This window comes from Bos grunniens, chromosome 18 (genome assembly GCF_055505025.1).
Source record: "Bos grunniens cultivar Pamir isolate PY7600 chromosome 18, Bosgru_T2T1.0, whole genome shotgun sequence".
In the NCBI taxonomy this organism is placed as follows: domain Eukaryota; kingdom Metazoa; phylum Chordata; class Mammalia; order Artiodactyla; family Bovidae; genus Bos; species Bos grunniens.
In genome coordinates, this window is record NC_141182.1 from 11,232,766 (window position 1) to 11,372,715 (window position 139,950).

The 139,950-nt window shown below is 51.7% G+C and overlaps 3 protein-coding genes and 1 long non-coding RNA gene across 18 annotated transcripts; 2 read left to right on the forward strand and 2 right to left on the reverse strand.

Moving 5' to 3' along the window:
- Nucleotides 1-12,055: 12,055 nt before the first annotated feature.
- Nucleotides 12,056-30,701, reverse strand: ZDHHC7 (zDHHC palmitoyltransferase 7). Of its 4 annotated transcripts, XM_086350214.1 has the most exons (10): nt 30,451-30,701; nt 20,532-20,617; nt 19,720-19,843; nt 18,955-19,114; nt 18,010-18,331; nt 16,107-16,231; nt 15,716-15,812; nt 15,207-15,288; nt 14,507-14,637; nt 12,056-13,897 (listed from the first exon to the last, which is right to left on the reverse strand). In XM_086350214.1, the coding sequence occupies exons 4-10, from the start codon at nt 19,002-19,004 to the stop codon at nt 13,721-13,723; spliced, it is 984 nt and encodes a 327-aa protein (XP_086206340.1). In that variant the 5' UTR covers nt 19,005-19,114; nt 19,720-19,843; nt 20,532-20,617; nt 30,451-30,701; the 3' UTR covers nt 12,056-13,720. The 4 variants fall into 4 exon arrangements, with proteins under 4 accessions (XP_086206340.1, XP_086206341.1, XP_086206342.1 ...); XM_086350215.1 differs by lacking the exons at nt 18,955-19,114; nt 19,720-19,843; XM_086350216.1 differs by lacking the exon at nt 14,507-14,637 and having other exon boundaries at nt 18,955-19,843.
- Nucleotides 30,702-30,727: 26 nt separating this feature from the next.
- Nucleotides 30,728-91,290, forward strand: KIAA0513 (KIAA0513 ortholog). 11 transcript variants are annotated; one of them, XM_086350207.1, is made up of 13 exons: nt 30,728-31,180; nt 31,936-32,015; nt 69,226-69,733; nt 71,657-71,756; nt 72,558-72,631; nt 75,723-75,793; nt 77,071-77,275; nt 77,614-77,654; nt 78,125-78,203; nt 80,772-80,849; nt 84,759-84,839; nt 85,235-85,329; nt 86,281-91,290. In XM_086350207.1, exons 3-13 carry the CDS (start codon nt 69,405-69,407, stop codon nt 86,328-86,330), a joined length of 1,203 nt encoding a protein of 400 aa, XP_086206333.1. In that variant the 5' UTR covers nt 30,728-31,180; nt 31,936-32,015; nt 69,226-69,404; the 3' UTR covers nt 86,331-91,290. The 11 variants fall into 11 exon arrangements, with proteins under 11 accessions (XP_086206333.1, XP_086206329.1, XP_086206334.1 ...); XM_086350203.1 differs by lacking the exon at nt 31,936-32,015 and adding an exon at nt 81,955-81,984 and having other exon boundaries at nt 30,760-31,018; XM_086350211.1 differs by lacking the exons at nt 30,728-31,180; nt 31,936-32,015 and adding exons at nt 39,758-39,914; nt 81,955-81,984 and having other exon boundaries at nt 71,657-71,914.
- Nucleotides 91,291-93,792: 2,502 nt separating this feature from the next.
- Nucleotides 93,793-105,782, reverse strand: CIBAR2 (CBY1 interacting BAR domain containing 2). Of its 2 annotated transcripts, XM_086350220.1 has the most exons (9): nt 105,610-105,782; nt 103,542-103,776; nt 101,124-101,192; nt 100,909-101,010; nt 100,772-100,777; nt 99,583-99,687; nt 96,413-96,526; nt 94,582-94,683; nt 93,793-94,093 (listed from the first exon to the last, which is right to left on the reverse strand). In XM_086350220.1, the coding sequence occupies exons 1-9, from the start codon at nt 105,627-105,629 to the stop codon at nt 93,980-93,982; spliced, it is 867 nt and encodes a 288-aa protein (XP_086206346.1). In that variant the 5' UTR covers nt 105,630-105,782; the 3' UTR covers nt 93,793-93,979. The 2 variants fall into 2 exon arrangements, with proteins under 2 accessions (XP_086206346.1, XP_086206345.1); XM_086350219.1 differs by lacking the exons at nt 93,793-94,093; nt 94,582-94,683; nt 96,413-96,526; nt 99,583-99,687 and having other exon boundaries at nt 99,741-100,777; nt 103,542-103,792; nt 105,610-105,758.
- On the forward strand, nt 97,464-98,397 carry LOC147353040 (uncharacterized). Its single transcript, XR_015145322.1, has 2 exons — nt 97,464-97,960; nt 98,080-98,397. It is a non-coding gene; the product is annotated as an uncharacterized LOC147353040 (long non-coding RNA).
- Nucleotides 105,783-139,950: the final 34,168 nt, after the last annotated feature.

A 139,950-nucleotide genomic window follows, 5' to 3' on the forward strand; every position in this document is an offset into this window, starting at 1 on the left:
ATTTTCCAGGCAATAGTACTAGAGTGGGTTGCCATTGCCTTTTCCGTCAAGAGGGTTACAGCGTGACTATTTTTTGGCCAGTTGCCAAGTCCCTTTAAAACTGGCTCAGCCCTATGCTCGCTCTTCCTGCCTGCCCTCTCTGTATCCCTTGAACTGTCTCAAGTGCTGTCTGGATGCTGCAAAGTCTTTGGTTTTTCAGGGAAGGACACCACTAAATAAATAAATAAAAGCAAAGTTCTTACTTACATTAACCCCTGAGAAACTTAAAGATCCTCTCCGGAAACTTTGCTGCCAAGTGAGCTTTCTTGACTTTCCCCATTGAAAATGAGGACCTCATTTTCTCTGAGAGTAAACAGGTTTTCTCCCAGCAGTGAGAAAGAGGGTGCTGATGTGAACTCAGGCTTAGGTCCTCCAGCTTGATGAAAAAAGAAAAGGGATCGCATCTCTTTTCCTGTTTCAGAATATTGGTAGTCCAGGGAAGAATCTTGATTGGCCGGCCTTAGTCACATGACTAAGGCTTAGTCCTATCCCTGTGGCTGGAGGGCAGGAGTTCTTTGATTGGCCAGGCCTGAATCACATGTATGCCCGGTGGTGGGGCCCTGTGACTGGCAGCTTACCCAGCCGCACATGACTGATAGGAGAAAAGCACAGCTAGAAAGGAAGGTGGTCAGTCAGGTCCTAGCTGACTCTTACAGCAACCCAAAGGGCCCTAGACCGGAATCAGAGCCATGAGATCCCGAACCACTGGCCAGTGGGTTTTGCACATCCTGGTGGGGAGCTTTTACTTGAAAGAGTGACCAGAATTGTTTTGGCTGAGGCAGGAAGGGCTACAGTGGAGGCAGGAGGGCCTCCACCCTCGCCCAGGCTTCTCCACCGAGCCAGGCCTGGAGGACGTGGGGCCATCCCACCCTCGGAACATAAGGGAGCGACATCCCACTTTACAGACGGGAAAACGGAGGCTCCGAGGGCTCTACCCCTTGCCTGAGGAATTTGTCACAGTTCATCGCCACGTCTTCTGCTGCCCAGGCCAGGCGGTTGCCTGGAATTTGGGCCAGCCTCCTTTTTGCCCAGATGTTGGACCAGGTCCTTTGAATTCCCGGCAAAAGGGAGAGGTCCACAGACATTTCAGAGCTCAAATTAGGACAGTGGACTGTGGCTCCCTAACCTGCTTTGTGGCAAACCTGAGAAGTGACTCTGTGGTGCGGCCGGCTGGCGAGTGCCTTCAGCCTGGGCAGCAAGACCCTTTTTCATGAGTGTGAACCACCCTTGGCCCCGATGAAACAGAAGTGGACTCCAGTTCTGAGGTTGTGCCCGCAGGATTCTCCGAGGCCAGCTGGTCAGCCCAGCCTGAGACACACAGTCACCGAAAGCCACAAGAGTCCCCACCTAAGGGACCTCTCCTGCACTGGGCAGCCCCTGTTGTCTGCTGGCAGTGCCCACGGCGGTGCCCCCTCCCGGGAAGGGCCAGCCCACCCCTCCCTAGGACACTCTGGGCGCACCCCAGCTGCTGGGAAGGCCCCTTGGGGCTGGTGGGTGTGGGCAGGGTCCTGCCCCTCCCCCAGAACCACAAGACCACCTGTGAGCCTTGGCAGACACCGAGGCCCCAAGGTCTGCAGCCTCCCGTGTTGACAGGGAGGCGGTGGGTGCACAGAAAGTGGGAGAGGGAGTGGGGCCGGAGCGTCAGGAGGTGGCTCTGGCGGGAGGTGTTGAGGCCAGTGCACACACGGCGGGTGTGGACTTGCTCCTGGAAACACAGAGAGGACTGACGGTCATGGGGCGGGGCAGGGGTGGTTCTGCACCCAGGTCCATGCTCCCCCGGAAGGGCCAGTCCCTCCGTCCTAGTCCACGTCAGTCTGCCCGAGTGTGCGGGAAACCAGTTGGCTCTTTGCTTTGCACTGATGGCAACTCTGCTGTCCTGGTGTCTCCGGCTAAAACCTGGAGCTCCCCCTTGATGCCTCGTTTTCTCCCATTTCACGTCCAAATGCAGAGTTACCTTTTGCTCCACCTTCAAAGGGACGCCCCAGGCCACCCGCTTCACCACCTGCACTGGCTCCGAGCTGCCATCTCCTCTTGTCTGGATGGCATAGTGGTCTCACTGTACTTGCTCTCACCCTGAGCCCACCCTCACCCCCACTCTCCCAGCACAGCAGGTTGAGGGATGCTGGGAGATCTTGACATCAGTCGGCTCCTTGGCACCCCCCTCCCCGAAGCTTCCATCAATGCTTTGGAGAAGAGCACCCCCCCAGATTCATATCCACGTGGACCTGTGAGTGTGACTGTATTAGGGTCTTTGCAGACATGATGAAGTTAGAATGAAGTCAGACTGGAGTCAGGTGGCTGGGGTCCTTCGAAGAAAAGGGGAATTTAGGCCCAGTGAGACACATGGTCTAGTCAGGGTTTTTCCAGTGGTCATGTATAGATGCGAGAGCCGGACTATAAAGAAAGCTGAGCGCCGAAGAATTGATGCTTTTGAACTGTGGTGTTGGAGAAGACTCTTGAGAGTCCCTTGGACTGCAAGGAGATCCAACCAGTCCATCCTAAAGGAAATCAGTCCTGAATATTCATTGGAAGGACTGATGCTGAAGCTGAAGCTGCAATACTTTGGCCACCTGATGCGAAGAGCCGACTCACTGGAAAAGATCCTGATGCTGGGAAAGATTGAGGGCAGGAGGAGAAGGGGATGACAGAGGATGAGATGGTTGGATGGCATCGCTGATTCAATGGACATGAGTTTGAGGAAACTCCGGGAGCTGGTGAAGGAAAGGGAAGTCTGGCGTGCTGCGGTCCCATGGGCTCGCAAAGAGTCGGACACGACTGAGCGACTGAACTGAACTGAAACACGCTGAGTGAAGACACATGTGAAGATGAAGGCAGGGGTGGGAAAGATGCAGCCACAAGCCAAGGACACCTGTGTCCACCCAAAGGCAGAAGAGGCGGGAAGGGCTCCCCCTGAGAGCCTTCAGAGAGAGCCCGGCCCCGCTGACCCCTCGGCTTCAGACCTTTGGCCTCCAGAGGTTCGAGGCAGGGTACCGCTGTCGTTTGCCATCACCCAGGGCGTAGCCGTTTGTTCCAGGAGTCTGCTGCTGCCGCCTCTGTCTCGTGCAAACTGCAGTGCCCACCATCAAGCAAAAGGCTCTGAGAAGCCCGCGAGGAAGCACGTGCCCATCTCCCCGAGCTTATCCAAGCACACAGGCACCCACTCCACCCACCCTTTCACCTCCCACTTTGGGCAATGTTGCACTAGAAGACCCCTGATGTCCCCTCTGGACTGAAAGCTGTGTTGCTTTCAGAATTGAAGCCAAGCCATGAAATACATAGAAATATGTATGCCTGATTAGACGCTCATTTTCAATATAGTCAAAATGCTCTTGCATTTATAGGGGGAGCAGAACAAGCCGGGGAGGAACAACTGCTCTAGTGAACCAGCTCCAGTCAGGCTGTCAGCGTGAGCTCCTGACCCCGTAGGAGCCCAGTCTGAGGTCGGTCCCGGTGGCAGTGAGAACACTGTAGTGTCCAGTAGACTGTTTCCTTGGGCTGTGTTCCTAGAAGTGGACTTGCTGGGTCAAAGGCTTCGAGTTTTTAAGACATGGGATTCATGGTGCCAGACTGCTCGCCCAAAGGTCGTACGGGTTTAAAGCTGACACAGGGCAGCAGTGCCCACTCTCCATCTGTGCCCACACTGGCCGTCGTCCTATTTGACATCTATAAAATTGCCCTGTGTGTTTTGACCACAAAGATAAATAGAGTTTTTGAGTTGTCTGAGTTTCCACTGTGTCGTGCCAAGAGCAGCTTGCCCACCAGCCCACAGCTGCCAACAGGGCACTCCTGCCAGTGTCCGGGCAGTGGTGCCCTGAGGTCAGGCCAAATTTTGGAGGAAACAGCAAACCTCACTCAGATCTGGCCCGAAATATTAAACCCTGAAAAAGAGACGATTCAGTGTCATAGGATCCTTCTCCTGGGGCAGAGCTGGAGAGAGAAAAGAGGTTAAGGATTCGGAGTCAGGAAAACGTTGAGGATTTGTCCTGACTCGGCCCCTTTTTAGTGCTGTGACCTTGGGCAATTCACATGACCTTTTTGTGCCTCAGTTTCCTCATCTTTGATGTGGGGTGACGACAGCCCTTGCCTCTCTCTCTTGATGGGGATTAGATCATTTCCTTGTTGTGAAAAGGGCTTTGCGGATGGAACCCTAATAAGAACCGAGGTTCCAGGTGGCCCAGTCCAGAGAACATCATAGAGGGGTGTGGTCCAGCCATCAAAAAGGATTCGGAAGGAACCCACATCTTCACTTGCATTTCTCTCAAACGTCAGGAGGAATCCACTCCTTAGCCCACAGTTGTGTGGGCTGTGTGTGTGTGTGTGTGTGTGTGTGTTGCTCAGTTGTGTCCGATTCTTTGCGACCCTGTGGACTGTAGCCCACCAGCCTCCTCTGTCATGGGGTTTTCCAGGTAAGGCGTGGATTGCCATTTCCTTTTCCAGGGGATCTTCTGGATCCAGGAATCAAACCCGTGTCTACTGCATTGGCAGGCAGACTCTTTACCACTGAGCCACCAGGGGAGCCCACGATTTCTCAAAATTCTCTCTCCTCCCTGTGTCTTTTGCATCCTGCAGTGACTCCATCCAGAATCCCTCCCCTGCCATCCACCGCAGCCCTGCTGCCAACCTCAGATCTCAGAGTTGCCACTCACTCCCTCTGCTTGGCTTTTGTCATGGAAATGAGCTTCATCTGCAGTTTCGATTGTTTTCTTTTATATATGCACACATTTACTTATTTTTGGCTGCGTCTGGTCTTAGTTGAGGCAGGCAGGAGCTCTTGTTGTGTGCATGGGCTCCTCTGGTTGTGACATGTGGGTTCAGTTGCCCCACGGCCTGTGGGATCTTAGTTCCCTGACCAGGGAACCCTTGTCTCCCTGCATTGAATGGTGGATTCTCAACCACTGGGCCGCCAGGGAAGTGCCCAGTTCTGCTTGTTTTCTCATGGTCTTGTCCAGATCTCAAGTCTCTACAGTAAAGGGGGATCCAGCCTCTGTGGGGCCTGTTTCCTTCTCCCTATTCCCCAACTCTGCTTGCAGCGTGGAACCCACCTGAGAAAGGCACAGCTCTCAGCAGGAAGTAGGGCAGGAGGGAGCTGAATGAGCAAAGACAAAGTGTTGTTTACCTGGTGGGGACCCGGCGGAGATGTGGCCGTGCGTGCACCTCACTGCCGCGAGCTCCCCGACCTCCATCACGTCTCCCTGAGATGAAGCTTCCCAATATCTTCTGTGCTTTCCCCTCAGCGAATGTGTTCTTTTCTCCCTCCTACTCTTCCACAGCAGAGGTGAGAGAGGGCAGAGTCTACTGTGAACTTTGTGGCCCAACCAGCATGGTGGTCCCAGCCACCGGAGGCAGGCCAGCCCTTTGCTCTGGGGTGCGGCGGGGAAGGGGCGCTGATAGGCATCGTCTTCCGTGACTGCCTCTTTCCCAGCGTTGTCAAAGGGCCCTGGGGCTGACACGTGTGCTCACGTGGAACTCCCCCGCGGATCACCTCTTCCTCCCCTGCCGTCCTTACCTCCCTGCTGGGGTCCTGAGAGTACCACGGTGCTGGAGACACTGCCCACCTCCTGCCCCCCCAGACTTCCCCTGAACCTCCTCCTGCTCCCCAAGATCCAGAGCATGCTCTGCTCTGTGGGTCCCCTTCAGCCCTAAGGAGGGTGGGAGCAAAGTTTGGGGTGGGGGAGAGCTGGAGAGGTGGGGTCACCAGCCCCTCCCCCAGTGGGAAACTGGGTGGCCTCAGGTAAGATGCTGAGCCTCTCCAAGCCTCACCTTCCCCATCTGTCAAGTGGGTGTGATTGCACCTGCCTCCCACCTCCCTGGGCCTGGAGGAACCTGAGCCCACTAGGCGTGCTCGAGACCCGACGCTGACAGCACTGGTGTCCGTTCACTGCTCTGTGCTGCGTGCCCGTCCGACTCCTGGCAATACCCAGAGAAATCATAGCTGATGGGGTAGATGTTGACAGTCACAGATGGTAGGCGTAAGTACTGTGATGGGAGTACAGGGCCTGTGGGCTCAGAGAGGGGTGACTAGGGAAGGCTTCCTGGAAGAAGTGGTATCTGAGCCAGACCTTAAACAATGCGTGAAAAGTAGTTTCTTTTTTCATTTGTGTGATTAACAAGCATCTGTGACACGTCTGTGGAGTACAAATGCTACGTCAGGTGTTGGAAAAATAAAGGTACATCAAGTGTTGGCCCAAGGAGATTTGAGACCAAGAAAGCAGAGATGGCATCTCAGACTTCCCTTGCCAGGCTGCAGGGGCCAGACTGGGTGTCTGAGTGTTGGCAGGGCTGTCCCTATGTGGGCTCAGAGGCGTGGGCCCTCGCTCTGTGCGGAACCAGAACCACACAGTGGAGTGGTATGCAGCCGAGAACAAGAGGAGATGGAACAACCTCCAGGATATATTAAGTGAATAGCAGCAAAGTGCCAAGCCGCAGGATGGGCTGTTACGCTGCATATGTGTGTATGTGTCAGTGTGTGAGTACACGTAGGGAACACCCAGGGCAGGGACTGCCAAATCACTCAGCAGCTGCCTACCTGAGACCCTGCTCCTGGGAGCATGCAGCTGCTAATCTGAGTGGCCCATGGGTTGTAGAAGCCAGCAGGGCAGGAGGAAGAGGGGACAGGCCCAGAGCAGACATGCAAGGCAGGAGTGAATGCCCACCCTGCCCCACCTCGGGGCTGCCGTGTGACATGGAAGTGGACGCTTGCAATTTGCATACAAGCGTGTGCTGACCCACGTGTGAACCTCAAAGATGCGCCGAGTGAAAGAAGCCAGGTAGTGTGTGGTTCCATCCGCAGGAAGCATCCAGAATAGGCAAGTCTGTAGACAAAGATGAGTGGTCGCCAGGGGCTGGGGAAGGCGGGTGGGTGATGCTGGGTGTCCTGGGGGATGATGGAAGCGCTTTGGAGCTAGGAAGAGGCAGTGGTCACACAGCAGTGTGAGTGTGCCCAGTGCCACTGAATTGTTCATTTGAACGTGGTCAGCTGTTTTTCTTTTCTTTTACTGAAGTGTTGATTTACAATGTTGTATTAATGTCTGCTGTACGTCAAAGTGATTCAGTTGTACGAGCATACACATTCTTTTTTTATGTTCTTTCCCATGATGGTTTATCACAGGACACTGAATATAGTTCCCTGTGCTATACAATAGGATCTTTTCATCCATCCATTCCGTATATGATAGAGTGTTTCCACTAATCCCAAATTCCCGCTCCACCGCCCCCGGCCCCAACCCCTTGGCAACCACAAGTCTCCTCTATGTTTGCGAGTCCGTTTCTGTTTCATAGGTTCATTTATATCCTGTTTTAGATTCCACATATGTTACATGGCTGTTTGTCTCTGTCTGGCTTTCTTCACTTGTATGATAATCTCTAGTTGCATCCATGTTGCTGCAGATGGCGTTGTTTTGTTCTTTTTCATGACTGTGCAATCTTCCATCGTATTTTCTGTGCGACCTCTTCTTTATCCATTCCTCTGTCAGTGGGCCTTTGGGTTGTTTCCGTGATTTGTCTATTGTGAATACTGCTGCTGTGAACTTTGGGTGCCTGTATCTGTTTGAATTATAGTTTTGTCTGGATATATGCCCAGAATTGGACTGCTGGATCATTTGGTAATCCTGTTTTTAGTTTTTTGAGGAACCTCCATATGTTTTCCATAGTGGCTGCACCAACTCACGTGTCCACGAACAGTGCAGGAGGGTTCCCTCATCTCCACAGCCTCTCTAGCTCTTGTTCTTTGTCATCTTTTGCATCATGGCTGTCCTGACTGGTGTGAAGCGTGGTACTTTAGTGTAGATTTGATTTGCATTTCTCTGATAACTAACAGTGTTGAGCATCTTTTCGTGTGTTTTGTGGCCATTTGTATTTCTTCTTTGCAGAAATATCTATTTAGTCTTCTGCTCATTTTTCAATTGAATTTTTGTTTCTTTGTTATTGAGCTGTGCGAGCTGTTTGTGTGTTCTGGCGATTGCGTCCTTACCAGTCGCGCTGTTGGCGGATACTGTCTCCCTTCTGTAGGTTGTTTATGGTTTCCCCCGCTGTGCCAAAGCTTGTCAGTTTGATCTGGTCCTATTTATTTTTTATTTCTATTGCCTTGGGAGACTGACCTAGTAAAACATTTGTACAGTTTACAGTAGAGCGTGTTCTGCCTGTGTTTTCTCCTAGGAGTTTTGTGTCCCATCTCGTGTTAAGTCTTTAAGCCACTTGGAGTTTATTTTTGTGCGTGGTGAGAGGGTGTGTTCCAGCTTCATTGCTTTATACGCAGCTGTCCAGCCTTCCCAGCACCACCACTTGCTGAAGAGACTGTCGTTCCTATTGTATATTCTTGCCTCCTTTGTCAAAGATTAATTGACCTTAGGTGTGTGGGTTTATTTATGGGTGCTCTGTTGTGCTCCATTGATCCATATGTCTGTTTTTGTGCCAATACCATGCTATTTTGATGACTGTAGCTTTGTAGGATTGTCTGAAGTCTGGGAGGGTTATGCCCTAAAATAGTCAGTATTATGTTATGTGAATTTTGCCCCCATAAATCCTTTGAAAAGAATTCAAATGCTGTCCTGACGATTGTGTTTGTGGGGACAGCTGCCCTGGCACCAGGCACCTGGCCAGGAAGAATGGGGCCCAGGCGGCTGTGACTCTGCATTTCTAGGTGAAATCTCCTGATTTGCAGATGTTAGCAACTGACCGTGGTATCTGAGCCACCCGTGGGGGCTGGATCCAGGTCACGGCCACCAGCCTGCAGCCTCTGCTCCAGAGCATCACTCGGAGTGCAGAGCGCCTTGCTGGCTGCCCACAGGCCTCAGGCTCTGCTGGGAAATGAGGGCAGATGGAAAAGTACCCCGGCGGGGAGAGAGTCCTAGACAAACACGAAGATGCTGGTGGTTTTCAAAGACACGAGCTGCAGCCTCTTAAAATTCCACAGGCCTCCCTGCCATGGATAAAATGCTTTCTGGGGAGACTGCAATTGTTTGCCCTGGTGGGGCTTTGTTATAAATGGACTTGGTTTTGTTTAGTTGGTTATGTTTTTATTTGGTTAAAAAAAAAATCTTGCAGGATCTTAACTGAGGACTCCATGTTAGTCCAAACAAACCAAGAAAGGGCAGACACGATGGACGAAGAACCTGCCTGCCCCCGCACAGGTCTGGCTTGAGGTCCTGCTTGGCTGCAGAGCCCTTCAGTGGATAGGCCGTCACAGTTACCCCCATTTCTGGCGTGCCTACTATGCACCAGCCCTCCTGGTCAGCCCTCTATGGTCCCTCCTTTCTAATCCTCCCAAAGGCTGCATGAGGCAGGAAATGTTGCATCGTTTTAAAGATGAGGAAACTGAGGCCAGAAAGGTGAAGGCACTGGGTGCAGGTCACATAGTTGGGAGGTGGCAGGGATGTCTTTCAACCATGTCTCACAGCCACGCAGGCTGAAGCCAGATCTGCCCACAAAGTATCCCTCACGGAGGCTGCTTGGTCACTGAGCTTTCTGGGACACAGAACCCCGTGTGTGCCAGCCAGCCTGCGAAGCCACCCAGTGAGCGACTCTCCTCTGGTACCAGATAGCAGACTATCACCCAGGCCGAGGCCAGAGAAAGGCCATGTGCAGACCCCTCCCAGCCACTTAAACCCCAGCCCCTGCACCACGCTGGGCCAGCTTCCCACAGCAGAGGCCAACCCTGCTCCCACTGAGGCCCCCTAACAATCCACCCAGGATGGAAATGTCTCTGAAGACCCTGTCTTCAGAGCTTCGCTCCTGGACTTTGGGGAAGGTGGTCGGCCCATGTCTAAGAAATCTGCTTAAGATGAACCTCCGCTCCACCCAGGGGATGACCTCGGCGCCTGCACACGTGTTAACCCCTCAGCCTCTTCCCTGAGCCCAGCAGGCTGACACGCGACTTTCACCGGCTCTTCCACCCCGAGTTCTCTGATTTTAACCAGCTGCAATTCAGAGTTGAGCACCACACCTTTCCCGGCCCCAGCCCTTCCCCGAATGCTCACTCTCCATCACACTGACATTAACGCTCCCTCTCCCTGCTGCTCTGTTTTTTAGCACGAATCACAGGATATAATGACACATTCAGTTTCTTGTGTTTGTGTTTACTGAGGGCAGAGGCCTTGCCGGCACATAGTAGGTACTCAGTAAATACTTGTGGACTGGCTGGCTGGCTGAGACAATGGTGCAGGGATTTTTGTGGCCTCAGCACTGTGCAATGTGGGTGCATTTGCTGTCCAATGGCGCCCTCTGGTGGACGCGATGCCAACGCCACGTTGAGGACTGACCCTTCTTTGCTTTCAGCATTGTCCCCAGCCCTGTGCTACCTCCGATCAGTGAAGGTTTAATTTATTGTTTTCGGTTCCTTCTTATTCAAGAAGTTATTACTATTACTGTTTTTAAACTCAGTGCTTTTTTAAATGTTTAAAATACCTGTATGTACTTGACTGCGCCAGATCTTAGCCGTGGCACATGGAAATCTTTAGTTGTGGATGTGGCATATGGGATCAGTTCCCTGACCAGGGATCGAACCTGAGCCCCTGCATTGGGAGTGGAGTCTTAGCCACTGGAAAGTCCCTGAACTCAGTATTTTAAAAAGTAAAAACAGACGGATCTAGGTTAGAAAAAAGTGCTTTTATTCTGAACGTCCATGTGGACTCGTTCCTTTCTTCCTCCCTGTGAGAACCTTGGAAAGTCTGTTGGTCTATAAAATGGGTGCGCTGTTACCAGCCTAGAAGATCATAGGGAACATGTGATCTGGTCACAGAGGAAGGCACTTTGGAAACTGGAAATGTCAAAATCACATCTTGGCAATCATGACCATTATTTATCTATTTGGGGCTTTTCTTGGAATTCAATTAAGTTCTCCCAGCCTGGGGATGGTGCTGGTTTGTTGGAGGAATGGTTGCTGCCTGAGTCTGAGTTTCCTGGTGGACCTGTGGCTGGACGGTGTGTGGAGCTTGGCCATCCCATGTCGGGCCTGTCAGGGAGAGGCCTTCAGGGCTGCTGCGCCTGTATTGCGAGCAAGTCAGAGCTTCTGCACCCGGAGGGTCACGTCCCCTTCAGAGTGGGCCCAACAGCACCTGGTGATGCGATGATGCCTCCAGGCCTTCAGACAGACCTGCCGCTGGCCTCCGGGCAGGGTGACCCCTCTTTGGGCTGGCCGGGGTGGGGGAAGTAGCAGAGCTGTTCCGAGACGGCAGACCCGCAAGGGCCACCCGCCCTGCGCGGCCTCACCAGAGCCCTCAGCCAGGCGCCGACTCTGAAGGGGACCCCCGTCTCCTTTCCTGACTTGTTCCACACGGCGTTCTCAAGGGTGACAGAACGAGGAGATGCAACCGAAGAAGCAAAATTAAACCCAGATGCTTCATTTGATTTCAACATTGCTTCTTCAGCAATTTGAGGTCTCAAGTTGCCCCCACAAATTCCTCAAAACAAAGTATGTGCCGCTGACACTTGCCTCTGCGTCCCCCAGAGCGGTGATGACCAGAGTGATGACTGGCCACGCTTCCCCAAGCACACCGTGGCGCCCACCTCTGCTGGCGTCTTCCAGTGGCTGCTGTTTCTTCATGCCTGTCTCAGTAGGTTTCTGATCCTGGGAATCGATCCCCCTCTTTTAGTTATCCAGCTTGCTGGCCATAGTTGCTCACAGTGGTCTCTCGTGATCTTCCTCTGGCATCGGTTATAACGTATAGTCTTTCTAGTTTTACCAAATCTGCACAGAGCTATAACTAATGTGGAGATTGGAGTCAGTGATCAAAAGCCTCCCAACAAGTAAAAGTCCAGGAATAGATGGCTTCACTGGTGAATCCCAGCAAGCACTTAAGAGATTTTTAAAACTGTTTTTATTTCCAAGCACACTAAAAAATTAAGGAAGCTTTAGGGCAAAGCTAAGTGAGACGAGGTGCATCGACCGAGAGTAAAATGAAAAATGTGGAAACGGCGACCTGTGTGAGCGTGACCTCGGTGCTGAGTCACGTGTCTCAGGCGCTGAAGCTGAGCACGGAAACATGCCTACAGCCCACCAAGAACCGGCCACTGGACAGACTGCTGGACAACGTCAGTTGGTGACTTTATTTCTTACAAAAGTTACATTGAAAGAAGAGGTTGAAAAGTCAAGTATACTTGATTTGCACATATTTGCCAAGTCTCACAGGATTCAACCACTTCGATAATTTTTATTGATAACCAGGATATACATATTAAAAGCCTCACACTGAAGCTCAGTACACACATCCAACCCCAATGACAGATGTGCAAATGAGTGTGCAGAACAATCTCGGGAACTCCTGTCTCCTGTTTGTCCTCGGCTGTGTCTCAGCCCCCCCGACCCTCCTTTTCTGCAGTGACCAAGCCACCTCGCCTCCACCCTGCAGCCTGTGCCCCTCGGCTCCGTCTGTTGTCAGGGTAGGCCCTCTGTGGTTCTGCGCCAGCCCTGATCAGGATAGAGGATGGGTTAATTCAAACAAAAGCAAAATGGCTCATGGGTGAGCAGAGAGGCGTGGAGACCAGGCGGGAGACGCCCACTCTTCTCAGCGTGGAAGGGGGCTCGGGACCCCAGACTGTGTCAGAGATGGTGGAATCCCATAAAACATGGACAGATCAGGCAAGTTTAAGGCGAATCCCCAGGGTGGGGAGCTGTTTGCTTTCTGGCATAATTTTAAGCTCTGCACCAAGGGTCCTATTTTATCACTTGTGACATGGGTAGAGAAACAAACAAAATGATACCCAAAAAAGGTACAAATTTAAAAAATCAAACCAGTTGTTGCCATCCTGAATACTGTCTGCAGGCCAGGTCCACAGGGCTCCTGCCTCCAGGTCCCCTCCCCTTTTCAGGGCCTCACCCACCTCCCGCAGGGTCAGCTGCGCAAGCCCGGGGCCACAGAGGGGCCAGGACGCGCCGCTGATCCAGCTGGAACCACACAGTGCGGTTCCAAAGCCCTGTCAACACACTCCAGATTGTTAAAATAAACTGAAAACAGGAAGGAGGGCAACAGAGGACCACACAGGAATGACTGTTCTTTGGATCTCGATACTCTCCAGTATGCAATACATTCATGTAAACCCCACGGGAGGGGACCCCGCACAGCTCGCCCCTCTTCCCTGAAACATTGGTTTCTAAAAAATAGCTTGTTTGCAGCACACCCCCATGATACGTCGCCTGAACAACACGGCCCACTTTAAAACACACGTGCACGCACACACACTGACACGCGAGGACTTGCTCACGGGGTCAGGGCCGGGCCCCAGGCCAGGAGCGAGCGCACGGCCCTGCTGCTCCGTAGCCCCCACGGGCTCCTGCGTCCAGACCCCTCCTGGACCGAGGGGGCCTGAAGAGTCCCAGGGCCACCGACCGTGGCGTTCTGTCCACTGGACTGGCTTTTCTTCATGACTGAGGCAAGCAGCTCAGCACGTAGGATTCCAACAACCCGTGTGACGGCCCACACAGCTTCCTAGAAAGCGCTGAGCGTGCTGACAGACTCCTGACTGCAGGGAGGGAACATCTGGCTTCTCCATGCGGCCACATCCCTCCATTACTGGACAGTGACGTCACTCGTGGGGAACCTGCCGTCTGTGACTGTGAACGTGTGAAGCCCCGCTCGCTGCAGGCCGCTGGGCCACTCGCCCTTGGGGTCACAGGGGAGCTGTTGATACCCTTTCCAACCCCAGATAAATTAAGTCCGTGGACAAGTTTTGGAGTGACGAGAGGGCCTCACACTGAGAACTCTGGGGCCCCTTTCCTGGGTCTTGTCTGCAATCGCCTGAACCGGAAGCCGACGAAGGGGTTCATCCAGAGCAGCGAGGGGGGGCCTCCGAAGACGGACTTCATCCCTTCCCACCGCAGCCGCCGCTCCCACGTTGGCTTCTCGCTCTTCAGCCTCTCGATCTCCTGGGAGGAAGAAAAGCAAGTGGGCGGCAGCACTGGGAAAACCCTGGGCAGGTATGAGCAGGAAGGGCAGGTGAGTGGTCGCCACGGGGGAGGCACCACCCGAACCACACGTCCTGGTGCCGGTCCTGCGGGCCCCTGTGCACATGGCCGGGCTGCAGCTGCCGGCCAGACCATGTCAGACACGGCTGGGCAGCGGCCTCCAGGCGGGTGCAAAGCTCAGGCAGCCCCAGGGCCGCGAAGGGGGCCGGTCCTCCAGTCCAGGCACCAATCTTCTTTCCGGGTCTTACAAATACGTGTCAAGTGCCTGCTCGAGGCCTTCAGCTGAAAGGCATGAAGGCGATCCAGTCCCTGCGACTCACTCAGCTGCCGAGGGCAGGGTCTTCGAGAAATGGGGCGTTTGCTGGCTCCACCTGCCTGGCTCTGTTGACTTTTAAATCAAAGGGACCTTTGAGCCCCGAGCTGTGCCCGGAGAGAGGGACACAGGCAGTGATGCTGTCACGGTCCACCAGGGCACCCCGCCCACCCCCTGGGGAACACCGGGCCTTGCGCCCACTGCCCACCCACGCCTGTGCACTGAGGCCAGAAACACCCAGTGGAGGAGGGGCGTACCGTCTCGTCATTGCATATGGAGTGGATCTGGGTGCCGAACATCACCGCGGTGAAAGTGAAAAACAGCAGACCCTCAAGGCACAGGAAGATTAGCAGGATGACAGTGACGGGAGGGGAGAAGTCACTGCACTCTGCGAACGAGAGGGGCGTGTGACGGCACGGCGGAGCACACCCAGCGTCCCAAGCCTCAGGCGCGGGTCCAGCTCGCGGAAGGGCCCCTCTGCGCCACTGTCCACAGAGAAGTGAGCTCGTTTCATTCACAGGCGCACCTGCTGTCCACCCGGGGCAGAGGGCGGCCTACCAGGCCAGCATTCACACCACCACGGCCTGGTCAGCAGATCTGAAATACCCAGTAATTTCCCCAGGTTTCTGTTGAGACTGTATTCGTGTACAGAACTGTGTATTAAAACACAACTAAAGCCAGAAAAGATGGGAGTTGCCTGTGCCTACACTTGTGAGCAGGACGCACACACGAGTCCATGCTGCACGGCTCATCCTGCCTCATCCGATGGCCCTGAATGATGCCTGTCCAGTGGCCAGAGCACACACCAGGCCTGAGGGGACAATACGAATTTTGACCCAGTCCCAAAGGTCTGCAGGATACAAATGGAAACTGAGGATTTCCTCTGAAACCGGAGGCCCCTTCCTCCCTCTCCACCCACCGCGGCACGAGCAAGAGAAGCCACCCCCCCAGGCCTACCTGTCCACTGTCCTCGGACGCAGGCGATGAACTGCAGCCCGCAGAGGACCAGCGCGTGCACGGATGCCAGAGCGATGTACATCTGCAGGGAGACACTGGTCAGCATGGTGCCAGGACCCCTGCGTCCACTGCTGCATCTCAGGCGCAGTGAGGGTGTGCGAGGTGGGCAGTAGCAGTGAGGGGAGCAGGTGACATGCCTCCCTGGGGTCACTCGGGACCAAGGACCGTAATCTCGTAGACTAATAGACCACAGGGAAACACGTTTTAGTGACAACGGTGGGTCAAGGTATCCAGGAGAGAGTTAAGTCACAGCGAACACCTGGAGCAACGGGCAACCCACACTCACTGCTGGGTGCCTCCCCACCAGCAACAACACAGTTGTAATCTGAACCCCAGAGAAGGGACTGCAGGTCTGATGTCAGAATAAACGTACCCTCGCTCCAGGTAAGACAGTATATAAAGAATTAAGACTCGACACAAGTCACTACAGGAGTAGTATCTTTACTCACAGTGAAGAGCACAAAAAATCTCTGATTCTTTTCTCCGACACAGTTGTTCACCCACGGGCAGTGATGGTCCATTTTCCGAATACATCTTTTGCAAATGCTGAAAAGCAGAAGTTAGCTTTTCACTATTCTGTGCTGAGGAAACCCCACCCATTGAAAACAGCTCTGCTAAGAGGTCACCCGGGAGATCCTGCCCCAGGGAAGGTGCGTGCTCAGGATGTCCTTTCAAAGTGGCCCTGGCGGGGGGTTGCTCAGGCTGCCCTAAGGATGGGGGTCCCTCCAGTGGTGGGTATTCAGGCTGCCTGGAAACGGGTTCTCTGCTGTCAGCGGTGGGCGCTCAGGCCCCCCTCCCCCGCCCCGGGGCCCGCGGCCCCCCAGGGCAGAGCCGCCGTGCCTGCAGTGGTGGGCGCGCTCAGGCTTGATGCAGCAGCACTTGGGGCACTTGTAGATCACCTCTCCGGGCTTCAGCTGCAGGCTCTCCATGTACTCTTTAGTAGCGTTTCCTTTGGGTACCGCCCCCTACGGTTTAATGACAATGTATTTTAGCTGGGAGGAAGGAAGTTTTAGAAAGAAAAAAACCCCAGTAAATTTAGGAATTAGACTTAGGTGTTATTTATAATGCTGTCCTTGCCACTTATATCACTGTGAAGAACAGCTATTACTCATAGGACCAGAAGTTTTGTTTTCATGAAAATTAAACAAGCTATAAAATGAACTCAAATAGCACATTATCCTTCATAATTTGGCGAGTCACCTGGATTTTTCCAACTTCATGCAGGACACGCCAGAGGCTGGCTGTGTTTGCTCAGCCACTCCCCCTCCACCCTGGGCAGCCAGCTCTGCCCACACTCCTGGGCAGGGTGTCCCTGATAAGCACCCACAGGTTTCCTATCAGCTGCACAGGGGGTGGCTGAACAAAACAGTCTGAAAAAGGACTTTATCTCGTGTTTTAAAGTTACATAATGAATGCTTCCCTGCAGACCTATCACAGACGAGCCTGGGGAGTGTGGCCCTGGGCCCCTGGCCCCCAGGTGTCCGGCCCCAGGGGTGGGAGTGGCAGCGGGGCTCTCACAGGGCATCCACGCGAGCCCCCAGCACGGGGAGCTGCAGAGGGCCTGTGTGTTGGGTGGCCATGGGCCACAGGCTGCAGGGCGGAGGGTCTGCTCTCTGGGCAGTGGACACAGGCAGTGAAGATCATGTCTGGGAGACCATTCTGGACGCCATGGCTGTGTGGACTGGGAACAAGCCTGGGTCTTGTTTCTGTGCCCCATGGGGCTTGTCCTTCACACAGAAATACGTTTCTGGAGAAGAAGCCCCACTAGGGAGGGGAGAGCAGGCGTGTGGGGACAGGAAGGGTGGGGGAGACGGCAGGGCACCGCCGTCAGCAGGAGTAAAGACAGTCAGAGAAAGCTGCCGGGGACGCAGGGGCCGAGCCCAGCTCTGCGCGGCTGGGCCGACACCACATCTGCAAAGCCCAGCACGCGCATGTGAAGACCGAGGACCACTGGGCTCCAAGGTGCCCAGGAGCCGGGCAGACCGCCCTATCGCCGGAAGGAAGTGATAGGGGGAGGGTCCCAGGTCCCGTAAGAAGAAAGGGACCAGGTTTAGGAGCGCCGCACCGTAGTTCTCACGGACACGCACTCGCTGCCCTACAGTAAGCGCGCGACCCCCACCCCCCACCCACTTAAGAGCACTCCTACGTGCTCAGAGGACAGGTGTGCAACCCGAGGGGGGGACACATCAGGCGACACGTGGTGACCAGACGGCGAGGAAATGAACGCATTTTCTGGTCCTTTTTGCGGCTCAGAGCCCTGGGCAGCTGCCTTGGTCCCCCTTGGGGCTGCCCGATGACTCCCCCAGGTCCCTGCAACTGGTGACCTACGCTCCTCACCCCACCAAAGAAACCTCCTGGATACCTGAGGCACGTTCCTCAAGCTCACGTTCGTATTCCAGCCATTTGCAGGGCATGTTTTTCTGTCGCTATGTCCCCAGAACCATGGCCCCAGCCCTGCGTCCTACCCCAGTGCAGCCTGGGCGCTCCCCGGGGCACAGCCCTCCTGACAGCTTCCCTGCAGCCTCTCCTGGCGCCCGACCTCTAACCTGTGCTCCCTGAATAGACCCCAGTAGCACTTCCATCTGGGTGCTGTGTGTGCTCCAGAGATGCTACAGACCAGGCCGCTAGCCTGTGCCCAAGAACTTGAACCCCAAGGCCACGGAGTGTGAGGCCCTCCAGCCACAGCTGCTGGTGTCTCCCCAGCCCAGACTGGCAGGAAAGCCCTGTGAGGGCGGGCACTCACGGGGTCGGTGAGCATGGTCCGCAGGTGAGACGACAGGGCGAGCACCGCCAGGCAGTTGAAGACCACCCCGTTGACCACGGAGTACCAGAAGTCCTTGGAGGGCAGCAGCATGACGAACGTGACCACGAAGTCTGCGTACACAACCAGTAGCCAGGTCAGCACGGCGCAGATCATGCCACAGCCGTCGCGGATGAACCACACTCTGTCGGCCGCGTCGGCCTCGGCGGGAGAGGAGGCCGCGGAGTCGTAGCTGTCATTCTCGGTCAGCAGAGGGTGGTGTTCGACGTCCCGCAGCCGGTGTCCTGAGGATGGCATGGTTTCCCTGCGGGAAGGGGCGAGGGGACACACGGTCACCGAGGCTGCCCAGCCATGCCTCAGCAGGACGACGCAGGGCGAGGGCCAGGCTCCGAGCCCGAGGGGACGAGGCCTGGGCAGCCCCACTGCCCGTGTGGGTCAGCGGCAGAGAGGCTGGCGAACAGGTGACTCCTGCTGCTGGCGTCCACGCTGGCCCCCGAAGCGGCTCAGGGTTCTCGCCCGATGGTTCTCCTCTCGCTCTGCATGGGCTCTCCCTTTCCCCGCATCCTAACTCTTTGACAGTGGGTGAGCATGCTTCCAAGGCAGGCTCCCATTTAATCTCCATCTTTCCTTTATGCTGTTCCTAGAATGCCCTTCCTCTCTCTTTCTTTCGACAGTTTCCCTCACTCACTGGCCTGTTCTTTTGACAACCCTCCCCCGTTAACTGGGAAATTCCCTGAGAGATGAGAACATGTAGGGTCAGAGACTAAAGACAAACTTGCACTTTTCCTCCTAAGCATTCTGCTGCTGCTTTACCCCATAACCTCCTCTCATCTCACTTAAACCAGATGCAACAGCGTGAAGCTTGTCCCTCTCTCAGATCTGCTGAGTGGCCTGGTGATCTCCACGCAGCTTCCTAGTGGGTCATACCAGTCCACCAAGGCTGAGAAAGCCCTCTGGCCAGACTGCCTCTGCTGCATGGCTGCTCCTCAGGCAGGACGCAGGCTGTGAGAAGTGGCACCTGGGTGCTGGGCAGGGCGCAGGGCCGTGCGTCCGGAGATGGAGGAGCCTTCTGTCAGAGCCCGGTTGTCTGCTCCAGAAACAGGGGCACCGAAGGCAGCTCTGACTTTGAGGAAGCGTGCACACCAACTCAGGGGAGCCGGAGGGGAGCGCGCACGCCAACTCAGGGGAGCCGGAGGGGAGCGTGCGCACCAACTCAGGGGAGCCGGAGGGGAGCGTGCGCACCAACTCAGGGGAGCCGGAGGGGAGCGCGCGCACCAACTCAGGGGAGCCGGAGGGGAGCGCCCGCACACCAACTCAGGGGAGCCGGAGGGGAGCGCGCACACCAACTCAGGGGAGCCGGAGGGGAGCGCGCACACCAACTCAGGGGAGCCGGAGGGGAGCGCGCACACACCAACTCAGGGGAGCCGGAGGGGTGGGCTGGGATCATCACAGAAGCACGTTAGGGTCCTGCTGTGTGCCTCAGAGCCAGGTGTGTAGAACCCACCCATCAGATAGTCTGATAGCCCACAGTTACTTCAAGATTTTCAAGAAAGCAGTCCACGAATGTGGGGGGCTGGGCTGCACACACTGGGCTCTCTGTGACCAAGCGCAGGCGCCTTCTGCTGAGTCACAGCACCTACGCCGCATCAGTGCAGGAAAGGAGGGGAGGAAGTGAAGAAACTGCTCCCTCACGCTCACTCAGCTACAGGCACTGGGAACGTGACAGCAAACGGTGCAGCACTGGCGCCGCGACCCAGGGCGAGGGCGCGGCCTCACTCTACACCGTCTTCCGCGGGATGCTCTGTATTCAGGTTGCCTGAGAGAGACCCGAAAGCAGTGTGCTGACCGATAGTCAAGCAGATGTCACATCGTCGGTTTTCTACTTCCATGGCTAGTTTAATGGGATTTTGTTTACAGCCCTGAACCTGTTTCTCCTCGTGTTAAATCGAGCCTCGCTTCCCAGAACACCAGGAGCAACACTGCAGATCTCCGTTGTTTAAGGGACAGCCATCCAAGCAAAACCTTTCCAGTCATGTAGACAGGAGACCTACCCTCGGCTTGTGCTGCTAAGTCACTTCAGTCGTGTCCGACTCTGTGCGACCCCATAGATGGCAGCCCACCAGGCTCCCCCGTCCCTGGGATTCTCCAGGCAAGAACACTGGAGTGGGCTGCCGTTTCCTTCTCCAATGCATGAAAGTGAAAAGTGAAAGGGAAGTCGCTCAGTCATGTCTGACTCTTCGCGACCCCATGGACTGCAGCCTACCAGGCTCCTCCGTCCATGGGATTTTCCAGGCAAGAGTACTGGAGTGGGATGCCACTGCCTTCTCCCCCTCGTCTTGTAACTCCTGCTAATAATCGGGATCTTGCTCCGGGACACACTCTCCTCTTAAGAGTAGGTGTCAGCAAACCACTGACAGGAGGTGACCATTAACCATCAACAGGGTACAAGTTAGTGTGAGCAATTAGAGAGGAAACAGTGATTATATACCTAAGCAGACACTTACCTCACAAATTATTACTAGACATTACTTGAACATCTTGTGCCTTTTCTTCAGGATCTTAAGGTGCATACTGTCCTATGTGACAGGATCTGAAAGATAAAATCTAATTAGAAAAGTTGCTTGTTCTGGCATTCAGAACTATCTTTAACTATGAAATCATGACTCCTGTAGGTTTTCATTACTAGTAAATTGACAGAATCCTGAAAATTATAAACCTGTCCATTTTATCCCCCTGTTACTTTAGCCCCGGTTTTAAATAAAACCTGTAAGCCAAAATCCCTTGAGAAAGAGCCCTGGGGATAATCCAGACCAAATCTAGTCAACCTGCATTTCAACAGGTCACCGTTTTACCAGGCACAGCCAAGGAACTGCAGCGAAGACCGGAGTGAGAGGTGAGGGGTGCACCAGGGCCCCGGGGGAGGGGGCACAGTGCTCGAGGGGCAGGTGGGGCGCGAGGAGCATCCTGGGGGTGTCTCCCACTGGGCACCGGCAGGTGGGCGAGGAGACACAGCCTTCTGGGAAGCACTCGTCTGGCCCGAGAAGAAAAGCCGGCTGACAGCACGAGGTAGGGGCGTTCCCCCAGAGAGGCCAGACTGCTGCCAGGCTTCCCCAGGAGCAGGGCCGCCAGAGGACGGCTGACCACGGGCACGGCCCCTGCCACGCGGCCTGGCAGGTCTCGGGCTTAAATGTGAGCAAACAGCCGACAGTCAGATACTTTGGAGGAAGCCCCAGCCAGGTCTCATGAGAGACAGAGCCCCAGAAAGAAGCCAGAGGGAAACAGGAGTTGAGAGCAGGTACAATGCACAGGGAGGACAACCAAAGAAATACGAGACTGCGTTTGTGAGACAAAGAGGAGCGTTCTGAGGACCCCTACTTACTGAAAAATAGAAATATGATAGGATTTTAAATTCTTAAAAACAGGATTGGGAGAGAGAGTGGGAAGCCTCCCAGAAAGGAGAACTAAACAGAAAAGAGCCAAGGAAAATAGGAGTTTGAGATTAACAGATACATGCTACCGTATAGAAACTAGACAAGCAACGAGGACCTGCTTTATAGCACAGGGAGCTGCATTTGACACCTCTTAAGAATGATAATGGCAAAGAATCTGGAAAAGAATGCACACATGCGCACGCATACATATACATAGAATAACTGACTCACTTTGCTGTACACCTGCAACTGACACAGAACTGTAGATCAACTAAAAAACAAACTGGAAAAAAAAAAAAGAAAGACCACAGGAGAGAACAGGAATCAGAGGACCAACTTCCAAACAACGGGATGTCTGGCGAACGCAGCCCCCAACCAAGGCGTCCTTCCCTAGCACGGCTCTACCACTGCACCCGCCCCGGTGCCTCAGGGCCGGTCCACTCCGTTTGCATCCAGTGTCCTACCAACGAAACACCGCTCTGCTGGGCAAACCCTCGGCTGGTGTCTGCTGTCTGAAACCAAGACAACAGAGGTGCCAGAGGGCTGGCGTGGAGGGCGGTGAGGCGACGGGGCACTGGTGGGACTGGGGACCAGGCAGGCTAAGCTCCCCTGGTGGTCTCCACGGGACGGGCTCTGAGCCCCCAGGAACCGGGGGCTGCTCGCCGCTTCCTGGCCACACGTGCCCCCTTCTGCTGCGCCGGCTCTGAGGTCAGGCTCCCCTGCTCGCCCTCCACGCTGAGCTGGACAACCTCCTGCCCACGGCCAGCGCTGGCCCGCACACCAAGGTTCTCTGGTGCACCTGTGACCGAGTCCCTTCGGAACTCTTTTAGTAACAAATGCGGCCGTGAACCACAAGCTGCTTAAACTAAAGTAGGTGACTTTCTTTTTGAAAACTGCATTTATGTTATAATTTTAAGTCTTTATTTCTCGCTGGGCTGGGTCTTCATCACTGTGCAGGTTTTCTCTGGTTGCAGAGAGCAGGGCGTACTCTTCAGTTGGGGTGCGTGGGATTGCCGTTGCTGCAGCTTCTCTAGTTGCGGGACAAGGGCTCTATTGCATGTGGGCCTCGGCAGTTGCAGCTCCCCAGCTCCAGAGCACAGGCTCAGGAGTGGTGGTGCTCGGGCTTAGCTGCTGCACGGCATGAGGGATCTTCCCAGATCAGGGATCGAACCCATGTCTCCTGCATTGGCAGGCGGATTCTTTAACCACTGAGTCACCAGGGAAGCCCAGAGGTGACTTTTAAAATATGGCATTTACGTATAGTAACTTTATTCAAATGTCTATGCAATAGCCAGCAACTTTAAATGCTGAATAACATGCTGAACCAGTAATGCCTAATTATGCTTAGTAATATTTTCCACTTTTCATTCACATTCATTCTGAGGATCTTCAAATGAGCTTATGTTAGCACTGTTTTAAAAGAAAACTGACTCTGCAAAACACAGGTCAACGCATCCCAGGCCTCGGGCTTAAGCAGAATCTCTACAATGAGGCCAAATCCCCAGTTACTTTCATAAATTTTAAAAAGTAACCAACACAGCAACCACTTTGGACAGTGGTCTGGCACTTTCTCCGAGTTGAACCAACATCCGCCCTGTGACTCAGAAATTCCACTTCTAGGCATTCACCTCAAGGTGAATGGGACCCGGGCTTCCCAGGTGGCTCAGCGGTAAAGAATCCGCCTGCCAATGCAGGAGATGCCGGTTTGATTCCTGGTTCAGGACAATCCCCTGGAGAAGAAAATGGCAACCCACTCCAGTATTCTTGCCTGGGAAATCCCAGAGAGAGAGGAGCCTGGTGGGCCACAGTCCATGGGTTTGCAGAGTCGGACACAACTGAGTGGCTGAGCATACATGCACGAGTGTGAACACAAAACATGTACAGAACTGTTCACAGCTGCTCCACAGGTGCTCCGTTCATCTTACCCACCAAACCAGAAAACCCAAATCCCTCACCAGGAGATGAACAAACAAACCATGGTTATTCATACAACTCATTCTAGAAAATGGGGGGAGGTTAGATACATGCAACAATGTGGCTAAGTGAGAGAAGCCAGACACAGAAGAATGTATTCAGTAGGAGTCAATCTCCACGGCCCTCTAACCAAGCCAAGCTAATGTACTCTGAAAGAACGCAGAATGGGGAAGGACGGAGACCCCAAGGCAGCTTTCTGATCTGACGCAAAGTCCCCTACGTGGACAGGGCAGCAGGCCACACAGACACCCGCGGTGTCAGGACAAAACTCAACAAACTGTTAAAGGACAGTAAGGGGCTTCCCTGGTGGTCCAGTGGCTAGGATGCCACTCCTAAGATAGGGGGCCCAGGGTCAGTCCCTGGTCAGGGAACTAGATCCTGCATGCCGCATCGAAGACTCAGCACAGCCGAATACATGTTTTAAAATAAAAAAGTATACACTTAAAATTGTCTGTTTCATTTTACATGAATTATTCCTCAACTAAAAAATGAAGAGACAAATGCCCAGCATAGGTGCCTGTGCAGGTGTGAAGGGTGTGGAAACAGCGCGTTCTAGGCGCTCTCCCTGCAGACACCGCCTTCTGAGCCAGGCCCTGTCTCATTTTACCCTTAACAGTATCTGTGGGCAGGTGTCTTATTAATCTCTTCCCCTAATGTTTTCTCATGCCTATAAACGGGAAACGCGTCTCATAAACAAACTGAAAACAAGTAAGCAAAACACATCAGTATTCTTTGGTGATCGGTTGCTACTGTGGGAACAGGAATGTCTACCCTAGAGTCTGGTGTTCATGTTTACATTAACGCGCTGCTTTTACACTCAGCATTGTTCTACTCCTCAGACACCCACTGCTGACCTATAAACAAGAGCAGTAAGCAAATCTCTGCTTTGGGCACAGACGCGGCGCCCGAGATCTGCAGCATTCAGACGTGGGGGCGGGCCCCCAAGATGCGGACTCCACGCAAGGCCTGCAGGATGCTCGACCACAGACAGGTCCCCGGCCCACAAGGGCTCACACACCAGAAATGGGAACCAGCCTGCTAAGTGGTGTCTCGGTGTTTCCCCCCAGTGACAGGCAGAGGGTGATGACGCAAAGAGCTGACAACAGCTCATCCTGTCCAGAGAACAGAAAGATGTCCACTAGGAAGGCAATGGTGCAAGAGGCGGGGAGGCAGGAAAGGGAACTCACGGGCTGCAGCACCACCACCCCCCCCACCCGCAGCGTAAGGGAGGCAGGGAAGGAGGCTGGGGCTGCCCGTGAAGCACCCAAAGGCCAGGCTAGGGCATCTGGAATTCCACACTTTGTTCTGCTGCAAAGGGAAACACTGGGGCTTTGGTAAACAGATGTTTTAGAGCCATCTCTGACAAAGTATGACTGGATGGAAGGAGGAAGGCAAGCAACCAGGAGGGACTGCCAGGACCCAGAGCAGGGCCAGGAGGGAGCAGATGGGGGCAGGCACACGATGACTGGAGCAGTCAGCACACACAGGCCTGGAGGGTGGGCTCGGGAGCCAGGTGGGCCTGAGGCTGGCTCAGCAGGGGCACGTGTGTGTGTGACTTATCCTCTTTAATGATCCGCCCTGGCACATTTTCCATCATTTGGTCTAAAATTCATTCTCTGGATTTCCTGTTATTTTCTCAACTTACTATGATGTAAGAGAAATAATTATGACCAAAAAATAAGCTTCCAGGGAGAATTTTAAGAACTCCAAGGAGGTGCCATCACTGGGGATAACGGGAAGATGTCACACGTGGCCCCGCAAATGGGCTGCTCCGAGGCAGGGGAGGCGTAGGAGAAGGGCAGCACGCCTGCAGCCCGGTGTAAGTGAAGCGGCACAGGCCCGGGTGAGGCGGGGACGCGACAGACACGGCTGCTCGCTGAAGCTGGTGAGGAGGGGAGCGTGCAGATCACCCGGCCCCGTGCATTCACCGCAACTGCCATTATGCTCTTACTGTTCTTCCCACCCATTTGCAATCATGAAAGATTTAGTTCGGGCTTTCAAACCAGACCAATAATATATGCCATATGAACCGCTATTTTCTTCTCAAATTACTGAAGCTGAAGAACGGAATATTAACGTTTGAGGGAAAAAAAACAATGGACCGAAGCCAAGTCTCAGAGGTATGCTGCCACATCAGCCATCCTGTGAACAGTAAACTCACGCAACCTCTCTCGGAAGGCCTCTCATACTAAAACAAAAGAGGACAAACCGAGAAAACAGAGGGAGCCAAGGCTCTCGGTGGACGGGGGGGCGACTCTGGCTCCCTCCCTTCCCTGCCAGCCACTCCCAGACTCCTGGCAGGCCCTTCTCCACAGATGCCTCAGCGTTGGGGTGCTCAGGCGGGGTCTTGGGGTTTCCTCGTTGGGTGTGTGCTCTCCAGATGATCTCCAAGAGCTCAGTTCCGTGAAGTTAGAGAAGACGCATGTGGGAAACCCGCAAACGAAGAATGTGCTGTTGAGTGTCTCTGACTGGTTACTCAACAAGACCACAGTCAGGTCAAAGCAGAAACCCCTCCACCCGCCAGACTGTTGGGATCCCACCTTGTCATCTTGATAAACGGCACCTGCCCCACCATCTAGTTGCCAAAGTCAAAAATCAAGACACACCCTTCACTTCACTTTCCTCCCCCAGCTCCCCACACTTCACCCATGAACAGGTCCTGTGGGCTTGACTTTCAAAACTTGCCTAGATGTGAGCCACCTTCCACCAGCCTGCCTAGCCGGATCAAGGCTCAGGAGCCCTCACTTGGGCTGCATGATCCAGCACTGTTATATACTCGTGGCCTCTGCGCACCCCGCAACCTACTCCCTGGCCCCTAACCCATTCCCCAATCAGCATCTGGAGCCAGTTTTAACAGAGATAAGTCAGACCCTGCCACTCCTGGGTCTATCAAAACCAGCCAGCGGCTGCCTCTGCAGTTAGAACAAAACCCCCAGGCCTCCCGTGTGGCTGCACAGCCTTACCACCTGGGGCCTGCGGACCTCACCTCTCACCTCCCTTCCACCCCGGCTGTCTTGTTCAGCTGTCATCACCTCAATGGAATGTTCTACTCATACCCCCGGCACACCCTGAACTCTGCAAATACCTGTTGAGTGAGATGAGAAAGCAAAAATGAAGCCCACAGAAACATGAAAGGAATAGGGAAAAGGGTCAAAAGTGGGAGCCTGGGGTGGGGTCAGATGGTGGGCGGGGTGCGAGTAATGTGGACAGCTTAGGAAGTGGGGGGGACAGAGGGAGAGACCCCCAGTAGCAGGGTTTATTCTGGGTGTGTCACCAGGAGTGCACAGACTGCATGAAGCAGCCTCGAAGCCACATGGACAAAATACCAAAGCTCCCACCTTTCTCCCCGTACCACAGCCACAGCCTGTCAGTCAAGTGGGGGGTCTGTTTAAGAAAAAAAAAACTTCGGAGTTTTGACTCCAAAGCCCATGTTCTTCCATTAAAACACACAGCCTCCCAGAGCACTTGGTTTTAGAAAATACATTCTGTAACAGAGTGAGTTTTGGAAATACAGAACGCTAAGAATTAAAAGCATTTCAACCAAGATAACGCTGTAAAAGCCTGTCTCAAGAGAAGCTGGAAGCCTCTCTGTCCTGACTGCTCCTGCTAATTACTGGGGCTGCACACGCCCTGTGCCCTCTCCCACAACGACCTAAACCGCCGGCCTAACAGAGTGGGCCTCTCCTCCCATTAAGTGATAATGCTCCCTGCACACCCAGGATTTTACTACGCACCTTCCCCTCGAGACCCAAGTCCTCCTCCCCGTCACTCCTCCTAGGAGCTGCTGACACTTCTGTTACCGCTCGGCCCTTTCCCTGCCCACCTTCCCACAACCCAGGCTTAGGCTCCCTCACCTTTGGCTGTCCCTCTGCAGAATCCTAACCGACACAGGGGCCAAACCTTGGGGCCATGGCATTCAGGGCTCCACTGACTCTGGCTCCCGGGCCTCTCCCGGCTCTTCGCCCAGCCTTCCCGCTGTCTCCCTGCTGTGTCCATGGACCCCCCCACCCCCGGCCCCGAGCTTCTGCTCCTGCTGTCTCCTCCGTGTAGAAGACTCCCACTCTGCCCAGCAAGATCATTCATTCATCAAACATTTACCAAGCACCCAAGACACACAAAACACTGCAGGATAACAAAGTTGTTTTCAAAAGTATGAGGTGCTGTACCAATATACGGCATTATGGCTCCATGAGGAGTCTGGATTTTATCAGACAATTAATAAAATTCTACTGGTGCTTTTTCAAGAATGCAATCAAGCAGTAATCGAGACAAGAACATGTCTATAGACAGAGGCAAAGAAGTGGGTGAAAGAGAAAAAAAATCAGAGGCAAGTGACTGATGAAATGCCATCCCAGAACAGGCAGAGCAAAGTACAGACACATGAAACTGTTCCCTCTCGACTTTGTAGCTGGCCAGCTCTGCAGGTGGCTCTCTTGTTCGGTGCTAAGCTGAAGGGTCACACACAAGTTGTTAACGAGACACTGGCTTTGGGGACAAAAGGGAGCAAGAGTAAGTGTTTGGGAATCTGTATTTCATGCTCTGCTCTAGTGTTTGATTTTTTTTTTTTTAACAAAACAAGTATGTATTAATTTTATAATTAAACCATTACTTTGGGGAATTCACTGGCGGTTCAGTGGTTAGGACTGTGCTTTCACTGCTTAGAGCATGGGTTCAATTCCTGATTCAGGGAACTACGTTCTCACAAGCCTCATGGTGTGGCCAAAAAATTAAATAAAATATTACTTTAAAGAAACATACCCCCCAAAAAGACACTGATGCTGGCAAAGATTGAAGGCGGGAGAAGGGGACGACAGAGGATGAGCTGGTAAGATATCATCACAGACTCAATGGACATGAGTTTGAGTAGGCTCCAGGAGTTGGTGATGGACAGGGAAGCCCGAGTGCTGCAGTCCATGGGGCTGCAAAGAGTCAGACACGACTGAGCGACTGAACTGACTGACCCCCAAAAAGCTGCTTCAAGAAAACTATCCTTAGAGCTGTTCAGCATGGTCTGGAGCAGGGAAGGTCTGGAATCGTCAGGAAAACTACTACTCAATTCATCCCAAGCATTAACTTCATATGTGAACTTACTGTTTGGTCCAGTTCCTCAAATTAACGAAGATGATATTACTATGTCACCAAAGGGTCCAAGCCTGCAGGGAACAGTTTCAGTAAAAGTGGAAAGACACGTCCAGACGTTTGACTGGCTCAAGACAGTTCTTATACAGAGTTCCTTTCAGTACTTTCTCTCTCACTGAGGTCATTCTAGTCATGCCAGTATTTCCCAATTTACTCACTGTAATCAAGGCAGGCTCTGAGTCACTGGTTTAAAAAAAAAAACAAAACTTCTGTATACATGTCTACTCACTTGACTTTGACATGAGATGTGTGCACAGAGTTCCAGCTGTTGTTTTATGAATTCTTTAGCAAATTACCTTCATTTAGTCTCATTCTCCTCCACCTCACAACTCAAAAGTCAACCTACCAGCTTCACTCCGGAAAGTACACAATCCAAAGTGTCCATCACTCCGACCCTTACATTTTTACCAGAATGTTCAAGAGATGTGATTTAACATGTGTGTTCCATCCCATTTTTCAAATACCCCCAGAGACTTTCTCTTTAATCAAGTATCCCAACTTCTGCTAAGTCACTTCAGTTGTGTCCGACTCTGTGCAACCCCACAGACGGGAGCCCACCAGGCTCCCCTGTCCCTGGGATTCTCCAGGCAATAACACTGGAGTGGGTTGCCATTTCCTTCTCTAATGCATGAAAGTGAAAAGTCAAAGTGAAGTCGCTCAATCGTGTCCGACCCTCAGCGACCCCATGGACTGCAGCCTTCCAGGCTCCTCCATCCATGGGATTTTCCAGGCAAGAGTACTGGAGTGGGGTGCCATTGCCTTCTCCGATCCCAACTTACTAACAAGCAAATTTAACAAGGTGACTTTTAAAAGTTGCCTTCAGTTTCGTAAAAGTTGTAAGACAGTATCAAAAAACTAGGTCTGATTTTGAAAAAAATTAAAGTTATAAAAGTATCAGAAGATTCAATTCACCATCTTTGAGGTGAATAGTCTAAGAAGGAATATATGTTGACCAAGATTTCTAGACCCTCGAGCAAGGGGCCCGAGACTGGCGGACCGGGTTATAGCTTTCTAGACCGAGATTTGAGACAGTAGCAGTAAAATAGATAAATCTATGTGCATTAAGTAAAAATGCTAAGCAGACTGCAAATGTTAAACACTGTAGCACTGATTGGACTGCACTTTACAGGACCTGGTCAGCCAAAGAAGCTACAGAGCAGCTATATGGACAGTTTTTACACTCACAAAACCAGTTACCCACAAGCCAATAAAGTGTCTCCATCCAACAGAGAAGAGAGACTTAGTTCCAGCAGCAATGACTCCTCAGGAGAGATGATTCTGGCTGCAGCAAGATTCAACATTGCCCTGAAGGCTGACCTGACTGTCCCAGGTGGCCTGGTAGGTAACCCCCGAAAAGACCCTGGGCAGAGAAAGAGAAGAGGAGGGAGCTGGGCAAAGAACAAGAAAAGCTAAAAACGTATAAAGCAGTGAAGAACCGGCGCATTTGAGAAGCCAGAGGCGATGTTTAAGAAAGCCCATTGTAATGCTTGCTCATAAACTACTCTTAACAGCTTACAAAGGGTTTATAGCTACTGTGTCTTCAGGCCCTAACAACAACCCCCTTATTAGCTATCAAAAGGAGGGAACTGTGCCTGGGAGAGCTGAGTGTCACGCCCAAGGTCAGGCAACAAGCTGGGGCTGCAATTCGGGCCCTACCCCGAGAGGTGCACCAAGGAGTGACAAGGAGACACCTGGCAGAGGAAGGAGTCAAGCGCCGGCACAGAGGTGCCCCCGAGAGGCGCTCGGGAAGGTCGCAGGTGCGGCGCGGCGCGGTGGAGCAGGACGGAGCAAGGGGCCCGAGACTGGCGGACGGGGGGCCCCGGAGCGGCCGGGAGAGCCAGGTGCCAGCAGCCCGCCCGACCCGGCCCGCCGCGCTCACCCGAGGCCCGGGCGGGGTCGCCTGGCGCTGCGGCTCCTCCCGATCGGCGGCGACGGCGGCGGCGGCGGCGACTGCAGCGGCCGAGGCAGGGACGCATCATGCGGCCGCGCTCATGGCCGGGCCACGGCGGGCCCCGCGGCTCGGCCCGGTCCCGCCGGGCCGGTCGGAGGGGGTCGGCCGCCCAGGGGTACACGAGACCCGGAGGCCGGGCCGGGAAGCGCGGAGGCTCGGCTCCCGGAAGTGAACCGCGCGGGGTCGGCGGCGCCGCGCTTGCGCAGATCCGGCCGCGCCGCGGCGGGGGCGGGGGCGGGGTTTCTGTGACTCTGGGACCGCGGGTCCTAAAAACTGGCTGTTCCCAGGGAAAGGTAGCCCTCCTTAGTCTCAAGGTCCGCTTTCTAAAATAAACCGATCCGTGCAAGCTGAAGTCTGGGGAAGAGAAAGGATGGGGGTTACGGGCTGCCACAGGCTTTCGGACCCGCCTGTCCAGGGGCCCGCGGCGGCGCGGGTGAAGCCAGCGAGAGGTGCGAGCTGTGCGTGCGGCGCGCGGGGATGAGAAATCCGATCACGGGTTAGTGGAGAAGCGCCAGGGGGACGCCTGGGCCGGAAAACGCGTTGGGGGAAGGCGAAGCGCCGCTGTATGCGTGATTCCCGATTAACGGCCTCTAGGCGGCGTGGACACTACAGCGTCCCAGCGACCCCTTCCAGACGCTGAGTCCTAAGTTTGTCGAAGGTAGAAACGTGGTTAGCTTTGTTTGTGTGTGTGGTGGTTGGCGGAGGTGGGCGGGGGGCGCGGGGGACGGGTATTTCCCATACTGGGAACAATTTCCTCAGGGCTGGGGAGTAGGCGCTCAGTTAGTGTTTGTTGTTAAATTCTTTATGTACCCACTAACTTGTAAGATTGATAAAAACTCATTGAGGATGAAGGATAGAAATCTCACTGTCTGCAAGCCACCTTCTCACAGTTTACCATTCTTGCTCCCAGATATGCTTATATAGCTAAGCTTTTGGAAGTAAAAGGTGCATTAGTCATTGAATTCCAACTTTTGAAAGTTTAAGATTTTTGTTACTGTGCCTGTGCATTTAATATGGTGCTATACATTCCTTGTGGCTCAGCTGGTAAAGAATCCGCCTGCAATGCAGGAGACCTGGGTTCGATCTCTGGGTTGGGAAGATCCCCTGGAGAAGGGAAAAGCTACCCACTCCAGTATTCCGGCCTGGAGAATTCCATGGACTGTATAGTCCATGGGGTCGCAAAGAGTCGGACACGACTAAGCGACTTTCACTTTCATACATTCAGTCAATCCTCATTGAGTCTCCTGTGCTTATTCACTCAGTTGTATCCGACTCTGTGACCCTTTGGACTGTCAACCCTCTGTCAATGGGGTTTTTCAGGCAAGGATACTGGAGTGGGTTGCCATTTCCTCCTCCAGGGATCTTTCTGACCCAGGGATTGAACCAGAGTCTTTTGTGTCTTTTGTATTGCAGGCAGATTCTTTACCGATGAGATATCAGGGAAGCCCTCCTAATCTCCTGGCTTATTTATTTCCACAAGGAAGAAAAGAGAGGTAGGCTTCCAATCTGTGGGCAATTCCTTTTGTATAGGCTGAAAGAAAGGATGACTGTCTTTGGATAATGTCGAGACTGCAAGTGGCTGCTATGCTTAAGATACACTTGCTATCAACAATGTTAAAAGATATCTTCTTTTATATTAAAGAAATTAAAAGACGCTTACTCCTTGGAAGGAAAGTTATGACCAACCTAGATAGCATGTTCAAAAGCAGAGACATTACTTTGCCAACAAAGGTTCGTCTAGTCAAGGCTATGGTTTTTCCTGTGGTCATGTATGGATGTGAGAGTTGGACTGTGAAGAAGGCTGAGCGCTGAAGAATTGATGCTTTTGAACTGTGGTGTTGGAGAAGACTCTTGAGAGTCCCTTGACTGCAAGGAGATCCAACCAGTCCATTCTGAAGGAGATCAGCCCTGGGATTTCTTTGGAAGGAATGACGCTAAAGCTGAAACTCTAGTACTTTGGCCACCTCATGCGAAGAGTTGACTCATTGGAGAAGACTGATGCTGGGAGGGATTGGGGGCAGGAGGAGAAGGGGACGACAGAGGATGAGATGGCTGGATGGCATCACTGACTTGATGGACGTGAGTCTGAGTGAACTCCGGGAGTTGGTGATGGACAGGGAGGCCTGGCGTGCTGTGATTCATGGGGTCGCAAAGATTCGGACACGACTGAGTGACTGATCTGATCTGATGGTTGATTTACAATATAGTTTCAGGTATACAGCCCAGTGATTGAATTATACATATATGTGTATATGTTCTTTTTCAGACTCTTTCCCCTTATAGGTTATTACAAAATATTGAGTATAGTTCCTTGTCCTATACAGTATGTCCTTGTTGGTTATTTGTTTTATATATAGCAGTGTGTATATGTTAATCCCAACCTAATTTATCCTTCCCCACAGAAGTATCTTTAAAAAAAAATTAATAAACACAACAAAACAGATCTGAGAAATTTTGGAAGTTAAATCATGACTCTCATACAAATATGCCAAAGATTTATGTCTCATACACATGTCAAAGATTTAACTCACTAATTTATGAGGGGAAAAGTAGGTACGATGAATGATAAAAGTGGTTCAAAGATGAATCCAAAAGACAGGTACATGTAGGCAGTCAGGAATGCTGCCAGTGGTTAAGACTCTGCATCCCAATGCAGGGGCCACGAGTTCAGTCCCTGGTTGGGGAACTAAGATCCCACATCCCAGTGTGGCCCAAAAATTAAAATAAAAAAGAATTTGCTTAATTGAACCAAATCAAAACTGGCTTCTATAGTAGGGAAGTCAGTTGATCTTCTGCCAGACAAGGTTCATTTAAATGTCAGATATCAGTGGGCAGGAATTGTTACCAAGCAGGTCAGCTGGACTTGCATGGAGACCTCTTGTCTTTTTCCTGAAACTGGTGCTAAGAGTGGAATCACACAAGCTATATTCAATAGCCAAAGAATGGAAAGGGGGAACCTAGTTTGCAAATCAGCTCTCAACCCAAATCTGGTGGAGCCACCAAATATATTAGAAGGTCAAGGTTAAAAGGAAGGAATTGGCAGGAGGGGAAAGAATATTCATGACTTACTGGAGAACTGGGGTGTGGTTTGGACCCAGAACTGTTGCGCCTCTCCTTTGCAGTGCTTTATGGGCTTTTTCAGTTGCTGTCCTGGCAGTTGTCAGCTGTCCTGGCGCTGATGAGTGTGTCATTTAGCCTGTGCTAATATATTACAGTGAGCTGATAATGAGACTCAAGGTCCACTGGAAGCCACATCTTCCCCACTCTTTGGCCTAGTTTGTTCTCATCAGTTCTTGTTACTTTTTCTCTTTGCATCTTCCTCCTGAAACTTGCATGCTTGTGGGTGCTCATTCGCTCAGTCATGTCCAACTCTTTGCAACCCCATGGACTGTAACCCACCAGACTCCTCTGTCCACGGGATTTCCTTAGATAAGAATAATTGGTTTTGGAGTTCTGTGGTGGTCCCAGTGGTTAGGGCTCTGAGCTTTCACTGTAGGAGGTACAGATTTGATCCCTAGTCGGGGACTAAGATCCTGCATGCTACATGGTACAGCCAAAAATTTAAACTAAGTAAATTAAAGAAAAAAACACACATTTCATTTGAAGGAGGGGCAAGGGTAAGATTCTGGGGCAACAGCCTTGGTAACAGAATCACTGGCCTTGCTGTCTATTCTCCAGAATCTATAGCGTTGGGACACCCCTGTTGGCTCCAGTGGCTGGGAGTGCACACTTCCAGTGCAGGATACCCAGGTTTGATCCCTGGTCAGGGAACTAGATCCCACACACTGCAACTAAAGATCCCAAGTGTTGCCAACTAATACCCAGTACAGCCAAATAAATAAATAAATTTTAAACCTATAGAATGGAACTTCCCTCATGGTCCAGTGGTTAAGAATCCGCCTTCCAGTGCAGGGGACATGGGTTCGATCCTTGGCCTGGGAACTAAGATCCCGTGTGCTGGGAGGCAGTTAAGCCTGCACATGCCACAGCTACTGAGTCCCTTCACCACAAGGAAAGATCCCTAGGGCTGCAGCCAAGACCTGATGCTGCCAAAAAAAAAAAAAAACCTATGGAGTTAGAAATAGCTGCAAAGAAAAAGATCCATAGACCCAGATAATCCAAGGGTGTGCAGGACAACACCTAGTTGCCCGTTGAAGACACACGCTGACTTTGTGACCCATTTCAAAGTCTTTCACAAAAAGACTTGTAATTCTCCTCAGCCCCCACACCTGTACGGGCTTGTTTACTGTAACTTGAAAATTGCCCTGTTGCTAAAGGAAGTAGCATGATGAAATCATTCATTAAAATATCTAACAGGATGACAGCAGTTGACAAAAACAATTCAACTCTTATCAAGGATTTTCATCTTTCTCAACAGACTTGGTATGTGGTCTTCTGCAAGTCATTTCCCTTCTCTAAGCCTCGGCTCTTTTTTTACTCTCTAAAAAAATACAAGATTAGACTTGATTTCCAAGGTTTCTTCCTATTTTGAGACAGTGGTTCAACACACTTTTTTGGGGTCTCTCTTTTATTTCATAAGGCCCACGGAACCAAACACCTACCCTTGGATGTCCTCACAGGAATGAGGACATCTCAGCTCCAGGATCAGTTCTGTGTATCCATCAGGAGCTAGTGTGCAGCTAACCACTCATCCCACGAAATAGTTCTTTTAAAGTGGAGCCTCCGTTCAACCACATGAAAAGATGCTCAGCCTCATTCAAAGTAAAAGGAATGAATCCAGATTTAAGAGTATCAAGAGATCCCATTTTTCACCTAGTCAGTTGATGAACATTAAAGTTTGGCGATTCTGTGTGTTGGCAGGAAGACCAAATTGGTACAGTTGTCACTTTATTCAGCTCTTTGCAGAGCAAGATAGAGGTATGAGTCAAAACAATTTAATTGTATTTACCCTTTGACCCAACTTAGCAATTTATCCTCCAGATAGAGTCCCTCATGCACACAAAGATGTTTGCACTTCAGTATTTATAGTAGAATGTTTGTAGAAGCATAAAAATGCATTGCCCTATATGCTGTCGATATATGAAGTAGAGTGTGTTATACATACGAATGGAATACTGTGCAGTGATATCTGAGGTATATTAACTCTATGGTGTCAGTTCAGTTCAGTTGAGTTGCTCAGTCGTGTCCGACTCTTTGCGATCCCATGGACTGCAGCATGCCAGGCTTCCCTGTCCATCACCAGCTAACTACGGTGTAAAACTGTATTTGAAAAAGAAGATCTGGGGTATATATATGTTTGTATATACAATCCCTGGGAAAATGTACAAGGAATAGGTTTGTAACTTGTTAAGTTTGTAAACCAGGTATCCATTTTTAAATACATAAAAATTTAAAATAAATGAGACAACCCAGTGGAACAATTGGCAAAACACTTGAACAGGTGCTTCACAGAAGAAAATCCAAACATGAAAAAATGCTCATTTTCATTAGTCATCAGGGAAATGCAAACTTCAACCACAATGAAATACTATTTACACACCCAGTAGAATGGCTAACATGAAAAAAACACCAAGTGCTGGTGAGCATGCAGAGAAACTGGGGCCTCCATCCACTTCACTGCCGGGGGCAGGAATGTGATTGTTAAACCACCCCGCAGGACCGTTAGGAGTACCTGCTGAAGACAGATCGGAAGACTTGTGATAGGATGTTCCCACAATACACAGTACAGCATTGTTCATGGATATTCAGGTTGTTTGCAGTGTGGAGCCAGAATGAACAGATAGTAGTCTACCTATACAGTGAAATACAAGACTCTACAGAATGAAAGTGCACACTACACACAAGTAAATCTCACAAATAGGATGTTGAGTAAAAGTTCAAAATCGGGCAAAACTGACCTTTGGTATAGGAAGACAGGGCAGGGCTGTGATTACCATGGTAGTAGGGATGCTGGGGCCTAGTAATATTCTATTTCTTGAGCTGGGTGCTGGTTGTATGGGTGCTCACTTGGTAAAAATTCAGCCTTGTACATTTATGATTTGTATGCTGGTATTTTAACAGTGGGAGAGAAAGAGACTTCCAAGGTCTGTACAGTGGAAAAATCAGAAATTTCTTCAGAAGGGAGTTTGGGTGGTTTCTTACTTTTTCCACTGAGATTGTGATGTTGAATGCATCAGCCAGATCAGGGAAGCCAGAAGGCTGAAGCTCTCCAACCCAAGGTGCTGAACAAGGCCCAGGAAGTCTAAACCCAAAGTGGTGTGACACATTCCTGAATTCCTTTTCACTGGGTCACCTCACCTCCAGCTGCAGGTAGAGCCGTCGAGGGCAGCAGGCCTGTGCCTTGGGCTCTGCGTTCCCTGGAATCCCAAGCTGGCCCTCTCCTGCCCTTCAGCATGTCTTCCTCCCCGGCACATTATCAAAAATTCCTCCTTCTCTCCCATTCCTGCGACAGTGCAATACACAGCAAATGAACGAATGAACATGTCACGGTTGGCCCCTTGTTCAGATGAAGAAACAGGCCCACTGAGTTTAAGGAGTGTGCTGAGGGTCATACAAGTGGGAGAGGAGCTCATAGCCTCCTACTCCTGAAGCACCCTCTACAGGAAGAAAGGTGTATACACATGGCTGATTCATTTTGTTACGCAGCAGAAACTAACACAGCATTGTAAAGCAATGATAAAAAAAAAAAAGATACTAAGGAAAAACACCTGAAAAAAAGCACCTGATCTGAGAATGAAGCCCACCTCAAAGGGAAGCAGTCAAGAAGGCAAGAGAGACGAGACCAAGTTCTGATGACATCACTTGGCCCCTGGATCCTGCTGGGCCAACCCCAGAACTTTTCAGTCATGTAAGCCACTGTATTCCTATGATCACCACTCTTTTTTTTGGTTGTGCCTTGAGGGATGCAGGACCCCAGTTCCCCCACCTGGAGTCAAACCCGCACCCCCTGCAGTGGAAGCTGTCTTAACCACTGGACCACCAGGGAAGTCCCTATATGCCCTCTTTTTTTGAAAACCCAGTTTGCCTGGCCTTTTGTCACTTACACATTTACATTCTGGTAAATACACGTTCCAGGTCCAAATACACTAGTTCTATCGTATTTCCTCGAATTACAAGTATAGATTTCATATCTTGAAATCTCATGGTTAACCCAGCATGACTTGATCTTTGCCACTGGTGCTTCCTCTTCTGCGGGGTCACAGATGTTTTTCATGAGTCATCTGTCCTGAATGTTTCCCAGGCCCAATGTCTAGTTCACTGGTCTGTGGTTTGCAGAATTTACTTTCTTCCCCTTTTTAAGTAAAATGGCCATGTCATGTGCTTCTCTCCAACCTTCTGGCAAGTTCAGAAGATCTTTTATGAAGTTTGGAGAGATAGGTGAATCTTCTTGAAGATAAATGATATTTCCCCCAAATGGAGTCTGACCCTGAATGAACCCTCATTTTCCAATCTTCCTGAATAGTTGGTATCACCACAGTGAGGACAAGGCTGAAAGAGTCTACTCCTGGTGCTGGGTTCACTCACTGAACCAAAGGAGGACTTCCTCCAGCCACAGATACGATCCTCCTCTATTCCATACAGTCTTCGTGATGCTCTTGTAGCCTTCGGGATCCGCCCCCCGCATCTGTAGTGCCCACATAACTTACACTTCTCTGAATTCACATGAAGCTTAAAATACCCAGAGATCTGGTTTCTCACAAATGATGACTACACGGAGCTGGTCATGCAAATCAGAAATGGACCAGAAGCAGCTGCGGTGCTGAAGGCCCCATGCCTCTTGTAGAATCGCAGCTCCCAGCTCTTTCCTTCCCGTTGGTCCCTTCAACTTTCCCAAGCAAGTCTGAACAGTCCACTTTCCCAGGGACCAGCAGCTCCACGTGTGGGGCACAAGAAAGACACTTGATCGTCAATCCACAGGTGTCTTTTCTTCTAAGTGGCAGAACTCCAGTTCCTCCTGCCTAACTCCTAAGACTTCAGAGAACAACCCCTGCCCCAGTTTTCTGAGGTTGACATTCTGCCCTAGTTCAGATGCCAGGGCATTTATTGAAAGGCAGAGCTTTTTAGGGCTTCCCTGGTGGCTCAGTGGTAAAGAATCTGCCTGCCAATGCAGGAGATGCAGGTTCGATCCCTGGGTCAGAAAGATACCCTGGAGAAGGAAATGGTGACCCATTCGAGTATTCTTGCCAGGGAAATCCCATGGACAGAGGAGCCTGGAGGGCTGCAGTCCACGGGGTTGAAAAGAGTTGGACACAGCTTAGTTACCCACCCAAAGGCGCTCTATAGCCCTGCAGTGTAGCTCTGAAACTGTCTTCAGAGAATTTGCAGTGTCAGAATTCAGTCTGTTTCCCTAGGTGTTAGAACCAAGCTTGCCATAACCCCAAGATTTTTGGGAGGGGGGGTGTCCATTTACATTCCTATGCTTGCTCTTGAACTGAAAAATCCCAGATACATGTATATGTATGACTGAGTCGCTTTGCTGTCCACCCAAAACTGTCACAACATTGTTAAACAGCTATATTCCAATATAAAATAAAAAGCTTTTTAAAAAAATAAGTGTCCGAAGCACACATATTTTTTACCTTTTGTGGTTTTGGTTTGTTCTTTTGAAGAGATGTGGAAGAAACCCAAGCCAGACAGCTCGAAAATTGTGTTTATTGTATCTGGTGAAAAGATGCTGATGCGCGTAGGAGTTCAAGAAAGTGGAATCCATCAGCTTTTTAAGATGCCCCCTTTCAAAAAAAATCAATCGGCCTCACAGTGCCCTTCCGTTCCATACATCCTTGCCTGACTGGTTTCACAAGTACGTTCCTTAAAGTCAAGGCTTCAGCCTAACTGAAACAGACGAGCAGGAAATGGCATAAGGGGATCCTTGTCTTAAAGGTGCGGACACCAGGGCGGGGTAGCAACCCGAATCAGGTTATACTCCCTTCCTGGGCTCCCCCACCTCCAGAATCACCAAGTAATTCACTCATCTGTCCACAGAACGGCCTGCATCCACCCCCCACCCCACAGCTCTGCTCGGCCCGGGAGAACACCCTAGTTTTTTGAGCAGATCCAGGAAACGGGGTTGCAGCGACCTTCTGTTAGAAGTCCCCTAGAGTGCTCCCAGGGGCGGGGGACGACGCCTGCATCCGAAAGGCGGCCCCAGCCCGGAGCGAGCCGGGGCCGGAGGGGCCCGAGAGCCTCGGAGCTTCAGGCGCGGGTAGCGGCCCCACCCCAGCACGTGACGCTGCTTCCGGGCCGCACCGCGGCTGCGCGGTCCGGGGCAGGGGGCGGGGGGGGCGGGCCCGGGCTGCTGACTGACAGTTCGCGCGGGCAGGCCTCAGAAGGACACGGCTCCGGGGCCGGTGCAGTGGCCACACCGCCGAGCCCAAAGGCGCCCGCCCGCGCGCTAGCTCCCGGGCCCATCCGGCCGTCCAACCCCCGCCGCGGTGAGAGGGGCGGGGGGCCCTTTGGCGCCCGTGAGGGGAACGGCGTGCCAGGCTCTGTGGGCGGCGCGGGGACTCGCTCTCCGAGGGGCGACAGCCGGAGCGCCCGCGGACCGGCGGGTGAGGGGTGGTCGGGTGGGGACCGGGGCTCTGCGGGGTCGGCCTCGGCTCGCGCTGAGGTGAGGAAACGGGAGGAGGGGGCCAAGAGCCCACCTTATGGGGAGCAGGGCGCTCCCTGGGGGGTGGAGGGGCTGGAAAAGGTGTCCCCATCCCTGGCGGCTGACGGTGTCGCCAGGTGGCTTAGGAATGGAGCCTGCTCCCCAGTTTTGGGGGAGGAACCCCCCCGACTCCTGGACGAGCGTGCTGGGGAGGGGCTTCCTCGAACCGGGATGGGGAAGACTCGGTGAGTTGTGCTGCGTGCTGGGCTTTAAGTTTGCTGCCCCTCTGCTTCTGAGGTGGCAGCGGGGGCGGTGTGGGGGCACAGGAGAAGGGCTCGACCCGCCTCCCCGGGACCCCCTCGTCCCCGCGGTGGTCGGGAGCAAGAGGAGCTTTGCCGTGGGGCCGTGTAGAGCAGCTGGTTCAGGGTGGCCTGGCACAGGGACCAGGGTCTTGGAAAGGACAGGATGGGGGATTTTCTGGAGCTGGGTGGGAGTTTCGCCTTGCTTGGGGTCTGGGCTTCTCTGGGTTGTAGGTTGATTGAGTTTGGGAGGAGGAAGAGGACTTGTCAGTAGGGACTGGGCAGCTCCTGTGACTCTGGTTAAGTGTGAGGCCAGGGTGCCAGCCTGCAGACTGGGCAGGAACTCACCTCTGAGCTGGCACAGGTGAGAAGCTTGACGTGCAGCTTGACTCGCTGGGGTGAGTAAATGATAGAGGCAAGCTGACAGCTGTCAGGGAGCAGGCGACTCTCCAGACCATTGTCACCTAAAGCTGAGGTTTGGAGCTCATTTGATTCAAGGCACCCCCTCCCTCAACCTAAACCAGGGCAACCAAGATGCTTAACACCGAATTAAGCAAAGAAAAAAAATTCAGTTGTATTACGCTTGAGCGCTTTTTTCCATCTTTCCGTGGTTCTGTTTGGAAGTGTGTGTTTTCCCTTGTTCCTTCTCTCCCTTGGGCTGTCACTGGCTTTTATTTCCACTTGGTGCAGAAATAGGACTGCTTACGCATTTGAAGCACAGGGCTATCGGCTGGCTATTGAGATCAGCTCACAATGAGAAAGTTGACTCATGAGGTTCTTTTTCCATTAAAGAGATGAAGATGGCTGAGGAGTCAGGAATATGCACTTTACTGAGCAGATTATCTCTAACTTCTCATTTGGTTCTGGAATACATTCCTGTGATTTTCTTCCGTCTTTGTCTTTTGTATGGCTTGTGTGGGTTAATGTGAAGATAGTTTGTATTATTTGAGAACACAGCAACTAAGGCCAGTGAAAAACTACTCAGCAACCTGAGTAAATCACAAACCTTGAATTATTTGCTACAGATTTCCAGACAGTGCAGAATATCCACAGATATTAGACATGGTCCTTTTTGCATGACAATAGCTTTGGTTCTTTGGAGGTAAATTGCTTTAGGATGGCCCCAAATGGCTCTGAGGGGCTTCTTAGGTGGCTCATTGGTAAGGAATCTGCCTGCCAATGCAGAAGACATAGGTTTGATCCTTGGTCCAGGAAGATCCCCTGGAGAAGGAAATGGCAACCCACTCCAGTATTCTTGCCTGGAGAACCTCATGGACAGAGGAGCCTGGCAGGGTACCCATGGGGTCGCAAAGAGTCAGACACGACTGAGCAGCAACAAAATGGCTCTGAGAGCACATTTTTTAGGACAGTTTTTCGGAAGGGTTTAAGGTGAAATGAGTCATCATGCTACCTGCTTTTGTCTCCCTTCCCTTCTCTCAAAAGGAAATAATCAAGTGAAAAGAAACATCAAAAGCAGCCTAGGAAGAGAGAAAGTCAGGGAAAGTCAACCCATATGACATGCAAAGGGAGGAGTAAAAATCCTTATTGCCAATGATAATCCCTCACTTTTACACCACAGAGTAATTTGCAAAGGGCTCTCACACACAGAATCTTAACTGATCTTCATAAATGTCACAGATGAGGAAACTAAGGCTAAATGGCTTGCCCATGGTCACTTAGCTAGTAGGAGCAAAGCAGTGTTAAGCCTAGCTGTCTGACACCAGATGCAGTGGCCCATCACCGCTCCGCTGAGCAGGATGCAGGATGCGGGCCGGTGACACACACATCTCAGGGCCCGCGGGATTCCCAGCATCCCTGTCCCCCACCGCTTTCCCTGCTTGCTAAGGCAGCGTGGCTCTCGAGCGTAGACGCTCTCCACCACTTCCTTCTACCCCAGGCTTGAGCGTCTGCGTGTACTCAGATTTGTTTATAGGTCCTTGAGAAACCTAGTGGGAAGTATGATTGCAGGGAGTGTGTTTTGCTCAAGCGCTCAGAGTTTCCTAATAGTCTAGGTGTCTTCAGCCACGTGATGCAACAGACCAAGGCAATTCTAGGGACACTTGCCATAATCGTTTTCCTTGTCCTCCACCCAGAAGAAAAATGCAGTGGTTGTGAAACCTGAGGAGTTGACCCAGTACTTTTGTTTGTTTTATCCAGTTTTTTTTATACATGGCATTGTTTGCGTTATGGTGATGTGTTTTTTTTTTTTTTTTTCCCTTTCCTCTTTAAAGAGGGCACAGCTGTTCTCATTAGGGAAGAATAAGCTTGAATCCCATTTTCTAGCTCTGAGCATCTAGATCTGAAAAAGGACACCAGAGGAGGTTATCTGAGTGTGTTTCAGCAGGTCAGTGGTGCAAAACAATTTTTAAAAAGTCAAGGCAGTCTGGGGTGCATCAGTGGCTGTGTAGATCTGGAAGGACAAAGGTGAAAGTTCTCGTGTTGAGGAGCATGGGCTCAGTAGTTGTGGCTTGCAGGCTCCGTTGCTCAGCAACATATGGAATCTTCCTAGACCAAGGATTGAACCTGTGTCCCCTAAATTGGCAGGCAGATTCTTAGCCACTGTACCAAGAGGGAAGTCCCAGAGTGATTTAAAACAAAAACAACTTTGAATCAAATCATGTCTCTCCCCAGTGACATCTCAGTAGTCTTGGGATCAGATGCAAGCTTCTTACCTGGGCCCACTATGCAAGGACTGACTGACCTTCCTTGTTGCTCCAGCTTCATCAGTTGCCACTCCCTCCCTCAACAAAAGTCCCTCCTTCTTTCTGGGCCTTGACTGGGTCTAACTTGCTCTGTCTCAGGGCCTCTGCACTGGCTGTTCCTCCAGCCAGATTCTCCTGTGGCTGACTCCTTGTCATTCAGGTCACTGGTCCAGTGTCACAAGCTTAGTGGAAGCTCCCCTAACAATTTAAATAATTTCATCCTGGTCCCCAACCCACTTTGCTCATGTCGTATTGTTTTACTTTCATCATTGGTATCAGAAATGGCCATATGTGTACGTGCTTTTAGTGTCGGCTCCCCGTTTAACATCGCATCAACAGAGCCCCAAAGAGTGCCTGACACGTAGTAGGTGCTCAGTAAATATTTGCTAAATGAATGATTTTTATAACAGACCTTGTCAAAGATAAGAGGGATTGCTGCATTGGTAGATAATAAGTTAGTCTTCTCTTACTAGAGACAGCCATCCGTAGGCTGGTCAGCTGACTGTCAGGCCAGAGAATTTTAAGCTTTAGACAGACAGTAAAACCAGATCAGTTTATGAGTCTCCTAGGGCTGCTGTACCAAAGTACCACAAACTGGGGGATTTTAGGGAAGAGATAATTATTCTCTTACAGATCAGGAGACAAGACGTGCAAAATCAAGGTGTCAGCAGGGCTGGTTCCTTCTTGGGGTCTGTTCCTGCCCTTCTCTCAGCCTCTGGGGGTTTCCAGCCACCCTTTCTGTTCCTTGTCTTGCAGCTGCATGACCCCCATCCCTGCCTCTGTGGTCACATGACCTTCTTTCTGTGTGTCTGTGTGTATGTATATGTGTTTTCACAGTATCTTCCCTCTGTGTGTGTCTCCCTGTCTCTTCTTATAAGGACACCAGTCAAATTGGATTTGGGGCCCAACCTATTCCATTATGACTTTATGATTTAAAAAAAAAATGTTTATTTAGTTGGCTGCACCAGGTCTTAGTTTCAGCATGCAGGATATTTAGTTGTGGCATGTGGGATCTAGAACCCAGGTCCCCTGCGTTGGGAACACAGAGTCTTAGCCACTGGACCACCAGGGAGGTCCCTCAGCATCTCTTTCCATGGTTCAGTTCATGGGATGCTCAAAGCATAACACCTTCTAACTTCGAGATCCAGTAACATTTTAAGGGGTAAAACTGGTAGGAGGGGGCCGGATTATTTTTCGGGCTAATGACATGGATTTGGATGTTTATGCCTAAAGTATTTGTGATCCTTACAACTTACAGCTTGTGCTCTAGGTGGGTCCCGGGCGAGGAGAGGGAGGGTCTGATTCATAGAGTGACTTGCGCAGGGTCATCCAGGACCGCACGAACCTCCCGACTGACTGCAGAGCCGGTGGCCTCTCCCCATAACCGCTGGTGGCCAGGTCTCCCTGGTGGCTCCAGCCTGGGGCAGGATGCAGAGTTTCCCTGACAGCTCCAGAGGCCCTGGGGGGATGACTGCTCCCTTGGGGACACACTTCTGTCCCCGTCCTTGTGACGAAGGGTTGGCTCCCTGATGGCGAGATAAACGGTGCCACTGGACACGATGTTCCCATGTCAGGCCTCGCATAGCCGGTCGGAGCCGGAGGCCACAACATCAGAGCAGTCACATTTTTCCTTTGTGGGACTTTCCCAGTGATTCTGAGGGGCTTTTAAGTAAGGCTTTTGAGAATTCTGAGTTTCAGTGTCTCAGATTTTGACCCTGAAAAAGGTTCAGAAAAAGGGCCATGCAGGAGTTGCTAGAAAAACTTGTGATTTGGGCCTGGTAGGTGGAGAGTGGGGTTGAGGGTCATGAGAGCAGGGCAGCCTGTGAGCAGAGCAGCCAGTGTAACCTGTCCCTTCGCCTTCAGAGGTCTTTTTATTGCTGGCTTCATCTCAGCCAGATACCCAATACCCACTTCTTCCCTATTTAATTTTTTGTTGGCTGGGTAATTCATGCAGGTGGTACAAAACTCAAATTATATGGGAGGATGTCCAGGGAAAAGTGATTTCTGTCTCTACCTCTCCTCCCCTGGCTTCCCGTCTCCTTCCCAGGGGCACCATCTCTGCCCATTTCTGTGTCTCTTTGCAGAGACTGAAAGTCCTTTAATGTCCCCAAGTGCCACCCCCACCCCACCCCATGTCATCCCACACACTGCACTCCCATCCTGACTTTTCATGCCTCTTGCCTTTTCAGAACCCTTGCTGTGGGGACCTGTTAGGCTGGTCTGTTCCCAGGTGCTAAGAGCTGATGGCAACACCTCTGCCAAGAGTTTTATATTTAGAAGGGAGATGCTTAGAAAAATAGGAATCTGTAATGGTAGAGCATGGGGCCTTCAGGGAGGAGTGTGGGAGCAGAGCTTGTATTTGTGGGTTCGGATCCGGTGCCTTGAACTTCAGGGTTAGCCCTGGTGAGGAGGCCTATGTGCCTCCCGTCACAGCCTGTGAGCAGCGCTGGCTCTCAGGTTCATGCAGGTCTGGTCCAAGTACTAGGCTGTGTTTGCAGCTCATCTCTCCCGTTTCCTGGTCTGGAGTGGGGCCCATCCTCCGTGTTTTACGCACAGTTTGGTGGTACCTTCATAGCTCTCAAAAGGCGGTGTGGTCCCAGCGTGGCACATGGGGTGACACTTCGTGTCCCGTGACAGAGGAGGGATGTCATGGAAGAAAAGCCTCTCATCCTTGGGGCCTTCTGGGCTTATTCTGGAAACTTCCTTCTGACTCTGAAGATGCAAAGTGAATGATCAAGATGCATTGCAGTGTGGGAATCATCTCCACCAAAAGCTGAAAGAAATGGTAAATCTGGAAGGGAAAAAAAGAGAGTCAAGGCAATTGTTTTTTCTCCTCGTTACTGAATCCATGTATGGAAGCTCGTGCTGGGTGTGGGCCGTGTTCCCAAGGGCCAGCCTTGCACAGACAGGTGTGCTCTGAGGCCTTTGCAGCCCAGCCAGGCATGACTCAGAGCCGATGACTCACTGGTGGCAGTGATGACCAACAGGCAGGGGAAAAGGAGAATCTAGAAAGAGCAGCACCAACAGAAAATGCCAGAGTTAGTGAGCTTGGTGGGTTACTGTTCAGCTGACATCCTTGAGTGAGGGGCTTTGAGGGTGAAACAGGGAAGCTAAGATGCAAAAATAGAACCCAGGAAAAGTGTGTCGGGGGGAAACCCTCACAAGAGAAGAAAGCTAAACTGAACTGTATGCTAAGTCACTTCAGTCGTGTCCGACTCTGTGCGACCCCATAGATGGCAGCCCACCAGGCTCCCCCATCCCTGGGATTCTCCAGGCAAGAACACTGGAGTGGGCTGCCATTTCCTTCTCCAATGCATGAAAGTGAAAAGTGAAAGTGAAGTCACTCAGTCGTGTCTGACTCTTAGCCACCCCATGGACTGCAGCCTACCAGGCTCCTCCATCCATGGGATTTTCCAAGCAAGAGTACTGGAGTGGGGTGCCATTGCCTTAGTAAGTGCTAAGAATGAAGTCAAAGAATTCAGTGAGATCGGACAGTGAAAAGCTTAATTCGTGTGGTGATGCACAGGAAATAGGAAACCAGTTCACAGAGGGAAACTGGTCCACTTCCCTCTCTGGAGAGAGGCAGGTTATGCTGGACTTCGAGAAGCAACAGGATCACTCTCAGGAGCCCGAGGCCTGCTCTGGATGATGAAAAAATTTCATTTTCGTGTTGTCGTGGAGTAAAGGTTGTCCACATAATCAAATGTAACGTATAGGGAATTTGGTAAGACCCTTGTGCCCCATGAAGGAAGCAGAATCTCGGACTTCCATTTCTCAGGTCACCCCAAGGGGCCAACACCTGAGGGGTCCCAGGGATTGACCCCTCCCGCCCAGTGGTCCTCCTCTGTCCTCACCTGTCCCATCTCTGCACAGTCACCAGAGCACAGCATCTTGGCACAGTTAAAATCAGATTGTGGCATTCCCCTGAGGCAAACCCTCCAGGCCTCTCCCAGTGCTCCTGGGGTGAAACCCAAACTCCTTAACTTGGCTCCCAAGCCCCTGCCTAGCAGGTGGCAACCCCACCAGCCTCAACCAGGCCAAGTTCATTCCCACCACAGAGCCTGTGAACTTGCCATTTGCTGGGGCTGGGCTGCTGGTGGGCAGTGGGGATTCCTCAGGCTGAAGGAATAGAAGGGCAGGGTGAGCCACACATATGGGCTTCAGTTTCTAGCAGCCGCACAAACAAGTCAATGAAACAGTCCCAGTTAACTTTAATAGTAGATTTTATTTAATCCAGTATGCCCAGGACATGATCATTAACATATCTAATCAATATAAAAATTGTTAGCAAGACAATTACATTCTCGTCCAGCACTTAGTCTGGGGTCTGCGTGGTTGGCACATCTCAGTTTGAGTGAATCGCGTTCCCTGGCTCAGTGACCACGCAGGGACAGTGGCTGCAGCCCTGTCCCACTTGTGCTTTTGTTTCATTTTGTTTCATTCATCACTGCTCTTGCGATGGGGAGCATGCTGCCTCCTGTTTACCTCTGTTCTCTGATTTGAGCACATGCTCCTGGACGCCTGGGCTTGTTTGCCTTGTCCACTTGGCATAGCACCTGGCACCCTGTGATGCTCAAGAATGTTTGCTGAGTGATCAAACATACACATGATCGAACAAACGAACCACTTCTTCCTCTTCACATCCCAGAGGCAACTGAATAGTTGTCACTGCCATTTAGAGCCTCCTTTAATCAGGGGAACTTCATGCACAAGGCTTCCTGTTTGTCGTAAGTCCCTAACTGCCTCATATCAGGACTTGGGTATGTCACAGGCCCATCGCGATAGTTCTTTACTGAGCTTATTTGCAGGGTGACGGTGATACTACCAAGAAAAAGATTTTCAAAAGGAAGCAGTGAACAGGATTGAGGCTCTGTGGTGGTGTTAGTGCTCAGAGTTAATCTAGATCAGGCATTTCAACTGGGGACAACATCTAGGGACCTTCTCATCACAGCTGGATGGTGCTTCAGGCATCCGTGGGTGGAGGCCAGGGATGCTGCCAAGCCCGCAGAACAGCCCCCACTGCCGAGAATTATCCAGCATGCGTGCTGCTGGAGCCCTGCTGTTGATCAGCGTGGCTTCCTGTTGGCTGCGTTTCTGAGTTGCCTCTGGTAACGTCAAGGAGGTTATTAGTCTCTAGAAACTTGACAGGTTCTGTGCCGCCCCGTCTTTTCATTCCCTTGTCTCCCTTTCATGTAAACCCACCCCTACTTAGCATTTCTTTTCCTACGAGGGCAGACCAAACAGGCACTGCCTCCAGCTAAAGCCTTTGAGATGAAAAAAAATGCCGCTCCACGTTTGCAGCACAAATTAGAATTCTGCAGGGCAGACGTCTGGAGAAGACCGTGCTGAGAGCTGTGGATCCGTGTGCTTTACGCCCGTGGAAGCTGTTTGGAAACCTTTGCAGCAAAGCAGAGCGGAAGCCCATTTCTTGCCACCTACCTTGAAGTCAACATCTGCCATCTACATTTTCAAGCAAACAAACAGACATGTACTTACACTCATAAGCAGGACTGCTCTGCAGAGTCACACCTGTTTCAATTCTTGTTAAATATGAACGCCCCCCAAAATCAGAGAGTTCAGCTCCCATACTACTGTGGGTAGAAAAGGGATTGATGATAAGTTTCAGGTTTACACTTTTAGAGAATACTTGCAAACATTAAGTGGTGTTGTGCTACACTTGATGATCTTTCTCATCCTCAGTCCTCTGACTAGGTCTGAGTAAGTCTGAACTTCTGTGTGTGTGTGCACGCATGTACGTGTGCACGTGCGTGTGTGTTGGGGATTATTACTGTCTCTTGCCTGCTGCTTCTTGCTGTTTTCTTTTTTCTTTCTCTTTTCTTTTTGGCCACACCTCACAGTATGCAGGATCTCAGTTCCCTGACCAGGGGTAGAACCACACCCCCTGACCACTAGACTGTCGGAAGTCCCCCGTGCTGTTTTCTCTGCAGTGTCTCCCTTGCCTGGCTGGCAGGCTCCCACCAGATCTCACCTGAACAGTGCAGTCCAGGTCTTGCCCAGGCAGTATCGCCTGCTTCTGCTTCTGGTCTCCCATTCACGCCTGCATCCTGGAATGACAGCGCTGGCCCCCCTTGCTATAATCATTCACTTAGGTCTGTCTCTTCTTAGATGGTGTCTGGGAAAGGAAGGCCCATATACTATTCATCTTTGTGTCTTAATCGCAATTCCCATGACTTGGTAAGGACTTAATAAATGGTCACACACATGACCTGAACTCTACAGGATAACACGTTTCATCTGTCACGCTGGCACTGCCTCCATCTGAGATGAGAGGCAACGGCTGTGTCCTTGGCCTTCGACGATGAAAGTTGCAGGACTCGGCACTGAGCAGAGAGATGTCAAACCAGCCCCGGGGCAGGAGTGCTCCCTCCTCTCCCTAGTTCTCTGTTTCACTCAGTTGGCGCTGTTGTGGGCAGAAGTGTGGGCTCCAGACGCAGCTGCGTGTGCACCGCTGTGTGGCTTTGCTGACACCCTGTCCCTTCCCTATGTCACCATTTCCCATCTTAGAGCTGCTTCCGTGAGTCTGCACCTTTCCCCTGAGCTTTCTGTCAGCCTCCCCATCCCTTTTTTTTTAATTAAAAAAAAAATTTTTTTTAAATCTTTTGCCCGTGCTGAGCGGCATGTGGGATCTTAGTTCACCAACCAGGGATTGAACCCAGGACCCCTGCTTTGGAAGCATGTTGCTTTAACCACTGGAGATGGAGAGAAGCCCCTCCCCATCCCGTCTGTGCCAGCCCCCACTGTCTTCTAGAAATCTAAAGTCTCATCTGACACTAACGCTTTGGGGTTTTATTCGAGTAAAATAAAATCTGGAATCACTTATGCATAATTGTTTTGTTCTTGCTCCTTTGCAAGTGTTAGTTGCTTAATCTTGTCCAACTCTTCGACCCCATGGACTGTTGCCCTCCAGGCTCCTCTGTCCATGGGATTTCCCAGGAAAGAATACTGGAGTGTGTTGCCATGCCCTTCTCCAGGGGATCTTCCTGACCCAGAGATCAAACCAGGGTCTTGTACATTGCAGGCAGATTCTTTACCATCTGAGCCACCAAGGAAGCCCAACATCTCCTTTTGTTCTTTTATTATTATTTTAAAATCGTTCAGTTTTTTTTTTTTTTTTCAATTAAGGCCCCAAGTAACTAATAGGAAAACCTAGCATTTGTGGGTGAAAAGCTCTAAGCCCTGTGTGTTTGCCAGTCTCTACTAAAGTAGGAATTAAACAACTTCTTTAAATGCTTTGTAAAAAATGTCACACTGCTAAATCTGACATTGCCTGCATCACTTCCAAACAGGAAGACCTATAGTTTATCTTCTCCGGGAGGGAACAGTAATCCACTCCGGTCGCTGACAGCTGCCGGGAGCATGCTTAGCTGTCTCTCAGTGAGCAGCTACCTCCTTGCCTCACAGCAAGGTCGTGGACCCAGACTCTGCTGGGCCTTATCTAGACTTTCTTAGCTCTGTGGCCTTAGACAGTTAGTTTAAAATACTTATCTAAAAAGCTCTTTAGGCAGCTTCTCTAAGCCTTGAAGTGTCTTCAGCCATAAAATGGGAATAGTAATAACCTAGCTCCTGTATTACAGGAGAATTAAAGCAGGTTCTCCACATAGAGTGCTAGCCTGGGGCCTGGTGTGTGATGAGCATACACTGAGTGTTGATTGTAATTATCAGTTAATTATTAAAAAGTGCTAAATAATAGTCACAGCATTATGGAAAAGGACAATCCAAACCACCTTGGCTTTTTCGTGCCGTTGTCGCTGGCCAAAGCAATAGTCCTTCTGGAGGGCATGTCACACCAGCAGCCACGGCAGTGCTCAGGTGTGGCCAGAGGTCTCCGGTGCTTACTGAGAGGTGGGAGCAGTATCTGTTTTGTGATGTCTGCAAATGCCATCCTTTTATGCAAATTCAAATTTGCAAGGGGAGAAAATTTTTAGAAAAATGTAATTGTGTGTAGCTTCTATCATGAGTAGTATAAGAATCTTGAAAAGGTTTGATAAAAGACTCTGGTTTCACATCTCAGACTTCTTCATAGAATCGGTGATGCTCTGTCATTAGGTCCCGCAGCGCTGGACCGTTGTCTCACCCCATTTCTCCCTCTCTGTGTCCATCTGTCTGTCTCTATCATTGTTTCTGTCTCTCTGGTCACTGGAACAACCAGCGTAGGTCTGGTCTTCTTGATGGGATGACAGTCTCCTCCATGTCATGTTTTCAGGAATACTCAGTCTAAAGAGCGCAAGGGATCTCTTCTGTTAACACGAGAGTCTGGACTGGAGTTTTAGGAAGACACATTTGCTCAGTAAGGGGGCAGCAGTGGGTGGTGGTTCAGACAGTACAAGGAATCTGCTTGTAATGAAGGAGACCCAGGTTGGATCCCTGGATTGGGAAGGTCCCTTGGAGAAGGGAATGGCTACCTATTCCAGTATTCTTGCTGGGGAGATCCCATAGACAGAGGAGCCTGGTGGACTGACAGTCCATGGCTGGACATGATTGAACGACTACCACCCGCCCCCCCAACACACACACACGGAATAGGGAAACGAGCCAGTCACTCCAGGAAGGAGTGAGCAAAACCAGCTGTGGAGGTGGTGGCCTGGAGGCAGGTCTCCTGTCTCATCTTGGCAGGGGACCCAGAGGCATCGCCCCAGTTCTCTTGAACTCTGGGCCTTGGTTGGAGGGATGGGCTGATGGCTGGCAGAGCTCCAGGCGTGGCCGAGCCTGGAGAGCATGGCCCGCTCCCTGGCGGCCATGTTGCTTCCAGGAGCAGATGCTGCCCTACAGAGCTGGTCTCATCTTTCTTGGGTGGTTCTGCCCTGTGTGACTGACTTCAACTGCCTCAGATGCCTTCTGTGGACCTACATGTTTTTAGAAAGGCATGAGCATTTCCCCATCTCTTGTTTCCTGAAAACCACAGCAGCTCAGAAAGAAGTCGTGTCTTTTCTCCTCATGGACACTTGATTCAGCCTCTGCAGCTCAGCCTTTGTTCAGTCAGTCGTGAGGAAGCTGAGTCCATAGTGTGAACTTGAAGGGAAGAGGTGACCTGGAGCCTGGGGTGCAAGTCAGGAGCCCTGAGTCCCCAGGGAGGGTCTCCTGTGTCACCCAGCCCAGGCTTTCCCTCTGGTCCCAGAGGGGAGCTTTGACTGCATTTTCTGTGTGCAGAAGCATGAGACCCCCAACTCTCCCAGCACCTCCTTCCACTGAGAAGGGGGTCCATCCCTAGCCACGGGCATGATCTCTGACAGACAGATGTGTTCCCCGATGTTTCCTCGGCAGGAAAGGGTGGGTAAAGAGGGGCTGGGGTCCTCCCAGAGCTGCTCGGGCTTTTACAGTAAAATGAGAGTTCTCTCTGCGGAGCGGATCCTTTCATTTGGTTCTTAAGCAGAGGGCCCATGACTATTTTAAGACAGTTGCAGGGGGCTCTTGAAATTGAGTCCCATTTCAAAGATTCAGTGATCCCAAGTCACTGTTACTGCAGAGGAGGGGACTGAACCCTGCCCCATGTGTTGGGGGCACAGGGGGCCTGTTTTCCAGCCTCTGCAGGCTCTGTTGACCTTCTCAGACCAGTGGTCAGCTCACTAGGCTTAATGGAGCTCCTCCAGGTGGCTGACCCTGATCCTTATGTCCAGCTTGGGCTTTTGTACTTGTCTCAGGCCCGTGACTGGACCCGCCTCGGGTGAGGCTTATCCTCCAGTGGCCGGCGGCTGAGGGAGGGGGTCGGAAAGGAGACGCTGCCCTGTGGTGGGGAGCCGTGTGCAGCCCTGGGGAGGCCAGTGGGCAAGGCGCTTGAACTGCCTCCGTGAGTTGCTCTTAACTTGACTGTCATTACTTTGGCCTTTGGCTATCTGCGCTTCCTGTAGAGAACCCAGGGAAGGTCGTCTCTGTGTTTCTCTCACTAACCCTTTCTTCTGTGTGTCTCCTGTGCGTACCCACACCTGTGATGTGCAGCCATTCTACTAGCATTGCCCTACCTGTTTTGTTTTAAAACCAAACGGACTTGATCCGGAGTGCTTTCTTCCTACTTAGCCCCTTCCTCCATGTAGACAAAGGATGAGAAATCACGGAAAAATGAGGGACTGTGGGATCGAGGCCCCGCCCAGTTCTCCACCTCTTGTCTCACGTGTCTGACCCTGTCTGCCTGCAGAGGAAGGGTGGCCCATGTGTAGGCAGGTGGTGTCCCATAAGCTTGGCTGGCACAGGGATGGAAAGGACTGATTTGTTTGACCCTGTTCTCCAAGGATTCAGGTCCAGACCTGTTTTTCAGGAAGGGTGTGTGGTTCCAAATGGACACCTGGGAGAAATGTGGACACAGGTACCGGTCAAACCAAGAAATCTAGGTCATGCACTAGGCTGGATGAACGTCAGCCATGGCGCTGTGGGGTCTGGGGTCTCTAGGGCCCCACTTTTAAAAGAGAAGGGAACTACTATTTACTTATTAGCCCCTGTTCTAGGCACTTGGCTCGCTGCTTCCACCTCTTTTTTTTTAAATTAACATATAGTAAAATTTAGTTTGGGCCGACTCTGGGAGAGAGTGGAAGATAGGGAAGCCTGGCGTGCTGCAGCGCGTGGGTCTGCAAAGAGTTGGACATGACTGACCGACTAAACAACAAATAGTAAAACTGACTTTTTTGGAGTACGGTCCTGTGTATTTTAAAATACGTACAGATTTGTGTAACCACGAATTCAGTTAAGAGACAAAACACTTTCTCCGTCACCCCCACGTTTCCTTTTGTTGTTTGTTGCACCCCATCCCTAACTCCTGGCAGCCCCTGACCCCCATCTTTTGGAGCACGTCTTATAAGTGGAGTCAGGGTGTAGGTGAAATTCCAAGGACAGTGTTTTCCACTCAGCATCACGCAGTTGAGGTTCACCAAGCTGTTACGTGTGGTGGGGTTTTATTGCTGAGAGGTCGACTCATATGTACCCCACAGTTTGTTTAGTCATGCACCCGGAGAAGGACATCTGGGGTATTTTCAGTTTGGGACAGTTATGAATAGAGTTGCTAGAAACATTTGTGTACAGATTTTTGTATGACCCTGAGTTTTCATTTCTCTTAAGTACGTATCTAGGAGTGGGTGTGTGTGACAAGTATATGTTTATAAGAAACTTCCCAAATCTCCCATCCTGAAGAATTCCAAATGATGTCTGTATATCCTCCACCCTGAAGGGCTTGGAGCATAACTCCCTGTTCCTTAAAGGGGGCCTGGCCACAGCAACAGCCTTCCAAAGAGCACAGTTTGGAAAGGGAGATAAACAAAAGAGCACTGTCAGTGGAGAAGCCTGGTAAGTGTGACCTCAGCCTGATGATCAAGGTCACCCAGGAGAAGTCATGTTGATAGTATGTGCCTTTGAAATGATATGATAGAAATGGTGCCTTCTCTCTGGGGTCTTCCTCCCCAACACCCATAACCCCAGTCTAACCACGAGAAAAATACCAGCCAGATCTCCACTAGGCACATTCTACAAAATACACACAAATACACCTCAGAATTGTGGTTTTCAAAAACAAGGAGAATCTGAGAAACTGTTGTAGCCTGAGGAGACAGGATGACAGTGTCATGTGGGATCCTGGAACAGGAAAAGGGCATTAGGAAGAGATGGAGCAAATATGAATAAAGTACATATTTCAGTTAATGAGAATAGATTAATACTGATTCATGAATAATAACATATACCTAACTAATACAAGATGCTAACAATAGGGAAAGCGATGTGGGGTATATGGTAGGTCTACAGTAAAGTGAGAAAAGTGAAAGTGTTAGTTGCTCAGTCATGCCTGTCTCTGTGCGACCCCACGGACTGTAGCCCACCAGGCTCCTCTGTCCGTGGAATTCTCCCGGCAAGAATACCGGAGTAAGTTGCCATTCCCTTCTCCAGGGGATCGTCCCAACCCAGGGGTTGAATCCACATCTCCTGCATTGCAGACTGATTCTTTACATCTGAGCCACTGAGGAAGCTTTTTTGTAAATCTAAAACTACCCTAAAATTTCAAAGTTTACTTAAAAAGCAAAACCAAAACAGCTGGCAAACGTTTTTGCATTCCTACCAACAACGTATATTAGAGTTCCAGTTGCTCAGCATTCTTGTCAACACTTGATATGACTAATATTTTTTATTTTAGCCATTTTAGCAGGTATGTAATTGGTTGCTGTGTGCTAAGTTGCTTCAGTCATGTCTGACTCTTTGCAACCCCATGGACTGTGGCCCTCCAGGCTCCTCTGGGGAGGAGGAATCCCTTATGGGATTCTCCAGGCAAGAATACTGGAGTGGGTAGCCTATCCCTTTTCCAGGGGATCTTCCCTACCCAGGGATTGAACTGGAGTTTCTTGCATTGCAGGTGGATTCTTTACCAGCTGAGCTACCAGGGAAACCCCAATTGGTGGCTCACTATGGTTTTAATCTGCCTTTCCCTCATGACTAATGATGTCACATACCTTTTCATATACTTACTTACCTTCTGTATCCCCTCTGGTGAAATGTCTGTTCTTTTGCTCCTTGTTAGGTTGGCTTGTTTTCTTACTGTTAGGTTTTGAGAGTTCTTTCTGTTTTCTGAATAGAAGTCCCTCATTGGATATGTGTTTTGCAAATATTTTCTCCTAGTCTCTAGCTTGTCTTTTCTTTTAACAGTGTTTTTAACAGAGAAAAATTTTTAATTTTTATGGAGTCTAGTATATAAACTTTTCCTTTTGTGGACTGTGCTTTCAAATGTCATATCTTGGAACTCTTCACATTGTTTTAGTTGAAAACTTTTTAAAGCTTTACATTTGGTTTGTGATCCATTTGAGATAATTTTAATACGGTGTGAAGGTTTCAGGTCAAGGTTTATCTGTTTACTTATTTCTTCGCTCATGGATGTCCAGTTGTTCCAACACCATTTGTTGTTGAAATGGCTGTCCTCGCTCCATGGAGTTGCTTCTGGATCTTTGTCAAAGCTCAGTTGGCTCTCCTTGTGTGGGGCTATTTCTGGACTCTGTCCTGATTCACTGTCTGTGTGTCTATCACCCAGCAACGTCACACTGCGGAGGGAACGGCCAACAGGTATATTTTTTGCACTGTCTTCTTTCTCCTCTTCTTCTGGGACTCTAATGACACAGATGTTAGACCCTTCAGTTTTGCTCCACAAGTCCCCAAGGCTCTACTCACTTTTAAAAAAACCTTTTTTTTCCCTCTCTGTTGTTCAGATTAGATCATTTTTATTGACCTGTCTTCATGGTCACCGTCTCTTTCCTTTATCATATTCAGCCTACTGTTGCGCCTTTCTAGTGGTTTAAGATTCTTCAGTTACAGTGTTTCATACTTCTAAAATTTTCATTTGATTCCACTTCACTTCTTCTCTTTCTTTGCTGAGACTTTTTGTCTTTACCTGTATTTCAAGAACGTTCCTCCTTACTCCTTTGAGTATGCTTTATAATAATGACTTTGAAGTCTTAATTAATTCTAATACTTTGTCATCTTGGCACTGGTATCAACTGATCCTTTCCCATGTGAGCTGAGGATTTTCCTGGTTCTTTGTATACTGAGCAATTCTGGGTTGATCCTGAATATATGAATATTGCGTTATGAGACTCTGGGTCTTATTTAAATCCTGTGGAGAATGCTGCCATCTTTGCTGTAGCAAGCACTAGACCCATTTGAGCTCAGATTCTGGACCCCTGCCAGCCCTCTGCGAGTCTCCGCACCAGTTGTGTTTTCCAAGCCTTCATGATGCTCTTCAGCTCTGCCGTGTGTCCCCAGCGTGGCTCCGCGTTCTCTCCCGAGGCTCGGTGCTCTGAGGCCACAGTGTGCCACTCAGGCCTGTATCTGCCGTTGCTGAGCTCAGGGCTGATCCCGGGAGCGTGCCTACCCCGCTTTATGGGGTTGTTCTCCTGAGCGTCTCCTGCTCCACTGTCTCCCCGGCCCTTTCCAGTTCCAGAGGCCTCTTTCTTTGGCTTTTCATCCTGGAAGGAGGGGCCTTATTTCTCCTGCTCTGCTACGGTCTTCCTGGGACTTAGCTCACATCCATAACTAAGCAAGAGGATGACCAAGAGAGAAAAGTCCAGTGGGGTTTTCACCTCCTTCGACTCCTCTAGTTGGAAAGGAAGCTTCCTGCCTCAAAGCTTTAGGCACCTGTGGACCCCTCTGCAGCTGGGGGGTTGCTGGGGACCGGGACATGAGAACACCAAGAAGACAGAAGCACGGGAGAGGAAAAGCCCTGGGTTTGGGCCCACTGCCTCTGAGAATTAGGCAACCCCCTCCCTGCTCCCCACGCCAGCACGCAGCTTCTGGAGCTCTGCTGAGGCCTCTTTCTGGGTACTGGGTTATATGCAGTCCAGGCTGGGGTCCTGGAGTTGGGAGGAGGCAGGACTCTTTGGCGGGACTTCAAACTCTGGTCATCTTCCCTCCTCAGCCTGCTACTGTTTGCTTTTCAGAGCCCTCATATAGCTGCCCTGTCCATCTTGCCCAGGTTTTATAGCCACATTCAGTGGGTGAGATGGGATGGAGTGTGTGCTTAATTACTCTCCTCACTCAGAACCATAAGGAAGCTGGAAGACAGCTGTTTGAGAGGCATTCAGTGAAGAAATCTGGGTTAAACAGAGACAGGAAGTCAGGATGAAGCTGGTACAGGAGAACTGTGGTTCATGTGGGGAAGGAGGAAAATGAAAGGATAAAAGTTGGAAGGATTTGGAAAACCTGATGTGCAGCATCACATAGAGGACGGGTGGAAGGAACCCTTGAGCTCCCCTCGCCCCGTCTTCACACATCTGGCCTTGCACACTCATCAGGTTGCCGGGTTGAAGGGATGGTTTGACTATAGGCGCCTGAGCTGTATTCCTCTGCGTTTGGGGTATTAGGAAATGTGTACACAGAGAAGCTGGGAAAGATCTCTCTGGGAGTCGAGAATCTTTAGCATATTGAAGTATTTGTATCCAGGTGGTCACCAATGTGTATAGCCTCGTGCTACAGAATCTGACCTGGGCTTGATAAAGAATTAATCTCTTAAAGTAGATTCTTCTCTCTCTCCCTACCCCCCATCCCCCTCTCCCTTCCTCCCTGTCTCACTCAAGTAAAGCAAAGCCTTTATTGCAAGAATAACTCTTGCTTTCTTAAAAGATTTTCTGAATGAGAGGACCATTAATACCAATGACTGTTACTGAATTTCTGTCTACACTTGTTGACACAAATGAAAGCAAAGAGCATTTGAAAATCATAGGGCAGAACTTTGGAAGTGGCCGTTTTCTCCAGGGTCTCTGATACTGATCAGATCTTCAAAGTCCCCATTGTCCTGTCAGTTCATGTACTGAACACTCTTCACATGCCTAATACAAATACCATTCAGAATTCATACGATACTTTAGCCATTTGACTTTTTTTTTTTTTTTTTCTGGTTTGCTTTATTAGTTCATTTGATCCTTATAAGAACAGTGTGAGGCAGACAGGATAGCTGTGACATTGTTCTGTATTATTTTTATATAGTTGAACATTACATCTTGGTTTTTCATTTTCTGCTTCATTTTCATTTAACATAAGCATTTTCACAGTGCCATGTTGTCATTATTTTCTGTCATATTTCAGTGAAGTGCCAGAATTAATAGCAAAATTGACACAACTTTCTTGTTGATCGTTTAGTTTATTTTCACTTTCCTTTTGCTGTTGTAAAGCTTGCTGCATAGAGGTTTTGGGGGCTATTTTCTTTGGATAAATTAGATAGGCTTTAAAAATATTGTTAAATGTATTTCAACACCAGGGAGGATTTCAAAAGACCACAGATGACCTAGAGAGAACACCAGCGTGACACAACTACAATTTTCAGATTTCTCCACGTTGCAGAGCCGGGGTTGGATGTGCCAAGAGATTTAGCCAGAGGAAGGTGGGTGGTGTGTATAAGGAAATGAAGAAAGTGTTAGCAAAGGCCGTGTGTGTCAGAAAGAGAGGAAGACAGGGAGGGATGAGGGGAGAGAGAGAGAGGGAAATAGACTGATTATGGGAAAATTCTGTCTTGAAGAAACCAACAACCTCATGCTTGTGTGGGGTTGCTTTTGAATGAGAGCAGCGTCCCCTCTGCGTGTGACCATTGGAGAGCTGCATGAGCAGCCTTGACCAGCTCCAGATGGCAGAGCACCTTGACCACCAGCCAGAGATGACGATGTCATGGCCAACCGGTGACAGTCACTTGCGGCATCAAGCCGAGGGCTCTCCGAGGCCTCCAGGTGAGCCCACGTCCAGGAGGACTTGCCCAGAGCTGACCCTCCTGAGGAGGCACAGGTGGCCAGTGCACACGGCTCTTTGTCTTGGCCCTGCGTTGGGCTGCCGGGGCAAAGCACTGAGCTTAAAGAGGATGGACGTTTGTTGAGTTCCATCCCTCGCCTGCCTTGGGCTTTAGAAGGACCAAGGATCAGATCTTTTTAGGGAGCCTATTTCAGTTCAAAAAAGTGCGGCTGTCTCTGTGCCAGGGGCTCGGGTAGGAGGCAGTTATTTTGCCAAATTGCCCAGAAGGATGGAAAACCAAGTCCATCTGTATCCAGATGGAACCCCGCTGTCACTGAGTTGTCAGCTGTGTCCTTTTACTAAAGAAGTGCAGCTGGGACATCCCTGGTGGTCCAGTGGTTAGGACTCCACTGCAGGGGTGTGGGTTTGATCCCTGGTCAGGGAACTAAAATCCCAACTGCCTCGAGGTGTGGCCAAAAAAAAAAGAAAAAAGAAGGGCAGGTGCTCATGGAAGGACAGGGTGTACCTGTAAGTTCTAACATTTGGTTGTAGTGCAGTCAACCCGGTAAGTTAGTGGTGGGAATCGTTAGCAAACGCCAATTCATTGAGGAATTACCTGGGATGAATTAGACATCAGTAAAGTGCAAAAGGTATTTCCAAGCACTGATGAGAGATGACATTTGAGTTGAGACTTAGAGCAACTTTGGAAAAACTAAGAAATTTCAAAGACTTAGACTGGGGAGGAGCCATTGGTTTGTAATCATCGTATACCTTTTTCTCCCTCCCTGATCCACTTGCAGCTGGTTGAATTCCTGGAGCCTTCTGCAGTGTTGCTGAACCAAGGGAGGCAGCCTGCACTAGACTATAGGAAACTTGTCTCCTCTACCACCCTATTCCTCACCTTAGCACAGCGCCCAGCCCATCCTGGCAGTTTTAATATTGACCCACCAAGGTCAGGTGTGAGGGAGCCAGCAGATGGCCCCTTATCTCCTTTTCCTGGGAACTGTGAATATTTTAGACCTTTGCTTCTTCCTGGAGGTCATAAAATAGGAACTGTTTTCGGATATAACCATTACAACAGCTGCAATGGAGAAAAACCTGCATTCAGTGTCATAAAGTGTTATCTCGGGTTGGAAATGGCACAAAACCCTAACGGTCCCGTGGCCTCTCCCACTAACACCTTCTGCTTCCGACTCCCTTTTCAAGAAGGAGACTCTGGAGGGTCCATTCTAGGGGTGGAGACAGCTGCCTTGCTGGGAATGTGCTCTTCCTGCTGGAACCACAGAGGACAGTCTGATTGCTTGGTCACACGGCCGCTCCTCCCAGATTTGAATCCGCTGTCTCTTCTCCCAAGTTACTCACCCCCTCAGTAAATCCCCCTTGAATTTCTCACCGTTGCTCACGTGACACAGTTATCAGGTAGGATTTTGTGTTTTTTTTTTTTTTAGGATTTTGTTTTTATTATCATTTTTGGGTTGCCCTCCAGATTCTTGGGCTTCCCTAGTGGCTCAGATGGTAAAGAATCCGCCTGCAATGTAGGTAGACCCGGGTTTGATCCCTGGGTTGGGAAGATTCCCCTGAAGGAGGGCATGGCAACCCACTCCAGTATTCTTGCCCGGAGAATCCCTATGGACAGAGGAACCTGGTGGGCTACGGTCCATGGGGTCACATAGAGTCGGACACGACTGAGCGACTAAGGACACTCCAGATTCTCAATAGCTTTCTCCTTTTCCACAAGTCTTACAAGCATTTATCACATTAAAATACTTTGCCAGTTTATTACTTTTTCCAAACTGATGTATCCTACTGGGCTGCTCTGGGCCCTATGACTGGGGAGCATGAGGCCTGGGTCTCCAGACATGTTTACTCCGATTTGCTGCCCCAAGAGGAGCTGCCAACTCCTTCTGGGGTGTGGGATTGGACAGAATGTTCCAGGAGCTGCCTGACCAGCAGAGGCAGAGTTGACTGAAACTATCTCTCGTGTTTTGGATCAGGTGCTTCTGACAGTGCAGCCGAAGGTCAGTTTTGAGTTTGTTGTTCTCATCAGCATCAAACCCCTTGACTCGTGGCACGCGTACCGTGGACTTGTGAAACTCTGGGTTGGAATGTCAGGTTCCCTCACTAATAATTTATGAGTTATTCGAAGACAGAGGCTGGGGTTTCCCTCGCAGTCCAGTGGTTAAGTCTCCAAGCTGCCAATGCAAGGGGTGCAGGTCCATTTCGGGGTCGGGGAACTAAGATCCTGCATGCCATGTGGTGCGGGGCCAAAAAAATAAATAATAAAACTATTTAAAAAAATAAAAGAGGTACCAATTTTATCTCCGAGCAGAGACAAATGTATCTTGATGGGCCTAGCTGGAAGCAGCGCTAAGCCACCTCTGATCTCAAAGATCTTAAAATGCAAAGAACTGTGAATCCACCTACTTACACAGCGTTCAGGCCACCTTTTTCTGTTTTGTCCTCAAAGCTGTAATGCATTTGTCTGGTCCTTGCTAGAGCCCACGTGCTGTTCCCGCAGCATTACCTTGGTGTATGAATCTTCAAGAAACATACACACACACACACACACACACACACACACGGCGCGAGCTCAGTTTGGCATCAGCTCTGACCTCGTCCTCGCTGCTTCACGGTCCTGTGCTCACAGACCCACCCTGCTTAGACCTGTGGGTGTTCCCTGATGCAGCTCTCACTCTGTCCCAGCGTCCACCGCCTTCCCTTTTGAAACCTGGTTATATTTGTCCCCCTCCCCACTCCCCACCCATCTTCTCCGCTTCCTCAGCAGTGAGAGATGTGATTCGGAGACTCCCCACTGTGGGTTGTGAGTCATCACCAGGTGCTCAGCTCCCATCTCCGTAACCAGCGTGGGCTCCCATCCCGATAGGAAACCCTGAGCTGGTGCCTGGAGCAGGGCCTTGAGGGTGCCCCTGCCCTGCCCCCCTCCAGCTCTCATTGCCCTATTTTGATCACCAAGTCAGAATGTTGGTGCAAGTGCTCTTCAGAGAGTTCAGCCGTGAATGGTTGGTGACTGGGGATGGCCAGAAACCCTGAAGTGACATTGGACTTGAGGGAGAGGGACCCTCGCAGGCATATTAACTGATGTCTCCAGGTTCGTGATGCTCCATCCTGGAACCACCACCGAGAGCTCACCTTCACCCCGTAGCGTGCTCCAGCCAGACAGATACCTGCTCCCAATGGATGTAACATACACCTTTTGGGTTTTAGAGGGTCATTTCATTTATTTTTGGCCATGCGTGCGGCATGCAGGATCTTATTTTTCTGTCTAGGGGTCTAGCCTGCACCATCCCCTACATTGGAAGCACAGAGTTCTAACCACTGGACTACTGGGGGAGTCCTGGAGAGTCATTTTAAAAACATGTGTTTTGGCATCTCTTTGGCATGTGTCTTTTGCAGAAACTTATTAGAGACTTTCACTGTAATAATCAGCACTCTTCATAAGAGGATTTTCTTGTCAAGTTGATTTTTAAATTCGGTATCTCGATAAGGTTCATCTACAAATGAATTTGTCAGAATGGAAAGAATCTTATGACTGAGCATAATTCCCTCTTTTGCTTTGGCTGCCAGGAAACTCCACTACATTAATTGCCCAATTGAAGTAATGGTTTCCTTTGATCCCCCTGGCCTGACGTCATCTTCAATCCACATCGATTGGGCATAAATCTGTCTGAACAGCTGACATCTAAAAGGACAGCCCTGACACTTTTTATTTGACATGTATTCATTCATTGGAATGACTGTTGCCTCAAAGCCCCAAATGGCCCCACATTTCTTCCTGATGCCAGGACAATGTCAGTTATCACCCAGCCAGAAATCTCTGAGTGGATTTATCTGTCAGGAGCTGGGGGCTGAGCTGGTCAGCCCCTGCAGAGGCGGACGAAGGTCTCTGCTGTCATCTTGCTGTGGGAGAGGTTCTGAGCAACATGGAGCAGGTTTTCACAAGCCTCAGTAATGGCTGAGGTCTGGTTGGGGCTTGGGGGGCTGGCTTCTGCAGCCAGGCTGAGGCTCCTCCTCACCCCCACAGCCCCAGGCCAGCCCAGGGGGCTCTCTGTGACCTGGGACTGTAGAGGGGGAAGGGCGCTCGTGGAACAGATGCTGATGGAGCGTAGGAAGAACCTCTGCGCTGTGAGGCTGATTGTTTGTGGCAGGCTGGGCAGGTGTGGAAGTGGTTGCCGCGCTCCATGCTGCTGGGACCCTGCCAGGGCACAGACAGGTGCCCGGGGAGGGGAGTGGGCCTCTGTGGAACCATCCATCGTGGCTTCAGCAGCCTCTACTGGGCGATGGATGCAGCAGCACGTGGGAAAGGTGTCCCCTATTTCTTCTCCCTCTCCTCTCCTCCAGCTATTCCAGTGAGGTGCAGTTTTCCTGGAAACCATTCATTACTGAGTCTCTTGATGGCTGAACTGAAAGAGATAACAGTAGTCTAATCATGGATCAAGCTCACTTGTCTCAAGACAGCCCCAGAGACCAGAAACCTCAGGGAGGGGCCTGTCTGCCCTCCCCTTGTCCCTACAGCCAAACCCAGACTGTCAGTTGACCTTCCGTGAGATCTGTTTGAAATAAGACACCCCTCAGGGGACTGGACAAGACCATCTTCACTGGGGTCACCTGCAGGTTTGCAGCTGTCATGGGAGGGGTTGCCCCTGCTGGGTGCAGGACGCACATCTGGATTTCTCTCGACATTGCAGTGGTAGGAAAGGAGTTTTCCTGTTGACCAAGACCAAGGAGAGCAGCCGTGCAGATGCAGGTGGGGTTTTGTTGGCATGGTGGGATCAGCTTTTTCTTCCTCCTCTTGTGTTTCCAGATCTTTCTCTAATTTATCTTTATGATAAAGGGGAAACCCTGAAATAATCTCCTCAAGCAAGCTTGACTGACTGCAGGGGAGAAGCCATCTAGCAAGTGCAGTGAAGACCTGCATGGTTCTCTGCTCCGGGGCAGGGAGGGCATTTGACAAGAGTGTCCCTGGGCCTACCTTCTAGGCCATGGTGTAGATTTGGGAGGGTGACTGACCCACAGGAGAGCATCGGAGAGGCCCCTGTAGGGACCACGTAGTGATAGAGAGCCTGGGCTCGACACTGACCCGAGCTTGGACTCCGTGCCTGGTCACTCCCTAACCACGTGCAGGGGGCCCACTGCTTCCCCGCCCCCGAGCCTCGAGTCCCTGATGCTGTGAGAGGCGGGGTGGGCGGCATGGAGGGAGCAGGAGCCAGCGTGTCCTCGGTGCCGGTCCAGCAAGGCTTGCTGCCTCTTCTGGTGGGAGATGCCACACCTCTGGTGGCTCAGGGGCACTGGAGGAGAGGGAGCTGCCTGAGACGGATGGCAGGGGAGAGCTACAGAAGGTTCTGGAGTCTCCCCTGCCCCCAGGAGCCTGTGTGCTTGCCCTGGGCCAGCCGGCTGGAGAAGTTCTCGCTCCAGATGCCCTGGGTGCGGGGAAATCAGGGTTTGAGCAAAGCCCCAGAAGATGTGGTCTGCAGCCACAGAAGGCAATCTCCTTCCGAGTTCCTGCCACAGTGGGATGCAGGGGTGGGGGGGCGCATGAGGTCAGGAAAGCTCCTGGAAGAACGCGCCCACCGCACCCACCTCCCCTGGCCCCCTTGCTCTTGTTCTACACTGCTGCCATGGCTACCTGCCAGTCGCCCTGAGCACCCAACCCAGGGTCCTGGTATCTGCAGCCCCCTCCACCCTACCAACCTCTTCCCTCCTTAGCCTTCCCTTGTCTGGAACTTTCCAAAGTCATGGCTGCCTAGGTCCCCTGTGTGGGCTCTTCCTTCCCCTAAGACACTGTCTTCTGCTCAGAAGACCCTAGAGTCTTATGGGTTCTTATGAGTCTTCCATCTCGGCTCAGATATCCACTTCTCTGACTCCGAGTCTGAAGAAGGCTCCTCTTAGAGCCATAGGCTGACTTAGGATTTTAGTCTAGTTTGGTTCACTCAATTGGTTGGTAGAGGCTTCTGCTCTAGGGCCTAAGAGGCGAATTGTGAGGATGCAGTTGCAGGAAGGTCCATTTGGCTGCAAGTCTGTAGAAGGCATTTTTAGTATCAATGTTATTTGCAGAGATTCCACTCTGATTTAAAACCCAGAGCTGTGGCCCTGGAGTGGGTCTGGGGTCCTTCTTGTAGGCAGGACAAAGCAGAGGGATTGAATACAACCTGAGGACATGTCTTCTTTAGCCCAGAGGTATTTTGAAATAAAATAGAAGATTTCATGAAGTGGATTTCAGCACTTTGAGAGAGAAAGTTCTTTAGGTCTGATCCCACTGGGCCCATAAACCTTAGCGATAGCCCCTGGCTGGCCCTACCTGGGGACAGTGCGGTCGGTACCCCTGGGCCCACTTCCTCTGCATTCTCTAGCTGGAGATCACAGGAGTCGAGTGAGGTGTGTGATCCTGGTGTGTTGAGAGTGACCGTCACCTTGTCCTGGATGGAGGCCCATAATTCTGTTCCCTTCCAGAAGGAAGGGGGTGGGGTACTTCCAAGGCCCTCAGCATAAGCGGCTGCTTCATCTGCATCTCAGCCCCGGGAGCAGGTTTGGTTGAGAGAAGAGATTCCCGGGCAGAGGGGCCTGCACCCTGCAGCCCGTGGTGCCCGCATGGCACCCAGGACCCTCCGGCACCTTTGCTTCCTCTCCTGCAGGGCCAGGCCCCTCACCCTGTCCCCTCCTTCCTGAGCCCACCGAGGAGGCTTCTGGGAAAAAATGACTCATGCACGCCCCGAATTTCCAAGCTAGAAAGGCGCTAGGAGAGCTCCCACCAGCCTCTGAAAGCGCCTCGGGCCTGACCAGAAATAGCCGTGACAGTAGGGTCTGATCTTGCCCTTCTGTGCTGTCGGGTTCTACTTTGGTAAAAGATGCAGCCTTTAGACTGAATCCTGAAATGTGTCAAGATACTTGTTTCCTTTTCCTCTGAATTTTTATTCATTGTAAACTACATGGTTAATGATAGCAAAATAAAAAAGGGAGCTCTCAGTGCCAGCACTGTCATATTATACATTTCTGTCTGCTTTTTCAGTCCTTTTCCATACGTGGACGTGATTGTAATTATAGTACAATTAAAACTCATTCACTTCAGTATTTCTAGCACCCAGAACAGAGGTTGGCATGCAATAGGATTTAGTAAACGTTTGTTGATTGTAGAATATTTGTTTATGTGAGTATAAAGTGAATTCTTCTAATTGCATCATACACTGATTACCATTGCACCAAGTTGTTAGATTTTATTTGCCACTTCACTGTATTTAGATTTCTCCCCTGATTTATGAGGATTATAAATACTGTTACAGACCACATAACTGTTTTTTCTGTTTGGAATTACTTTCCTAGAATAAATTTCAAGCATTTGAATTCTTGGATCAGAGGAAAGAAAATTAAAAATTATTGAAATTGCTTTCTAAAGTCTTATTAATTTTATCCCTGTTGCTGGAATTGTTTGAAAATATTAGTTTTATTATCATCTCATCTGCTTTGAAAATTTATAGTTTTCTAATTTTTGCTTACGTTGTAGTGTAAGCTGGTACCTAATTGTTTTGATTTGCCTGTCTATATGTGTGGTTATTAGTATGGGTTGAAGAATTGTCTAAGAATTTAATAACTTCCTTTTGTATGCCTTGCCTAATTGAGTAGTGTTATAGATTTTTTAAAAATTGGATTTGGGTGAATTTCTCACATAAGTATAATTAACTCAATTTTTCTTATCATAGTAGCTGCACACATTTTCCCTAGTAGTGTGATTTTCCATTTTTAACATCTGTTGAGTCGTTATAGGCGTGATCTTCTCTTCTCTGGAGAGCTGAGAGCATGGTTGTCCGAAGGACCTTAGAGCCCTCCCCTGCCCTTGATGTCTCTGACCAGGCCCTGGCCCAGGGAGCAGAGGCCACAGCTCACCCGCCCTGCTGGCACAAAGTGCCTGGGGCTGGCCCAACCCCAGCCCACTGCTCCGTAGTCTCAGACTCTCTGCACACTTTGTGTTGTTCTTCTGGCCCAGAAAGTTCTTTCAAGCTGGGATTCATGCTGTATCTCTTTTTTGGACCAAGGCAGTCTTTGTAGGACTCTCCTGAGTCCTGTATTGACAGGGAGGCAGCCATCCCATCCTTCTGACTCAGGACATATGAAAATATCCTGGGCTGGGGAATTTGGAGGAGCCCGTAATCGATCCATGGACATTAAGCTCTTAAGAGGCAGTAAATGCAGTTTTGATACTGAATTGCCTCACAAGATACGTTAGTTGTACGGTACAGGAAGCCACCTCTCTGCCAGGTGTTGTCTTAGATATTTGGGATCTGTAGAGGCAGAGGACAGGGACAGGGGCCCAGGATCAAGGTGGACTCATATCAGGAGGGCTCCTCTCTTGTCACTGGGGAGGTACCCCAGAACTGGCAGGTGACCCCTGAACTGAGTGGTGGAGACCTGGTTAGAAGCAGAGATCCTAATCCCAGTTCTGCCTGCATCATCAGCTTCCCGACTCCCGGCGCATGTTCACAGTCAGGTCTGGTCATCCATCCAGCAAACATACAGTGGACACTTAGTTAGGACTCTGTCCCGGGCAGCATAGTAAAAAGCAGAGACATTACTTTGTCCACAAAGGCCCGTCTAGTCAAGGCTATGGTTTTTCCAGTGGTCATGTATGGATGTGAGAGTTGGACTATAAAGAAAGCTGAGCAATGAAGAACTGATACTTTTGAACTGTGGTGTTGGAGAAGACTCATGAGAGTCCCGTGGACTGCAAGGAGATCCAACCAGTCCATCCTAAAGGAGATTAGTCCTGGGTGTTCATTGGAAGGACTGATGTTGAAGCTGAAACTCCAGTACTTTGGCCACCTGATGTGAAGAGCTGACTCTTTCGAAAAGACCCTGATGCTGGGAAAGATTGAGGGCAGGAGGAGAAGGGGACGACAGAGGATGAGATGGTTGGATGGCATCACAGACTCAATGGACATGTGTTTGGGTGGACTCCAGGAGTTGGTGGTGGACAGGGAGGCCTGGCGTGCTGCGGTTCATGGGGTTGCAGAGTTGGACACGACTGAGGGACTGAACTGAACTGAACTGTGCCGGGTGCTCGCGTATTGCTACAAAGGTGGCTGAGGCATGGTCCACCCCTCAGGGGATTATACTTTAGTGGGGTAAGCAGGAATACTAATATCTATCTGTCAAACAAGGAGACTTATTAAATGAGTGTCAGTAAAGTTCCAGTGTGGCCACACAGGAATCAGTAAATAGATTGCACAGGGTTTGAGCAAAGGGTCTGTGAAGAGGTGGTACTCAGCCAAGTCTAGAGGGATGAATAGAATTCCGGGTGGGGCGAGGAAGATGGAGGGGAAGGGAGAGGACCACTCAGCCTAAGGGTCAGAAGGATGGGCAGCAGGAGGTGGGTGCCGTTGTCCAGGGTGGCCCTGGTGCAGGGAGCGGGCAGGGAGGAGGAGGTGGGTCTGGTTGGCAAATGCCCCTTAGAAACCATGGAAGGGTTTGAGGGGTCATGATGACCCCACGTGTGACAGCCAGGGAGGCCCTGGGTCTTAAGTCGGCAAAAGCTGAGAAGGGGACCGGGAAGGGTGAGCCTCGGGCCTTGGAGGTGAGGAGCCCATGTGCGTAGCCTGCGCCTGAGGACACCGTCTTCCACGGCTGCTGATCTAGCGACAGCCCGTGGCGGGTGATTTCCGGTTTTATCGGCCTCGGCCTGGTCAGCTGGAGTGGGGAGCGGGCCAGCGGGAGCAGCCCCTCTTGAGGTCTGCTTGCTTAGTCTGGAGAAAGCCTGATTGGTGTGTTTGTTCGCTGTTTGACCATCGTATGGCGGATGCTTAATGGTGAGGGAGCAGCAGAGGACATCAGCAGAGAGCTGGCCCAAATTCTGGAAGTTGGGAGCTTCTTCTGATGGGGCAGGAGTGCCCTAATTCCTTCATCTAAGTTGGGAAGCTCTCATGGTGAGAACGATGATGTGTCTCTGCTTCCATTACAGATGCCTTAGGGCCCCCTGGGCCATCTGGAGGAGTCGGTCCCAGCGGCCAGCAGCTCCCAAGCGGCGCACATGCGCCCGGCGGGCTCCCGCTCAGCCTCGGGCTACTGCTGACGCACCTGGGAGCCCCGTGCCCCAGCCTCCCCACCCGACGTCCTGGTTCGCAGCCCCCCGCCTGAGCCATGGAGGCCCCCGAGGTCCCTGTGGGCTCGCTGATTGACTTTGGGGCCCAGCCGTCTGCCTCCTCGCCGCTGGAGGCGCCGCCCCCGAAGCTGCAGGATGGGGATAGCTCCCCAGGAGAGGGCGCCTCGGAGAGCGAGACCACGGAGTCCGCGGACAGCGAGAACGACATGGGCGAGTCTCCCTCTCACCCGTCCTGGGGCCAGTACCGCCGCTCCTCCTCCAACGAGTCCTTCTCCTCCAACCAGAGCGCAGACTCGGCCAAGGACGAGGAGCCGCTGGAGCTCCGCGAGTTCATGCGCGGCTACGTGGAGAAGATCTTCTCTGGAGGGTAAGCCCCAGCCCTCACCCGCGGCTGGCACCTCCTGGGCTCAGTGCCACCCGCTGCCTGCAGACCCCCTTGGGAAGATCCCCCCGCTCAGGGCTTGGCTTTGCTTCCTCTGCATCTGAGGTGAGCCCCTATGGGCATGCCTTCCAAGTGTTGTAGCCGACAGTGAATTAGGGGTGCTGCAAGGCCAGAAGGTTTCAGGTACCAATCCTCTTGGTACGCTGACAGAGCTGCTAGGATGGGGACTTGCCCTCGCACCTTTCCCCAGCCTCGCTTTGGTGGCTCCTGACGGTTTGAACCAGGAGCATTGATAGCTGCACAGAAGTAGAGGCTGGACCTGGGAATCTGTTTCACAGCTGTTACCAGCTCAGCAGGGGAAAGGGAAACATGGGGTCAGTTCTGGCCTTTGCTGCTGTGCAAAGTCTTACATCTTTGCACAGCAGCACATGAAATGCTGAAGGTCCCTCCTCAGGACCTGCAGCATCAGCACCATGGGATTGTTAGAAACGCAGAGTCCTGGGCCCCAGCCGACCCACTGAGTCAGAATCTGCATTTTAACAAGGCCTCTGAGGTGGGCACATGTTGTGGCCTGAGGAGCTCTGGCCAAAGGGCCCCTTTTCCAGCTTTGTTACAGCGTAAGAAGGATTTCTGCCTGTTGACCACACACAGCCAGGATGTTGTTTCCTGTGTGCTTTAGCCCCTCAGTGGTTGACTGGCAGGGTGATTTCCACCTCTTGCAGATGTGGCTCAGTTTTCTCTGCGATTGGAGAGGGAAAGAGTTTATTAGCATCCTAATAATTGTCCATCCCCCAAATGCTTTTATGTGTGATTTTGAGTGCATTCTGGGAGAGCAGTAGATGGCTTCCTACTTATTTTGTTTGACTCACACTGAAATTAGTCAGCTTTCTCCAAGTACACCCAGTTAATGAAAAGGGGAGAAAGCTCAGAAGCTCACTGACTTGCCAGGAAGGCCAGTTCGATTTGTGGCAGCCTGTCTGTGGGCAGTATGGGACCTGGACAACTGAGTCAGATGCCTTGTCAAGAGCAGTCATTCCAAAGCTGCATGCACATGCCTGGCAAATTCTCACATTTCATCTGGTGTTGGTATTTTGGGATCAATGAGGCCAAGATGTTTTCTATGAAACCTTAAATAAACGAAATTGCAAAAGCCAATTGACCTTCAGCCTTCTGCTACCCTATTTTAGTCATTAGATTGGAGGTAGAGTACTGCCCCCCTCACCAACTAAGGTGATTAGAAGTGGTTTAGATCAGGTGAGCATGTTGTCCACCCTGGGGGTGGTGACTCGCAGGCCTGAGGCCCCCTCCCCAATCTTCACCCCTTACACACAGAGCCGGGGAGCATCAGAGAGCAGACTGGCCCTTCAGAAGTGAGTGGAATAAGCAACGAGGCCCTCTGATGGCTGGAGGGGCATCAGACTATGGGCTCCATATGTCATACTGAAACTGAGCAGGTTAGGAATTCTTAACTCCAGTGGGTGGCTCCATACCTCATCAGCTCTAAAGATGAGGGGAAGTCGGGTGAGTTGGAGAGCCCAGCTGTCAGAGGCTTGTGGACCTTGTGAGTGCCCAAACCTCACTGAGACGGGCAGTCTCATGGGCTTTGGAGCCAGGAAGTCTAGATGGGGCTCTGCTTGCTGTTCCCCAGTTGTGTCTGATCCTTGAGCCAGGCTCCTCATCCTGGAAACAGCAGTAACCCCATTTCCTCTCGGGGTTGCCCAGAGGCTGGGATGTGCCTCTGCACTTGATGGAGTGCAGTACCATCGGGGAGCCGAGGCGAGGATGGGGATCCGGGGTCCAGCGTCGCCTGCACTTAGGGTTTCCTGTCCTTCCTCTTCCCCGACTGTAGTCCTTTTAGTTCCAGAGGATTAAAGCTTTCCTGTCTTTCCCCTCTGCCCTCTTCTGCAGGGAGGACTTGGACCAGGAGGAGAAAGCCAAGTTTGGCGAGTACTGTAGCAGTGAGAATGGGAAAGGCCGGGAATGGTTTGCCCGGTATGTGAGCGCCCAGGTAAGGGGGTGACAGGGCTGTGGGGTGGGGCAGCCCACCTGCTCAGGAGAAACGACCCCACAGGAGAAACATGCGAAGCTCATCTAGCGATGTTTCGAAAAGGCCTGTTTAGAACAGTGGAAGATGCAGCCTGGCCTCTCAGCCACAGGAAATCCCAGGTGTGTTCGTCTTTTTAAAGACAAGCACGTAGGCTGTGTCCCTGCGTGTTTTTATTAAAGAACCCACAACATTCAGTTTTCATAAAGTATTCAAGACAATGACAGCCGTGTTAGCTCAGATGAGAAGTTTTATAAATAGCCAACAGGTTCTTTTTTTGTTTTTCCTGTAAAATGGATGAAGTTCTTAGTTTTTAAAGTACTTTTTACTAACATAACTTTGCAAAGCAATTATGCTCTGATAATAAAATTTTTTAAAAAGTATTTTTTTATCACAACTAATTTATTCTTACAAGAAAAATTAGAAAATGCTGGTAAGCAAAAGTAGAAAAACTGCCCATAAATCCCCCATCCAAAAAATAGCCAGCCTTGCCACCTTGGGGTTGCATATGTGTGGGTGAGCGGGTGAAGTTCCTAGCTTTTAAAATCTCACAAAGAGACACAGGGAATGATGTGGGGCAGTCTGGGGGCAGGGCAGCCCTTTGCTGAGTCCGGGTTTTTGTGGAGCAGGGCTCGTGCAGGGCTCGAGTAGGGCTGCATTTAGAGATGCTCGGCACTTGGAGACACTGTGGTGAACCTGCAGCCCCTCTGAGCTGAATACAGCCCTGCCAGCGGCTGCCTGACTGTCTGCCCTCTTCCTGGACAGCGCTGCAACTCCAAGTGCGTCTCGGAGCCCACCTTCTACCGCCTGGTGCAGTCCTTCGCGGTGGTCCTGTTTGAGTAAGTGATATCGCGGCTCAGAGCCTCCGTCCTAACTGCTCATCTTTCCTCTATCCCCGCCCAAGAGACCCCAGTCATGAGTACCGGCCCCACACATGCGTCGTGAGCTCAGTTGCTCTGGCGCTCCCCGGCCTCTGCTAGGAGTCGTGACCAGCATCTCGGGGGAGAGTGCACAGTCCCCCCGACCGGCAGGAGGGGAGAGGGCCACAGCTGGGTGTGAGTCAGTCCCCCCTTCCTGTCTGGAGACAGGCTGTGATTCCACGGCCCTCCCTGCCCTCCTCCGGCCCAGATCGGGGTTCTCTGGACTTCCTATAGTGACGTGCTGTATACTCTCACCACCCACTAATGAGATGGCTGGATGATGTCACCTGCCCGGAGTCCTAGTGAGGCACTGCTGGGGCCTTTTGTCTCAGAGGGTGTCCTGAACCATGTGGGCTGGGGAGGAAGCCCCCCGCCAACGTGTGGCTGTGGAGGCTGGCCGATGACTCATGGGGCTCCTGCTCCTGAGGCCTGGGGCTCTAGGACTCTTGACCTGATTCAGACGCCCTGGACATGCCCTCCGCAGTGTGAACGGGAGGAGCCATGTCTGCCTGGGGGTAACTAAGCAGTGACTTTAATCATGGGGTGGGTGCATGGGAAACTGGGGACAGAGGGAAGCCCTGACTCTGATCTGACCGTCATTTAAACCCACTTGCCCCCATCAACTCAGTGTGGCCTTGGAGCAGGTCCTGGTCTGTGGCTTAGGCTGTAGCCACTTTCCCGTGTCTCCCCACCTTTTTCTCTTCCCCATGAACACAGGGCATGGACTGGAGGAAAATTGCCAAAAGAAAGGAGCCCCTGTTTTTCTTACACTTGCTCGGAATGTGCCAAGTTCCGGGTGTGCTCAGGAGGAATCCAGGTCTGGGAGCTGGCCTGGGTGGAGAGGCCTTGTGGAGGGAGTCGAGGGCCCACACTCTCTGGGGGTGCGTCGGGAGCTGCACAGAGCAGCCCCAGGAGGTCAGGGGTCAGCACACTCTCCTGCCCTGAGGACACTTCAACCTCCAGACATTTGTATCTATAGGAACTTTCATGAATGTATACTTTTTATAGATAGTGTCATATATGGTATGCCCCGTATGATAACATGCTTATCTGATTCTCCATTTTTCTTTCAATTATTCCTTAAATAAGTATACTGGGTGGTTGGGGGAGTTAAATTTTAAACACAGACTCCTTCCATGACTTTGTTTGTGAGCATATATTTTTTTATGGTTGCAAAAAATATTTATAGAAATGTAGCTTTTTAGATTTATTGGATTATTTTTATGTTAAATGATAAAGTGGCCCTCATCCTATTGTTTTGGAAAAGGCAACGGCAACCCACTCCAGTACTCTTGCCTGGAAAATCCCATGGACAGAGGAGCCTGGTAGGCTGCAGTCCATGGGATCGCGAAGAGTCAGACATGACTGAGCGAGTTCCCTTTCACTTTTCACTTTCATGCATTGGAGAAGGAAATGGCAACCCACTCCAGTGTTCTTGCCTGGAGAATTCCAGGGACGGGGGAGCCTGGTGGGCTGCCATCTATGGGGTCACACAGAGTCGGACACGACTGAAGTGACTTAGTAGTAGTAGTAGCATCCCACTATTTAGATAATGTCTGTTGATTTTCTTTTTTGAAGTAATGCTTATCTGAAGTGAAAAACTAAACAGGAAAGAAAGTGCATGAAGGAACAGAATGGAAAGACACAGAAGCCTAAGAGGAAACGGAAAGGCTCTCTCACTTCTGGTCCATCTCCTAGTGATAACCCCACTCTTAATAATGCATGCACCAGCAAGGATATACTTCTTCTAAAAATGCAGTCCCGTGCGTTTGCATTCCAGTGCTGCATCTGTCATGGCTATGAGGTGTTGTAATATATGAATGCATGACTATACCAAGATTTACTCAGCACCTGCCCTGTTAACGGGCTTTAGCTGATTCCTCCTTTTCTTCTCTAATTCATGGTACTGCAGTAGACATCCAGAGAAGGCAATGGCACCCCACTCCAGTACTTTTGCCTGGAAAATCCCATGGATGGAGGAGCCTGGTAGGCTGCAGTCCATGGGATCGTTAAGAGTCAGACATGACTGAGTGACTTCACTTTCACTTTTCACTTTTCACTTTCATGCATTGGAGAAGGAAATGGCAGCCCACTCCAGTGTTCTTGCCTGGAGAATCCCAGGGACGCGGGAGCCTGGTGGGCTGCCATCTATGGGGTTGCACAGAGTTGGACACGACTGAAGCGACTTAGCAGCAGCAGCAGCAGCAGCAGCAGCAGTGGACATCCTTATAGCTTTGCAACTACAGATTGCCAGGGGCAGGCAGGTCCTGTTTTTGAAGTTTTTTCCCCTTTTTTTGTTTGCTAAGTTGAATGGATCCATGTGTATCTCATACTCTCAATATAGTAAGTACAGTCCTTTACATTTGTAGGACATCTTCTAGCCTAGTGCAGGCTCTGGTATGTAATTGATTACTTTGATTTTCAGCAAGTGGTATAGGGTAGGTAGGTATTCATATTCCTAGTCATTCTCAAAGTGCTGTCTCTGGGCCAGGAGCCTCAGAACATCAGCCTCCCAAGGCAGTTTGTTAGAAATGCATGTTCTTGGGCCCTGCGTGAAACCTGATGACCCAGAGACTCCAGGGTGGACCCAGCAATCCACATCCTAACACGCTCTCCAGGTGGTCCTGGTGCTGCCCACGTCTGCGTATCACCCAAGCCCATGCTCCTTCCCGAGAAGTAGGGCCAGACGCAGATATAGGCCTGAGATGCGAGGCCCAGCCTCCAGTTCTGGGGCTGCCCTTTGGGGCGGGGTCGAGCTTCCTGGGCCCTGGCTGTCCCACCTTGACAGTGAAAGAGGCCTGGTAGCTGGATGGCGAGGGCCTTCCCACCCAGAATCAGACCTTCTCCCAGGCCGTGTCCCTGGACTCGGGGAGCTCTTTCTGTGGCTTCTCCAGAGCATCAGGTGGGTGAGGTAACAGACGTGCCTGTGAGTATGCTGGTCCTCTCAGGAAGGTGCAGAGGGAAGCGGGTGGGAGGACCCGTTAGCCAGTTACCGCTCTTCTCATTTCAGGTGTCACCAGATGGACGACTTCGGGCCCGCCAAGAACCTCATGACCATGTGCTTCACCTACTACCACATCGGTGAGGCCCCAGCGCGGCTCACGGGGAGGGCAGACCCTCACCTTCCAACGCCCATCGAGTGGAGATTTCTTTTTTACTTAGTTTTTACTTTCTGGCTGCACTGCGTAGCATGTGGGATCTTACTTCCCTGACCAGGGATTGAACCCGCAGCCCCTGCAGTGGAAGCACAGAATCTTTATCACTGGAACTCCAGGGAAGTCCCCAGGTGGGGATTTCTTAAGGCAAAGCTGCGGGGTGTCCAGAAAACAAAGGGAGCTGGTGTTAGGATAGGGACGAGGAAGAGGGAGGCTCCTGGAACAGGAGGAGAAGGGCCCACAGCATGGGTCGGGAGGCTGAGGGTCCAGCTGTGAGGAAGCGAGAAGGTGGACACACGGGGCAGGATGTTTCAGGGTGGATGCCGGATGGCTGGTGTGAGGATGTGCAGGTCTCATGTTCCGGGTGAACGTGAATGCAGGGTCAGCTGTGACAAGGGTGAAGAGGAGCAGCTGGGTTGTGGGCTGGAGCTGCCTCTGAGCAGAGGGCAGGTTGACCTGTGCTGGCTCGTGGCCCTGGGGCCTCCCGGTGCATTGCAGCTGGAGGGCTCCCCTGGTAAGCTCCTTGAGCTGCAACCACAGACACTTGTTCAGGCCTCCTCAAGGAGAGGGCTTCTGGGAGCCCACCCAGGGGCTGGAGCTGGGTCAGGGCAGCACTGGCACCGTGGGTTCACTCTAGCATCCCCTTCCTTGTGTCTCAACTCCGTCCTCCCCTTGACAGCTATGCACTGCCCACCCTCTCCCCACCCTCTGCGCTGCTATAGCTGCTGGCTTGACTCCTCAGCTTGGGGCCCTTTGGCCTGAGAGAGCAACCTGGGCCTATGGGGCTGCCTGGACCTTGGTCGGTACACGGCCTTGGGGAAGGACATTCCTCCTTTCTCCTGGCTGCCCTCCTCCACCATCTCCCGTGCCCAACACCCTCCTGTTTCAGGCCCAGCCCGGCCACGCAGCACACTCTGTGTGCTACCCTCTACCTATGTGCGCTGCACACCCGCCTTCTGGACTCAGTGCTTCTTCGGGGCTGGGTCCCTGCCTGTTTCCTCTTCCATCCCTGGTGACACCTGGCTGACCTGGACACAGTAGGTGTTTAGGGGCCATCTGAGAGCACAGGGGCCCAGGCCCTGTGCTTTCTCGAGGGCATCCCTGAGCCCCTTGCTTCCCATCAGCATGTCCAGCGATGGCAGAGGCGGCGAACCCAGCCTCTGTGGTTCCAGTCGGTTCTCATCCCTACTCTCCCACCTCCAGGTAAACCGCACCCGCTCCCCACAGAGTCCAAGGAGAAGCCGACTGGGAGCATCGACTCCTACCTGAAGTCAGCCAACAGCTGGTTGGCAGAAAAGAAGGACATTGCCGAGCGGCTGCTGAAGAACACATCGGCCAAGACAGAGAATGTCAAGGGCTTCTTCGGGCTGGAGACCAAGCCCAAGGGGCCCCCAGCCAGGAGGAGCGAGTGAGTGTGCCCCGTGTGCGCCCCTCCCTGACCACGAGTGTGACCAGGAGGCTGCTCCCTGGCCTGGTGGTAGAAGCACCTCAGCCTCCTCGGCTGTTGTTGGGGCCTGAGAGCCACTCTTGGGAAGCGCAGCTGTTTCCCCGCCCTCCAGAGTTTTCCACATCTCAGTTCTAAAAGACTAGCGATTGGTGAACGTAGCATTGATTTCATGCACATGCTTTCAGAAAACCACCCAAATGTACACATGTACATAATCCTGTTTAAGCAATCTTGAAGGGTTCTTTGGGAAACCGGGGGTTGGGGGTTGTTTTGTCACTTCTGTGGTTTCTCTCCCCAAGGGAGGAAGAGGGCAGACCCCAGGAGAAGCCGCGGAAGACCGGTGAGTGCCTCCCTGGGCCCCAGGGCTGTGGGTGCCCGGGTGGCACCACTGCAGCCGCTCGGGGCCTTAGTTCAGTCCACAGCGAACCAGCAACCCTCCGGGCAGGTGACCACACATCTGGGGCTCGAGCTTCCCCGTGGCAGGAGACACTGTCCTGTGTGATTCTCCAGTTGCTCCTGCTCCAGCCTGTAATTTCTTACTGAATTTCCATGGAAAAACCACTTCTCTAGGGACCAACTTCTCATCCCAGGGACGTCAAGGAACGTTTCCAGGGTGGGGGAGCCGTTCCTGGGACCCTCCCTGGACTGAGTCCTCAGGGCCAGGCCTGAGCATGCCGTTACTGATGTGGGCCTCAGTGTGGGCCCTGGAATTTCCCCTGCGTGTCTGTGTGACTCTGGGGGCACATGGGGCCTGCCGGGAGGGCTGCTGGGGCGGTTTGCCCTGCTCAAGTCTCCCTCCCCGTCCCACAGTGACTGTGTGCAGCCCGGAGGAGGAGAGGAAAGGAGAGAAGATCTACCTGTACACACACCTGAAGCAGCAGCCTATCTGGTAAGGCCACCCTCCACCTGGAGGGCAGCAGCTGCCAGCGCCTGCGTCCCCATTAGAAATAACAATAGCGAGTGTTGGCGGGGATGCGGGGAAATTAGAACCTCATACACTGCTGGTGGGACTGTCCGAGGCAGCAGCCACTGTGGAAGACAACCTGGCAGTTCCTCAGAGGTTAAACAGAGTTCTACCCCATGACCCAGTAATTCTACTCCTGGGTAGATGAGCAAAAGAATTGAAAACAGGTACTCAGGCAAAATCTGTGCACGTACGTTCATGACACGCTGTTCATAGGAGCCCAGAGGTGGGAACAACCTGATGTCCATCCATGCAGATGCACAAACTGTGGGCTGTTACTCAGCTACGTAAAGCAATGGGGCGCCCACACCCGCCACAGTGTGGGTGGACCTGGAAAACATTCTGCCAAATGACCAAAGCCAGACCCAAAGGACCACGCAGTGTATTTACATAAAGTGTCCAGGAGGCAAAGCCCTGGAGACAGAGTGGATTGGTGGTTGCCAGGATCCGGGGGAAGCAGGGAATGAGATGATGAAAATGTCCCAGAAACAGATAGTGGTAATAGTTGCACAGTTGCACAAGTCCATGAATAGGCCACAACCCAACCCCCTGAGTTGTAGACCACAGTGTGGGTTTTCTGGTATGTGAATTATGTCCTAGTCCAGCTGTTTTAGGAGAGGGAAATGGCAACCCACTCCAGTATTTTTGCCTGGAGAATCCCAGGGACAGAGGAGCCTGGTGGGCTGCTGTCTATGGGGTCACACAGAGTCGGACACTACTGAAGCGACTTAGCAGCAGCAGCAGCCAGCTGTTTTACCTATATAAATAACGTACGCACTCGAAGGCCATGGAGTGGGAGACCCATGGTCAGGGGACACCCCACCCTCTGCTGTGAGCACACCCTCATCCCTCCAAAGCCTCTCTGTCCACGTGTTTTATTTTATTTACTCACAAGTTGGAGGCAGATTAGCATCTGGAACCCGAAGGGTGTCAGACGCTCCCCTCCCGTGAGGATTACAGTCTAGCGGCATGAGAGCTTGGCACAACAGGACAGGGTGTGGGAGACATGTGGCCGGCCAGAGCTGGGCTGCAGCTGTCCGGAAGCCTGTGGCCCCGGGCTGCAGGGCCAGGCTTGGGTGGCAGCAGGGAGAAGCCCACCAGCCTGGGGCCCACGTCCATGATTTAACTCGGGCCCCTTTGGGCTCAGCTGGGCTACTGTCTTACCTTCTGCTTCAGGGCTCAGCACACTTTTCTGTGGAGGGCTGGGTGATAAATCTTTTAGGCTTTGCCCGCAACCACTCCACTCTGCCTCTATAGTGCAAAAGCTGTCATGGACAGGATGTAAGTGGGTGATCGTGGCTGTGAGCCCTTAAAACTTGATTTACACAGACACAGAGGCCTGAGTTTGGCCCATGTGCCATGGGTTTGCCGACTCTGATCTTTGGGAAGAATGGTTCTGTCTTGTGCGACCCTATAAGCGTGTCTGCTCTCTGCGCATGGCCTGTCCCTGCCAGATTCCCATTTCCGTTAGTAGACGCTGCTCTAGAAGAGCAAGTCTCCTTGAGGCCTCTGCTTCCTGTTGGGAGCCTCAGGGGAGACTGAGAAGGGGAAGTGGTTTCATCCGTGTCCTACAGGTGAAGGTTCTGCCTTCCCAGATTATAGGTCCTGGGAGACATGCAGATGACCCCAGGACACACTGCCGAGGCCCAGGAAACCAGCTCCACTGAGGATGAAGGCACATACGCCTTTACGGTCCATGTGGAACTAAAGAGGAAACTACAGAACCTTTTGATGAGGGTGAAAGAGGAGAGTGAAAAAGCTAGCTTAAAACTCAATGTTAAAAAACCTAAGATCACAGCATCCAGTCCCATCACTTCATGGCTAATAGAAGGGGAAAAAGTGGAAACAGTGACAGATTTTATTTTCCTGGGCTCCAAAATCACAGCGGATGGTAACTGCAGCCATGAAAATAAAAGTCACTTGTTCCTTGGAAGGAAAGCTATGACAAACCTAGACAGCATGCTAAAAAGCAGAGATGTTGATTTGCTGACAAAGATTCATATAGTCAGAGCTATGGTTTTTCCAGTAGTCATGTATGGATGTGAGAGTTGGACCATAAAGAAGGCTGAGCACTGAAGAATTGATGCTTTCAAATTGTGGTGCTGGAGAAGATTCTTGAGAGTCCCTCAGACTGCAAGGAGATCCAACCAGTCCATCCTAAAGAAAATCAACACTGAATATTCATTGGAAGGACTGATGCTGAAACTGAATCTCCAATACTTTGGCCACGTGATGCTAAGAGCCGACCCACTGGAAAAGGCCCTGATGCTGGGAAAGACTGAAGGCAGAAGGAGAAGGGGCGACAGAGGATGAGATGCTTAGAAAGCATCAATGACTCAATGGACATGAATGTGAGCAAACTCCAGGGGATAGTGGAGGACAGAGGAGCCTGGCGTGTGCAGTCCATGGTCGCAAAGACTCGGACATGACTTAGCAACTGAACAACAACGTGGGCCTGAGACCCACTGCTTTCCCATCTTGTCTGTCTTGCAGGCACACGCTGAGGTTCTGGAATGCAGCTTTTTTCGATGCCGTCCACTGTGAGAGGAGAAAGCGGTCTCCCACGACCAGGTAGGAGCCAAGTCCAGGCCTGCCTTGCCTCAGGGAAGAGGACCAGGGAGAGGCTTTTTGGTCCCGTTTCTGAAGAGGACAGCAGAGGGACGAAATGGCTGAGTCCTCGCGTCTTGTGTTTCTTCCTTGAACCCTTCTGGCTCCGGTGCCCTGCAAGCTGCCTGAAGGGTCCTGAGCGCACAGCTTCCGGGTTGGGGGGCCCAGCTTGCATGAGCGCTTCTCCTCCTGGGGCTCTGGCATGACTTGGCCTGACCCTCCTCAGAAATGCGAACTCCCACTGAACGAAGCCCCTGGGGCTCCCTTGGACCCACTCTGATTTTCTCTGTAAGAACCCAGGCTCCTGAGCTGGGACCCTGGCTGCAGGATTCATGTCTGGGGAAGGCAGTCGCTACTTTCAGCTGCCTCCTCTGGGCTGCAGCTTCCCCGGGGCCCCTTTGGAGTCCCCACTTTGTAACCATCAGCAGCGAGGAGTGTACATTGGGGCTCAGCGAGCCAAGGTTGGCGCCTGCTGTGTGCAGCAATAGGGCAGGGAAGGGGCAGCAGCCTCTCAGGCCTGGGTCACGTTATCTGCCCCTCCAGTCATGGGACTTTGAAGTCTCTGCATCTCTTCTCATTAATAAGATAAACCCCTTTCTTCTCGAACACTGGGGAGACCTCAGAACCTTTCTCCCGGCAGGAGAGAGGGCAGAGCCTGCTGGTTAATACTTCAGTCCACTGGCACTTAGGGGATCTTGAGTGAAATCTTTCTTTTGGGGGGAGAGTCAGTAAACCTCCATGGGGGCGGGATGGCCTGCTGTGGCTGTGTATCCTGGTAAGCAGGGAAGCACGTGGCGGGAGAGGTCCTGGACCGTTCCTTAGGATTCTAGACAGAACTCTCTGCTCTGCTGGGAGACGCAGACGCAGGAAACGCCTGTAGGTGAGGGGGATCTCATGTTGCTTTGCTCTCTGACATCTCGGCCAGCGCCCCCCACCTGCCCGGAACCCCATCTCCATCTCCGTCTCTGCTGTGATAACCCTCCTTCCGCGCTTGCTCTCTTTTTCCATCCACATATCTTGCATGAGTTTGACATGTTCCTCTGTTTACCTGTTTCTGCTGCCGCTCCAGAGGGGATGCTGGAGAGGAGGAGAAGAAGAGGTGTGTGTCCACGTGCCTGTCCCTGGACAGTGCGGGGCCCCTTCTAGGGCCACTGGGGGAGGGCACCCAGGTGCAGCTGGGACTCGCAGCTGGCGGGCCCAGCGCTGGGACAGGCTGGTGATGGTGGGGAGCTCGCCCACGATAGAGACCTTGAAATGGACAGGAGGCAGACACAGCCCCCAAGAACCCTGCAAGGCCTGGTGTGTGTCCTGAGAGGAGAGGACGGTGAGGTCTAGAAGGTCAGCTCTGACCGTGAGTGAGCCGGCCTCCACAGGCCACTCTGGCCCTCCAAGCAGACCCTGAAACCACACCCTCCGGGTCACTTGTTGCCCACTTGGTTATTGATCCTGGCTGGAGCTGCCAATGCGGCCAGAGGACCTGTCTCTATAGTCATGTCCAGAGGCGTGCGGGCTCTGGCAGACCCTCGCCCACTTGGACGAGTCTGAGGGTCCCAGAGAAAGGACAGCTGCTCCGTGCCCCCAGCCACTGAGTGATGTGGGGCCTGTGCGTGTCAAGGGGCCTCTGAAGGCAAATGTCGAAGACTGGCTGCTTCCTGCGAGCCCACGATGGGCTCTGACTTTGTTTGAAGTTGATATGTGTTAGATTTCTTCCTAAGATATTTTTAGAGTTAAAGGCCTGCCTATTCAAAATATAATTTCTGATAACAGTGCTTTTTTTAAATTTGGTGGAAATTTCCCAAAGCATGCTTCCTTTAATCAGTGATGTATTTTTAGTGCTTATTGTTCTATGTGAAATCTTGTCTTTTTTTTTTTTTCAACACAGCCTTATTATGGCTTTAAAAGGAGCACTTAAGCACAGCAGCTACCTCCGTTCATAAAAAGCCCCCGCGTTCCCACAGTCTCTCTAAGGGATAGGGTGATTAGCCAGCCTTCCCGGAGCAAGGATTCCCAGCACCGTGGCCGAGGTCTGAGCGGGTCAGAGCATCGTGGCCTCTGAGCCTCGTGAGGGCGAGTGAGTCTCAGCCTCACAGGCCTCCTCACCTGTGGCGGGTGTGGTCTGGCCGTGCACCTCCTAGACCTGCCCCCGGGACGCCCTGAGACGGGGGACCAGAGTTCAGCTCTGGGTCCTTGGGCAACCTTGCGTCTCCAGCGTGATTTCTCTCTGGCAAAGTCGGCTGACAATGCCATCAGCATCCTCTCTGTTCTCAGGAGGCCTCCTGTTCTGTAACCTGCTCGTCACATCCAGATTCTCACTGTGGCATTTTAGACACATGACCTGCTCTCTTGTGGTATTAGACTTCCACCAATATTGGACGTCGGACTCAGTTTTAAAGAATTGATTTGATTGTAGGCATCCCCTGATTGACCTTCTGCCTATTTTGTCAGAGATCAGATTAAATGTCCCAACTCTAGTCCTCACCACAGCAAAAAAGTCACCTCTGCATCTACTGTCAGGACTACTGTGCTGCACAACTGCAAGGGAGCCACTTCCACATGGGATGGGGTTGTACAGTGCACGACCTGTGCAACTGTACCCAGCGAGCCGGGTGGTGGTGTGGGGATTTAATGCCTGGACAGTCCTAAGGGTGTCCACCAGGGGAAAGGGGATGGGAAGGAACGTGGAATGGCATTAGTATAGTGCCTGGAAGCGCCTTCCAGGTGTCTTCGTGGCTGTTCTGCGAGCCTGAGGAGACTGGAGTGACACCTCCTCCTGCCTCTGCTGCGCCTTGGTGTCCTGTGATTCCCACTCAGCTGCAGCAGCACCAGTGGCCTCCCTCGGCCTGAAGAGGGAGAGGAGTCAAGAGTTGATGTTCTTGGTTCTGTTCCACTTCCTTTGGCTTTTCCATCACCCTGACCCTCCTCATACTCCCTCTTCTCTCCCTTTTATCTTTTTTTCTCTCAACCCTGTTTTAATCAGACTCCTTGTCCAGAGTGTAATTCTTAAGGGGAAGTAGGCATCTACTCATTTCCCAGATGGCCATGGGGCTGTCATGCCTAGGGGATGGGGGGTGCTGACTTCCCATGGAGACTAGCGATGCTCTGCTGTAAGGGGAGGGGCCGATGCCCTGCGGGGTCAGGTGGCCTGGGCTCTCTCTCGTGGACACAGCTCCTTAGGCTCAGAAGAGCACCCTCCCTGACTGAGCCCTGACCCCTGACCCTATGCTCCTGCACCATGGTCCCTCCTTGTAGAGTTTCCCATCTTTGCATAGAGGCTTTGCGCCATCTTCACTGAGGTCACAGGATAGCAGTCACCGGCCCTGGGGCGGCCATGCAGGGCGGGCCTTGGCCACGAGGAAGCCAGGAGCAGAGTGAGTGGCAGAGCTGGGCCAGCCTGGCAGGCGGCATGTGGTCAGAGGCTATGGACCCTGCCGGAGAGCTGGAGGCCTGGAGACAGTGGGAGGGGAGCCCCAGGGCCTCCTTGCTGGCTTCTTGACTCCCACTTTTCTCAGATACCGATGGGGCCCTGGCCTCTGCAGTTGTCCCTGCCTGTAACATGAGCTGTGGCCTCCTTTGTCCTTGAACCTTCAAAAAGGTGGGGGACAGGATTCTCATTTCCTAGCAAATGTTCTAGGTGACCGCTAAGTGCACACTGTCTCAGGGCCCTGGGTCTCATCTCCGCCAGGACAAGGTGATGAGTGTGTATATATCGCTCCCCCCTACTCAGGTAGGCTTCCTAGAAGCAGCACCAACAGCTCTTTGGCCCAGGAGTCCCCTCTGTGTCAGGGAGGCCAGCACCTGTAGGTCAGAGCAGGGGAGGGCCGAGCGGCGGGGACGCGGGCCTGAAGCCCCCCGCTGCCCCTCCTGTGCTTGCAGGGAGCGGTGGTGCCACATGACCCAGGAGGAGCGGGACGACAGCCTGCGGTTCAACGAGAACATCACCTTCGGGCAGCTGGGGTGAGTGCTACCACCCTGGGACGAGAAAGCAGGGCAGGCGGGGCTGGGTGCTGATACTGAGGCCCAGACTCAGTAAGGAGGGGCCGCCGGGTAAGATGCTCCTGGCGGGGGCTCCACTGGGGGAGTGCCACCCTTATGATGTCACATGCCCCTGACTCAGGGTTGTTACCACCATGAGTTCTTAAATGTCTCAGAAGCACACTATTCACTCCATTTGGCCTCCACACCGTTTCACGGTGAGCGAAGCTGGCTGGCTGAGGAGGCGATTTAGTTTTTCCTTCTTTCTAATGATTCCTGGCAGGCTGCTTATTGGGCCCCAGCTCCCTTCCCTCCCCCTCGCCCCCCGCCGCCCCGGGAGGTGGGAGGGGTGCCAGCTCATGGCCATGTTCCCCCAGCACGTTTACGCACAACATGCTGGCGTTCGGGCTGAACAAGAAGCTGTGCAATGACTTTCTGAAGAAGCAGGCGGTGATCGGCAACCTGGATGAGGGTGAGTGCCGGCCAGGCCGGCGGAGCTGGGGGTTCAGGAGCCAAGTGGGCTGCACGTGGGATCCCCGTCCCAATCAGAGAATTATCCCTACTTTACTTAGAAATGGGACGTTAAATGTTCCTGCCTGCCTAAGTGCGTGGGACACTTGTCCTTCGGTTTGGAAACCCAGTTCTGCTAAGTAGGAGTTGGTGGGGGGCGGGGGAGGGTTCTGCCCAGTCAGTGCTTAATGACAGGGTCCAAGTAAAGATGTAACTTGGCACTCAGACTCTGACCTAGAAAATGGACAGACTCTGGCCCCGAGTTGCCCTCCTTCTAAGTGACCAGCGTATGACCTACCTTGATTTCTTGAACCACACTGCCCTGGGAGGTCTGGGGGCGGGGAGGGGCAGAGGTCCTGAGGTTGGTTTTTCTAGAATCTCTGACTTCTGTAATGAAAGGAGATGCACTGCTGATGCCAACTTCCCTGATAAACAGCTGGCCTTTCTGCATCATCCCACATGATGGGTACCAAATGCCTCTTCCTTGTCCCCCGAAAAGCCTTCCACTTAGACATGTATTTGGCTAGACCAGTATTGTCCAAAACTCCACCCTGCACCAAGTCAAAGAGGGCCAAGGACAGGCGGCCTCAGGAGGTGCCCTGGACAGCCTCACGGTGCTGTCACCAGCCCTGTCACCCAGCACAGGGCAGAGCACCGTGCCCCTACCACATAGCCCCCCAGGACCCAAGCCTGGCTCCTGTGACACGTTCCTCCGCCCACACCAGGCTGCTGGGCCTACTGGCCCACCCTCTGTAGCGTCATTTCTGTGGGAAGATGCAGCCTGGTTCCCAGGAGCCCACCTCCAGGCTGCGGACACACCTGCGGAAGCTTGCACTCACCGTGCCTGTGAGAAGACCCTGCCTGTCTGTGTCGCCCTCTCCCTCATAAGGAATAATGTTGTTTTCTCTTGCAGAGCAGTACAAGCTGCTGAGCGACCACATCGAGCAGATGGCTGCCGAGTAGGCCACAGGAGGTGGCCCGAGACTCCCCCAGAGGACTGCAGCTGGCTGTTACCCCCCCTGCATGACATCGGCAGCACCTACGCCGCCCTAGAAGTAGCGGTTAGAAGAATCTGGTTGCCCATCCTCCCCACCTCCCTCTGCCTGTGTCTGCTCCCCACCTGCGTGCCAAAGTGCCCCTGGGATTACACAGCTAAAACCGAGGTGACTGTCCATACCCTCGAGTGGCAGGCCTGCGACCTGGGACTGAGGGGGCACAGAAGGAAGGATGCTGGGTCCCAGGTGGGCACGTGTCCATCACAGCCTCCTGCTGAGAAGACGGGGAGTGTGGGAAGGTAGGGAAGGGCAGATGTGAGCTGGCATACATCAGTCCCACGCCAGTGACACGGGGCAATTGGGAGTGAGGATCTGGGCCCCTCCCTGCAGGGCGGGACTGGGTTCCTTCCACAGCCACGCAGAGAGGGGACGGCCTCTCAGTGTCAGTCTGGGCTGGTACTGGGTGCCCTTTCCGTGTGACAGGAAGCTCCAGGAGGAGAGAGACACCCTCTGTTTCAGGGCGGGAGAGAGACCGAGGCAGTGGACGGCTTTCTTGGCTGCAGAAGGCCCAGCCACAGTCGGGGTGTGGGCTTCCGGGGACGTCACGCTCCAAGTGGCTGTGTTGGACGTACGCGGCCCTCAGGTGTCTGTGTGAAGCGTCTGAGATGTTCTTGGTCAGCTGACCGCTTGCTTCTGGGGCAGAGAGACTTCCACCACTCACTCCCTGGGGCCATCTGTTCCATGATGAAGCCCAGAAAAGAGAATTTTCTTCAGCAGCTTCAAGACATCTGCCCTTTCTAAGCAAACAGTGCTGCTCTTTATTTTTAAAAGACAGAAAAATCTGTGTCAGTTACAGGCATCGTGGCTCAGGTGGCTTCTGGTGGGGACTGTGTGATTCGCAGGGTCAGGCCCTCCACCCCAGCAACCTGGGAAGTCTGCACCTTCCGCTGCCTGAGCCCTCAGGCTGCTTTCCCGAGGACTCTGCAGACACCCCCCTCACCGTCGCAGGTGCTGGGAACCAGGGGTCCTCCCTGCAGGTCTGTCCAGGCACAGCCACCTAGCCCGAGGGACTGCAGTCTGGCAGCAAGCCTCCAGCATGCTGGCTGCCCTGGCCAGCCCGGCTCCAGGGCGCTGGCCTTGCAAGGCCAGCGGGGCTCTGTCCTTCCTGCCCTGGCCGTCCATCCCGCGTTCTCGCTCCACCTCCTGTAGCATGACAAACATGTCTGAGACTCCGCCCTCCAGGCAGCACATCACAGGTCCCCTCATGGGGGATGCCTCCCTGGAACGTTGCAGAGAAGAGTGAGTGTTAGTTGAGCTGAGCAACGCACGTCCTGGTGATCTTAAGAGAGGCGATGGGAAACACTCGGGACTCGAGTGCACTGGTGTGAGATGTCCTGCCAGGAGTCAGGGAGTGGGGGCTTGGGCTCCAGGAGCCCTGCTGTGTTCATGATGGCATGCACACCCGTGTGTGCGTGTCTGTGTGTGTATGCTGGCAGTCTCTCTGGCCACATCACTAAACAAAGCACAGTCGTGTGGCTGGTTTGCCTGTCCTGTGTGGGGGTAGGTCACGCCAGCTGGAAACCGGCCCAGTGATCAGATATGTCTTTCCTGAATGCAGTTCAGAGAAATAACATCCAGCTTATGAGTGTGCAGGCCCTCCTCAAATGCCTCCTGGGGTGATGCTGCCCCTCCTAAGACGTTCAACAATCCCCTGATGCTCTGTGCCGCACCCTCATTGAAGTCAGGGCCATGCCCAGTGACCAGCTTGTCTGAGGCCCTCGAAGGGCCATCTCTCCACTGTGTGTCATTGGCTTTCTTAGTTTTTTCTTAGTGGTTAGTTGAAATGCATTAACATTTTATTCTAAGGTGCCCAAAAGACTTATCCTTGTATATATAAGATTTGTGTGGAAGTGTGATTCACTCTGATTTCTGGAGGAAGACAGTAGCTTCTGGGTCTTTCCAGGGGTTCTGGGGAGTGGAGGGCTCTTTATCCCGGGTGGGGCAGGAGGACCCACGCAAACCAGGAAGGAAATGCAGCTTTGACTTCTCCAGGCTTTTCCAAGCACTTTCACTTCAGGATGATCCTGAGACCTTTTTCTTTTTTCCGTATAGGTCTCTTGCAATAGCAGTTGAAGGTAGAAACAAGGGTGGCTTTGGGTCTTTTCCCTTCCCCTTCATATATTAATAGGTCTCACTCCTGAGAGTAAGTCTGACCCCAAAACCGCTGCCTGAAACACTAAGCCCCATGAGGGGACACCACCAGAGACCACAGGCCTCACGGAGTGGCCGACGTCAAGGTGACTGGGAGGCTACTCTGCTGTCTCCTCTTGGTGACTGTCTTTGTCTGAGCATGTCACCTCAGGGTGTCTGGCCAGTATCACCCGGAGGAGGCACAGTGTCCCTAGCAGAAGCCGGCTGCTTGCCTCGCTGACACTTCCTCTCTTTGTCTTGATCTTCCCTGTGAGGCCCGGCCAGAACAGATAGCCCCAGGCGGGTGCTCAGAGGTGCCAGCGTGTGCAGAAGTCTCACCCACCACATGCCCAGGAGGCTCTGCTGAAAGTGCTCTCCTGGCCCTTCCTGTACACTCAGGGACTTCCTGTAAACTTAGGCTCAGGGCAGGAAGCATCGGGTCACATCCACAGGAGAGTTTCCCATCCCAGCATGTTCAGTGTTCCAAGCCGGAGCTTCAAAGGCCTGCGTTAGCAATGACATGGCGGGTCTCCTGCTGTCTGCCCTTCAGGGCTCTGTGAATGCAATGAGCCCAAATAGCTGATTCTCCCAAGTGAAAAGTACCCTGCTTTGCAAACAGGATGCTGTTGAGATGTGGCTTTGTTGTGTCTTCAGCCTTTGTTAAGAGTTCTAGCAATATTGATAGGTGTTTAAGAGGGACATGCTAACATTCAGATTGTATCTGCTGTGCGTGCATGTTTAACCAAAGGCAGGAGAACCAAGTTCTTATACTGTAAGTTATTTGTACAGTGAAATGAAGTAGACCGTGATTTTCCTATTGCCAAAAAAAAAAAAAAAAAACCAACCAGGCCAAGGAGCTCTTAAATTACCAAAAGAAGGACTAGAAAGAGAGTTCAATTTCTGAGATTTGTGCTCCAGTGAAACCTCGGAGGGTCAAGGTCACAGGTGAGCCCACGCTGGGTCAAGGATGGAGACCCAAGGATGGAGTTCGAGACGCCGCCTGACCTCTTTCTCCTTCCCGGAGCCCGTGCTCACCTGTCCCTCCCCAGTTAGATGGTGACGTCCACTGCCGTGGAGAGAAGGTGGCAGCCTTGAGGTGTGTTTTTCTGCAGGCTGTTTTAAGTGGGTTAATTTATCAGCCAGAGCAGTGTATCCCAGTCTCCTGATGTGAGAAAAAGATGTGTTCACACCACAAAGGAGTTTGTCAGAGGTTTTGTTGAACCCAGGTGACCACAACCAGAAGTCAGGGCCGCAGCTTTGAGCCTGACCTTCCTGGGTTTCACTGCACCCTGACTGATTGGCTTTTCAGTTAGGGAGCATCCGGCAGGCCCGTGTGTGTGGTCAGATAAGCTGTGTGGCCAAATTACCTACAACTTGAGACAGCTGGGAAGCCAGGGGGCGGAGTCATTTGCCAGAGGAGTGGGGAGACTGGGAAGGGGAAGGGGAAGGGCCCTGCAGCAGCCTCGGGGGAGGGGGCAGCAGCTGGGCCATCCCAGGCTGGTCACCCCATTGGCTACTCACTTCTTCAGCCAGGGACAGAGCTGCGGGTTTGGGGGTCCACTGCCCCAGGGTTGTTCTTGTTCCCCCGCCCAGAGCCCTTTAATTCCCTTGAGCCGTGCCACAGTACCTCCCTGTGGCCATGTGGCCAGGAGCAGGGCTGTGAGGGTTATCCAGAGAGCAGACATGGGGAGCATTTCCAGATGGTTCCCATCCAGGGGTACCTATCCAGGAGCGTCAAGATGCTCCTCATGGCTCCCCAGGCCTGTTCTGCTGCTGTCTCCCCGCTGTCCCTCCCCAAGCAAGCGCCTCAGACACGGTCTGCCTTGTCCCTAGGTGGCCTGGCTCTGGCCTGTGTCCCCAAGTCGGCTGATCAGTCTGAGCTTGAGACGAGTGGAAAGCTGGGGAGAGGACCCTCCCCTTGGCTGTGTCCCCAGGATTCAAGGGGGCCCTGCTCCTGTTGTAGAGTTCTTAGTTAGAATGGTCTGGGTTTTCTGTGTTCCCATCACTTCTCACAGGATCTCTGTGCAGGAGGGGTGACCTGCATCCTGACATGTCCTGCAGGGTCAGACCAGGGTGCTGTCTCTCATCACCCTCCTGAGTGGTGTGCTGAGCTCGGAGGAGGGCTCCTGGTGATGCCCCTTGGAGCCTTAGCGGGGCTACATCTGTCCTCTCCTTGGTCCAGGATGATACGCTTGTGGAAACAGAAGTGCTCAATGGGCTTTGTTCCAATGCACGGGCCCCAGATGAGGGCCCTGGTCTGTCCCTGTGCTGGAGGCTTGGGAGTCCCATGGACACCTTGAGAAGGACAGGCCAACCGAAGGAGATGCTCACACTCAGATGGCAGGCCCTTCGCCTTAAAATGTGTAGGTGAGAGAGCTTCGTGGCCCTAACCATGGCCTCTGGGCTGCAGAAGGGTCTCCCGCGTGCTTTCCCTGTTTCTCTCGCGCCCGTTGGTCTTGGACCCAAACATCCCATTGGCCACTTCCACACATTGCCCTTAGTGACCCAGAAATCAGGGTCAGTGATTCGAGTGTGTTATATGTATGGTTTCCCAGTTTTATATCCCATGAGGTTGCGTTCTACAAACTGTGTTTTCAGGTGGAGAAAGTTTCAAGATTGAGCTTTGAAAACAGCGCTAAAATCAAAGCTGTTTCCTGTGAAGAAAAAAAAAAAGTCCATATATTGCACCTCAGATTGTCAAAAGGTGGAAACTGAAATAAATTATCTCTAAAAAGGAAGTCAGTCTGTTGATGTTGAATTTTTGTTCTCACATACCCATGAGCACCTTTTAAAAATGGAATTTGCAATCTTGTCACTGACAGCAGTGGCTTTTCAGAAGAAAACACTTTTTTCTGGGGTCAAATAGTCGTTCTCCCCATTTAGGTCGAGCAGCTGAGTATCATACAGACGTGTGTGTGTCTCGTGGGAAGGGTAATGGGCGGAAGCAGTGTTCACTGCGTTGCCGCCAGGCATGCGTGAGTGAATAGAGGAGCCTCGGCCCCCGGGATGCCTCCACCCGCTTCCAGCTGGCATTGGTCTTGCCTTTGAGCCCCAGCTGCCTCACTGTTTGCCTCTGGGGCTGAAGGGCTATGGGTACCGCTCCTGCCTGACAGCAGCAGGACACCTTCATGTCGGTTCTTACAGCTCGGTTCAACAGGCATGTTTGGTGAAGTGGTCAACTTTCTCTCTGATTATAAGAGACCCTGAAAGTTATGCTCCTGCCCTTGCTCACCCCTCCTCCCACCTCCTGGGCCCAAAGGAGGGAAGCTAGGAATTTTATTCTCATAGGAGAGAGCCCATGAAGCTTGTCCAATGCCCAACTCTGGAATTAGGAACGATTGGTCTTTTCCGGGCATACTGGGGCCAGAAGGGGAGGGGAGAGGCCCCTTATACCATCAATTTACCTTTAATGAGCTCACACCATGTACCAGGTACCACCAGGCTCCAGGACCACAAGATGAACAAGCAAAGTCATTTTCCTTCAGGAACTCTAAGTGGGGTTGAGACAGCTGAGGTTAAAAAAGGTGCATTTGTGTGTGTGTGTGTGTGTCTGTGTGTGCACGTGCACACACAGAATATAAAAGTATGAGATAACATGTAAAGTGTGATGTTATATACAACTGATAAGATATTTTATAAATCATGTAATGCAGGAAATACAGAATGTTTTGGTTATTTTTGGAGTGGGTATCAAGGTGGGCTTCCCCAAGGAGGTGTCCTGAAGCTGGATTTGGGGTAATAAAAGTCACTAGTGAGGATGTTAATCCTGTGGTGATCTCATGAGGAGGGTTTTAGTTTTTTTTTTAAATTAAACTTTAATTGAAATATAGTTAATTTGCAATGTGTTTCAGGCATATAGCAAGGTAAGTCAGTTATACATATGTGTATAAAATAAGTTCATCTGTATCATATTTTAGATCCCACATATGTGATATCATATATTTGTCTTTGTCTGACTTCACTTCACATAGTATGATAACTTCTAGTTCCATCCATATTGCCATACAAATGGCATTTCATTCCTTGTTATGGCTGAATAATATTCCACTGTGTAAAATGTGATGATATATAATATATAATACAATCGATGATATGTGTACCACATCTTTATCCATTTCTCTGTCGACGGACCTTTAGAGTGTTTCCTTGACTTGGCTGCTGCGAGCAGTCCTGCTGGGGTAGGGATGCGTGTACCTTCTGCGGTTTTTGGTCATGCTGGGTCTTAGTTGCTGTGCGCAGCACTTCTCTAGCTGCAGTGTGTGGTAAAGAGTCCTGCGGTAAAGAGGGGGCTACTCCTCCCTGAGGTGTGTGGGCTTCTTACTGCAGTGGCTTCTCCTGTTGTGGAGCTTGGATGCTAGGGCGCCAGCTCCGTAGTTGTGGAGCACAGGCTTAGTTGCTTCGTGGCATCTGGAATATTCCAGGGATTGAACCCATGTCCCTTGCATTGGCAGGTGGATTCTTAACCACTGTACCACCAGGGGGTCCCCACATATATCTTTTTGAAGTAGAGTTTTGTCTGGGTATATGCCCAGGAGTGGGATTGCTGGATCTTTTGGTAGCTCTACTTTTAGTTTTTTGAGGCACTCCAAATTGTTTGCCACAGTGGGTGCACCAGCTTACATTCCCACCCTTTTCTTCACACCCACAAGGAAGGTTTATTTTTCCCACTTTGCTGACAAGGCGCTTGTGGTACCCCTATGGGGAATCGAATCAGCAGAGCCAAGCGTCTCTCCCGAGAGACTGCAGGATGTCCTCTCCCCAGCAGAGGTCTCCAGGAGGCAGCAGGAGGTATGCTAAGCCCTGAGTGATCCAGCGCTCAGATGACCCCCCCGCACTATGAGGGGTCTTCTCCCCAAATGTACATACCCGGAGGGCTCTGGCAGGTAGCCAGCCGAGTCTGTGGACCTCACCCCACCCTCTACTTTGGTGATATGTCCCTGGTCCCAAGGATACACAGCCCACAGCCACCCTCCCTCCCTTTGTCTTTAAAAACTCTCCTCTGAAAGCCATGGGGAGTTCAGGTCTTTTGAGCACCAGCTGCCCAGGACTCTGCCAAGCACCTGCAGTAAGTACTTCACTTTCCTTCACCACCGCCTGGTGTCAGTAAAGTGACTTTACCGCACACAGGCAAGTGAACCTGAGTTTGGTTCGGTAACACCAAACTCTCAACATTAACACAGGCTTAAACACGCTGGAGCCCTGGTCATAAGACAGGAAATGAGACCCAGTACAAGTTAGGGTGAGAGGCAGCCATGTTTACTGAGCACCTGCTGGGCACCTTGGTCCCCAGGGCAGCCTGTGAGCCAAGGGATATGATCCCTGTCGTACAGATGAGGAAACCGGGACTCAGAAAACATGTGACTCGCACACGGCAGAGCCTGTGAGGGTCCAGTGTGAGCCCCATCTCCTGACTGGGGAGTTCTTGTCCTATTGATGGAGCCTCTGTGCCTGTCCCCTGAGGTCCTCCACGGGGTCCTCCTCAGCAGAGTCATCCTCACTCACTGCTTCTTTTCTCTGGCTCCGTATGGTGCTCTGAGCACTCTTAATAAGAATAACAGTAACAACAATAATAAAATCATCATCACAGCAACAATAGCAGTAATAATAATAATGGTGACAAGTATTATTTACTAAGTGCTTCAGGTAGATGTGTTCACCTAATACCACAACCCTCTGAAGGGTTACTATCATTAGCCCCACTTTGCAAGTGAGGGATCTAAGGCACAGAGAGGTTAAGGAACTTTCCCAGGGTCACACAGCTTGGGAGCAGTGCATTTGGACCCAGGCAGTCTGGCTTGGGACCATACTTCCTCCACTGCCTTTGGAGAGAATTATTCAGAAAGCATGAGACACCCCTTGTCCCCGCACTGTGGTTCCCTGAGTTTGCTTCAGGATGGTCCAGGTCAGACTCAGGGCCACCCTCCCACCCCCGCAAGCAGCACCTCCTTCTCAGACCTGAATTCTCAGCCGGCCTCTGGTCTCTAGTCACTTCACCTTGTCACAGGTTTCACACCCCACCCAGTACTCACCTGGGCAAGAGACCATGGGAGAGCTGGGGACAGGGTGGTATCCATGAGTGGTGGCCGAGCATCGTAACGCCCATAAACTCCATGCATCTTGGCTCTAAAATCCTGTCAGGAGGGTTGGATCTGGTCAGGGAACAAAGTGGTGGGAGCGGGAAGGAAAGACGGCAGAACCAAAAGGCTGGTGCAGAGGTCACTGCTAGGACGTCCACCTGCACCAGGTCCATCTGGGAGCCATATGATCTGCAGCAGACTGGTATTAGTGGGTATTATCATCACATTTTACAGATGGGAAAACTGAGGCTCAGAGAGGCTATGTAACAAGTCCATAGTTCCACAGGAAGATTAGAGATCACACTCCCCCCATCACCAAAATAGAGATGAGTGAAGGCATCAGAGCCAGGCCAATCTTCACTGACCCTCCTATGATGGTTTTTAAGCTCATCCACAAATTCTTTGACTTCTCCCATCAGGAGCTGGACTACAATTTTCCTCCCCTTGAATATGGCCTTAGTGACACACTTCTAAGAAACAGAATGTGGCAGACCTGTCATAAAAGCGACACAGTATCCACTTGGCTCTGTCTCTGATACTCACCCTTGGATCAGCCACCATGATGTGAGGAAGCCTATGGCCTATGGAGGGGCCATGGGCAGTTATTTGGTCACAGACCCCACTGCAGACCACACAGGGTGGGCCTTGTAGGGGTACAGCTCATGCACTATTCCAAGGTTCCCAGCTTGGAAGGACTCGGCTATCTTGGAAGTCTTAATGATTACTGAACAAAGGGCCAGTGTCTTCATTTTGCCCTGAACTTTGTGAATCATGTCCTGGACCCAGATGACAGCCACACATGAGCCAGAAAGCCTTTGAAACCACTCCAGCCCCAGCTACAGAGTGGCAGAGAGACCCAAGTGATGACAACCCAGCTGAACCCGCCAACCCTAGAACCACAGAAGATAATCGTGGAAGACAATCGCTGCGCTGCTTTGACCACGAGGCATGGCACGGGATGTTGTAGATAACTCAGAAGGCTAATGTTAGATCTTAATTACATCAGATAAGGACCATAAGCACTTAGTCTACATGCAAAGCACAGCAGGCATCAGCCTGGAGATGCTTTTTGCTGTTGTTGTTTCATTTGTTTTTAAGCACCCAGGTGATGGTGATACGAATAGTCCATAAAGATGGTGTTGGGGAAATTTTCCACCTCTGGTTCTGTGCCCAGGGGCAGATATTTTAAAAAGTTCATTAAAACAAGCCTTCAAAGTTCGAGAAATTACAAAATGTTGCCAACAAAAACTGATTCTATCAAGACAAAACCAACTACTCGGCCACAAAAGAACTAAATAATGCCATTTGCAGCAACATGGATGCAACTAGAGATTATCATACCAAGTGAAGTAAACCAGAAAGAGAAAGACAAATACCATATGATATCACTTCTTTGTGGAATCTAAAATATGGCGCAAATGAACCTATCCACAAAACAGAAACAGACTCACAGACATAGAGATCAGACTGGTTGCCAAGGGAGAGTGGGAGGGGGGAGGGATGAATGGGGAGTCTGGGGTTAGCAGAGGCAGATTATTATATATAGCATAGATAAACAACAAGGCCCTACTGATAGCACTGGGAACTGTATCCAATCTCCTGGGATAAACCAAAAGGGAAAAGAGTATTTTTAAAAAAGAACGTATGTGTGTGTACATCTGAGTCACTTTGCTGTACAGCAGAGATTGGCACAACATTGTAAATCAACTATACTTCAATAAAAAAAAGACAAAAACAACCCCCAATTCAGCCATAAATAGGAGATGGGGTGTCTGTGACCCACCTCCAGGTCTTTCTCCAGGTCATAGCTCTCCAGAGTCTGGAAGGCACTGGAATACACCTCCACTGCTTTGGCATGGAAGACCATCTCAATGGTCACAAAGTCAGAAAAAATCTTCTGTGGGGAGAGAAACCCAGATCACGTAAGTAACACTGTCAGAGGGACTGTTCTGGGCTCACCTCAGATGTGGACCAACCAGGGGACAAGTCCTAGGTGGGGAATTTCAATACATTATTTCGAATTATTTTTGTTTGAACTGTTAATGCATTCCCATGGTTCAAAAATTGCACAGGGGTTGTTCAAGAAATGTGTGAGGTCTTGTGAACTTTCTGAAGGGTGTCGTTTTCTCAGCTCTTGTCCAGCTGGGCTTCCTCACTCGGCCCTTGTTTCTCTATCTCCAAGGATTGGTGTTTGCAAATTGACAGCTACAAACTTGCAGCCTCTGTCACCCACAGACTGGAAGTGGGCCTTACAGGATGGGGAGGGGGTGCTGCTGGTAAGACACTGCCAGGCCCACTGGCCCCACAACCTGATGCCCCACTTTGTCAACATGTTATTAGTGATAAAGAGTTTTGCTTCTCTAGATCAGATGGTTCAGCTTGGCTCAGTAAACTCTCACAGAGGGGGTGCTGATGGTAAGACACTGCCAGGCCCACTGGCCCCACAACCTGATGCCCCACTTTGTCAACATGTTATTAGTGATAAAGAGTTTTGCTTCTCTAGATCAGATGGTTCAGCTTGGTTCAGTAAACTCTCACAGAGCTCCTGCTGCGTTGCTGGCTCTGGTGGGGGCTCCTCCTCTGTGCAGATAAGCTCCTACTACATGTCATGTCCAGCACAGTCTCTTATTGTGTCTCAGGCGCCAGTGGGGGTTTCTGCTGTGCCATGAACCCAGCACAAGCACCTACTGTGCACCAGACCCGAGAGGAGGCATCTACTGTGTGTCAGGCCCCTCCTACATGCTGTGTTCAGTACAAGTTCCCACTGTGAGGGAAGCATCATCAGGGCACATGCTTGGTATAGGCCGGAACTCTGCAGTTTGGGAACTCTCCTCTTCCGGTCACAGGGGAAGCACCTGGGGGAGGCGGGCCAGAGAAAGCCGCAAAGCCACCTGGGAGAAGGCGGAGGGCCAGCGAGGGCCACAAAGCCACCTGGGAGAAGAAAGGCCTGGGGAGGCAAAGAGCGGGCTGGAAATCCCTGCTTCCCGCCTCCTTCCCTCGTGCCCTGCCGGAGGCAGTGCTGGCGGTCAGGCGAGGCCTCCTCCTGCCCTTCACTGGCGCTTGGCCCCGAGGGAATGACGTTCCCTCTCAAACCTCAGTTTCTTCGTCAGCACGGGAGGGACAGGAGTGGTCCCAGTCACAGAGACCTGTGAGAGGTTCTGTCAGGGCCGCGGCCCTCGACCCGTGGGCGCCTCGTCGACGCCGGCGCCACCTGGGGGCCTGTCAGGGATGCAGATTCCCGGTCCACCGGGGCCCACTGGCTGCGACCCCGAGACGGGCCCGTCGGCAGCGTTTTAAGGAGCCCTCCAGGAGATTTCTGACGCCCGCTCGGGTAAGCGAACCCCCCTGCTTGGAAGCGGGGCTTCTGTTCTCTCGGCGTCAGAGTTCATTTGTAAATATTTCATTAGAAGTGTGACGTAAAACCGACAGAATGGTATTGATTATTTCCAGTTCTGGAAAATTTGTTGGTTCGGGGAAGTGTCTTACAGATGGAATCCCCCAGATGTGAAGGACGCCCGCGTCGCCCCGCGCGCTTTGCTGGCCTCTGACCGTGGAGAAACGTGTGCGCCTGCGCCCGCCGCGGCCGCATCAGGTATTGAAAAGCGGCGTGCTGATGGTTTTAGGTTCTGCCTGCAACGCGCATGCTTGAGCAGTCCTCATTAGTGCTTCACTCGCTTCATTCGTTCGTTCTTTCATTCATTTCCCAAACGTTTACGAGTACTCGCCGAGTGCCCTGCCCTGGAGCTGGTGGTGCCCAGGACCCAGGAGGGGCCCTGGCAGGCAGGGCTCCTGCCTGTATGGGAGGCAGGCATGGAATGGCAAGTTCTCCCAGACATTTCCACCACCCCATCAGGGCTCCGCATGATCTGTCTCCCTCAACGTGTCATCCCTGTCAGGACAGGGCCCCTCTTGGCTGGCTGTGGTGTCCCAGCCTCAAGCATAGTGCCTGGCACATAGTGCGTATTCAACATGTGTTAGGTTCACCAGTGAATTAAAGATACAATGAACGCAGCCTCAGGGATAACTGTGCTGCCCCCCGCCCAGGCCAGGGGGGGATCGGTGTGTGTTAACAGTTGATCGGACCAGGTCTAGGGTGTAGGTGAGTTTCTCTGAAGGACAAGGAGGTGTGGGCTCGATGCAGAGTAATGCCAGAGCTCCTCGGTGGAGGACACAGCCTGTGCAAAGGCCCTGAGTTATGAAAGGCCTTGGTGCAGGTGGGCTTGGAGTGGTGTGTCCAAGATGAGGCTGGACGTCTGGACTGGGGTTTTTGGGACCTTGGGAAGATTTCAGCTTTTCTTCTTGGAACAAGGGAAGCACAGAACGGTGTTAAACCCGTACCAGTGACCAATCAGAGCTGCCTTTTGTGAGATTCCTATGGCTGCAATTTGGAAAATGGATTAAAGGAGGGGCCAGGAGTGGGTGCAGGGGCCTCTGTGACCATCTTGCCCTTAAAGATCCTCACTCCCTGGGGCCTCTGGTAAGAGCTGGGGTGCTGGACCTTTCTGGGTGGGGTCTCGGTGGAAGGAGGAATGCTATGTGTGACTGCGGCTTTACGGAGGAAAGGAGGCAGTCAGGGTGAGCCCTGAGGGCCCTGTGTGGAAAGGCAGAGGCCTGGAAGAGACAGACTGCCCAATTCTCCTGGCAGGCAGGGAGCCAGCCGGGTGTGAGAGGCAAGGCTGCCAGTGCTGGCTTCCGGGCAGACAGCTGTGCAGGACAGCTGCCCAAGCAGCCGGCCTCTTACCGCCCACGGCAGGATGAAGCCAGGATTTACTGTTCTGGGAGTCAGGGCCCTGAGAATTGGGCGGGCACAAGGTCACACACACACTGTCACAGGGAACACATGTGTATTCACACAGGTGCAGACACAAATGCACAGACATACATGAGCAAACACACCAAAGTTCACACATGAAACAGCCCGAGGACTTCTGACCAGGGACCGATCACCCCTACCTGAATGTCCTTTAGCTTCTGCTTCTGGAAGGTGTCCACTGTCTCCTCCAGCTGGTGGGAGGTGCGGCTGGCATCCACTGAGGCCCTCTGCACGCTGGTCTCTGCCTGGCCCCAGAGATAGAAGGTGTCATGGGGACTCCATTCTGGATCATTCTCTGTTCCTTTGCCCTACTTTTGGGCCAGCTGTCCTGTGTAATGGGCACCTCTTGCCAATTTGGTCATCGAAGGAATGGCCAAGTAGGACCACAGCAAAAGGGGCAGTTGCCACTTGGACAGACCCACTTAGCTGTGTGACCTCAGTCAAGTGGCTTAACCTCCCAGAGTCTCAATGTACTTGCCTGCAAACATGGGTCAGTAATAAGGCTTGCTTTGCGGGATTGTTCCAAGAATGAAAGAGTGGGTGCAGCTGAGCTATTACTCTAACTATAACCTGTTAGGTACTCCACTGCTGCTGCTGCTGCTAAGTCGCGTCAGTCGTGTCCGACTCTGTGCGACCCCAGAGACGGCAGCCCACCAGCCTCCCCGTCCCTGGGATTCTCCAGGCAAGAACACTGGAGTGGGTCGCCACCTCCTTCTCCAATGCATGAAAGTGAAGTCGTTCAGTCGTGTCCGACTCTGTGCGACCCCATAGACTGCAGCCCACCAGGCCTCCCCGTCCCTGGGATTCTCCAGGCAAGAACACTGGAGTGGGGTGCCATTGCCTTCTCCGTAGGTACTCCACATTTGCTGATAATTAATTCCTATATGTGGAACGATTTTAGTTGATTACTTTATTGGTTGCTTTGATTTAATCTCTATGGCCTGACTCCATGGCAGGCCTGGCACGTGAAGGAACACACAGAGGTGAGTTGGGGTTGGCCCCTTAGCTCTCTGTGACCTTGGGCAAGTCACTTTTCTCCATTTTCTCATCTACAAGTGCCTGCCTTCTACAAGCAGTAAGTAGGTAACCCCAAGGAAGCAGGCTGTGGTGAGGATTGACTCCTCGACTTGCCTGAATAGCATTGCTGATGGGACAGAACCCAGGTCTCCCAAGTCCCAACCAATGGCTTTCCCAAGACCTTTGATCCTCCCATCCTGAGCCCAGGGCCCTGCACACACCTGTCCGGGTAGAGCTCACCTTGCCATTTTGTGAGTCTATTCATTACCTGCATGTGAGCTTGCCTTCCTCACACAGATTTGTGACGCTCACCTGAGACTGAGAATGGTTTTGTTAGGGATCCAGGTTAACCAGCATCCCCTGGGGTGGCCCACGCAGCCCCCACCCAGAGGGTGCAGTGACATACTGCCCCGACCCCCCACCCCCAGCCCCTGCCTCGGGAGGGATACGATGGTCTGTCTATCCGAAGGGGATTTCTGCTTCAGTTTCTCCAGTTTTTCCAGTTGTTTGATTTCATTGTTCCGGACACTTTTGAATTTCTTGATCTCAGCCTAAGGAAGAGGAGGGTGGTTTCCCGAGGCCCCAGCCCAGCCAGTGTCTCCCTCCCTGTGGCCCACCCCGCAGGGAGTAGGGGCCCACCCCGCAGCGCCTTGCCCTTGCTCACCCGGGTCTGCTTTATTTGCACCCCGTAGAGCTTCAGGGGGTTGACGACCTTGGTCTCCAGCCTCTCTACCTGGGGGCACGTAAACACACACACAGTCAGAACAGGTGGAGCCAGAGAGATGCTGAGAGGCTGTGTGGTCCCTGGCCTGCATTTATAGTGCTCTGACTGCATACCCAGGACTGTACATTGGGCTATCCCCCAGCCTTGGGGTTGCGAGCACCAGCCTGGGCTCAGAGCTGTGCCTCCCAAGAGCACAGTCACACATTTCCTCTTGATGAGCCCGTTTCCTGGCCTGTAAAATGGGTATAAGGAGTGTACCCGCCCAGGGTTTCTTAGCAACTGGGTGGGACGCAGTGCATTTTATTTCTCCAGACTGCCTTAAGTTGTCACCAGGGAGGCTGACAGAGTCACCTGGAACACAAACTAGCAGAGAACCCAGAGTGGACCACGCTGGGAAGCCCCAGGGACTGGCAGGGTGGGTGAGGGGACACTTCACGCCCCTGGGTCAGTGTCTGTGTGCAAGCCCAACGCTTGACACTTAAGTGAACATTATCGGTAATAGTAACAGTCCAGTTAAAGCTGGCGTGGATTAAGTGCTTACCCTGTGGATGTCACACTAAGCAGGCATAGGGGTCCCTCCAAGGCTTTTCTTATAACCCTGATCGCCAGCCACCCCCTCTCCAGAGGTTCTGACTCAGCACATCCAGGGCATTGCCCCCAAATATGCCTTTCTAATAAGATCTGAGTCTGGCTTGACAGATGGGCCAGGGGATCTGGAATCCCTACCCAACCCCTTCCTCCTCCTCCATCAAGGCTTGTGGCTCTTCTAAATGCAAATCTAAAAAAAAATAATAATTTCCCCAAATGCCAAAAGGGAAAGGAACATTTTCCCCTCCCTTTCTGTACAGCAATTCTTTGGAAAAACTTGGCAGTTACAGATCCTTTCTCTGTCCCTTTGAGATGGATGTAAACCTTTTAAAAGCTAAAGAAGCCTCTGGCTGGTTTTATAACCAGGCCAGGCCAGTCATCTCTGAACTGTAAACATCAGGAGGACAGTGTCTCCAGGAAGTTTGCCTGGCACCTGGCTCCAGGCCGTACCTACCTGTTTGTTAGAAAGAGGTTTTAGTTTGCTCTGGATAAAGATGATTGGCCAGCCCAGTTGGCCCCCTAATCACCGGGTGGAATTAGGAAGTCCTCTGTGACAGAGGCACTGTCCCCTTCCCTGTTCTCAGGGCATCCCCTCCCTGAGGACAGTCATCTCCTATCTCCAGAGAGTGCACTTGGTGGGGAGTAAGGTTTCTCTGTTTTTGCCATCACTTATCTGATCACCTGCAACATGCATTGTCTTCTGGTTTAATGCTTATTCGATAGAAAAGCTGTTTCAGTCTTCTCTACCATAGCAGAGGGGATTTTTTGGGGGCTGGCTGGAGATTATTATTTTATTTTATTTCATTTTACTTTTAATCCCAAACTCCTGCTACTGCTGCTGCTAAGTCACTTCAGTCGTGTTCGACTCTGTGCGACCCCATAGACGGCAGCCCACCAGACTCCCCCGTCCCTGGGATTCTCCAGGCAAGAACACTGGAGTGGGTTGCCATTTCCTTCTCCAATGCATGGAAGTGAAAAGCGAAAGTTAAGTCGCTCAGTCGTGTCCGACTCTTCGCTACCCCATGGACTGCAGCCTTCCAGGCTCCTCCGCCCATGGGGTTTTCCAGGCAAGAGTACTGGAGTGGGGGCCATTGCCTTCTCCACCCAAACTCCTAGTCCATCCCTAAACATTGATTTACAATATTGTTAATTTTTGCTCTACAGCAGAGTGACTCAGTTACACATTCTTTTCCGTTATGGTTTATCCCAAGATATCGAGTATAGTTCCCTGTGCTCTACAGTAGGACCTTGTTGTTTATCTATCCTATATGTAATAGTTTGCCTCTGCTAATCCCAAATTCCCAATCCATGCCTCTCCCACGTCTTCCCCCTTGGCAACCACAAGTCTGTCCTCTGTATCTGTGAGTCTTTATCATAGGTGTTTATTTGTGTCATATATTAGATCCCACATATAAGTGGTATCTTATGACACTTACCTTTATCTTTCTGATTTCACTTAGTATGATAATCTCAAGGTCCATCCGTGTTACTGCAGATGGCGTTATTGGTGTTTTTAATGGATGAGTAGTGTTCCGTTGTATATACACCACATGGAGTTTCCATTGTTAATTCTTTTCCTGACTCCCTGCATCTTTCTTGTCTTGCACAAGCCTCCAGGCTCTCAGTTCTATAAACTAAGATTTCACCCTGGCTCCTCTGGGGCTGTCTTTGCAGGAGATGCATCCACTAACTGTGAACCCCACCAGGCTGCGCCAACCCTCAGACTGCCCCCCACCCTGGGAAGTGGCTCCTCCGGAGCTACCTGCTCACCTCAGCTTGCCTATAATCTTGCACTTTGGCCAAGTCCTCAGCGAAGTTCCTCAGGGTGGCCCGCATCTCTGGGTTCTCTGTATTGGCGAAGTCGATGAGCTGTTTGACCAGCTGGTCGGCCTTGTCACGCAGCCGGGCTGTCTTGCGGGTGTAGGCGGCCAGCAGTGAGCAGAACTGGCCGAAGGACTTCTCAGCATTGGTCACTGTGTCCTCCATCACCCGAACCTGGCTGTCCCTGGGGAGGCACGGGCCTGAGGGGCCGTTCTGGGCAGTGAAACCCAGCCAGGTCACACCCACACAGGTGACACAGGGACTGCCCACCCACGGCCCTCCTCCTCAGTGGCAGGCCTGGCCCAGGTGCCTGCTCCCCAAGATAATACCCACAGTCTCTGGGTCAGGCCAGCAAGGCAGATGCCAGAGGCCAGAGGGGCCATGGGACTGGTCAGTGGCCAGGCAGGCATGCAAGCGTGGGTTTGGCTCCTAACTTGGCCTTTCGCACCGTGAGATCCTTTAGAGGGGGTTTATCTTCCCGGTAGAGTTGGTCTGTATTCCAGCCATCCTGAGGGGCAGTGACCTCTCTTCTATGAAATTCCCTGATTCTGTCTTTTTCCTGAGCTGTTGAAATTCTCTGCCTTCTCTGCATCATAAAGCTTTTTATTTTTGGAATTAATAAACTTTTTTGGGGGGGAAATAGTTTTAGGTTTACAGAAAAACAGTGGAAAGTACAGAGTGTTCCCGCAAACCGTTCCCTAGCACGTGGTTTCCCCTATTATTAACAGCCTTCCTTTCTGCAGGACCTTTGTTACAAAAGACGAACCCATGGCGATACATCCGTATTAACTAAAGTCCCTCATTTACCTGAAGGTTCCCTCTTGGTGTGGTATATGTCGTAGGTTTTGACAAATGCTCGATGCCCTGTCTCCAACTATCGCAGCATCATAGAGAAGTTTCACGGCCCTAAAGACCCTGTGCTCTGCCTTGGGTCCCTCCTGCCTCTCCCAGCCCTGGACCTTGTTTGTCCTTGTGGTGCACCATTTTCCAGTACTTATCACTTCCTGTTGTGCAGAGGGGTGGGGGGCGAGGGCTTGCTGACTCATTTTTTATGTGCTGCTAGCCAGCAGCCTGCCCATCAAAGGTGTTCCATGAAGAAGTGCGGAGTGAGTGAGGACCTGCTGGATTTTGTCTTCCTGAGACAGCTGAGTGGCACAGCCTCACTCACCTCCCTCTCACCCCACTGCACCCTGTCCTCATCCCTCATCCCAGGTGGTTGCTGCCCTAGCCGCCTCTGACCAAACCTCCCAGCCGAGCATTCCTCTAATGGTATCTCTAAGGCTGGAAGCTGGGAGGAGGGCTTTTTGTCCTCCCCAGAAACCCTAATTGGTGCAGTACCCATCATGTGCATGACCCTGCAAGCAAGGTACATGGAGGCCAGAGAGGTGAAGCACCTTGCTCCAGGTCACACAGCCAGCTGCATTCTCTGTCCCTCCAGGTGGAGTCCTTCGACCCCTCAATCAGAATCACCTAGGGCACAAGTTAAGCCTGCAGAATCCCAGCCCACCCTCCCCCAGGCTTGTGACCTAGACTCCCTGTGAGTGGGGCCCAGGGGTTACATTTGTAAATAAACACATCAGGTGGTCCAGAGTTTGCAATCCCCAGAGGATCCAGGTGTGGGAACAGCTGGCTAAGGGACAGGCAGTTGAGAAAGCAGTGATTGAATCAGGCTGCAGGCAGTGGGGTTGGGAACAGTTCCACAGAAGGGATGATGCCTGGTGGGTTTTGAAGCATAAAGGGATTTCCTAGGTAGAGATGAGCTAGAGAAGTTGGAGTGGACCGTGTAAATTTAGCTACCCCAGGTCTGTGGGCAAAAATGCTGGAGAAGTAGATGGAGGCCCGAGTCTGGAAGCCCCCATGGTCCCTTGACCTTGAGGTGGGTGTGGTGCGGGCAGGACAGCATCCTTATCACCACCCCCTCAGCAGTCCAGGCAGCCTCATCTATCTCAGTTAATTTGGCCCTGAGAACTTGGCCGCCCCCCTCCCTCTCAGCTGGGGCCAGCATGGAGCTGCTTACCTGGAGAGAATGATGTTCATTGTGATCAGAGGCAGCAGCTGTCCTGGTCCTGGGGAATAAGGACAGGGCCCCAGGGGTCCCCCAGGCCTGGGAGAAGTCGCACAGGGCTGGGCGCAGCTGTGGTCCTGGCTCAAGGGACGCTGCCACTTGGTTGCTGGGCAACGTGGCTGCCCACAGTAACCCTGGGAGGAGCCTCTGCTGGTCACCAGGGCAACCTCTCCTGGGACCAGCCTCCCCAGGCAGGGTTAGGAGGCCTCACCCTGCCGTGCACTGGTCCAGGTAGGGTCCCAGAGAGGCCCCTGCTGTGGTGAATACAGAGGTTCTTATGGACCTGGAAGTGTGAGGGCTCCCCCAGAGGTGCAGGGACTGGGTTTAGGGCTGCTGGCCTGGGATGCAGCCCTGGGCCTAGCTGTGTTCATGGGTCCTGTTGCTGGGACACCTCCCACGAGAAGGCCACCCAGCCCTCCCAGGCTCCTGAGAGACCTGGCTACTCAGGAGAGGTGTGTGAAAAAGCACAGAGGGAATGTGGGGGTCCTGAGGACTTGTTGCTGAATGGAGGGGAGGTATAAGTATGTCTTAAATATGTTAATTCTCATTTTTGCTGCTTGTTTCCCCCTTGTTATCAACTTACTTTTTAGTTTTATAAGAACTTACTTTTACTGTTAGGAAAGTAAGAAAACAAAGATAACACAAAAGGAAACAGATACAGCAGCACACATTAAGTTGTACTAAGTAAAATACATTTTGCTAATTGTTAGATTTGTGCATTTCAATACATCTGCTGCTGCTGCTGCTAAGTCACTTCAGTCATGTCCGACTCTGTGCGACCCCATAGACAGCACACCAGGCTCCCCCGTCCCTGGGATTCTCCAGGCAAGAACACTGGAGTGGGTTGCCATTTCCTTCTCCAATGCATGAAAGTGAAAAGTGAAAGGGAAGTCGCTCAGTCGTGTCTGACGCTTAGCGACCCCATGGACTGCAGTCTACCAGGCTCCTCCGTCCATGGGATTTTCCAGGCAAGAGTACTGGAGTGGGTTGCCATTCTTACCTAAAGAATTATGACGCTAACAACCACAACAATGATAAGAGATTGGATGGGAAGAGGTGAAGGCAGAAAAGCAGAATGTTGGTAACTCTTACCATGGGGGACCCACTGCCCAAGTCTTCACTTGTATATGCCTGGAGGTCTTCATAATGAAGAGTGATCTTTTTAAAAATGTATATGAAAGTAAGGACTTCATTTTTATTGAAACATAGTAGATTTACAATGGTATGTTAGTTTCTGGTGTATTGCAGAGTGATTCAGCTTTCAGTTCAGTTGCTTAGTCGTGTCTGACTCTTGGCGACCCCATGGACTGCAGCACGTCAGGCTTCCCTGTCCATCACCAACTCCCGGAGCTTACTGAAATTCATGTCCATCAAGTCGGTGATGCCATCCAACCATTTCATCCTCTGTCATCCCCTTCTCCCGCCTTCACTCTTTCCCAGCATCAGGGTCTTTTCCAATGAGTCAGTTCTTTGCATCAGTTGGCCAAAGTATTGGAGTTTCAGCTTCAGCATCAGTCCTTCCAATGAACATTCAGGACTGATTTCCTTTAGGATGGACTAGTTGGATCTGTCCAAGAGACTCTCAAGAGTCTTCTCCAACACTACAGTTCAAAAGCCATCAATTCTTTGGCACTCAGAAATAAAGTGATGTCTATATGTTAATCCCAAACTCCTAATTTACCCCTCCCCTCTTTTCCCTTTCAGTCACCATAAGTTTGTTTTCTATGCCTATGACTCTGTTTCTGTTTTGTAAATAAGCTCTTTTGTGCCATATTTTAGAGTTCACATATAAGTGACGTCATATGGTATTTGTCTTTCTCTGTCTGGTTTACTTCACTTAGTATGATGGTCTTTAGATCCATTCATGTTGCTGCAAGTGGCATGATTTCATTCTTTTTTATGGCTGAGTAATATTCCAGTGTGTGTGTGTGTGTGTGTGTGTGTGTGTGTGTGTGTGTGTGTGTGTGTATACCACATCATCTTTACCCATTCATCTGTTGATGAACACTAATGTTGCTTCCATGTCTTGGTTATTGTTAATAGTGCTGCTATGAACACTGTGGTACATGTATATGTTTGAATCGTAGTTTTCTCCAGATATATGCCCAGGAGTGGGATTGCAGGGTCATATGGTAGCTCTGTTTTTAGATTTTAAGAAACCTCTATACTATTCTCCATGGTATCTGCACCAGTTTACATTCCTCTCAGCAGTGTACGAGGGTTCCCTTTTCTCCACACCTTGAAAGCGAGGACTTTAGAGTCAGCTAAACACAGATTCAGATCCCAGCCCCCAGCCCTGCTGTGTGGCCTGGGGCAAGTCACCTGACCTCACTGGGCAGCAGTCTTCTCCCCTGTGAAACTGGATCAGGGCCCTCTTTCCTTGCCTTGTTGTTAGGAGAACTGAGTCCCTGGTGCAGCAGTAAAGGGACAGGGCAGGCAGCCCCCAGGGCAATCGCCTGAGTCTGCCAGCCCTGGTGGTGACAGCGCTACTGTGGCTGGTCCTGTGCTGGTACCTGCCCTCCCCCGCATCCCTGTATGGTCCCTTTATCACTCCAGCTGTCTCTCTGCATGGGAGCCGAGAGCTCCCCGTGGGTCCTGAGCGATGCATTCACGTACCTCGGCTTATTCCTTTCTGGAGCAAGTCACCTCCCCGACTTCCCCAGGTGGTGCCTCTGACCAGCGCTGCCCTGAGGCTCTGCTGGTCACTGTGCGAGTCTTGCCTGTATCATGCTGGGGTGTATGTGGGGGGTCACATCCTCCTTGTGCTGACACGCTGTCGGCTCTATCTCTTGTGGGGGCTGCATGGTACTGAATAATGTCCCCCCAAATGCATGTCCACCCAGAACCTCAGAGAGTGACCTTATTAGGAAGAAGGGTCTTTGCAGCTGTTGTTAGCTGAGTGAGCCCTCCTGGAGCAAAGCAAGATGGCTGTGGTCCCATGACTGGGGTCTTAGAAGAAGAGGAAGCAGAGGCACACACAGGGAAGACAGCCCTGTGACAGTGAGCCGAGCCTGGAGGGGTGTGGCCACAAGCCAGGCCTGGCATCCCTCGCTCCCTGCACGTTTAGAGAAGAGCTTCATTTCCATCCCTGGGCCTCTTTCTCTCCCTGACATACGCTGTCTCTACCCCTCCCTCTCCCTCCTTCCTTCCCTCTGCTCGTCTGTTTCCAGCTTCATGAACAACTCATGGAGGTAATTCCTGTCACAACAATAACACCAATACCTGTGGGGCAGCCCTGGGCCCGTCCTACTCTGAGCCCTGCACTGATTGACTCACACACTCAAAAGGGTGGGGGTTTTTTTTGTTTGTTTGTTTTTTAAAGTGAGAGTTGGGAATCAGCAGGACAACATACTTGAGGCATGACATTTCACTTTAAAATGCAGCCTTTGCAGTTAGCTGACTGTGATGGCCGGGCTTCTGTGTCTTCTTGACTGGGCCCTAGCGTCCTGTGGTTTCCTCCAGCACACATGCATGGGTTGCTGGGAAGGCCTTGGCGTATGTGGTGGGCATCACAGCCCTTAAGTAAATGACCTGACCCTAGGAGACTAGGGGGCGGAGGGGAGGCTTCACCCAGTCACTGGATGACCCTAAGAGCGAAGTGAGCTTTCTTGGAGATGGAGAAATCTGCCTCAAACCGGCAGCATTAGCTTCTGCCTGAGTTTCCAACCTGCCCTGTGGTTTTCAGACTTGCCAGCCCCCACATCATGTGAACCAGTTCCTGAAAATAAGTCTCCTCATACATTCGATTGATTCTGTTTCTGTGGAGCCCCCAGCTCTTTTAGGACCAGGAGAGCAGGACCGGCTACAAAGCCATTTCAGGTTTCTGGGGCTCCTGGAAGATGGGGGGGAAATCAATGTTTTCAGCAACACCACCAGAGGGCAGCAGAGACCCCCTAATGAGGCATTCCCCCGTGGTGGGCAGAGTGGGCTGTGACCTCAGGAAACGCAGCAGAGGAAGAACATGCCTTCAGGCAGGATGGGAGAAGGAGCCGCAGGTCAGAGAGAAAGGGCAACGGGTCGTTTATGAACTTTAAGAACTTTAAAGAACGGAAACTGCCTTCTAGAAAGGGCCAAACAGAGACATCTTGTGGCCAGAGAGAGAAAAGCTAAGAGACTGGGCGGCAGAAGCTGGGGCACAGACTCCTTCATTGCCTTTGGCTGCAGGGGCAAGCATATCTGTGTCCTTGAGAAAAATGGCACGAACCCTGTGTGCCCCTTGCTTAGAACCCACGACGCTCTCACTCTCTCTGCTGTATCCTCAGCCGCATGAGAGCCGGTTCTAGACATCCTGACCCTTTGCCCCCAAATGCAGTGTGCACCTCCAGAGAGCAAATACGTCGTCTTGCAAGAGCTCGTGTGACCTTCACACCCAGGAAAGTGGGATGCGGTGCTGGCATCCAACACTCTGCATCATCATGTTTCCCCAGCTGTCCCACCAAAGTCACTGGTGGCTGGTTTTCCTGCTGATTCGGGGTGTGTTGCAATTCCTGCTGAGTCTGTTTGCTCTCGTTGAGTTGAGAATGGCACCCCAGGTGTTTTCCTTTTAGGATATGGACTTTCTGTTTGTAACAGAAATAATTCCTGATGTACAAAAATAGTACAAGAATTCCTTCACCTGATTTCTCCAGTTGTTAACGTTTTACTGAGTTTGCCTTATCATTCTCTTCTCTTCCTCCATCCCTCCCTCCCTCTCTCTGTTTTATTTTCTGAACCACTTGAGAGCAAGTTGCAGACCCGATGCCCCTTTACCCAAATACTCGCTATATGTTTCCTAAGAGCAGGACCAGCCTCACACACAGCCACAGACAAATCTTGAAACCAGACCATTTGCACTGTTACATGTTCTTTCCTTCTATTATCTAATCTGCAGACTGTATTCAGATTTCATACTTGTCCCTGAAATGTCATTTTGGTACGTAAGCAAACAGATCATTTTCTCTTGCTCCAGGGTCCAGTCCAGGGTCACTCTCTGTCCTTAGCTGGCACAATTCTGATGTTTCTTTTGGATGTGGGGGGCAGTTACTTTGGGGCACATAGCTCTGTGGGGTTGGATGCAGGTCTCACACCTGGACATGAGGACTGAGAGACAGCCCTGCCCCATTTTATGAGATTGTCTTCATAGCTGACTCTTTTCCCTCTGCTGTTGCCCCACATGACGCCGGCTCTCACCATCTGTGCCTCTTTAGGGCCTGGTGAGCCCAGGATCTGGGTTCGGTCATCTTCCATCCCTCATCGGGCATTTGCTTAGTGTCTCTGCCACCCCTGGCCCTGGGTGGCTGGATAGAGACACATCTCTACATAGGCAGATGGGTCCCTGTCTCCTGGAGCTTGTGACCAGGGGCCAAGTCCAGGCCCTTTCCTCCGAGCTGGGCCCCAGGCAGGCCAGGACTCTGCTGAGCCTCATCTGGGCAGTGGGGTGAGTCGTCATCCAGCCTCATAGGGTAACCTCAGGGAGGACATGAGATGGTGCTGGGGAGGGATCTTTGGTGTCTGGCCACAGTAGCCCTGGGTGGGATGGGGGTGGCTGCCAGTGCCCCATTCCCATGAGAGGTCTGACTACGCCTGCCTCCAGGGAGCTCTGCCTTCCCAGATCTAATCCCTGACATTTTTAGTGCTGCTCAAGATTGAATAATAATTTTTTCTTAGCCGACGTGTCACACCAAGCTGGCATTTCACAGGGTTCACGAAGCCAGCAGGTGGGTATGTAAACTTGGAAAGGAGCGCTCAGTCAGGGCTGCTGCAGACCCCACAGTGGTAGTGACTTTGTAGCCCTGCCAGACTGGCGTTTCTCCTGACTTTGAACCCAGCTTGGGGGATGTGCCTGGAGGCCCCAGGGGGACTGGAATCAGGGAGGGCCCCACTGGGTCCTGCTTGGTGAAAGCAATGGGATGACTCCTGCCCCGAAAATGGCTCCATCCTGGCCAGGCTGGCACTGGGGGCATCAGGCCAGCTGGGAGGGCTACAGCTAGACGGGGAGATGGGAAAGGTTCCTGAACTGTGCCAGGCCTCAGAATGGCAGAGAGCAGTCAAGAGCCAAACACCGTCCCAAGTTCACACAATGGGAGGCGTTGGGGGCAGGGCGGGACTTATCCTGCTCACCCCTCACCCCCCAGATTCTGCTCCCGATCCGACTCCTGGCCTCCAAAACATGAGATAATAAACGTGTGCTGTTTGGGGTCATTTGGTTCCGGCAGTCCCAGGAAACTCCTTTTTAATTCAAATCCTGGCCTTTCATCCGCCCTCTGGGGCTGATCACAGAGGACACAGAGCCAGTGTGAACCCTGGGGGAACAGAGGATTCATGGGGGTGCTGACTGACCCCGCCTTCCACACATACTGGCCTTTCTCACACTTCCCTCTCCTGGGCGCAGGGCCTAAGCTCTGGACTGGACCCCAGCACTCTCCTGGGCAGCCTCTGTTCCTGTCCTTCCCATTGCCTGAGCCTTGGTTCTCAGCCTACAGACCCTCAGTAGGGACAACCACAGACAGCGCCAGAATGCAGAGCCCAACTCGGCTCTGCCGGGTAACCTCGGTGGGGGCCACCTGTCCTCCCCAGGCTCAGCTACCTCACCATGTAATGCGGGTGGCGCGCACCTACTCCACTTGGTTCTGTGGGCATTGCCGTGCCATGCTGTGCTAAGTTGCTTCAGTCATGTCCAATTCTTTGCGACCCTATGGACTGTAGCCTGCCAGGTTCCTCTGCCTGTGGGATTCTCCAGGCAAGAATACTGGAGTGGTTGCCGTGTCCTCCTCCAGGGGAGCTTCCCGACCTAGGGATCAAACCCACGTCTCCTGTGGCTTCTGCATTGTAGGCAGATTCTTTATCGCTGAGCCACCAGGGAAGCCCTCTGCAGGCATTATGTGAAATTATATCTGTAATACAATCCAAATCGTGTCAAGGCCCCAGCGCCTGGTGACATCACTGTTCACCAGTCTCTGCTTTCCTGAGTCCCATCTATAAAGCCCAGTTCAGATGCTTCCTCCCCGGACAGCTCTGTGTCCTGTGCACCAGGGTACATGGTTTCATCACCTACAGTGACAGTACAGTTACTAACGTTTATTGGGTTCTTCCTGTGAGCCAGGCACTGGGCTGAGTGTTTTACACACACACACACACACTGATAAATGTCAGCGATTATTCTTACACACAATAATTATCAGTTTCATCACAGAGCTTCCTTGAGCCTCTTACACATAGACCCTCTGCAAATGACCGCAACTCACTTCCCAGCCAAAAAATGGTACATTACTTAAGAATAGTATTGTCCACAAATCAAAGGAAACGCCAAATAATTGTGGCTTTAGGAATATGGAAATTGGGAATTTCCTGGTGGTCCAGTGGTTAGGACTCCAAGCTTTCAGTGCTGAGGGCCACAAGCCATACAGTGTGGCAAAAGAAAAAAAAGGAAGATGGAGATTCATTTCCCACTTGGGGTACTCCACAATGTCAGGGCCTAGATTTCTCCTATCTTGTTCTTGCTATTCCTAGAGTCACCTCAGGCTCCAAAATGGCTGCTGGAACTCTGGTCATCACATCTACTATCTAATCAGCAAGAAGGGAGGAGCAAAGAAGGCCATGCCCCTGTCTTTACTTAAGTTGAGCACATCACTTTGTGATCATATCCCACTGACCAGAACTTAGTCACACGACCACACCTAGCTGCAAGAGAGGCTAGACTGCAGGGCCCCACTCTGGGAGGGCCCACAGGTGCCAAGTCTGCATAGACTCAGTCTGCACTTGCAGCCACTAAAGCCCCAGCCTCCGGGGGCTCGGTATAGACTCCCTCAGTCTTCCCTGACAGGGCCCCACATCAGGGATCTGGGAAGCTTGGCAAACACCCCGCTGTGTTCCAAGAACTCGGGACTCATGTGCTGAGCAAGCACCAGGGACAGGCCTGGTGTCCCATCTTTCCCCAGGCCAGTGGTGGCCTTGGATTCCCCAGGCTCAGGATATTATTTGTGGCATGCCTCGTTGCCTGTCTGCAGTCTTGACCAAACAATTAGAAAGGGCTCTCAGATTTCCTTATATGAGTGGGAGAAAAGAAAGAACCAAAACCAAACTATGTTTCCCTTGGAAAGCCAGGAGTGATTTTGAAACCTGGTGATGCAGGATGTTGGGAGGGGTTGGAGTAGTTGTTGTGTGGGTCCACCAAACAGAAAAGTTCAGGAGCACTCCTGGGAGAGGGCCCTGGAGGATGGGGAGAGGGGTCTGGGAGGAAAACTCAGAAGTTGTGGGATCAAGTCCTGCCTTGGCTGCTGGATGCTGTGTGACCTTGGACGGGTCACTTCCCCTCTCTAGATCTTGTGTTCCTATCTGTATAATTGGAGGGTAGGACCCAGCATCCCCTTAACTCTTCTGCCTTGTCATCAGTTCCGTATGCCAGAACAGCCTGCCCTCTGACCTGTATAGCTTTCTGAGATGCCTTCAGCCCACAGCTCGGCACTGTCCTGGGAACCCATGGTTCCTGGGAGCCCAGCCCCAGCTCCATGTAAAGGGGCCTCTCTCCATTTTCTTTCATCTTCTGGACTCCTGGCAGCACAAACATTTCCAGAACAGGAAAGCCTTGTTCCTTCCTAGGCAAAGAGAAGACAATTTGGGAGCAATTAGCAACTCCCCAGGAGAAGAGAGAAAGGGAAGAGTGGTGGGAAAAGAAAACCCTGAGGTGCATCTTATTTATATTTCTTGCAAAGCTTTTCCTCTTTAATTATACAAAATTCTGAAACATAGGTAGAAAGTGCGGAGGAAAAGGCAGTAACCCACATCCAGAAATTTCCATTAGTTGCATTGGGGCACGTTTCCTTATAATCTCTTTGCTAAATAATTTGTATGATTTCATAATTTCTACATATCACAGGCCTGTCCATGTTGCTTCTTATAAACTCTGCATGGGTATAATTTTGGGGTTATTTGTTCCAGCTTTTTATTAGGAAAGATTTGAAATATACACAGCAGTGGAAAAAAATAGGACAGTATAATTTGTGTCCCCGCCATCCAGGTTCAGACTCTGTTACTGTTTGCCAGTCACTGACCTTGTTTTAATGGCTGTATACTATTTCACGAGAGTATGTGTACTGAACTCAGTCAGCGACTGAACAAATGTTTATTAAGTGGCTACTCTGTGCCCAGTCGTCTCTTAGGCACTGGAGCCACGTCAAGGAGCAGTAGCCCTGCGTTTGCCGAGTGGACATTCCAGGGGGAGCACAGCCAGGTCAGGGAACCAATAGCCAGCAGGTGAAGTAGGATTTCTGACATGCAGCCCAGCCTTCCTGGGAGCTCAGAGCACCCTCAGGATGGATGGAGCCCTCTACAGGGACTTTTGGTTTTCATGTGTGTGTATGTGTGTGCATTTAATTTTATCAGAATATAGTTGATTTACAATATAGTTTTTAGTTTCAGGTGTACATCATAGTGTACAGTTATTCAGTTATAAATCCAGTTATAATATATACATGTTCAGTCTTTTTCAGATTTTTTTCCCCATATAGGTTATTGTAGAATATTGAGTAGATTTCACTGTGCGATACAGTAGGTCCTTGTTATCTATTTTATATATTTTTCAGGGACTTTTGGCCCATCAGTTTGAGGCTGATTTCCTCAGCAGGATGGAATCACTAGGGCATGCTCCAGCCAGTGGGAAGTGAGTGCCAAATGGTCCCCAGATTTTTTCAGCCACATCTCCACAACAGCCACCAGCTGTGTGTAGGACACCACCACTGTGGGGTCCAGCCAGTGGTCCCCGAAGGCTGAACACATGCCAAAGCAGGCCTGGTTAGCATTTGGAGTCCAAAGCAAATAGGAAGGGACATGGGAGATGCAGAAACATACTTACAAAGTGGGGACGATCCCATTTTAAAAAACTTCCAAGACTGTTGATTTCCTTTGCTTTTGGTGCCAACATGTCTCTTGTTTGGTACAAAATGCCAGTGGTTGTAAGTGGTACTTTAAAATTTGTCCTTTCTTGACAAAGCAAAGAGTTGGCAGTCCCTCTGCTGGTTCCTGAAATTAGGGAAAAGGTAGAATTATCAATCTATGATGTGTAAGAGCTGAAAACCGCCATCTGGTCTATCTCATACACTCACAGAGGATGGGGACAGTAAGGCATGGTGACCCTTTCGTGCTTTCTGATCTGTAATTTGAATCCTTTTTTCCCTTTATTTGTGAAAGTATGGTTGATTTACAATGTTGTGTTAATTTCTACTGTACAGCACACTCAGTTACATGTATACATACATATATATATATATATGTATACATTCTTTTTCATATTCTTTTCTGTTATGGTTTATCACAAGACACTGAATAGAGTTCCCTGTGCTTACAGCAGGACCTTGTTGTTTATCCATCGCATATATAATAGTTTGCATCTACTAACCCCAAGGGCTTCCCATGAGGCTCAGCTGGTAAAGAATCCGCCTGCAATGCAGGAGACCTGGGTTCGATCCCTGGATTGGGATGATCCCCTGGAGACGGGAAAGGCTACCCATTCCAGTATTCTGGCCTGGAGATTCCATGGGCTGGATAGTCCATGGGGTCGCAAAGAGTCGGACATGACTGAGCGACTTTCACAGGAACTAACCCCAACTCCCAGTCCATCTCTCCTTCACCTTCCTCTGCCTTGGCAGCTACGAGCCTGTTCTCTTGTGTCTGTGAGACGGTTTCTGTTTCGTGTTGTTGTTGTCGTTCTGTTTCATAGGTGAGTTCATTTGTGCCACGTTTTAGAGCCCACATGTGAACGATATCGTATGGTGTTCGTCTTTCTTTTTCTGACTTAGTTCACTTAGTATGAGCATCTCTAGGTCCATCCACGTTACTGCAAATGGCATTATCTTGTTCTTTTCATGGCTGAGTAATACTCTACTGTGTATAGGTATCACATCTTCTTTATCCATTCCTCTGTTGATGGACACTTAATGTTGTTTTCATGTCTTAGTGATTGTGAATAGTGTGCAGCTTGAATTTCTTCCTGTCCAGCCTGTCCCAGTGTCCACAGGCCCCAGACTTTGAAGGGGAAGGGCAGTGTCACCTGGGAGGCAGGTGAGCCATCAGGGTCAGTGAGGAAGAAGGGGAAAGGATGTTTGTGGCTGCAGGGATACAGTTTTCTAGGACATGTGATGTGGGCACCTTTATTCCAGCTCTCCAAATGAGGAAACTGAGGCATAGAAGGGCTTGTGTTCTGTGCCCAGGGAAATCAGAGTTGGATGCCAAAGTCTGTGCCTTCTATCCATATAGCATCTTGATTTCACCATTCAGGACAATTAAAAAATAATAATCTAGGGTAAATGAATGCAGATAAGACACCTTTTTATTTGGCACAGCCAGAAACATTTATCAAAAGCCCAGAAAACTGAGATCTCCCTTTCACAGCATTTTGTTCAAGGAAAGAATACTACAGCACACATGCACACGTATGTACATTGCGTATACACACACGGATGTACATTGCGTATACACACACGGATGTACATTGCGTATATACATGCGGATGTACATTGCGTATATACACGTGGATGTACGTTGCGTATATACACACAGATGGCCTCAGGCGAGGTGCCAGCTGCCCCTTCACACTTACAGGCGCTAAATGCTCAGATCCCTGTTTTGTTTCTGTTTTGAGCTCCCTATGACCTAGGTCTACCTTTTGGGGATGACCTCAGCCAAACTGCTTGGTCTGAATCCCAGCTCCTCCACCTCCCAACCCTGAGACTGTGGCCCAGGTCTGACCTGCCCCACATCTGTAAAATTTTCCTCATCTGTAAAATAGGAACAGTAAGATAGCCCTTTGAAAGGGTGTGGTGGGGGTGACTTCCCAGGACGTGATGGCCACTTTTGTTCTCAGACCTGGAGCAGGGACCTGGCTGGGCTTGGGACGGGGAGGAGGGGGAACATGAGCCAGCAAAGTGGGAAGACAGCCAAGATCAACTTTACTGTCTTGAGGCTTCAGTGAAGCTGTACCACATCTGTACAAGGCACTGGAGGGTGAGTTCTCTTTGGGTGCCCTGATTCCACAAGGACAACTCAGTGTCCTCCTTGCCTCTGTAGAACATTTTTCTCTGAACAATAAGTGCTGAGTTCCTGTGCTTCCTCCCTCCCAAGGCAGCATTGCACATCTGCCACGTTTGGCTGGGATGGACACTGCAGAGGCCAAGACTCGGGGGATGGGTGCTTCTCAGGAGCAGAACTTCAGATTGGAGGTGGGGCGGGGAATGTGGCCTGAGACCAAGTTCCTCTCAGGGCAGTAACTTTGAGGATGCCATCTACTCCAGTGGGGCCTTCAGTGACCATACGATGTCAGAGGAGAACCTGATGAGAACTTGGAAATTTCCATAGAACACCAGTTTGGGTTTGGTTCCTTGGACTTCTGAATGATCAAAGGTCTTTAGAACTCAGAGAAGTATGCGATTAGGATCCATGTTCCCATGTGGGTGCTTAGGATGGTCATAAAGCCATCCGTTCATTCAAGATGATTCTTATTCAGCCGCTGTTCTGGACTAAACCCTGGAGGACCACGGTGGACAGGACAGGTGTGTGCCCCAGGTTCCTGGTATCTCAGTCTAGAGGGAGCCTCCATTTAAAGAAGAGCTTGGCACTTTTGGGGGCTTCCTTTGTAGCTCAGTCAGTAAAGATCTGTCTGCAGTGCAGGAGAGCTGAGTTTGATCCCTGGGTTGGGAAGATTCCCTGGAGAAGGAAATGGCAACCCACTCCAGTATCCTTGCCTGGAAAATCTCATGGACAGAGGAGCCTGGTGTGCTACAGTCCATGGGGTTGCAAAGAGTTGGGCACAACTGAGCAACTTACTTGGCACTTTTGTGGGTGGTAAAGACTATGTTCAGAATATCTGGCAGGAAGAGAGTTAAGAGCAGAAAGAACCCACATCACCTGACCCCCACCCCCCGCCCCCTGGATGGCTGCAGTCAAAAAGATGGACAGTCACAAGTGTTGATGAGGATGCAGAGAAATCAGAACTCGCACGCATTGCTGGTGCAGCTGCTTGGAGGGATGGCCTGGCAGCTCCTCAAAAGGTTAAACATAGAGTGACCATGTGACCCAGGCATTCCACTCCTAGGTATCTACCCAAGACAAATGGAAAAGCCCGCACAAAAATGTGTCCGCGAATGTTCACAGCAGCACTTTCACAATAGCCCCACAGTGGAAACAACTCAAATATCCATCAGTAGATGAATGAGTAAACAAAACGTGGTCTGTCTGGGCACTGGGATGTTACTCTCCCATGAAAAGGGATGAAGCACAGGCTATGACACAGGTAAACTTTGAAAACATCCTACTAAGTGAAAGAAGCCAAGTCACAAAAGACCCACATATTGTATGAGTCCTCTTGTATGAAATGTCAAGAACAGAGACATTCACAGAGACAGAAAGTAGATCAACAGTTGCCAGGGCTGGAGGGAGGGAGATCAGAGGGGGTGGCACTAAAGGATATACGGTTTCTTTGGAAGGTGTTTTGCAGTTACACAGTGCTGATGATTATATGCCCTCGTGAGTATGTTAAAAAAAAAAAAACTGCTGAATTGCACGCTTTAAAATTGTGAATTTTATGGTATATGAATTATATCTCAACATTAAAAAAAAAAAGCAGAGAGAAGGGCTGGGAAGTGAGGGCTTTCAATCTTTCAAGGATCTCCCCCCTTGTAAGTCCTCGAAAGTATGTAAGATAGTCATCATCCCTTTTTAGCTTTCCAGAATGTTGCAGCCCACAGAGTTGTGGCCCCCTGCTTCTTGCTAGGGGTTATCTCTGTGGCCTGGGTGGTCCATAGAAGTTGCCGGAACATTTTGAGCACAGTAAGTGCTCAGAAAAGTCAGTCATATCAGAAGCTGTGGAGGTGTCTAAGGCAGTCACATCTTTGCTTTTCTTCGGAGGTCAAAATACCATCAAATCTTTCTGCCCCTCAAAGCCAGCTCTTGTTGGACCCTCTCCATTTAAATGTATATATAGCCTTTTAGTGAAAGGTAATAGCAAGGGTACTGCCAGGTACTATTGGGCAGGTTGTTCACTGTGTAAGCAGCATTTATTGAACATTTGCAATATACCAGAAACTGTACTGAGCTCATTTTCTATGATAAACTTTGTTCAATCTTCACACTTAACCTTGGGTGAGAGTTGTTCTCCTCACTGTATAAAGGCAAGGGCCTTGGGAAGTTTCATGATTGCAGAGAACTCCGCTCCTTTCACAGCTCTGCTGGGAGTGGTATAACTCTGGCAGGAGCCTGGCCTTGTTGTAGAGCAGGCCCTGCCTGACTGCTGGGTGGAGCAGGGGATTCTCCACCACCCCAAGCCTCCCCAGGCGTAGAGGGGCCTTAGCCTGGGGCAGCACAGCGGTTAGAAGCTTGCGCCAGGTGTCAACGGGACCTTTGTCCAACCTTGCTGTTTCTGTTCTTGTGCAAATTGTTGAAGCTCTCTGGTTCACAGTCCTGTGCTGGTTGTATTTCCCCCTCAGTGCATGCCGGCAGGGGCCTAGCTGTCCTCTTCAGAGCAGTACCAGTGCCTAGTGCAATGCCTGGCATGTGCTAAGCATGTAATTCATATTTCTTGAAGAATGAGTGAATAAATGAATGAGTGCTACTCAGTGCTGGAGGCTGGACCGAGACTGCAAGATGGGCCCCTAGAAGTCACCAGACCCCTCATAGAAGAGGCCACAGCCCCCAGGTGCCCCATCCTAGCAGAGGTCAGATTCTCCGTGGGTGGTCCTCCGCTGGGGTCTGATCAGCACAAAACCCAGAAAACAGGGCTGGAGGGGCCTCTGGCCTGGTAGGGGAGCAGGGGGGCGGGGGCGAGTCCTGGCCTCTCCTGTTTCGGCCTTGCTGGCGCCGTGACCTTCCCCACCTGGCCCCGTCCATCTCACCGGCTGCCCGGGCCACCAGGGAGCCTTTCACAGTGAGGGGACCTTCTCCATCTGCAGGGCCTCCCGGGACTTTCCTCTCCAGCTCTCCAGTTACATTCCATTCACAAAAAACAATCTAGATCTTAGAAGGAAAAAAGTGAGGTGGAAAAATGTGGTCAGGGAGCAAGTAAGCTGGGATTGGGGCACAGGAAGTGGCTGCTCCGCCCCCTTTCCACCCACCCACACACATGCCAGCTGGGGAGCCTTTCCATCTGCTGTGTGGACTGCCTGCACTGCGGAGGGGGCGGGTGCTGGCCCAAGAGGCAAAGACACTCAGAGGTGGACCCCCTCCACTAACCAGCCCTTTCTTTCCTCGCTGCTGGGGGCTGTTGGGCAGGTTCACTCTGGAGAGGACCTGGCTGTGTCCTGCACGCCGAGTGCCCTGGCACAGGGCTCTGCCACTCAGCGGGCAGCTTTTCCTCACACACACCAAGGACCACCTGGACCCACGGTCCTGGCTCCTGTATCTTTACTTCTTATATGCCTAAAGCAGAACTTTGCTAAGGGAGGACCACCCCACCACAACTCTGAGACTCTCCATGGCTCCCACTGACCTACAAGATAGAATAATAACAATAATAGCCCTTACATTTCCTAACCATTTACTGTATGCCCAGACTGTGCTAAAGGAGTTTGTGTGCAATGCCTCTTCCCTCTTCCCCTGTCACATGCAGTCTTCACATTATGAAGCACGATACAGAAAACTGCACAAACATGTATGTACTAACAAACTAGAAACCTTTAACCTTCACAGCGGCCCCACAAGTGGGCACTGTTACTATCCCATTTTCCAGATGAAGAAACTGAGATGCAGAGGGTTAGCTAGGAATAGTTGCAGGCCTGAGGTCACACAGTGAATGAGAGAGGCTGGATCTGAACCCAAGCCTCTGGGTGCATAAACCCATGGGATCCTGTGCTGCCTCATCTCAGGGAGTCCTTCAGATCCCCCTCCCCAAGGCTTTTCTCCTTGTGCACTGAGGTCAGAGGGTTCAATGGCTTGCTTGTCCAGGAAAGGAGGAGACCCTATTATGCCACCGCACGTGCCCATGCACAGAGTAGGTGCTGGGTTGTGCCTGTGCGCTCCTCTCCAGGCAGTTTTGTGAGAGGCGGTGGGGAGACAACATTCCCTGGGAGGCCAAGTCAGTCACGAAGTCTGATGGGAGCCTTCACCCCTTCACCCTCTTTTTCCGACTTTGCTGGTACCCAGAAGAGGTTTGTTTTGGGACAGAGTCCCAAGATCGCCAGCCTTTGCCTCCCACTGGCCCCTCTGGAGCAGGACCCACAACTGCATCTCCCCTCACCCCAGAGCGCTTTGCACACAGTAGTAGGACCTAAACAGACTGAATTCCAGACTGCATGGTCATCTCTGCCGCTGGGAGAGCCAGTGTTCAAACCCCACCCCTGGCGTTGCCACCTTCAGAAAACGCTTGGCTGCTTAGGACCTCAGTTTCCTCACCTGCGAAATGGTAGGAACACCTTGCCTGCAGGTTTGCTGTGCAGCTTCAACCACCCCTCTGCAGTGCGCCTGGGGGGGTGTTGGCACCTGTGGCAGTGGCTGTGTCCCCACCTTCACGTGGCAGCGCGCATAGATCTGGTGGCTTAAACAAAGCCCTGGGCTGCTCTTCACCTTGAATCCTTATCCTCGTTGTCCCACAAAGCTTATTCTCATTCGGGAATTTTTTTTTTTTTCCTGTTGCATCTGTCAGTATCATAAATACTTGCAAAGGGAAGAAAAAAAACTCCCCCAGACTTTACGTCAACACAAACAGCCCTAATTGGTCCTGGAGCCTCATAATTCTCAGATTGTCTTGACCATGTGTATCTAAGAAATTCACAGCAGCAAAGGTGAAGGGTGTTTTCATTCGTAAATTGAAGTGGAGGCTTTGTCTTCAACTGAAATTTGGCTCCAGCCCCTTGCCTTGGGGCACTTTTTCTGTGTGTGTGCAGAAATCTGACTTATCACTTTCTTAGGGGAAGGAGAAAATGCATGAATATTTAATTATTCTGCTGCCAAGAGGGGAGGGTTGGAAGCTAAATGAATAAAGAACTGGATTTTTCTTTTCAAAGGCCACGGCAGAATCCGATCTGGCCCTTCTGATTTCCCCCTGTCCTCCCGCCCTGTGGCATGTCGGGGGCCGCAGCTGTCATGTTCCTGCTACCCTGGCCTCTCTAGTTTTGGAAAGGATCACTCGTAGGCGTGTTTGGGTCATTTCCGGTTGGTTCTTCTGGGCTCCTTGGCATATTTTGTTTGGCTTGCAGCAAACATAGGCGAAGGGGGTGGTGTAAGGGGAGGTAAGATCCAAGCACGTCTTTGGCAGAAGAATTGCCGGCCAGCAGGGAAAGGGAGCCTGTGGCTGATGAGGCTAGAACATTCTGCTATGTGAAAGCCAAAAAATTCCAAAAGAAACATTCTGTAGTTTCCAGCCTGTAAGAAGGAAGAGGATTTCCTCTGTGGGCGGCTTCTGGGGGCTCAAGGGAGGGCCCCCAGCAGTGGCGGCCAGCACAGAGGGGCGGGGGTGGGGGCGGGAAACAGGGTCGAGAGTCTGGGGAGGACCAAATTTGGAGAAACTCAGGGGCAAGCGTTTCAGCCCAGGAGGGAACGAGACTGTCTGTAAAGGCAGAACACCCTCCCCCGGCGCTGGTCCTGGGGCCAGCTGCCTTTGCTTCTTGGGGCTGGGAGGAGGGTAAACTGAGGCATCAAGGTGCCTTCACTTTTCAGAGTGAGTTTCCAGGAGGGCTGCATGTTGGGGGGGAATGACCACAAATACAGCTTGCTGGGCACCCACTGTGTTCCATAGGCTTCCCTGCACACATCCTTGCAAGGAACTGGCCATCAGGCCCATAAGACAGATGTGGAAACTGAAGCTCAGAGAGGCAAATGATCTAGCCCAGGCTCATTAGGAAGAACCACCTCTTCCCCAATAGATAATTTTAAGTTTTGCTCTTCTCTGTTTAACAACAGGATGCCAAATATAAAGGCATTCTCTATAAACTGTTTAACATAAGAAAAATAGGAATTCAGTTTTTTCATAACAATCATTAGGAATAAAAAAGGGAAGGGGTCAATTTTGTTATCATGTGTCCATTTGTTGCCATCTGACAAAAAAATAGGCATAATTGATGTGCAAATAGCCCATCTTTCGTATCAATAAAGCTATAATAAAAATTCAAAAATGTTTTTAAATAATCAAGATGTTTACAGTGTGAATAGCATCCCCTTGGGTACGACACCTTATGCAGTGCACATACTAAATATCCGAACACAGCAGCCCTGATGAGCAAGCAGACTTGAACTTGAGTCTGCCTCTCCACAGCCTGGGTACTCCGGCTCATCCCGTGGCTTAGTTGGCTTGCAATTTGGCCTCATCCCAGCTTCTAACCATTAATGACAAAGAACTCTGATGAATCAGAAAGGAAGGAATAGAAGGGAGAGAGGTATAGGGATTCAGTCCAGTTTGTACCACTCTCTCCCCGTTCCTAGCACAAGGCCTGGCACGCAGTGGGCTACTTAAGGCAGCCTGAATGAATGACTGTGTGAATGAAAGCTAAGTCCAAGCCTCTCCCCTCCCTCCTTGTCTGCATCCCGTACAGTGCTGAGCTCAGGGATGGTGGCAGACGGAGGGGCCAGTCTGAAACCCCACTGAACCAAGGGAAAGAAGCCAGTTCCCACAGGCCCTGGGACACAGTGAGCCGTGTGAAAACCGCCAGCCAGAGCCTCTTATAATCAGGGACAATGCTTGGCCCTCAGTCTCGAAGGACATCCCGGGGTCTCCGGAGGCTGGACTGGTCCTGCCAAGGGCCCTGGCCTTCTGCCCACCCGGCACTGACTGCCGAGGGTGGGGCCCACCTGGCGACTCCTTCCTTCCAGCTGCTGGCTCCAGGGGTTCCGGCCACACCCTTCCTGTGGCTGCCTCTTCTCTTCCCGCCCCCCTGCTGGCCGCGCTGCTCAGTCTCTCCCTGCACCACCCCCAGCCATTCCAGGCTGTTCCCTTGGGGCATGGAGCTGGAGTCCTCAGCCCCAAGCAGGTGACAGAGGTGTGGGTGTGTCAGCTCTGGCTCTGTGTGGGGGACTCACGCGTCACGCTCGCTGAGGATGGGTCTTGAGACAGCAGTGCTCACCTGTGTAATGGGTCATTGCCTCAACTCACAGGTGGGGACATGATGCTCTCAGGAGTTGAGGGACTTGACAAGGTCATACAGTTAAGTTTGTGAGAGATGGTTGAGGTTTGAGTTCAGGCATGTCTGCTTCCATATGGGGAGTGTCCAACCACTCTGCTGGTCTGCCCTGCAGAGGCTCTACAGACCCCAGGATTTCAGCCTGCTCACTCAGGCTGCATCTGAAATTCTCACACTGGTGAAGATACCCAGGGCTATGTTGGAATCAGAGAGAACATTCCCCCTCATGCCACCCCTGCATTCCTGGCTCCAGTAACATCCAGCAGAACACCCTGAATAGATGAGAAAGCTGAATGGACTTTGCTCAAACAGCAATTCTTGCCGGGGAGGGGGAGACCAGAAGGGGTCGTGTTTCTTCCTTCTGAGGTTTCTCCAGGACAAACCATGGTGGGGGTTTGTGTGGGTGTCCTCCTACGCCTGGAGGACAGATGTCTCCTCAGAACCTGGCTGTCAGAAGAAAGATGGAGGCAGATGGTGGCAGGGAACACACTCAAGCCACAAGGCTGGGGTGGGAGGGTGGGCAGTTATGAGAGAGGTGTGGCTCCTCAGGTGTGGATATGGTCCCTCAGATCACCAGTAAAGCCCTGTGCTGCCAGAGAGAGACCCCTGGCCCTTGTGAGCAGTCACGTTCTTGGACATGACTTGGACATTACCACTCTGACCCTTAGTCTCTTCATCTGGAAAGCAAGCACAACATAATTCCTATGTCATGGGTGGTTGTGAGGAGTAGTTGACCTATCAAGATGAAATTAGTGTGCTTCTTGGTGCTCATACATATTAGGAAAAAGGAAGAAGGCTCAGACTATCTCAAAAGTTCAGTTTGTAGGTTGAGGGAAATAATTTGCCATTTCCTCCAGGACCTGGCTTTGGTTTGGCCCTACTTCCTGTCCCACTCTGGCCAATCAGGCTTGCCCTGATATAACCCCTCCCTTGCCCAGAGTCATCTCAGCCACTTGGCCGGGGTCTGACCTGGCCCCGTTGGTTTAATTGGTCTCAACCTGCATCTGAAGGCAAAAGTGGCCTCTCTGGGCATGGTCTCCCCACCCTGCCCAGCTGCAGCACTGCTGACCCCTCCAGTGACTCCGATTTCCTGTTGCTCTAGAGCTCAAGGTCAGTGGGTCATCAAGTATGATCAGTCCTCCCCTTCTGTCCCTGTAAGCCTGGATCTCATCTCTTTGTCTGGATGGTGGATGGTCAGACCACCTGAACATCCTTCTAGCTCCACTCCCCACAAGGTCCACACTCAGAGTGGTGTTTCCCTACACCTCATCCTCCTAGAAAAGTCTCAGGAAGGACTTTGATTGGTTCTGGTTAGGTCACATGCCCACCCTTGCACCAGTCACAGAGGCTAGGAGAATGTGAAGCTGTGATTGGCCTGGACTGGGTCACTTACTCTTGCATGTTGCCAAGGGACAAGAGCAAAATACTGTGATTGACACCTTCCCCCAGAACCTCAGGGTTGGTGCGGGAGAATCCACTTCCCTAAGTCAGGGATGCAGTTCTGCAGTTTCATGGGGCAGGGTGTGGGGCTATGGGAAAAACCCAAACCCCAGATGTCTACACTCAGGCTAAGTCCAAGGTGGGGTGAAGCAGGGTGAGATGGAGCTAGGTGGACAGGGCCAGCAAGGGGAATGCATGGGACCCCTTCTGCTGTGTGTCCAAGGAGAAGGGGTACACTGACACCCACTGTGTGGGTCCTGGGTGGCTGTCCTGGTGCCTCAGGCCTCCCTTCCCTGCCGCCAGAGCACACGTTGCAGACATCTGCCCTGCTGGCTGCTGGGGGTCGCCCCCCTGGAGTTTCCTGCTGCTGACAGGAACCATTTGCCTTTTTATTACCCGCAGCGCACATCTGGGAACACTCTTGGATCAGTCTGGCTGAGCCAGTGGGCTGAAGAGCTGGCTCCCAGGCCAAGCTGAGGGGGGCAGGGCAGGCAGCAGTGGCGACAGCCTGGGTCTGGGAAGCGCCTTCCTCCCCAGCCCCTCCTGTGAAGCTACCCCATGTGACTGGCTTCCTGGACCGCTTCCACAGAGGGGTTGTGTAACCAGCCTTGTCCAGGAGGGAGGGGATGGCCTGGGCCCAGGGTGGGGTCCCACCAGCAAGCCTGGCCTGCCAGGTCCAGCAAAAGGCCTCTGGGGGTGGGTAGCTTCAGGTGCCAGGGCAGTGGGCTTCTCTGGTTAGGGGTTGAGTTGTTAATTCTCCCCTTTCTTTTTTTTTTTTCTTTTCTGTTTTTCTTTTTCTTTCTTCCCTCTGTCCCGCCCTCCCTCCCTTTCTTCTTCACCTTTCCTTCCTTTCTTCCTTTTTTCTTCTCTCCTCCCCTTGAAATGACTTTTTCCTCTTCCCACTCCAAGAGCACATCCTCAAGAAGCACCTTTGAAATAGCAGGAAGCAAGCAAGAGACTGAATAACATCATTTTGGACAAACCTAGTCTTTCTGCTTAAAGATAATGGGATCCGGGGAGGAGCTGTTGTGCTCTTGCCTGCCTCTCTGTGTCATGTGCTGCGTCCCCTTCCCCTCCAGCCTTTAAAAGAGAGAAATGACCCTTCAGCCTCCAACTGCAGGCCCAGAGCTTCCCTGGTGCTCATGGATCACAGATGCTTGCTTCTGAGGTGAACTCAGGTGCAGAAAGGACTGCACAGAGCTTGGCAGCTTGTGAACTAGACCAAGGTCCTAAGGAGCCCTTTCAGAGGCAGCCATGAACCCACCAGCCTGCCTGGCTGGGCATCAGGCAGCCCCTTGCTTTCCTGGCCCTCAGTCTGTGCATCTGTCCCTCTATCTGTGGCTCCTTCCAACAGCCACCTGCTCAAACCCGTACCAATACCTGGCCATTTAATTTATTTATTATGGCATGTTTATTTTGTTTGAAAGTGTCCAACTCTTCTCTAATGAAAAGCCTCATCAGGGGAGGTTGAGTGTCTTTAGGGGGCAGGGGCCAGGGGATGCTAGTCCCTGGTCTCTTCTAAGCTCGGAGAATCCCTGAGGTGTTGCTGAGGCTCTCAACATCCCCATGGCTTGGCCGGGAATGTTCCTTGTGTCCCTCTTATTGTTCATTTATTTCACAAATATTGACAGAATCCATCTGGACATCAAGGCATGTGCCAGGTATCTAGATTATAAGAGTGTGCAAGATAGAATGTTCCTGCCTCTTTTATTTTAGTGGAATGTTAGAAATAAAACCAATGCAAATGATTACAGTTAGGAAGGTGGATCTATAAAGGCACTGAAGCCCATGGATCCTAGGTTGACCTGCTTCAGAGCTGGGGCTCCTCCAACCTGGGCTGGGCAGAAAGAGAGGGTCCACTCTTGGGAGGAGAGGGAAGAATGCTTCAGGCATCAGGAGCAACACATGCAAAGGCCCTGGGGCAGCAACAGCTTGGTTCTAGGATCTGAATGGAAGCGGGTAGGGCTTGAACAGAGGGAGGAAGGGAGAAAGAAGGAGAGAGGAATAAGAGGACATTGGGGGTATGGGGCCTGATAACTGGGTCCCTGAAGACTGGCTAGGACTTTGGGCTTTGTTCTGAGTCATTCCATGAGCTTCAGCAGGGAAGTGTCATGGTCTAGCTTATGTTTGAGGAAAGGAAGACCACTTTTAAGGTGGAGGAGCATACAGCGGGAGGCAGAGAGCAAGGAGGAGTCCATTGTAATCATTTAGGCAGAGGTGATAGTGACGTGAAGGTAGAAAATAACAGGGTAAACCTGGAAAAGTCAAAGGGTCCCCCCATAAGGGCCTAGTTAAGAAGGGGAACAGTTAAACAAGCATTTACACAACAGAGTAAAAAACATAAAGTATAGAGGCAGCTCTGAGGGCTGCAGGAGTTGTTCATGAGGGGCATTCGAACCAGCCTTGGAACAGTCAGGAGGGCTTCCTGGAGGAGGAGACATTTAAGCTGAAAATGGAAAGAGGAGTAAAAGCTAGGGGAAAGGGGGGTGGGCAGGAGGAAAGTACTGTTCCGGGCAGTGGGAGCAGCCTGTGCAGAGGGCTGGAGATGAGAGGAAGCAGGCACGTTTGAGGACTCCAGCAGGTCAGGGTTCTCCAGAGTAAGATGAGGATGAGGAGCCAATCAGGGCTGGGCTGTGACCAGTCTTGAGGTCACAGAGGGCAGAAGATTCTGTTTTGAGGACCCAGGGCCAAGGAAGGGTTTAAGTCTCAGTGTCATCATCAATTCTGTGGTTTTGAGTAATCCCAGTGGCTACTGGTAGTGTTGGTGTTGGGGAGACAGGTCCAGAAGAGTTAGTTCTAACTCAGCTGCTTTGTCCTGTGAAAATCAGTCATCGAGCAGCCAAGTCTAACAGGCCTCACCTGGGAGGTGGCATGTGGCACGCATGGTGTGGTGGGCTCAGGAGTTAGAGATCCAAGTTCAGGTCCCAGCCCTGCTCTCATCTGGCTGTGTGACAGATGAGTTGACTGAGAGAGGTCAAATTAGGCTTTGGGAGATAGTTCCATGTTATGGGTCCTGGCGTTCCCATGGCTCGTTTGTGCCTCCTGCACTGGCGCTTTATGGTAGCCTGGGGTGTCCTGCCGGTATCAGTCTAACCTGGCCCCATCTCCCACCTCTGGAAGGAGTATCACCCAGACCCAGGTGTTGGCATCATGTTCTCTTTTGGTGTGTACTAGGAACAGGATCTTTTTTTAAAAAAGTATTTATTTACGTCCGCACTGGGTCTTCGTTGCTGTGCAGGCTTTCTCTAGTTGAGGCGAGCAGGGCTACTGTAGTTGCAGTGAGTGGGCTTCTTACTGCAGCGGCTTCTGCAGGGCTCCAGGGCGCACAGGCTTCACTGCTTGTGATGTGCGGGTTTAGTTGCCCCACAGCATGTGGGATCTTCCCAGACCCGTGTCCCTTGATTGGCAGGTGGATTCTTAACCACTGAACCACCAGGGAAGTCCCTAGGAACAGGATCTTTTTTAATTAAAAGAGGAAATGCATGATATGTTTGACTATTAAAGCTATTGCATGAACAACCTAGCTGAAAAACAATAACTAAAGTATTTAAAGCAGTTGAGTTCCTCGCTGCAGAGGAGGCTTTCAGAACAGCAGTTGAGGCTGGTTGATGATGTGGCCCCTTGGTCATAAAAGGCAGTGTTTGGAGAAGTGGACGAAATGGAAGGAGAAACAGATTATAGGAATTAGGCCCACCGGTATTTACGAGGCTCATCGTTGTCACCCCATAACTATAACGTGCGCATTAATGAGTCCATTTAGCTCAGCACCAGCCTGTCATCTGCCGTGGGCCTTTCCCAGGGAAAGCAGAGCGAATGCTGCTTAGACTCTCTATCTGGGGGATGAAGAGGTGCACGGTTTAGTTCCATTCTGAACATTGTCCCCCGGCTGCCTGACCCCAGGGTGGATTTGCATCAGGACCCAAATAAGGTCCACACTGTAAGGAATTACATACAGAGTCTTTGACACCTCTTGTTTTATATTGGCACATAGTTGGTTTATGATGTCGTGTTGGTTTCAGATACACAACCAAGTGATTCAGTGGTATGTATACATTCAGCCCTTCTTTTTCAGATTATTTTTCCTTATAGGTGATTACAGAATATTGAGTAGAGTTTCCTATGCTATACATAGGTCCTTGCTGATTATCTGTTTTATATATAGTAGCTTGTGTATGTTAATCCCAAACCCCCCTAATTTTTAAGTACCGTTTAGTTTACTTATTCAGTCTCTCGGGCCTCAGCTGTGGCATGCGGGATCTTTGCTGCATGTGTGGGCTCTTTTGTCGCAGTGTGCAGTGTGCTGCACGGGCTTAGTAGCTGCAGCACACAAGCTTAGATGCTCCACGGCACATGGGTCTTAGTTCCCCCGCCAGGGATCAAACCCTTATTCCCTGCATTGCCTGGTGGATTCTTAACCACTGGACCACCAGGGAAGTCCCCCAAACTCCTAATTGAATATATCGGTTTCTCCATTTCTTTCTGTTTTTTTCTCTGCCTCTCTCTCCCTCCTCCCCATCTGTCTGTCTGCCGCTGTCCTGTCTCTCCCTTTCCCTCTCTGTTTCATTACAGTCTATTTGTTGAAGAAACAGGGTTATTTGTCTTCCACAGTCAGAGGAGTCTGTTGTTAAGTGTGCATACACAGACGCACATATATAAAAGTGTAACCCTCCTGCACTGTCAGGGCTTCTCAGGTTCTCAGGCTCAGGGCCGTGGACGTTAGGGCTGGCCCATCCTCTTGGACAGGGCTGTCCTGTGCACTGTAGGGGGTCAAGCAGCATCCCTGATGTCCACTCACAGACACCAGTAGCATGAAGCCAGCTCTGCGAGGGAGCTGACCTGCAGGAGTTTGGGGGGCCTGGGTCAGCACCATGGGGAGGAAGGCATCTTGGCTGGTCCCCCCAGGAGCTCCTGGGCTGACGTGGCCCTCGGTGCTATATCCAGCTGGGCCGAGAGGGTTGAACTTTATGCACCAGTGTTACTGGGTCACTGAGCCTGGCTGCCTGGGAAGGGCCTGACCTGGGAAGGGCTTACTGCCCCACCAGGGGTCAGGACGGATCCCCTTTGAGAGGATCTGGGTGGCTGCACAGGTCACTGGAGTGAAAGGACATGTGCGAATGATGGGTGTGTGTCAGGGGTCCTGGCAGGCAGATGGCAGGGCCATGACTGCTGCCTGGGGAGGAACAGCACGGACAGCAGCCGCGTCTCTCTGAGCACTTACCGCACGCTGGGCCTCACCAGACGCCACTGTGGAGTGACTGAGAGCAAGGCCGTGGGGGCTTGCAGGCGGTGGGGCAGGAGTGGGGCATGTCATCTGCAGAGAACTTAACAAAGCAGCTAAAGGTCCATCTGCTTTTTAACGTGTAACTGCGTCATTGATGTACAATCCATATACCATACAGTTGACCCCTGAAAAGTGTATGCATTTGTAATATATTCAGAGATTCTGCAACCACCAAGACTTCCAAACCCAGAATATTTTCATCAACCCCGAAAAGAAACTCCATTCCCTCCAACTACCCATTTTGCTCAACTCACAGCCCTAAGCTACCGCTGATTTACTTTCTGTCTCAAGCCATTTGCCTGCTTTAGACATTCCACGTAGAGAGAACTTACACTATGTGGTCTTTTGTGATTGGCTTCTCTTACTCGACGACATACTGCTAAGGTTCATGCATGTTGTTTGTCATTCTTTTTGAGGCTGAATAGTATTCCCGTGCATGGATAAACCATATACATTGATCCATTCACCCATGGATGGACATTTGAGTTGCATTCACTTGGGGCTGTTATGAATAATGCTGCTCTGAACATTTGTGGATGAGATATAATGTGGGTGAATGTTTTCACTTTTCCTGTACCTAGGGGTGGAATTGCCAGGTCATGGTGACTCTACATTTCACATTTTGAGAAGCTGCCAGGCTGTTTTCCAAAGCAGCTGCCTCATTTTACATTCCCATCAGCAATGTATGAGCACTCCAGTTTCTCTGCATCCTCACCAACACTCACTACCCTCTTTTTGACTCTAGCCATCCTAGTGGATGTGAAGTGCTATCTCACTGTGGTTTTGGCTTACATTCCCCTAATGACTAAAGGTGTTGAGCATCTTTTCACGTGCTTATTGGCCATTTGTATGTCTTCTCTGGAGAACTGTCCACTCGAATACTTTACCCACTTAAAAACTAGCTTGTCTTTTTATTGTTGGATTGTCATGCGAAGAGTTGACTCATTAGAAAAGACTCTGATGCTGGGAGGGATTTGGGGGCAGGAGGAGAAGGGGACGACAGAGGATGAGATGGCTGGATGGCATCACTAACTCGATGGATGTGAGTCTGAGTGAACTCCGGGAGTTGGTGATGGACAGGGAGGCCTGGCGTGCTGCGATTCATGGGGTCGCCAAGAGTCGGACGCGACTGAGCGACTGAAGTGAACTTAACTTGAAGCATTCTTTATACATTCTGGGTACAGATCCCATATCAGATTTGTGATTTGCACATAATTTCTCCCATTCTGTGAGTTGTCTTTTCGCTTTCTGGATATAAGTGATTAGAATTGGAGGAGCTGTCAGATTCTGTCACAATTAGCACTAAAATAAACTGGGCTGACCATTGGAGCTGAGACAGTGAGCGCAGTGATGGTTGCCCAGACAAAGACTTCAGTCAGGCCTGGAATGTTTGGAGTCAAGACAGGAGCCTGGCTGGGATGGAAGCTGCCATTGGTGGAGAGGCTTGAGGGAGCCTTGACTGCCGAGCTTAGAGCTTCGGTGTCTGGAGTTGATCCTGTAAGGGGGAGCCACAGGTGTGGGAGCAGAAGAGTAATATGAGACAGGGGTGCTAGGAAGGCTGTCCCTCTCCAGCTTAAATGCGTGCCACCCTCGCCCAGGACAGCCTTTCTATCCCTCACCAGGGGGCCACCTGGCCAGTCCCTTTGGAAACCACCAGGGCCATCGGCACCTCTTTCCTGTGCACGGGGACCCCTGGGTGGCCGGAAGCAATGTATTGTAATTCTGGCCTCCAGGATTTCCTGCAGCGGCCTAGGGGCTGAACGGGTCTTTGTGAAAACCCTCCCCAGAGAGCCCCCGCTGCCTGGCCAGGGTCAGACCCAGGAGGGATGTTTGCTCTGGGGCCTTGAGGAGAGGGCCTTACGAGAAGCGAATGCTGTCTGCTTGTTGGGCTGAGGGGCCCTCCGGAGCCCCAGCCACCAGCCTCCTGGCTCTGGGTGAGGGTCACCTCCCAGAATCCTCTGCAGTGGGCCCAGTAGGGTAGGCTGCCAGCTCCTGACCCCAGCTGGCTGTCATCAGCTTCCCTGTACTTTGCGTTCAGCAGAAATGAATCTGGGATGTCAGAGACCTCAGTGGAGCCTGATGCCCACCTCCCATGGGCAGGGGGCACGACCCCGCACTGAGGACATGAAAGGTCACCCTCGACTCCCCTCCTGCACCTTCTCTGGGGACAACCAGATCTCGTCACTCCTGGGCTCTAACCGGCTTTTGGCTGAGGCAGGGACACACACTGGCCAAAACGGAATTTTACTTATACAAACAGTCCACCCAGTGCCAAGCAGACAGAAGGGGCTGGGTAAATGGGTGTCAGAGAGGACGGCGGGGGCTGTAGGACACCCCGCTGCCCTGCCCAGCCAGGGGTGAAGGGCTCTCCCACCACCAGGGCCTTCCACCTCTGAGGGCTCTGCGGTCCGAGGCTGCAGTACCGGGCACAGCCTGGCCACTGCAGCCTCCAGACCCAGCCAAGGCCACATCACGTTTCCTGTCACCAAACTTCCGAGACCAGTGTGTGTCTCTGTGGCCTGGCTCCGGCCCCTAATTGTTCTCATGAGAAGCTGGCTAGGGAGTTGGAGCAGAGCCTGGCCTGGTGTGGGTCAGGGACCTGATTTCTGCTCCAAGGTGGCTGGAGGGTTTGTCCTCTGAGCCCCCACCTAGAACACCTTGTCCCCACTGTGCCCATCCACACCCAGCCTGACCAGGAAACTGACACAGCTGCTCTTGGGAGTATGAGGAGCCAAGGATACAGTTGGATATTTCTATCCCCCTGCAAAGTGCTCCTGAACCCCACTGTCTTCCTGTGGACCACAGTGGAACGCCGTGGGGGAGACATGCTGGAGCAGGTGCGAAGCCTGGCTGTGTGATCCTGAGTATATGGCCTCATCTAGAAAGTGTCCCTTCCCCCAGAGGTGACGCTGCATGGCTGTGGGTCTCCTCTCACCCTCAGTTGGACTGGAAGGAGGACAGGACTTCTAGGGGCCGGGCTTTCCACTACCAGGGAAGTTGACCACCTCTCCAGCTTGTGGGTCAGGGGGTTACCTTAGTGGCCATATGGGGCAGTGGAGGGAGATGAGAGCTGATACTATTAATAACTGAGCATTTACTATGTGCTGGCTTGTGCTGGACCGCCACACTGGGTGTCTTGTTTGGCTGTCTCTGTCCTTGGAGGCAGGTACTGTTGTTGCCATGTTTCAGGTGAAACACCAAGACTGAGAGAGGAGTCGCAGCTCACTGGAGGTCACCCAGTGATCGGGGGGCCTGTGATGGAAGCAAGGAGTCTGTTTAAACTGCCTCTGAGGGCTCTATGGGTCCCCCTCCTTGGTGTAGGCACGGTGCTGCCCTCAAGAAGATTCTAGGGGGAAAGAAAAAAATGTTAAGCAGTAAATGAGAGGATTTCCACTTTCAAGGCATGCCACATGGGAGACCTCTGATAGGCAGTCGGAGAGTACTTCTCTCAAAAGGCGACTTTCTCATTTACATCTTGTTAAGCCCTGAGAACAGACACCTTTGCATTGAGAAGGGAGTAGCAGTCTAGGAACTGCTTAGTCAGAGGCTCAGCTGAGGGGTTGAAATGGGCTGCCCCCCTGAAGTGCAAGATGCGCAAGGGGAGGGCAGACCCCAGGCCTGTGGGCCTGGTTAGGCCGTGTGTGCTCCTGCTGAGCTGCATGCTAGGGGACAGACAGAGACACCTGTCAGGTTTCCTGCCTTTGAGGAAATTCCAGTTAGGTGGTAGGTGAGATGCAGAGGCACAATAAGTGACCCACAGTAGCAGGGTGGGGAAGAAAGTGAGCAGGACCTGGGGGTGAGGGTGCAATAGCTCCGAGGCAAGCGAGCCCTGGGCTGGGTCAGGGTAGGACAGGCATGGCCAGGACCCTCACAACAGGAGGGGAGATTGTAGGGGTTTCCTATGGCCGCTGTAACTAGTGGCCACAAATGTGTTGGCTTAAAGCATCACAGATTTATTCTGTTACTGTGCTGCAAGTCAGAAGTCTGACACGGATCTTCTTGGACCAAAATCAAGGTTTCAGCAGAGCTGGTTCCTCCTGGGGACTCCAAGCGGAATCTGTTTCCTTACCTTTTCCAGCTTCTAAAGGCTGCTGCATTCCTTGGCTTGTGGCTCCTTCTTCCATCTTCAGAGCCAGTGGTTCAGCATCTTTGAATCTCTGAATTTGACTCTCTTGCCTCCCTCTGCTGAGGACCTTGTGCTTATACTGGGGTCACCCAGATGATCTCAGACAGTCTCCCCATCTCAAGATCCTTCACTGAGTCCATCTGCCAAGTCCCCTTTGCCATCTTAGGTCAGTTATTCACAGATTCCAAAGATCAGGACACGGACACTTTTAGTTCAGTTCAGTTCAGTCGCTCAGTCATGCAGGCCTCCCCGTCCATCACCAACTCCTGGAGTTCACTCAGACTCATGTCCATCGAGTCAGTGATGCCATCCAGCCATCTCATCCTCTGTCATCCCCTTCTCCTCCTGCCCCCAATCCCTCCCAGTATCAGAGTATTTTCCAATGAGTCAACTCTTCGCATGAGGTGGCCAAAGTACTGGAGTTTCAGCTTTAGCATCATTCCTTCCAAAGAAATCCCAGGGCTGATCTCCTTCAGAATGGACTGGTTGGATCTCCTTGCAGTCCAACGGACACTTTGGGGAGCTGTTATTCAGCGGATTGCAGGTTGATATCAAGATAGGCATTTGGGGGCTGAGAATCCAGAACCCCAAGGGTGAGGGTAGGTGACAGGACTGAGCTGCTTAGTAAGGGGCTGGTGGGGGCTGAGGTGCCACAGAGAATCACCATAGGCTGAGACTGTCACCTGGCAGCCTACATAGACACATGCGATTGAGTGGGGAGGGGGAAACCCTGGCGTGGCCTCTTGCCAGCAGTGTGACCTGGGACGATTCACTCTACGTTTCTTAGTTTCACTCTCTGCAGGTGAATGGGCGGGGGGCATGAGAAGCATTTATAAATTGTGAAACACAGTGTCTGGCACACAAGAGATGATGACCCTATGATGGCAGCCTACAGTGGGCCTGGGGAAACAGTGCCATGGGAGTGTGTGTGGGCCAGGCCGCACCTGGGTGATACGATCTATCGCAGGACTGTCTCACAAGCTGAGAAAGTAAAGGGTGTCCCAAGAACTCTGATGACAGCAAAGACACCAGGGGCCACGTTGTGGCCCACAGAGGTACCTAATGGTTGTGTGTAGTGGGGTGGGGGGAGCAATGGGGGACCTGGGTTTGTGCAGGGGAGGGGCCTCCGAGGGGAGAAGTGGGGGCCGCTGAGCTCTGCCCATGGACAGGATTGGGGTGGACAGAGTCCTGGAGCTCAGCTGAGCCCCTGCCCTCCAAAAAGTGCCCCTTTCTCTGTAAAGGTCCTTTCATCTGACGGGTGGCCTGGGGGCTGGCTGTGCACCAGCCCAGCCCTGCTCTGGGGAGGGCCGGATCTGGGCGGCGACCCAGAGGCCGCTGTCTAGGGGACTGTCCCCGATGTGGACGGGCTGGCACTCCTAGGGGGGCTACACGCCCAGGGCCACCGAAGCCCTAAATCACCAGGAGACAGTGTGCAGGACAATGGCAACATGCAGGAGATTGAGGGCAGGACAGTGACCTTGGCGAGAGCTGGCATGTGGGGAGGGTGCTGCCCTTCTGCTCAGGACCCTTGGAGCCCCACAGGGCAGCCCCTGAGGGACATTCACCCACCACCTGGAGTCGCCACAGGCCCGACTCTTGCCTGGTGCACCTGTGTACCCGCACAAGCCATGGCTCACACCTGAGGGATGATCGTGTTGACAGCACCTACTATGTGCCAGGCCTGTGCTAAGGCTGCAGAGATGCCACGGAGCCTGGTGGTTAAGACCACAGGCCCCAAAACCTCAATGCCTGGGTTTCAGTCCTGCCTCTTCATGTCCCAGCAGGGTGGCCCTTACCGCTTTGTGCCTCGATTTCCCCATCTATCAGGTAGAGATAGAGCAGTACCAATCTTACAGGGTGTGGTGTTGATGAAATGAGTTGACATATGGAAGGCCCTAGAGGGGCCTGTCCTGGGGCCTGGCAAGGTCTTGGTGTCCACTGTTCTTGTTCCGTTGTCAAAATGTGGAGGCCCCACTGTAATGTGCAGAGCATGGGGCAGAAGACGGGAGGCGACATTGTAGTGACGGGGACAGCTGTCCTCAGAGCTGGCCGGAAACAGCCAGGTGGGGGCTGTGCACGTTGGCTGGGGTGGACTCGGGACACTGGCCTCAGCCACATGGAGAAGGTGGACTGCCTCTCTCCCCAGTATTTGTAATACTCAGAAATAACCGGCTGGCACTGCTCTGAACACTCTCCACATAGTGTCAGCTCATGGACTCTGCCCACGACTTGGTGTGAGGTAGTGTACTTGGCACTACTACGTGCCATCCTTACTCCACTTTGCAGATGGAGAAAGTGAGGCGAGGTGTGGCAAAGGGACTTGGTGACATCACTCGCTTTGTCTGTGGTGGAGCCAGGATTTGAACTGAGATACCCTGACCACAGTCCTTCCTTTTTGCTGGTTTCCAAACTGCCTCTCTGGGGGCACTAAAGAGCTGCAGATGGTTTGAGGGCAGGGAAGTCACGTGAGCAAAGTGGAGTTTTGGAAGGCTGGATGTGGAGCAGAGTTCCAGTGGTCTGGTGTGGGCTGGGGAAGAGAGGGGAGCAGCTCTAGGAGAGACTGTTCTGCAGTCAGGCAGGAAGTGATGTGATGGCCTGGGGGAGGGCTCAGTGAGGCTGAGACTAGCTCAGGAGAATTTCAAGACAGGGGATGTGCCCACAGCCACAGGAGGCTAGGGGCTGAGACCGCCTGCAGACAGAGAGCAGCCCAGGCCCTGTGAGCGGGTCTCCCCTGGCTTGTTTCTGCTGCCTTTCGCTCACTGCCTCTTTCCTCGTGAGCCCCAGTAGAGTCCCTGGGAGCAGCCTGCTGGCCTGGCCTCTGTGGGGGCCTTCTACCTGGCTTGCCCAGGACCCCTAGGCAGCCACATCCCCTACCCTGCTGGGAGCCCAGGCTCTCAGAGCAGGGTCACAGGGATACAATTGGCCTCCATTCCCCCCAGATCTGTTAAAACCCAGCCTGAGAGGCGGGGAGAGGCCCTTATTCTGTGAAGACGGCCAAGGGCACCTCTGCCCATGCATCCAGACTCCATGACGTGTGTCCTGAGGCTCAGGGCTGGCTGACAGTGCTGTGTGCTCACCTGGCCCCATGGACTCCGAAGTCAGCCAGCCCAGGCTGGTGGCTGACTTTGGGAGGGTTCCTTATCTTGATTTCCTTCTCTGTAAACATGGGGAGATTAATAATAATAAATGTTAAAAGATTCCCATCTGATGAGATTGTTTTGAAGATTTCTTGAAGATAATGAACATGAAGGTCAGAGTAGCTGCAGACATGCTCATTACCATGTTTTCCTGGCAGGGCATTGCCTGAGGGACTGGGGAGATTGGCGAATGTTTGTTGAGCACCTATTATGTGCCAGGCAGTGTTCCGGCCCTGTGCTAAGTGCTTCTGTGTATCATCTCATTATTTGTCACAGGAATCCTATAAAGACACACTGTTATTATCAGATTATCTCCAACTTTAAAAAATTGAGGCAAAATTCATATCCCAGGCATGCATGCTAAGTTGCTTCAGGCATATCTGACTCTTTGTGACCCCATGGACCCCAAGTAGCCCACCAGGATGCTCTGTCCATGGGATTCTCCAGGCAAGAACACTGGAGTGGGATGTCATGCCCTCCTCCAGGGGATCTTCCTGATGCAAGGATTGAACCCACACCTCTTACGTCTCCTGCATTGTCGGGCGGGTTATTTACCACTCGCATCACCTGGGAAACACACATCCCATAAAGTTCACCAATTTAACATTCATCACGTTAAAGTGTATGATTCAGTGGCATTTAGTATATTCCCAAGAACTTTTCTGGTGGCTCATTGTAAAGAATCTGCTTGCCAATGCAGGAGATGCAAGAGACTTGTGTTTGATCCCTGGGTCAGGAAGATCCCCTGGAGGAGAAAGTGGCAACCCACTTCAGTATTCTTGTCTGGGAACCCCATGGATAGAGGAGCCGTGCAAGCTGTAGTCCGGGGGACCGCAAAAGAGTCAGACGTGGCTTAACGACTAAACAACAGCAACAAGGCTGTTCAACCCTCACCTCTATCTGATTTCAAAACATTTTCATTACCCCCGAAAGGAGACCCTTACCCATTTGCAGTCACTCCTGATCCCCCTCCCCAGCCCTAAGCAACCATTAACCTCCTTTGTGTCCTTGTGGATTTACTTGTTCTGGACACTCCATATAAATGAAATGGAATTCTACTTTTTGTGGCCCTTTGTGATGCCAAAAACTGGGCTTTGGTGCACTGGTAGCAGACTGAATCTCAGAGACAGAGTTTTGGGTAAAGTAGAAAAGATTAGTTTTATTGTTTTGCCAGGCAAAGGGGACCAGAGTGGGTTTGTACCTCAAAAACTGTGTGTCCCAACCTGGGGGGATTTG

Coding starts and splice junctions, on each gene's coding strand:
- ZDHHC7 (XM_086350214.1), bottom strand. CDS start 19,004: ATGCAGCAGAGGCAGTCTGGCCAGAGGGCTTTCTCAGCCTTGGTGGAC. Junction 15,813..16,106: donor GAGCGCGCCCACCACTGCAG/GCACGGCGGCTC, acceptor TCTGCTTTTCAG/CATTTGCAAAAGATGTATTC. Junction 13,898..14,506: donor CCATATGCAATGACGAGACG/GTACGCCCCTCC, acceptor TCTTCCTCCCAG/GAGATCGAGAGGCTGAAGAG.
- KIAA0513 (XM_086350203.1), top strand. CDS start 69,405: ATGGAGGCCCCCGAGGTCCCTGTGGGCTCGCTGATTGACTTTGGGGCC. Junction 75,794..77,070: donor CTTCACCTACTACCACATCG/GTGAGGCCCCAG, acceptor TCCCACCTCCAG/GTAAACCGCACCCGCTCCCC. Junction 81,985..84,758: donor GGAGAGGAGGAGAAGAAGAG/GTGTGTGTCCAC, acceptor CTGTGCTTGCAG/GGAGCGGTGGTGCCACATGA.
- CIBAR2 (XM_086350220.1), bottom strand. CDS start 105,629: ATGAACATCATTCTCTCCAG. Junction 96,527..99,582: donor AGAAGCTAAAGGACATTCAG/GTAGGGGTGATC, acceptor CTCTCCCCACAG/AAGATTTTTTCTGACTTTGT. Junction 94,094..94,581: donor TCCCATGGTCTCTTGCCCAG/GTGAGTACTGGG, acceptor ATTCTTATTAAG/AGTGCTCAGAGCACCATACG.